At 46.7% G+C, this 142,881-nt stretch overlaps 5 protein-coding genes, 2 long non-coding RNA genes, 1 other non-coding gene and 5 pseudogenes across 15 annotated transcripts in view; 6 read left to right on the forward strand and 7 right to left on the reverse strand.

The window, feature by feature from the left end:
• The first annotated feature begins 44,613 nt into the window (after positions 1-44,613).
• On the forward strand, positions 44,614-45,523 carry LOC120680889 (annotated as a pseudogene).
• Positions 45,524-50,304: 4,781 nt separating this feature from the next.
• Positions 50,305-54,381, forward strand: LOC120682729 (mRNA turnover protein 4 homolog). Of its 3 annotated transcripts, none has more exons than XM_039964727.1 (11): positions 50,305-50,605; positions 50,972-51,039; positions 51,123-51,257; positions 51,355-51,470; positions 52,260-52,428; positions 52,709-52,799; positions 52,890-52,948; positions 53,064-53,124; positions 53,428-53,518; positions 53,600-53,769; positions 54,021-54,381. In XM_039964727.1, the coding sequence occupies exons 1-11, from the start codon at positions 50,489-50,491 to the stop codon at positions 54,138-54,140; spliced, it is 1,197 nt and encodes a 398-aa protein (XP_039820661.1). In that variant the 5' UTR covers positions 50,305-50,488; the 3' UTR covers positions 54,141-54,381. The 3 variants fall into 3 exon arrangements, with proteins under 3 accessions (XP_039820661.1, XP_039820662.1, XP_039820663.1); XM_039964728.1 differs by having other exon boundaries at positions 53,600-53,676; XM_039964729.1 differs by having other exon boundaries at positions 50,339-51,039.
• Positions 54,382-55,930: 1,549 nt separating this feature from the next.
• Positions 55,931-59,447, reverse strand: LOC120680890 (annotated as a pseudogene).
• Positions 59,448-60,246: 799 nt separating this feature from the next.
• On the forward strand, positions 60,247-64,451 carry LOC120682472 (annotated as a pseudogene).
• On the forward strand, positions 61,513-66,226 carry LOC120680891 (uncharacterized protein ycf23-like). Its single transcript, XM_039962470.1, has 10 exons — positions 61,513-61,563; positions 62,908-62,982; positions 63,091-63,153; positions 63,297-63,323; positions 63,442-63,522; positions 63,624-63,731; positions 63,822-63,944; positions 64,038-64,091; positions 65,992-66,093; positions 66,203-66,226. The coding sequence occupies exons 1-10, from the start codon at positions 61,513-61,515 to the stop codon at positions 66,224-66,226; spliced, it is 708 nt and encodes a 235-aa protein (XP_039818404.1).
• Positions 66,227-67,390: 1,164 nt separating this feature from the next.
• TRNAR-ACG lies at positions 67,391-67,463 on the forward strand. Its single transcript has one exon. It is a non-coding gene; the product is annotated as a tRNA-Arg (tRNA).
• Positions 67,464-67,537: 74 nt separating this feature from the next.
• On the reverse strand, positions 67,538-75,032 carry LOC120681568 (urease accessory protein G-like). Of its 6 annotated transcripts, none has more exons than XM_039963097.1 (8): positions 74,821-75,032; positions 71,007-71,108; positions 70,696-70,896; positions 69,634-69,694; positions 69,050-69,251; positions 68,292-68,425; positions 68,075-68,179; positions 67,538-67,928 (listed from the first exon to the last, which is right to left on the reverse strand). In XM_039963097.1, exons 1-8 carry the CDS (start codon positions 74,895-74,897, stop codon positions 67,845-67,847), a joined length of 966 nt encoding a protein of 321 aa, XP_039819031.1. In that variant the 5' UTR covers positions 74,898-75,032; the 3' UTR covers positions 67,538-67,844. The 6 variants fall into 6 exon arrangements, with proteins under 6 accessions (XP_039819031.1, XP_039819030.1, XP_039819033.1 ...); XM_039963096.1 differs by having other exon boundaries at positions 70,696-70,902; XM_039963099.1 differs by having other exon boundaries at positions 68,304-68,425; positions 74,821-75,031.
• LOC120681572 lies at positions 72,010-74,805 on the reverse strand (annotated as a pseudogene).
• Positions 75,033-75,306: 274 nt separating the features above from the next.
• On the reverse strand, positions 75,307-76,368 carry LOC120681570 (annotated as a pseudogene).
• A 182-nt stretch (positions 76,369-76,550) lies between these two features.
• Positions 76,551-79,155, reverse strand: LOC120681571 (urease accessory protein G-like). Its single transcript, XM_039963102.1, has 5 exons — positions 79,055-79,155; positions 78,744-78,944; position 78,410; positions 77,269-77,328; positions 76,551-76,886 (listed from the first exon to the last, which is right to left on the reverse strand). Exons 1-5 carry the CDS (start codon positions 79,132-79,134, stop codon positions 76,581-76,583), a joined length of 648 nt encoding a protein of 215 aa, XP_039819036.1. The 5' UTR covers positions 79,135-79,155; the 3' UTR covers positions 76,551-76,580.
• Positions 79,156-108,179: 29,024 nt separating this feature from the next.
• LOC120683678 lies at positions 108,180-110,183 on the forward strand. The gene is made up of 5 exons (XR_005678878.1): positions 108,180-108,322; positions 108,458-108,491; positions 108,565-108,774; positions 109,598-109,711; positions 109,822-110,183. It is a non-coding gene; the product is annotated as an uncharacterized LOC120683678 (long non-coding RNA).
• Positions 110,184-120,775: 10,592 nt separating this feature from the next.
• On the reverse strand, positions 120,776-123,448 carry LOC120680892. Its single transcript, XM_039962471.1, has 3 exons — positions 122,269-123,448; positions 121,369-122,090; positions 120,776-121,237 (listed from the first exon to the last, which is right to left on the reverse strand). Exons 1-3 carry the CDS (start codon positions 123,446-123,448, stop codon positions 120,776-120,778), a joined length of 2,364 nt encoding a protein of 787 aa, XP_039818405.1.
• A 17,812-nt stretch (positions 123,449-141,260) lies between these two features.
• The window catches only part of LOC120681842, a 2,945-nt gene continuing 1,324 nt past the window's right edge, over positions 141,261-142,881 (reverse strand). Inside the window, exons 3-5 of the long non-coding RNA XR_005678110.1 lie at positions 141,948-142,253; positions 141,801-141,866; positions 141,261-141,666 (exon numbers count right to left, since the gene is read on the reverse strand). This is a non-coding gene — a long non-coding RNA (uncharacterized LOC120681842). The remainder of the gene's footprint in view (positions 141,667-141,800; positions 141,867-141,947; positions 142,254-142,881) is intronic.

Genomic DNA, 142,881 nt, shown 5'->3' on the forward strand with positions numbered 1-142,881 from the left:
TCTGTCAACAACCTCGACGGCTACTAGATGTTGATAGTTGTTAGACTTTTGACCATACTCCTCTTAGTGTAGCCTAGCTTTTGGAAAATGTAACTTAGGATAACTTAGAGTTGAGCTGCTCAGGAAGTAGGAATAACTTGTTAAGGTAGTGAAGTGGGCAAGAAATGGAAAACCAATGTATGAAAATATGTTTCCAGCAGTGAAATGAAAGACTGCTTGATCTTGCTCGAATTTTTATATTTACTTCCTTGCAAATATAGCTCTGGTGATGAATACCAAAGTTGTTCCAAATGTTCTCAGCTACTTGCTCCTAAAATTTCATAATTTTCGTACCTGTGTAGCTGGAGATACGATCAGATTACTACCACTCTGTTTCCGGAAAAGCAGAAATTCCAGAGAGGTAGAAACGCAATTTTTCGACCATTTTAAACTCCGAATCAGCAAAAGTGTTGAATACCAAAGTTTTAGCTCATGAAATTCTGCAGCTACTGACAAAATGTCATCAAAATCCAATGAATAAAATGGAAGTTACGAATTTTTTCCGTAACAGCTGACGCAGTACAATTTACTCATACCAAGTTTAATTGAGTTCTATTGTGTACCTTTCACTGAGATGCATTATGGAACTCATATATATATCGAATTGCTGATGGGTAAACTACTAAATTTCAGATGGTTGGATCCACGAGAACCACCCCAGGTGGTTTTGAAGCGAGTGGCAGTGGAACACCACCACCACCTCCGCCACCGAGCCTTGCTCAAATCCTCGCAGCACAGACTGAGTTATTACGCCAGTTAGTGCAAGGGCAGCAAGCTCCGAATCAGCAGCATGGGGGACATCATAACCATCACCATCAATCAGCAACATTCTCGGATTTCCTGGGGACCCAACCTCCTTTGTTCAACAAGGCGGAAGAACCCCTAGACTCGGACGCTTGGATTCGTACAATCGAATCCAAGTTTTCATTATTAATTGCGACATGTTCGGAGGCGAACAAGGCCCGATATGCCGCTCAGCAGCTGCTTGGCTCATCACGTTTATGGTGGGATCACTATAATGCCATGCTTCCTGCGGATCATGTAGTCACATGGGATGAATTCAAGGCCGCATTCAGGGCTCATCATATTCCAGAAGGTCTTCTGGACAGAAAGTTGAATGAATTCCTGGCGTTAACTCAAGGCACCCGTACTGTGATGCAATATGCACAAGCCTTCAATCACTTGTGCTAGTACGCGGGTTACCATGCTGATACTGACGAGAAGAAGCGTGATCGCTTTCGTCGGGGACTTAACACTAAGTTGAAGGAGCGACTGAATCTTATTCGGGTTGAATCTTTCAATGAGTTGGTGAATTTGGCCATCACTCAAGAGGATTGTATTCTAGCTCACCGTGCTGAGAAGAAAAAGAAGGCACCAATGGGACCCTCGAGTACTCAGCTACCGAGGTATTATTTAGTGCAAAACACTCTAGCTGCACCTTCTCAAAAAGCTCCTCAGCAGAGGCAATGGGCTGTCAGACCTCCACAGCAGCCGCAGCAACAACAGGGACGCATTGCACCCTCGTTTCAGCAGCAGAACGGCCCAAGGCCGAATGCTCAACCAGGAAGCCGTCCCGACAACAACAACCGCTGTTTCAAGTGCGGGAGTCCAAATCATTTTGCCAAGCAATGCCCCCAGATGGGACAAGCTCAAGGGCAAGGATTTCGCTGGGATAATCCAAATAAGAACAAGAAGCAAACCGTGCAAGTCAAGCAAGGGCGAATGAATTTCACCACTCTTGCTGAACTTCCCGAGGGAGCACCAGTCTTATCGAGTACATTTTCTGTACATCACAAACCCGCAATTATTTTGTTTGATTCTGGTGCATCTCATAGCTTCATTAGTGGTAAATTTGGAGCAAAAGTTGGTCTAGATTTATGTCATACAAAAATATCCTACATGATATCTACCCCGGGTGGGAAAATTGCATCCAACCAAATCATACGGAATGTACCTATGAAATTGGGCAGTAAGATTTTCAAAACAGATTTAATCTTACTAGCATTAGAAGGCATGGATATAATCTTAGGAATGGATTGGATGAATCGACATGGGGCAATTTTAGATATCTCTTCCCGAGCTATTGAAATAAATTCCCCCATCCTTGGAAATTCTACTCTCTATTTGCCATTCCAGGAGTGCATAAACTCTTGTGCATTCGCCATGAAAGATCTCCACATAGAAGATATTCTTGTGGTATGTGAGTACACGGATGTATTTCCGGATGACTTGCCTGTAATGCCACCCGATCGTGATATTGAGTTTATTATTGAACTTCAGCCCGATACCGCCCCTATCTCAAAAAGGCCGTATCGAATGCCACCCAAAGAGCTAGCTGAATTGAAAATCCAGCTGCAAGAACTTTTAAATAAGGGTTATATTCGCCCAAGTTCTTCACCTTGGGGTTGCCCGGCTTTATTCGTGAAGAAGAAGGATGATAGCTTGAGACTATACGTCGACTATCAACCTCTCAATGCGGTTACCATCAAAAATAAATACCCACTTCCCCGCATTGATGTACTCTTTGATCAGTTAGCCGGAGCCAAAGTCTTTTCAAAAATTGATCTTCATTCGGGTTATCATCAAATTAAAATTCGACCTTGTGATATTCCGAAGACCGCTTTTTCGATGAGATATGGACTATATGAATATCTAGTCATGTCTTTCGGTCTCACAAATGCTCCTGCCTATTTCATGTATCTTATGAACTCAGTTTTCATGCCGGAATTGGATAAATTCATCGTGGTTTTCATTGATGATATTCTGATCTACTCCAAACCCGAGGAGGAACATGCGCAGCATTTGTGTATAGTTCTTCAATGTCTCCGGGACCATCAATTATATGCTAAATACTCGAAATGCGAGTTTTGGCTGAATAGTGTAAAATTTCTGGGTCACACTATTTCTAGTGATGGTATATCCGTCGATCCCAGCAAAGTTCAAGAGGTGATGGACTGGAAACCTCCCACATCAATTCATCAAATCCGCAGTTTCCTTGGTTTGGCCGGATATTATTGCCGTTTTATTCCAGATTTCTCCAGAATAGCTAAACCAATGACTGAATTGTTAAAGAAGGAAGTAAAATTCAAGTGGGATGAGAAATGCGAATGAGCGTTCCACACTCTAAGAGCACATTTGACCACAGCACCTGTTTTGGCTCAACCAGACAACAGCAAGCCATACGATGTTTATTATGACGCATCGGGTACTGGTCTTGGCTGTGATCTGATGCAAGAAAATAAGGGTCATTGCATATGCTTCTCGAGCTCTTAGACCTCATGAAGTCAATTACCCAACCCATGATCTTGAGCTTGCAGCAGTGATTCATGCACTCAAGATTTGGAGACACTATCTCATGGGTACTCATTGCAACATATACACTGACCACAAGAGTCTCAAGTATATTTTCACTCAAGCTAACTTGAATGAGACAAAGACGGTGGTTAGAATTAATCAAAGATTATGATCTAGAAGTACACTACCATCCGGGTAAAGCCAACGTTGTCACAGACACACTCAGCCGCAAGGTTCATTGCAACTGCCTTTTTGCAGAATCATATAATGATACACTATGCACTGAGCTGCAAAAATTGAAATTGGAAATTATTCCTTAGGGGACTTTGAGCCACATCTCCGTGGAACCAACACTCTTTGAACGAATCATCATGGCACAATTGCATGATAAGGGTATAGATATTATCAAGCAAAAAGTATCAGAAGGAGAAGAAAAGTATAAGTGCTTTCGTCTGGATCACAAAGGAATCTTATCGTTCAATAGCCGCATAGTAGTACCCAAAAATTCAGAACTACGAAAGCAGATCCTAGACGAAGCTCATCTGTCGAAATTCTCCATTCATCTGGGTAGCACCAAGATGTATCAAGACTTACGATCAAGTTTTTGGTGGACTCGAATGAAGCGGGAAATTGCCAAATATGTTGCAGAATGTGATATCTGCCAAAGAGTAAAAGCTAGCCATCTGAAGGTCGCTGGAACTCTCCAACCTCTGCCTATTCCATCATGGAAATGGGAGGATATCAGTATGAATTTTATCATGGGCTTACCCAAGACCTCCCAACATCATGATTCTATTTGGGTCATTGTGGATCGACTCACCAAAATAGCTCACTTTATTCCAGTAAATACTGAATATCGATCCAGAAAATATGGAGAGATTTATATCGATAGAATTGTTTGCCTACATGGTATACCCAAGACCATCATCTCCGATCGTGGTGCTCAGTTTGTGGCACGATTTTGGGAGCAACTGCAGGAGTCTCTCGGAACCAAATTAATCCGAAGTTCTACTTACCATCCTCAGATAGATGGACAGATCGAAAGAGTAAACCAAATTCTTGAAGATATGCTCAGAGCATGTGCCTTCAGTATGACAAGAATTGGGATAAAAGCTTACCTCTGGCTGAATTCTCGTATAACAATAGTTATCAAGCCAATCTGAAAATAGCACCCTTCGAGGCCTTATACAGTCGCAAGTGTCGAACTCCTCTGAGTTGGTCACAAACCGGTGAACGTAAAATATTCGGACCTGATCTAGTAATCGAGGCTGAAGAAATAGTGAAAGTGGTGCAGGAGAATTTGCGGGCAGCACAATCTAGGCAAAAGAGCTATTTTGATAAGAGGAGGAAGCCTTTACACTTTAATGTGGGTGATCATGTATACCTACGGGTTTCCCCAACCAAAAGTGTCCAACGATTTGGGGTTAAAGGAAAGTTAGCTCCTCGTTACATTGGACCATATGAAATTATTGAGATATGTGGACCAGTGGCTTACCGATTGCGACTTCCCTCGCAACTCGCACTCATCCACAATGTGTTTCATGTATCCCAACTCAAGAAATGTGTCCGAGTTCCCGAAGGGGTGATTGATCAAAATGAAATCATCATAGAACCTGACCTCTCCTATGATGAATATCCTATCAAAATCCTTGACCAAAAAAAAAGAGGTACTCGTCGAAAGGTGGTTAAAATATATAAAATTCAGTGGAACCATCACACTGAAGAAGAAGCCACCTGGGAGACTGAAGATTATCTCCATCGACATTATCCTGGTTTTCTTAAATCCACCCCAGGTACCTCTATACCTTTCCAATTCTTTATCCAATCTCGGGATGAGATTCTTTTTAAGGGGGTAGACTGTGACACCCTAGGTGTTCAGAAGTCTAAATAATCCAGACAATTAAATTTGGAAGGTAAATCAAGAATTTAAAGTGAAGGAAAAATTCTATAAAGGTCAAATAACAAAGAAATATTTGAAATTGATTTCAAAATTTTGCTTTTAATACCAAAAATCAACTAAATAATGTGAAAGGGTAAAATTTCAATTCAAATACAACCCTCACAAATAATTTGAGATGAAAATGGGTACACTAAATGTCATGTGCTGGTTTAGTAGTGGGTTTTGCAATTCAGCCCATTACAATTTGAATTTCAAACCTTTTAAGAGAATTTTGGAAACTTAATTTTATTTTGAAAACCATAGCTCAAATGAAAAAGTGCATGAAACAAAAGTTGTAGATCGTGAAAAACTGAACAAAAATGGTATTCAAAAGTTTTTCATTGGAGTCCAGGAACAGTGAGAAAATTTTACATTACAGTGAGGTCCCTGGAATTTTTGCAAATCACAAAATGACCCTCAACTTCGTCTCTCCTCCCACTCACCGCTCGCTCACGCGCCGTACGCCGCCGGCGCCGACTCACGGCAATCCGCCCCGGTTTCGGCCGCGCCGCCCCCGGTTTCGCCTCCTGGCACGCTAGATGGCTTCACACACTGTTGCCACGCGCCCTGGACCATTTCGCTGCTTGCCACGCCGCCCGCCCAGTGCCAGCGCCGCCCGACGTCGTCGCCGTCGCCGTCGAGGCCCTGCAGCTCCACCCAGGCCAAATGGCACTCCCCTGGGAGCTCACTCGCTTAGCCTCGAGGACTCCTCGCCTATAAATAGGACCCCCAGGGCACTGAGCTCGCGTGGCTCTATTGTTCCCCTTCCGGCCCCGCCATTAACGCCGGCGACGACTTCGCCGTCGACAACCTACACCAAGCCTCCGCCCCTCACCGCGGACCGGCCAACCTCGACCACCACGACCCGATTCCGAGCACCCAGAGGTGCGAAACCACTCCCTTAACCCGTTCCCCCACTTACCTCACACCGTCGAGGCTGGCCCTCGCCGAAACAGCGCCAGCGACGAACGCCCTGCGCTGGAAATGACGGCCAAGGACCTATTTGTAATAAGAGAACTTGATTTCAGGGGCCTGAATGCAAAAATGTACATGAACACTTAAATTCAAATCAGTGAACTTTGAAAATCTGTAAAAATTTGTAGAAAAATCTTAAAAATGTAAGCTCAAATGTTTTGGAATCTTTGAAACAAGATCTACAAGTTTTGTTACACCCAGATTTCCAGTTTCTGCATACTTTTTAATCTATCAAAAAGATTATAATAAATGGCTCATGAATGTTCTAGGAGTTTTACTCAGTATGTAAAGCTGATTTTTAGATATGTATTACTTCCTGCTGTGTTTAGCCTTGTGTTAAAATTTGGGCAACAGTTCAGATAACTAACCAGATGAAATCATTAAGATTACTAAATCTAGTAGAGAACTTCACTTTTTATTTCTGGATGTTCTATGATAGTTCTGGGCATGAAACTTTTTCCATGATCTTAGAACACTAAATAAACACCAATCTGTAAGTATCAACATTTTTGGAACTGTTTAACTATTTATGTGTTTAAATCCTCATTATATAGTCATAAATCATGGAATATAGTTAGGATAGATAGAAAAATGTGAAATTTATACCAAAGATTATTACTGAGTATATAATCACACCTGTGAAATTTGGAATCCAAATCTTGAACAGAACTTGAGATATGATTTACTCATACTATCACACTGATTAATAGTGTATTTTATTTTGGTTGTTATAAATGGATTTAAATTCTGAAATATTTACTGTAGATAACTCATGGGTGTTGTAGGCTATGGTAAAAATTTGAGACTCATAAACACTCTATACCTCTCTGTAATATTTTAGACTTTTAATGGTGATTTAAATTTGGCGAATTTATTTTCTCTGTTTTATGCATAGGAAAAATCTGAAACATTTATGGTACATTCATAACCACGTTTAGAACTCTCTGTAAAATTTTGAGAATCATAAATGATGTAGGTTGTTCTGTACACATTGATCTTTATATGACTTGAATGTGTTTTAAGTAATTTTTCATGATTAAATGCTTTACTGGTTTTTGCTGAAAATTTTACTATATTTTCCTACCTCAGTTTGATACTTTTTGTAAAATTTTCAGCACCAGAACGTGAATAAAACTCATGAAACAAAAATGACAAATTCCTTTATGAATAATAGCTTTAAAGGAAAAACCCCAACCAAGCTCACTTTATGAAACTAAAGTTAATTAAGAACTATTCTATAAACGATTGCCCAAGAAAATGTAAGTAAGAAACCTCAAGATAAAACTTGTGTTACAACTCTATAGCGAAGGAAAGCTATACTCAAGTTACTTGTAACAAATATCTCTTGTATTCATATAGAAACCACCAATCTCCCGGACGAAAACTACGACTTGGTGCCGACCGTGGAGAACGAGACTCCAGATGCGCAGCTGAACGCCTGGGAGCTGTTCCAAGACCTGAACCAAAGTTCAGAAGAGCCCAAGGCTAACAGTGCCCAGGAAGGCAAGCTCTGATGCATTTAACTCCTATTATTTGCAATTTATGTAATCAATGTTGTAAGTTATTTATTATCGCTGCATTTAAGTTTATAGGAGTTGACTGTAACCTTAGATGCATGATCCTAGGTACCCATGTCTGGTTATCCTTTAGATAAAATCGAGTAGATGCTCTGCTAATTAGGACCGGTAAAAGTCGAGTAGTTTCCTGCTACTCGCGAGAAATAGGCTCTGGCTTGCTACCACACATTGAAATCATAAGGATTACGGGCGGGGTCAAAGGTTGATGTTTACGGTGGTTCATGTTTATGGTGGAGACCCTGTCTGTTTAGTGAAAAGATACTTAAGGCCGCAAATGTGTGGTACTTTTGTTAAGTGTTTGAAAGTACTAGCCACATGCCGAGAAATATGGTAATCGGTAAGCAGAGTACTCGATTGGACCGGGAAGTGGACTTTACTTTCACCCTCTTTTGGACGAAGTCCAGGATGAGCGCAACATGCGGGTGCAGAATAGCCGTACTCTATAGTAGAGGAGGGTGACCCTGATCCACGACCCAGAAAGAGAAGGGAAATGTTGCGTGGGCGAAGCCTTTCCCCATGCGTGTGAGTTAGGTTTACTTTGTAAGGTTAAGAACTCGATTCGAATCGGCTGCCACTCACGGTCAATGAGACTGCTTAACATTTCTGCTACATCGAGTAACAAGTGGAAGAAGATAATGATAAGATGGATAGTTGCTAATGTTTATATCCACATGCTTGTTTTACCAATAGGTGCTTACCTAGACTGGTTAAATCAACGTAGAATCCGGAAAAAAAAATAAAACCTGCATACAAGGACTCACTGTTATCGCTTTTTCGACAAAGGAAAGACCCCAGAGCTTTCCAGCCTTGCATGTCTAGTTAGACGGACTAAGGTATATCCGTAAAATGGGTAAGCCTTGCTGAGTATTAGAATACTCAGCCTTGCTTGTGGCTTTATTTCAGATGAGGCTTTTGAGGAGATGATTGCTGGTTTGACTTGGCCTTGTACCCTGCCTCATGGATCGTCTTTATGCTTCCGCTGAACTTTGAACCTATGTAAATGTTTTAAGTAAAGAACTTCTGTAAACCTCTTCTACTTTTATAACTGGTTTGTAATAATGAATTCCGGCTGCTACTCTGGTTGTATGAAATGTGAGTTGTTGTATTCTCTGGAATTTACCTTTGTGTAATTAATTGCTTGCTTCATCCTAGAATTAGTGGCTTTAATCGAGAGTTTACTCGAGGAACTACGGTTGGTTTGTGCGAGTTGGATCAGCGTTGCATTGCAACAATGGTTAGCGCATTAAACCCGATCCATTTTAGGTGGTTCCGCCACAATTCACTCAAATCAAAGTTTATTTCCAAACACAGTTTGTTTGATTGTTATGTTTTGATCGCGATCGTCTGAGCCGTTAGTAACGTTCGACGTACGTGCGTGGGCTCGAACGACGCCGCATTCGACGACGATCCCGAAGACCCGGACTATGAAGAAGACATCGTCGAAGAGTTGGAAGGCAAGTCCTATCGCCCCTCCTTGATCATATTGAACCCAGATTTTCAGAAACATAAAATATGACCAACATTTTAAACCGGACTTTTATTTCATGCATGGTGTGACTTTTAAAATATTTTTCTTGGGGATAGTAATTGCCCAATTTTATTGTTTAAGCCAACCCTTGAGCTTTGAGCACCCTGATCCCTTGATAACCCTAGGTTAAATTTATTATTTCAAATGCTTAGGCTAGGTGCTTCGCTACTGCAAAACTTTCAAAACAACATTCCCTCGTGTGGGCTCTTGAATGGTTTAAAAACTGTTTTATGCTGGGAAAGACATGGCAATGTACCTACTTTGTACATATGCTACGGAGATTCTACCCTGGCATATAAGGATTGTCGTTGTGGTTATCAACTAGCATTCTTTTCGTGCAACCACATGTCCGACCTAGGACGGACTTGGTCACGAACCCATAGGCTTAGAGCCGCAATTCACCTGGAGGAAGGGTGCAACGGACACCAGGAGCGGACCCGGGACCTGTGTGGCATACCGGAGTCTGGCCCCGGCACGGGACCTGTGTGGCGTACCATGTCGTGAATTAAATTAAATATCCTTTTATAGTTGTGTGCTATATTGGGCCCCTGGTTGTTCCGTGGTGGTTGTGGGCTATATGTCCTATGCGTGTGCGAGATCAAGTTGTACTTGACGCAACTCAAATACATCATGTGGGGAAAGTGTACAAACTCTGCAGAGATAAAATCTATCCGGATAGCCGTGCCTGCGGTCTTAGGCATGCTATGGTGAAGTCACAGTGATTAGGATTTCGGAAGTTTCTGTGTGTGTGTGTGTGCGCGCGCGCTAGTTGGAAAAGAAGCCCGAACTCGGTTACCGAGATGTGGGGCAAAGCTGTGTGGTAATGCCAAAGTATGACAGTGTGTTATTAAGCACGGGAACTGGCGGGATTGAAGTGTCTCCCCCAGGGCCAAATTCTTTTGTATTGGAATAAACTCTTTTCGTATCTCCTTCTTTCAAAAGGGACTTAGCATAACTACATGCCTGCATTAAAAATAGCTTTTCTGCAAAGCTAAACCCGAGCTTTCCCTTGCTCTACCCCATGCATCTAAATAAACCTTTGTTAAAAGATGGGACTTGTTGAGTACCTTACGTACTCACTCCTTCCAATATCGTGGTTTACAACAGAAGAAGCAGAAGGCGATTTCGGCATAGACGAAGATGCTTAGATAGGGTTTCGCCTGCACCCAGACTTTTGCCTGTGGTTTTGGGTGATCGCGCATGCTTCCGCCTTGTAATAAAGCCTACGGCCTGCGAGCCGTTATGTAAGAACCCTATAAAGGTCTGTATAAGACTCTGTGTTATGAAATGTATGCGATGTCAGGCTTTTTGTACCACTTCTGTTCGTCTGTGCGTATCAGCTACTGATTCAGAGACTGATACGGTAAGCACAGTGGATCTCGGAAATGGGGTCCGACAAACACCAAATGTAATCTTGTAAGTACGGATGGAAAGAGGATGGGTACAGTATTATCCATGTATCTGTCCGACCAATTCGGTTAACATGCCTCACTAATTAGCCAGCGATCGGTTGAATCGGCGATCCATTTCCGACGTCCGCATGTTTTCGGGAAGAGATACGTTGCTTTGTTGACCGGGAGAAAGCTATCATCATTTGCCATGCCAAATTTGGCATCGTCGTCAGTGTTCGTCTAAATGATGGTTTAGCCTATTTATACACTGTTTAAACACTACACCGTCGCCTATAGCTTCCATCAATCAACCATTTACTCCGTTTAAACGTTGTTTAAACGGTTTAAATGGCCCTTTAGCTCTAGTTTTTGGCTAAATTGTGGGATACCGACTGTTTAGCGTTTAGGAAATTATTGAATCTCATGATGTATGCATCTTTGAGCAATCGATATTTTTTATCTTCTCTTTCTTATTTTCTATTTATATTATACATTCAAAATCTTCTTCTGTTCTTGTAAGTTACTATGACAAGGTAGGCTGTAGCGAAAATGACCTCTACTATATTTTGTATCTTAAATATTTTGATGATTGATAGACAACTCAACACTTGGACTAATGAACTTGTCGAGACACACATTTGTAGGTGTTTAGGTCCAAGGCGGGATGAAGAGAGAAGTGTGACGAAGGCTTGGTCTGAAGGGCCGCCCTTACAGGGGTTCCATGCTTATTGAAGCCCTGGCACCATGAACAAAGACATGGAGAAGACCTAGCAAAGAAAGAGGCAAAACAGGAAAAATTCTAAGGACCGGACGGTCCGATCAAATCATGATGGATGGAGCGGACAAAGCTACAGTGCACAGAGTTTGGGTGAACGCAGAGCAATGGACCGGAATGTTCGGTTGAATAGAAAAGCAAGGAGCAGACAGAGCTACAGTACAGTGGGACAAAAGTTCACATGGGCACAGCGTATATGGACCAGAAGGTCCAGTCGTGAAGGTCTGGTTTCGAATGGAGCGGACAAACAATGTCCGGTCCTCGCAGAAGCACGCGCTGGCGCATCGGCCACATGGCAAGGACCGGAAGGTCCAGTCCATTGAACCAACTTAAACCGGTCTAAGTTGGCCGAGACATCGGTTTTTTTAGCAGAAAATAGAGATGAGCGGACCGGAAGGTCCGGTCTAACAGAGGCAAGTGGAGCACAATGTTCGGTCCACTATAATGGTCAGATAACGGCTATTTTTTGGGATGGTTTGGTCTCATTGGATGCTGAGAATGAATGGACCGGATGGTTCGGTCTCAGTGGAAGAAATGCAAGCGGAATGTCCGGTCCACATTGGACTATTTCTGATGGTAACGGCTAGTTTAAGTACCTTGGCCTATTTATACCCGCCAAGGGGACTTGGCTGAGGTGTTGGAGACTACCGAGAGTGTAGAGGTGCTGTCCAAGTTAAAGATCATCTCCATCCACCATATGAGCGCTTGCTAGTTGTGAAGTCTTGCTGCGGCGAGCAATTGTATTCTCGTAGCGTGTCTTTCTGGGAGTTTGCATTCCCTATCCCTTTACTCACCGCACTTACGTTTCTGCACTTTCTCTTGTTTGCTTGTGTGTGGTTGAGCAATGGGGTGCAAGTAGATTTCATCATTGTCACTGCATAACTCCGTTAAACTTCTAGACCAGTGCGCCGACTAATTGACTTTGGCCGGCGTAGTACAAGTAAACAAGCGAAGGACTGTGAGTGGTAGATAGACCTAGTACAAGGAGCGTATATATGATCAAGCATCCTTGCTGAAATATGTGTACTGTATCTATTCAAAACCATAATCATAAAATTAATTATGTCATATTTATATTGTAAGAATAGACAGACCTTAATCCACAAGCCGTGGTACCACGCTCAATAATTGGTCATCCTGCTTTGCTCTGGAAATTTAGAAAGAGTAAAATACACTGTCAGTGTCGGTTAGGTCTATCATTTTTGTTAGTCCGTTAACTGTTTAAGTGTTGAACCACCGTAGGTCCATACCATTTCGTTAAAATATCAGCTCCCAACGAAAGCAAATGACTTCTTTTTTTGGCAAGTTTTTTCCATTTTCACCTCTGCCATTATGAAAGGTCTCGAGTTCAACTCCGAACGAAACCACATTCTAGATTTTTTATATTTTTTTCCGTTGTCAAATTTACTCTCGGTTTTTTGTCGGATTTTTCACATTTACAAATTTTCCCTACTAAATGATCCCAATCATGAATTTCTTACAATATATAATAAGAAACATCTGATCACAGATTGGAATCTTAATAGCAATTAGATCTGTTTTCTAAATAATCACCGCCTCTGCCATTATGAAAAAATATTAAATAACTCCTAAAACTACATATTAATTACCCACTCTGTTATTTTGAAAGAAAATATGAAATAACACTCTAAATTTATATTTCGTACCTAATTGGTCACATTTGCTATCATGATGGATAATACCAAATAGCCCATATAATTTATATCTAAATTGTTCACCTTAGTTATTATCACCGATAGTATAATGAAAGTAACCCCTCAAATTTATATTAAAAATTACCTGCTTCTGCAATCGTATCAAAGATTAACTAAATCAATCAAGCATACATCTAAAGTAGCAATGTACTAGTACTATTTATTATCGCTTACTTTATTTGGTAGTGATTTCCTCTGTAGCTACAAGTAACTGCCCTTCTCAATGTACCTGAATTCCGTTTAATTTGTAGCAAAAAGTTTGCTTAGTAGCTTTCTGATTCTCGAGCTACTTACTGTGTTTCTGTATCAGTTTGCCAATTATATTGCACCACCGTGAAAGTGGCAAACCCCATGATAGCTGTGTACCAAGATATTCTTTTCCTTCTTTTACCACTAAATTAGTGTGGGTGCATGGGCGGTGGTATACTTGTTGCACCCAGAAGCACGTTCAGTGACTCCGATCCATATGGATGAACTTCGTTTTTTTTTTTGAAACTCAACTTTCGCATTTCATTCACCAGTGAGATCATTGAGATCACCAAGCACCATGAGGTGTACAAATTCTAGGAGGGGATCATACCAAAAGAATTTATATATGGTGTCTAATCATTCGTCTTATTCAGAAACAAAATAGTTCAAATACTCAAAAACACAAGTTATGCTTAAATACGTATGCCGATAAATCAAATATTAACAAAAAATTATTTTTTTCTAATTTTTTTGAATAAGATGAATGGTCAATACTCAATAGTGTATATAAAAGTTAAGGTAACCTATAATTGCTAATCGAGGAAGCCCTCTTAGTACAATAGATAATTGTAATATATCTGATAAAAATGACTTGTTCGCCACACATGACAAATATAATGGAACCATGACCGACCAAACTATAAGAAAAATGAAAAATAACCTTGTGTTTAAGGTGATTTTGGTGCTTAAATAACATACATCCACTCGAGCGTTTTGCACGCATCGACCATTTGGTGATACACACTGGACGCTCCAACTGACGGCTTAAACAGTGAAACGAAAGCACACACCGGACCATCTAGTGTTTTTGAATGTAAATTTAGGGGTTGCTTTAAAGTGTCTCTGTTAATGATTTATTTGGTAATTTAGATTTAATTATGTTGGGCTATTTTGAATCTTGTTTATAATGGTACAATTGGCAATCTAATATATATACAAATTTATGGGTTTATTTTCATCTATATTTCATAATGACATGGTGGATAATTTATTAGGAAATAGAATATATCCAATGACTAATATTGTTAGAGGAAATCTGATGGATGATAATTTTTTATAATTATAGAATTTATCTTTTAAAGCACATCTATGAGAAATAATGTGGAGTCTCCAATAGAGCCTTCAACTAGTAATAGCAAGATCTCAGCATCTTAATTGAAAAGAGTTGAAAAAAGTGGATCCACTTTCTTAAATCTTGTTTTATGTGGAAATATTTTGAACACCGTAATTTTTATATCTTGACACCCAAATACCAAATTGCCACAAATTGTTTGCTCGTTCTGGGACTAGATGCAAGGAAGGATGAATGATGACAACAATCAAAACAGGGATAAACCGCAAGATGAAAGATTCTTAAATGGTGATTTTTTTCGTTGAAGTCGTCAAAAGATTTTTTTGACTCCTACGAAAATCAGCGGTGGATGGTTGCTCCAAAATCTTGTCACGAGTGTGTACTACCAAGGTGGTTGTTGCTTTTAGATCTTGTTGTTTCTGCGATGCATAGTGCACTACACTCCAATTTGTCTGTGCTTTTGAGGAATGTGGAGTACTCTATCCTGCTTGTGATGAGTGAATTGTCAACCGTACGGTGTGATCGTGCGCTGGGTCTTTGGATTGTAGGGACACGGGCGTCAAGTGTCGACGGAGAGCTGCTGTGGAGGTGCTGTGGCCTGAGTTTGCTAACCCTTCTGTAGAGCAAATGGCTCGACACTGGTTTGCTTCACACTTTGCTAACCCCAATGTTGAGACATTTCCTCACCCTTTGTCTCACTACTGATGTGCAGGTTGGAGGCTTGGAGAACAGGTGGATCATGGATTCCGGTTGTTCGCGTCATATGACCGGGAATGACAAATGGTTCTCCAGCCTCACCCCAATGCGCCACAAAGAATACATCATATTTGGGGATAATGGTAAAGGCAAGGTACGTGGTGTTGGCACTGTTAGAGTTTCTAATCGCTTCACCCTGAGAGAGGTTGCTTTGGTTTCGAATCTTGGCTTTAATTTGCTCTCTGTTTCGCAACTTCTTGATGAGGGGTTTGAAGTTCGCTTCAAGGAGGGTTGTTCTCGAGTTTTGGATTCCAGAGGAGACCTGGTTTGCCAGATCGTTCCTCGTGACCGAGTTTTCTTGGTCGATTTCTCTGGAACTCCTTTTGGCCCTTCTTGTTGCTTGTTGGCTGGTCCTTCTTCTGATCTGTGGAAGTGGCATAGGAGACTTGGACATTTGAGCTTCGACTTGTTGTCTAGACTTAGCTCACTTGGCCTAATCCGAGGATTGCCCAAATTGAAGTTTGAAAAGGATCTTGTTTGCCATCCGTGTCGCCATGGGAAGATGATTGATACTTCTCATCCGCCTGTTAATTAGGTGATGACCACTCACCCTGTAGAGTTGCTACACATGGACACAGTTGGTCCTTCTAGGGTGATGTCAGTTGGTGGGAAGTGGTACGTTCTTGTAATCGTGGACGATTTTTCTCGCTATTCTTGGGTCTTTTTCATGAGAACCAAGGATGAGGCTTTCGAGTTTGTTCGAGACTTGATCTTGAGGTTGAAAAACGAGCTACCCCAGGCCATGAGAGCAATTCGCAGTGATAATGGCACAAAATTAAAAAATGCTCATTTTGACACCTTTTGCAGTGATCAAGGTCTTGAACACCAGTACTCTTCTCCCTACACTCCACAGCAGAATGGAGTTGTAGAACGGAAGAATCGGACGCTAGTAGAGATGGCGAGGACGATGCTCGATGAGCATAGGACTCCTCGAAAGTACTGGGCTAAGGCGGTTAATACCGCTTGTTATGTGTCCAATCGTATTTTCTTGCATGTTTTCATGCACAAGACTTCTTATGAGTTGCGATTTGGACGCCAGCCCCGTGTTGACCATCTCAGAGTTTTCGGTTGCCGGTGTTTTGTGCTGAAAGAAGGAAATCTTGATAAGTTTGAGTCTCGCTCGTCTGACGGCATTTTTCTCAGTTATGCATCTCATTCCAGAGCATACCGTATGTTGCTTATTGATTCTAACATCGTTAGAGAGACTTGTGAAGTCACTTTCGACGAGACTGCACCGTGCAATCCTTGTCTTTGAAGTTGCAAGAGAAGATGAGCTCGGCACCTCCATCTTTGAAGATGAGGAGGAAGAAGCTGCGGAGGGTGATGCTGAGGCTACCATGTGTGCTGTGGACTCAGTCGCCTCCGCCACGAGCTCGGACGATGATGACGGCCCTAATCCTCCTGCGTCTACTTCGCGGGGGCCAGTCGAGCAGGTGACTCAGCCTTCACCAGCTGCACTTGAGGAGGCACCAGCTTTGGTTGAGGAGGAGGCGACTTCGACAAGGGAAGCACCGCGACACATTCAGCGTCGTCACCCACCTCAACGGATGCTAGGTGACCTCAACGAGAGAGTCACACGGTCCAAGGTAACAAGTATCGCTGGCTTTGCTCATTCAGCGTTTGTTGCCTCTTTTGAGCCCAAAGATATTGGACACGCTCTTTCTGATTCTAATTGGGTCAATGCCATGCATGAGGAACTCGAAAATTTTGAAAGAAACCAAGTTTGGGTTTTAGTGGAGCCTCCACCTGCTTGTAATCCCATCGGAATGAAGTGGGTTTTCAAAAACAAGCAGGGTGAGGATGGGTTGGTTGTTCGAAACAAGGCTCGTCTTGTTGCCCAGGGGTTTTGCCAAAAAGAAGGGATTGATTTTGAGGAAACTTTTGCCCCAGTTGCTCGTTTGGAAGCAATTCGGATTTTTTTTGCATTTGCTGCTTCTAAGGGTTTTAAAGTTTTCCAAATGGATGTTAAATCTGCCTTCTTAAATGGTTTTATCGAAGAAGAGGTTTATGTGAAACGACCTCCTGGTTTCGAAAATCCCAAGTTTCCAAACCGTGTTTATAAACTTCAGAAAGCACTTTATGGTTTGAAACAGGCACCTAGAGCTTGGTATGATAGACTGAAAACATTTTTGTTGGCTCAGGGTTTTAAAATGGGATGTGTGGATAAAACTTTGTTCCTTATGCGGTCTGGCACTGATTTTCTATTAGTTCAGATATACGTGGATGATATTATCTTTGGTGGCTCTTCTCACGCTCTTGTCTCCAAGTTTTCTGAGCAGATGTCCAGGGAGTTCGAGATGAGTATGATGGGTGAGCTGCAGTTCTTCCTCAGGCTGCAAACTCCTCAGGGCACGTTCGTCCATCAAGCCAAGTACACCAGGGACTTGCTGCGGAAGTTCGACATGAGTGACTTGTCACCTCAGCCGACTCCGATCAGCACTTCGACGGCGCTTGATGATGACTTGGACGGTGAGGCGGTGGACCAGAAGGAGTACATGAGTATGATCGGCTCTCTCCTGGACCTGACGGCGACGCGGCTGGACATTCAGTTCGGCGTCGGCCTCTGCGCGCGGTATCAGGCTTCGCCGCGTACCTCCCACAGGCAGGTGGTGAAACGCATCTTCAGGTATCTGAAATTCACCCCTGAGTTTGGTCTCTGGTACTCTGTGGATTCTTCTTTGGTTTTGGTGGGCTTTTCTGATGCCGATTTCGGTGGGTGTCGGTTGGATCGCAAGTCGACATCCGACACTTGTCAATTTCTCAGTACATCTTTGGTGTCTTGGTCCTCTCGCAAGCAGGCTAGCATAGCGCTTTCTTCCACAGAAGCTGAGTATGTTGCCGCTGCTAGCTGTTGCTCCTAGATACTTTGGATGAAACAAACCTTGCAGGATTATGGACTGAGTTTTGATAGGGTTCCCATCTTTGTAGACAACATGTCCGCTATTAGCATTGCAAAGAACCCCGTCCTACACTCTAGAACAAAACACATAGATATCCGGTTCCACTTTCTGCGAGATAACCATGAGAGAGGCCACATAGACTTGATCCATGTCCCTTCAGAGAGGCAAACCGCAGATATCCTCACCAAACCACTTGAGCAGGACACCTTTGCTCGCTTGCGAGGGGAGCTTGGGGTTTGTTACCCCTTTTGATCGCTAACTTTTCCTTAGTTAGCTTTGTAGATCTTGTTTGTTTTTCTCTTCGTTTTCTAAATTTGATAGTTGCATTGTGCATATGCATTGTACATTTATGCATTTTGCATTGCTTCACTTGCACTAGCATTCATGTATACATTGCTATGATCTCCTAGTGCTTGCTAGTGTGAGTTTATAAATGTAATCATGTATAGCTTGCTCTACTGTGTATATGACATCATCTGAGTTAAGCTATTTTGATTTGAAAATTTGAAAACATGGTCACCTTGTCTTGGCTACTAGCATGTTAGGGTGTGTTGATATGCTTTGCTATCTCATTCATTCTAGTGTAGCCTTTCGTTAAGCAACTCATATTTGACATGATCTAAAATTGATAAAATTGCTTGAATTGTGCTTGAAATGGAATGGAAAGATCCAGGTGGGATTGCTTGTCGCACTGATCGAGCTTTCGGGACGGCTCACTTTGCACTTGTGAGAACCCGGGCAAGGCTGTGCATGACTGAAATGAGTGCCTTAAGCTTCTGATTGCCTTTGGCATAGGCTTGGTCTCGTTGCTAAGTAAAGCATGACAAGCTTTCAACCCCTGGCTTTAAATTGCTTGATATAATGAGATTGCCACATCAATGTTTACAACATGCTTTGGATGTTTTTGGCTCACCTGTATGAGTTTGATTAGCACTGTCTTTCATTCCCTACTTGCTAGTACTAGATCAAGGGTGATGCTTTTATTTCTCTTAAACTGGAACTTGCCTAGCTCTAGACTGATTTGATATACCCTGTTGAGCTAGATGCAGGTCTTGTTTATGGATGCACATGTACTTGTGACTAGTTGTTGCTCATATCATTGTATCCCTGAATGCTTTCACTTGCACCTCCTGCATTACACTCATTGCATAGCATATATTCAGGGGGAGTCTCAGTTTCAGGGGGAGCTTTAGGTCTGTTTAGCCTTGATGTGTGCATGTGCCAACAAGGGGGAGAAGTTTAGTGAGGAAAATTGGTTGATTTTTGAGAGAACCAAAAAATTTGTGAGCACAGGGTCTTGAGAGTGCATACATTTGGTGAGAGTTGCACTGGTAAGGGGGAAATGCAAGGGGAAATGCATTTCAGTGGGAGCTTCTGATTTGTTTAGCTCCTGGTTAAGGGGGAAATGCATTTCAGTGGGAGCTTCTGATTTGTTTAGCTCCTGGTTTTCCCTTCGCTTCTGGCATGACTGTGTCGAGCCCTGCCTCTGTCTTTGAGGAGTCATGCTTGTGTTGCCCTTTGTCTGAGGGAATCGATCTTTTCTTGGTCAAGTGACTTGTTCTTGCTTCTTTCGAGCTTTTGTCACTTGTTCAAGTTCTCTCTTGCTTCTTTGTTCTTCACTATTTTTGTTTCAATCTTGGTTCGTTTGTGGTGTGTTGACAATGCACTCATCAAGGGGGAGATTGAGGAATGTGGAGTACTCTACCTTGCTTGTGATTAGTGAATTATCAACCGTGCGGTGTGATCATGCGCTTGGTCTTTGGATTGCAGGGACACGGGCGTCAAGTGTCGACGGAGAGCTGCCGTGGAGGTGCTGTGGCCGATGGACCATGCGGTGGACGGCGGTGAAGGGCAGCCGGGACCGGAGCTTGTGCCGGGCGGTAGCTGTGGTGTCCACTCCTGGATCGAGGGCGCAAGCGGCGACGGAAGGCGGGTTTCTTGGTTTGCGCCACAAAACCAAGGAGGTGGACGGCGGTTGAAGACGCCAAGTCGTGGAGGCACGGGCGTCGGTCTCGGGACTGACGGAGGCGACGGGCGTCGACGGCGTCTAGGGTCTCGCTGCGGGCGAGGAGGTGACGGGGTCGGGCGGCGTCTACGGCCGTCAGAAGGCCGAGGCGGGAAAGGCGTCTAGGGCCACGGCGTGGAGGCGGGAATCTTCCCGCGCGTGGAGTTTTGGCGGTTTTCTCAAAACCGGCCACCTACCCAGGTTTCGCGGACCCCCCAAAACCGTGAACCGGATCTTCATCGACATGGCGGCATCGCGGAGAAGGCTTCGAATCGAAGAAAGAAACTCCGCGCGTCGTATGAGATCGTGTACATATTTCTGGTTTTGCCCCTACGGGCGTTTTAGTGTCTAGTTTGAGTCGAGGGTATTTTGGACCCCTGCGTGGGCACCTTAAATACCCCTCACCCTCGCCTCTCTCTCCTTACGCCAGCCATCCAAAACAGAACAACGCTGCTCTCCTGGTGCCACCCCCCCTCTCTCTCTCGGTTCTCTCCCTCTCCTCTCTAGGCCAAGAATGTTAGGGATGGATTTTTGAGTTCTTGTACTGAGATTGATCGGGAAAGGAGGCCCAATCCTCCTTGTGCCCTCCGGGATTTTGGATTCATTTCAATGTCATATGATTTGTGCTTTGGTTTGATTGAAATTCGATTTTCCTTTGTCGATTCTCAAACTCAAGATGACGGGTTGTTTCTTGACGATTTTGACTCCTTGGGGTGTTCCTAATCCATCTTGTCTAGCCCTAAAACCCTCGGATTCACGAGCTCCTTCGAATTGATATTTTGGCGTTCTTGAGAAAACCCCAATCTTGCTTAGGATTTCGTCGATTTCTCCCAAACCTTCCGTGGACGTGTTCACAAGTCCCTTGTGATCATGCCTGCAAAATTTGGTGAGATTTGGACTTGATTTGGCCACTCGATCATCGAGTTCTTGGAAGAACGCGGGCTGAAAAACGTTTCTAGACAGAGTTCTTTCGAGCACCGGTTAAACCGACGCTTGTGCTAATTGGCGTCGGTTCAACCGGTGAGTGGGTTTTTCCTGCGTTAGGGTTTTCTGTTGCTCACTTGTTGCACCGGTGTTCTAGCTCTCCATGAGCATCGGATCAACCGGTGCATGTTTCCAGCGGGCTGTTTTTGATCGTTTGACTAGCGTATAGACTTTGGTCGACGTCGGTTCATCCGGTGATCAGAACATTTTGATTTGGAGCTTCTCTGGTCAATTGCACCGATGCATAGCCTTTGATTTCGTCGGTTGAACCGGTGCGTTGAAATCTCGGTTTTGTTGCCCCTCTGGACAACTGCACCGATGCCAGAGGTTGATTTTGTCGGATCATCCTGTGTATGCACACCGGTTGAACCGACGCTGTTGAAACCTCTGCGTCGGATCAACCGGTGCATGCCCTTCTTTTGCTACCGGCTCTGTCTCACCGATCTAACCGACGCCTACTAGTTTATCTACGTCGGTTCAACCGGTGACATATACCGTGCCTGTTTTGCTCCATCTCTTCGAGTTTGCTTCCGCAGTTGCTCTTGTTTGTTCCTAGGGTTTTCGTGTGTTGGTGTAGCTCCTCCATAGTTACTCCACGCTGTGCCTAGGTCTCTTGGGTTGGGTGTGTGCTTTGGGACTTGGCCGGAGCTTTCTTTTGCAAGAAATTTTTATTGACTCCCATTCACCCCCCCTCTGGTCGCCCCTTTCGGTCCCTCAGCTTTCTTCAGATATATAGTACTAGCTTGTTTTCACTCCTCACTTGAGCTTTTCTACAGTATGCTTCAGCTTGCTAATAATTGAAGCATGGAACCGGCTGCAGAATGGGTACCTTGCAACATCCAACTGGCGAACTGGACCATGGTCCATGGAGCCGCCATCAGCATGGTCTCCTGGCGGCGTTCCCTCACAGAGTCTGAATCCAATGAGATATATGGTCCAGGATCCAAACTTGGTGTCCCTAGCAATTAGTCCGACCGAGGGCAGCTTGTTGAGTGCTATGCATATATAATCCACACACCATTTCCCAATTGAGAAGAGAAAGAAGCCTGAGAGTCGTCTGATGAGGTCGTTCTGCACAATATGGAGATGGAGATCTATAACAAACTCGTTACCCTTGCATGACTGTGGGTTTGTTTGGTTGAGCTGTGGCTTTTGAAAAAGTTGCTGTGAGCTGTAAACTGTGGAAAAGCTGCTGTAGACTGTGGGCTGTGAAGAAGTTCAAAAGCTATTAATTTTTTTAAGGTGGCGGGTAGGTAAATGTTTTGAAGTTACCCACCTCCACAGCAGGTAAAAGCAGGGGGAGAGCTGCTTTCAGTTTTGTACCAGAGGAAAAACAACTTTAGCAAAAAGCAGCTACTATAGACATATTTCAGTAACGAACTAATGAAACGATGCATGACCAGGTATACGATCCTTGTACTAGTCATACCAGGTCTTTCAAAAATTATTGGGTTATACCACTCCCAGTCCTGCGCGTGTTTACTTTGTATTACGCCACAGTCAATTAGTCCACGCACTAGACCAGAAAGCTATTAATGGAGTCGTGCAGTGACCATGAGTGATATATGACACGCTAGCTTGGAACTTTCCCGCACTATTAGTCCTCCATCACTGCATTGTCTTGAACAAATTAAACGCGTGTAATATATACCTATCTAGGCCTGAATAATCCTGTGGTCAGTATCCTCACAGGTTCTCACTGTACCAAAGAGAGCTACACAAGATGAAGAACATGGTTTCTTCCTTTGGAAGCAACTTGGCTTGTTGATCTACTACTCTTGTGATCGTTTGTAAAATCTATGCAGTTTTGGTTTGAGACACTTTTAGTTAAATAAATCTGGTGCAGATGAAGTTTCAAAGAACATGTACAAACCAAATTCTGGTCAGCAACCGTGAAGCGAGGGGTATGGTGTATTAATTATATCCCATTGATGACGATCGAACTCTCAGCCACCAGACGTCAAGGTATAGACACCTTTTTTAGATAATGGAAACTTAGTTTCCGGCTTCAACTCTCAAAAGAGATAATCAGACCAGGATTGTTACAAACCACACCAAACAAAGTTAACGACCATTACATAGTCTAAATTATTCAAAAGGAAATCCTAGCTGTATATGGCCAGCCAAAAGACGCGAACACTTGTAAAGCCACCGTCTCAATTCTTCGACAGCCTTCAACAATCATTTGTCATTGCTAGAAATGCAGCTGCTCAATCACAGGAGCTTCACAACAAAATATACTGTTTTATGTCCGGCAAGGTACGTACGGAGTCCACCTAGAGCTCTCAACTCAATAAACCCTATATAAATTTTAGTCTCGGGACATACATACTTCCCTGTATCCACAAATGTAGAACACATTTTTATAATTCTTTATATTCATATATCTTATCTTACTATTACTAATTGGAGGTCCAAAAGGATGCACAGTTTACGAGACACGCTAAAAAAATAAATCCTAGAAATTCTCACAATAATCAGAAACATCCGACCATTAATTAGCAGATTAGAATATTTATGTCCGTTATCTATTTTCTAAGTAATTACCCACCTCTGCCATTATGAAAGCTCTCGAGTTCAACTCCCAACGAAATCAAATTACTTCTTTTTTTTTGGCAATTCTTTTCCATTTTCACCTCTGCCATTTTGACAGGTCTCGAGTTCAACTCCCAACGAAAGCACATTCTAGTTTTTTTATAGTTTTTTTCCATTGTCAAATTTACTCTCGGTTTTTTGTCAGATTTTTCACATTTACATATTTTCCCTACTAAATGATCCCATAACTTTTTTAAATAAAGATGCTAGAAACCTTTCCATGAAACTAATATTTCTTGCCTAATCTTACTATTAATAATTTGAGACTTCTTTTGGAGTCACCACGTTAATCCTCACAAGATGCGCTAGAAAAAAAGATTAAATCATAGAATTTCTTATAAAATATAATAAGAAACATTGGATCATCAATTGTCAGATTTGAATCTTAATAGCAATTAGATCTGTTTTCTAAGTAAGCACCCACCTTTGCCATTATGAAAAAATATTAAGTAACCCCTAAAACTACATAGTAATTACCCACTATGTCATTATGAAATAAAATATGAAATAACACTCTAAATTTATATTTCGTACCTAATTGGTCACATTTGCTATCATGATGGATAATACCAAATAGCCTCTATAATTTATATCTAAATTGTTCACCTGAGTTATTATGACCAATAGTATAATAAAAGTAACCCCTCAAATTTATATTGAAAATTAGCTACTTCTACAATCGTATCAAAGATTAACTAAATCAATCAAGCATACATCTAAAGTAGCAAAATATGTTATTTTAAAAAACTAAGTATAAAATAGATTTATATATGTTGTACTGTAACATATTATTTATCTAAGACTCTAACCTGTGCGAGAGCACGGGTTGATAGACTAATATATAAATCATCATATTTAATTTCCAACATACATCAATATATCTCCTGCAAAATTTTGGTACACCACCTGTGTGACTGTACAGTGTACACAGCTAATAAAGCTGTTGTTAGAATTCAGAAAACGAATTTAACTGACAGTCTAAAATTCAAATTAAACTGTGTCTAAAACCAAGTGCGTGTCGGTTATGCTATCCATATTTTTTTTATGTAATGCTATCTATATCATTGATGTTACAGATTAGCATGCAAGCAACAAAGACCAATACGAAGTACATTTATTTGAAACGAAATAAAGCATGTGCTTTAATTATACGGGGTACGAAAGGACATTCGATCTACCAATGCGACATGGCATCTGTATTGTAGTTAACCAGAAAAAACTAAGATGCAAACCACTGTTTATTTGTTGTCTTTTTCTTTCTCAGATAACTTATGTCTCCCAAGTTTCAAGGGTAACGACTGAGACAGTCACGCAAAAAAAGACAAGAAAACGGAGTGGCCCCACACATAAACTACCAGCAAATCCGATCCAGTCAACAAACACATGACTTTTCAAACATTGGATTAACAAATAGTAATCCGCAAGTTGTCCTTGTCCTAAAAACCCATTCTTTTTTCAAGCAAAAAACATCATTATTTAATGACAGGATGGAGTATATTTGAAGACGCATTCATGGTTGCCGACATATCGCATCACTTTCAATAACGACAATATTTATGCTTGACGTCCACATATCTGACTTCCAAGGGTAAAAGTAAGTTTATGATCACCTGTTTAGAACAAGTGATTTTTTTTCCGTGTTGTTGTGTTTTTTCTGTGAAATTGAACTGTTTCCTTTGAAATTCCTACGCAATTCATATGAAATTCATGTGTTCTAAATTGGCCCCTATGGAGTTAATGTTTGACTTGGTTTCTGTTATTGACTTCATTGGATCGACACAAATTATTTGACTAAAGCCGATGCTAGACAGTGGCGGATCTAGGACCTAGAGTTAGGGGGTGCTCTTTCTCCTGCTTTTCTTCCTCTTCCGATGTTTTTCTTCTTTCTTCTCTTTGTTTATGTCCAGAAATTGTGGGGGTGCTCCAGGGGGGCTCCATTGTCCGCGTGGGGGTGGGGGTGGGGGGGGTGCTGGAGCCCCTGCAGCCCCCATGCTGGATCCGCCCTATGCTACGCCATCAGATTTTGAGCTAAAAGTATGAAATTAGAGATCGACTCATGAGTCGATGAGAGCTGAAGGCGATGAACGGTTTGGCTTCATTTTTCCCTATGAATTAGCCAATGTGTTGCCACAATGCCACATGCCTTGGATTGATGAAAGAGAAGGAAAAATGAATGGAATAAATGCAAAAGGAAATAATCAAGGGGAAAACTTATTTTACGACCTTAAACTGTACAAGATGCATGATTTTCAACTTTAAATTACGAAACTAGGCAACAAAAGCCATCAAACTGTCAAAACAGGTCAAGAAACACCCGCGAGCACGGTTTCGAGGTGGTTTTTTATTCCTAAAGTAATACAATATTTTTTAGTCTCTAAATGTAATAATTAATTTCTTTTAGCTTAGAAAAATATGAAATTAATGCTACTTTTTCTCTAAAAATATAATCTATCCACTGGTGCTCTATGTAGAATCATGTGCCACTTATTTTTCAAGTATATATAATGTTACATGCGAAGGAATAAAACAATAGGTGTAGGAGTAAATAAGTTTCAAATATATGGAAATAGAGCACCATTATATATATTATGTTTTTAGGAAAAAAATCTGGTATATGTTCAATACTTTTCAAATCCAAAATAAATTAATTGTGAATTTTTACATATTAAATAGGACATTATTACTTTATACAATAGAAAGCCACCATTAAAACAATCTTCAAGGGTGTTTAATTATTATAGGAAAAAGTATAGATAACCCCCTGAACTATATGGGATTGGATACTTCACACCCCTAACAAATAAAAAGGTATAGAAGACACATTAAACTATCGAAAACCGGATAAAACATCCCCATGAGCGGTTTTGGAGGCCGATTTGCAGACGTGGAACCCGGTTTCGGTAACGTGGACTCCTGGTTTGCTGATTAGTGTCCACCGTGGCATTGGGCCCATGGGTGAGCCTCTCAACTTGTAACACCCAAATTTTGAGCCCTTTTAAAAATTTTGTGAAATGAAATTTTGAAGTTCAAAACACCTTTTAAAAGATTTCGTAAACCCTTTAGTGGTTTAGGTTTTTCTATAAAATAAAATCATTTCAAAAAGTGTTTCAAAAACCTCTTGAGTGCCCTTAGGGTTGTTAAGGTTCTAAACAAATTTTTGTTGTGCTTGTTGACCCCCAAACTTTTCAAATTTCAAACCAAATTCAAATTCAAACACCTTTGAAATTGTTTGAAGCCTTAAACCATTAACGGGCTGCCCATTCCATTTCTCCTCCCTGCAGCCCAGCTCGGCCCGCTCCACCCCCGACCCAACCCGCCTCCTCTCCCCTCCCGATTGGGCCGCCCCGCGCCAGCCAGCGCTGCGCGCGCGACCCGCCCCCGCGCCGGCCCACCCGCACGCCGGCACGCGCCGACGTCTTCTTCCTCCCCTCCTTCTTCCTCCTTCCGCCACGGCCCCTACCGCCTTTGTAACACCCAAATTTTGAGCCCTTTTAAAAAATTTTGCAAAATAAAATTTTGAAGTTCAAAACCCTTTCTAAATTTGCTTAAACCCTTAATGGTTTAGTTTTTTCTAAAGTAAAAACTTTTCAAAGAGCATTTCAAAAAGTTTTTGAGTGTTCTTTAGGTTGTTGTGATTTAAATAAAATTTGTTGTGCTTGTGAGTGCCTAAAACTTTTTAAAATTTCAAACTAAATTTGAATCCAAACTCTATTTGAAAAAGTTTAAACCCTAAACCGGGCCGCGGCTCCACCATTCCTCCCGCGGCCCAGCCCAAACCGCCGCCTCCCCTCTCCCCCGCCTGGGCCGCCTCACGAACCGCGGCCCAGCCCCGCGCCCCGCGTGCGAGTGCGCGTCCGCGCGCCGGCCCGCGCGCGGAGCCGCCTCCACCACTCCGCTTTCCGCCTTCGCTCCCGCGCTCGCGCCCCGCGCTCGCCCACCAGCGCCGTCTCCCTCCTCCCCCTTCTTCCTCCTCCCGACGGCTGGCCCCTACACCGTTCCCAGTCCACGTGGCGCCCAAGCTCGAGCTCGCCTCACCCCTACATCACCCGGCCCCCACTCCTCACCCCGGCCCCTCCCTCTTCCCTCTGCTCAGCCCGACCCCTACTCCCGCCATTGCCATTGACGCCGGGAGAAGCTTCCCGAGCTTCCCCTTCCTCGAACCGACCTAGCTCGGCCTATAAATGCGACCCCAATGCTTCAGCGCTCCTTTTCGCCCCATCCAAGCCGCGCCTTTGCCCCCCCCCCCACTGAGCCCAATCGCGCAGGCCGCTGCTTCTGCTCCCTCCGGCCACCACAAGCGCGGCCGTGCGTTTAGCCACCGCCGACCCTGCAGAGCCCAATCACAAACCTTGGTAAGCATCCCCACGTCGCCCTTCTCCTGTTGCGCCAGCTATCGTGGCCCGTAGCCCTCTGCAGCGGCCGGAACACCGATCGCCGGTGCTCCGCCGCCGCGCAGACCTGCGGTCCGCCATGGCGAGCCCTCTGCAGAACAGCCCAGCTCCCGTTCAAGCCTTTCCTTAGCTTGCGTTAGCCATGCGCGAGCTCCCTGATCTGTTAGCACCCACGAACCGGCACGAACACGCCCTAAACAGCCGGCGCCGGCGAGCTCCGCTGCGCAGAGCCACCGCCGACCATGCCCAAGCCGCCCAGAGCCTCGCCAAGCCCCGCTAGTAGCCTAGGTGGATTACCCGTACCACGTGGAGCCTCCCAGACCCGAGCCCGAGCTGAAACGACCCCCGGAGCACCGTTTACAGTGAACTCCGGCAAACCCCGACACGCGCCCCCGCCCCGCGCGCGCGAGCGATCTCAGTCGTCCAATCCAAAGCGGATGCACAAGAGTAGAAGATACCGCTTCGCCCAGGATCTTTTGCTAAAGAGCCCCTGAACTTTTTAAAATCAACCCGCGGTCCAGTCCAGTTCAAAAATAATTAGATCCGAGCCCCTAGCTTTACGGTTTTAACCCTGAGCTTTCAAATATTTTAACCCGCAGTCCTCGGACCGAGTTTTACACCCTGACCCTCGGGAATTAGATTCTATTTATGTTTATGTCCTCGGTTTTTACAAAAACACCCTTGGTTAGCCTTTTTCAAGGTTTAAAACTTCCCTAAGCTATAACTTTCAAATATTTCATCCAAATTTGATGATTCTTGTCACTAAAATTTTCTAAAATCAAGAACTACACAACTAAATCAATTTTAATTAAATAAATGTTTATTTTCATATGTTGGTTGTTTGTTTGTTTTGTTTGTTCGCGTTCGTCTGATTAGTTAGTAACGTTCGACATTCGCGTGTAGGTTCGAACGACGCCGAGTTTGACGACGACCCCGAAGACCCGGACTACGTGGAAGATCAAGTCGAAGAATTTGAAGGCAAGTCCTATCGCCCCCTCCTTGGTCATGTTGAACCCAGATTTTTCATAAGCATAAAATGTGACCAACTTTTAATGAACATATGCATGATGTGTCTTTTAGAATGTTTTTCTCCTCACTAGAGGATACCCAAGTTTGTTTAAGCCACTCCTTGATCTTTGAGCACCCTGATCCCTAGATAACCCTAGGTCAAAAGTTTTATTTCAAATGCTTAGGCTAGGTGCTTCGCGACCGCAAAACTTTCATAAACAACTTTTCCCGTGTGAGTTCAAAAATGGTTTTAAAATTGATTTGAGCTGGGAAGGACATGGCTATGCACCTTCTTTTGTGCATATGCTACGGAGAGTCTGACCTGGCATATAAGGATTATCGTTGTGGTCGTCACCTAGCATATATTTCGTGCAACCACATGTCCGACCTAGGACGGACTTGATCACGAACCCAAAGGCTTGAAGCCGCAATTCACCTGGAGGCAGGGTGCAACGGACACCAGGAGCGGACCTGGGACCTGTGTGGCGTACCAGTGTCTGGCCCCAGCATGGGACCTATGTGGCGTACCATGTCGATAACTGGATGACATATCCTTGATTGGCTGTGTGCCAATTTGGGGCCCTGGTTGTTCCGTGGTGATTGTGGGCTCTATGTCCTATGCGTCTACGGGATCGAGTTGTGCTTGACGTAACTCAAGCACATCATGTGGGTAAAGTGTACAAACTCTGCAGGGGTTAAATCTATCCGGATAGCCATGCCTACGGTCTCAGGCATGCTATGGTGAGTCACAGTGATTAGACTTTAAAAGATCTGCTGTGTGGATGTTAATTGAGAAAGTTCCCCGAGCTCAGATTCCGAGATGTCGGGCTATGCCGTGTGGGAATGCCAAGTGTGGCAAGTGTGCTTTTAAGCACGGGAACTGGTGGGATGGAAGTATCTCCCCTAGGGCCAAACACATACATATATACTCGTTTTTGTACCTTCTCTCTTTTAAAGAAAATCAGTAGATTATCACATGCATGCAAAATCAGCTTTTCCGCAAAACCAAAACCCAAGCCTCTTCCTTGTCTTACCCCATGCATCTAAATAAAACTCTTGTTTAAAAGATGGGACTTGCTGAGTACGTAATGTACTCACTCCACCGATGCCATGTTTTTCAGCAGAAGAATCAGAAGGCAACTTCGACGTAGAAGAAGACGAGTAGTTAGGGTTTCGCCCGCGCCCAAACTTTTGCTTGTGGTTTTGGAGTCCGCTCAGTGCTTCCGCAGTGTTTTTAGTTTTAGCCTACGAGCCGTCTTGTTAGAACCTTTTTAAATGTTTGTATAAGACTCTGTGTTTTATAATGAAAGAAATGACAGACTTTCTGTACCATTTCTGTTCGTCTGTGCGTACCAGCTACTGATCCAGGGACTGATACGGTAAGCACAGCGGATTCCCGTTAAGGGGGTCCGACAGAGGTGGTATCAGAGCCGAGGTTTGCCCGTAGGACGAGACCCTAGGATTAGCCGTTAGACAGGACCTACTTTACTAAAAACTAATTTCGAAAAGTGCTTATAGCCTTTTCTTATCCTCTATTTTATAAAAACTATCTTACTTCTACTAACTCATCCTTTTCAAAAATTTCGCAGATGGCAGGATACGGCGATGAGATGACCTCTCCCTTCCCTAGCCTAGGATCCCTCTCAGCAGCGCTGTCAGAGGCAGTTCAGAGGGCCACAAGTGCAGAAGATCGAGAGCGAGCCCTACGGTTCGAATTGGAATACACCAGAGCCCAGCTTGCCGCAGCAGAGGATCGGATTCAAGCTATCCAAGAAGCATGGGAGAAGTCAGAGGAGAATCTCGTTAGGATCCTCGATCAGGTTTACCTGGACTACCACCATTATCATGGAGGACCGCGATGCTATTACGTAGCCCGAAAGAGGCTATTCACCTACCCGTGGAGCAGTAAGGTAAAGAAGACCGACTACGCACCAAGGATCGTCGACGACAGAGTTCCACCTCCCCCTTAGCCAGAGTATGAGGAGGAAGAGGACCCGGATATCAGAATCTACTATGACAATGACGGCATCCCCGAGTCCTTCGGAGAGCACGACCCCACACTCATACTTGCAGACTGTGAAGACGACACTTGAGCTAACCTAGTAGTGGAGTCTAGGTTAAGTTAGTAGCGAGTGAGGCCTTGCCTTGAACAACTGCCTCCGTTAGAAATTAGTGACCACCCCAGAGTTATGTCTATGTGTAATCGTAGATGACGCAAACTATGTTCTAGTTATGTATGCGACCCGTGGATCGCATATAGGAAAAAAACTATGTATGTGTTTGTGCTTGTGTTGTTATGAAGTGTTTATGTTTGTGTGCTTGCCTTGTCTGCCTTGTGTGCCTTGTTTGGTTTTCAAAAATCTTCCGTAGCTAGTCTTCATCCCATAGAACCTCTCATCTTACCCCCTGCAGTCACTGGACGCAGATGCCGCGTGCTCCCTCCGCCCGCATCCAAGCTCGCCATGAGCGTGCCGCTCAGGCCAACGATGAAATAGTCAAAGGACAAGTGGCATGACCAAACCGTGCTGGATAGGGTAACCGGAGGAACCCGGTGCCCGCCCCTGCTCGTGAAAATTGCCGGCAGGAAGAAGAAGAGGTTCATCAATAATTGATTTATGAGGAAGGAGCAGCTCCAGGAACTACAAGAGAAAGGGTACATAAGACCAAGCTCATCACCCTGGGGATCACTGGTATTATTCGTGAGAAAGAAGGATGGTAGCCTTCGGATGTGTATAGACTGCAGATCCCTAAATGAGGTTACAATCAAGAACAAGTGCCCACTGCCCAGGATAGATGACTTATTTTACCAACTACAAGGAGCCAAGTATTTCTCCAAAATCGTCCTAAGGTCCGGATATTACCAGTTGAAGATAAGACCGAGTGACGTGCCGAAAACAGCATTCATGACTCGTTACGGCCAGTACGAGTTCACCGTTATGCCATTTAGGCTAACCAATGCCTCGGTATATTTCATGAACCTTATAAATAAGGTGTTCATGGAAGAGTTAGATAAGTTTGTCGTAGTATTCATCGATGACATACTTATCTACTCTAAAAGTGCCGAAGAGCATGAACAACACCTGAGGATAGTGCTGGAAAGGTTAAGAGCCCATGAGCTTTATGCCAAATTCAGTAAGTGTGAATTTTGGCTTACGAAGATTGTTTTTCTCGGACACATATTATCCGAGGAAGGAGTAGACATAGATCCGGCAAAACTAGAAGCCATCACAAACTGGAAACAGCCGAAGACAGTGACAGAAGTCCGAAGTTTCTTGGGTCTAGCAGGATACTATTGTAGATTCATCGAAGGATTCTCAAAGATAGCCAGACCCATGATAGAGCTAACCAAAAAGGATAAGAAGTTTGTGTGGACCGAGGCATGTGAAAAGAGTTTTCAAGAGTTGAAGAAAAGATTGACAACAGCCCCAGTGCTAACATTGCCGGACATCCACAAAGACTTTGTAGTGTTTTGTGATGCCTCTCGACAAGGTATAGGATGTGTACTGATGCAGGATGGAAAAGTGGTAGCGTACGCATCAAGACAACTTAAGGTGCATGAGAAAAACTACCCCACACACGACTTGGAGTTAGCCGCGGTAGTTCATGCACTCAAAATATGGAGGCATTATCTGATTGGGAACAAGTACGAGATATATACAGACCATAAAATTCTGAAATATATTTTCACCCAATCAAAATTGAACCTCAGACAAAGGAGATGGTTGGAGTTGATAAACGATTACAACCTAAATCTCCAATACCATCCGGGCAAAGCCAATGTGGTGGCAGATGCCTTGAGTCGCAAGACTCACTGCGATGCCATAAGACAAAAATCGCACCAACCAGAGTTAGCCCGAGAACTAAGGCATCTCTACCTACACATAGTCCAGCAAGGAACGGTGAATACATTGGTGGTACAACCTAACTTGGAAGAGCAAATCGGACAAGCTCAGAAGGAAGATCCTTATCTCACCACCATGAAAAGTAACACGGGCAAGGGAAAAGCCCCAGGATTTCGAGTCGATGAGAGGGGAATCTTGTGGTATAAGGATCGGATATGTGTGCCCAAGAAATACGAACTACACCAAATCATCATGGACGAGGCACACAACTCCGCATACTCCATTCACCCGGGAGCCACCAAGATGTTTATGGATTTAAAGGAGAAATATTGGTGGCGTGCGATGAAAAGAGACATCGCGGAGTTTGTCGCCAAGTGCGACGTATGCAGAAGGGTTAAGGCAGAACACCAAAGACCTTCCAGACTTTTGCAACCCCCGCATATCCCTGTATGGAAGTTTGACGAGATAGGAATGGACTTTATCATTGGATTACCCCGCTCCCCGAGTGGACATAACACCATATGGGTAATTGTTGACCGGCTTACCAAGGTAGCCCATTTCATCCCAGTCAACACTACCTACACCGAAGACAAGTTAGCTCAGTTATACATCGACAAGATTGTCAAGTTGCATGGAGTGCCGAGTAGAATCGTATCCGATCGGGATGCCAAATTCACCTCAAGATTTTGGAAGAAATTGCATGAGGCCTTAGGAACCAAGTTGGACTTTAGCTCGGCCTATCACCCACAAACGGATGGTCAAACCGAAAGGGTGAACCAAATACTAGAAGATATGCTGAGAGCATGCGTACTTACATACAGAAGTAACTAGGAGAAGAGTTTATCTTTCGCCGAGTTCTCTTACAACAATAGCTATCAGGCCAGCTTGAAAATGTCACCTTTCGAAGCCCTTTATGGAAGGAAATGCAGAATGCCACTCATGTGGTCAGAAGTCGGCGAAAGGTCATACTTTGGACCCGAGTGTATCCAAGAAGCTGAAGAGCAAGTAGCTAAGATTCAGGAGAATTTGAAGGCTGCTCAAAGCAGACAGAAAAGTTATGCCGACAATCGCAGACGCGATCTAGAATTTGAAGAAGAAGATTTTGTGTATTTGAAAGTGTCACCGATCAGAGGGACCCGAAGATTTCAAGTCCGAGGGAAGCTAGCCCCTGGGTATATCGGACCCTTCAAGATAACAAAGAGGGTAGGAACTATGGCATACCGTCTGGAGCTACCCGAAGAAATGTCAGACATACACAACGTCTTTCATGTCTCTCAGTTGAAAAAGTGCCTGAGAGTGCCCGAGGAACAAGTCCCGATAGAAGTCATGGACTTGTAACCTGACCTGCAATATCAGGAAAGACCTATCAAAATTTTGGACATAGTCAATCGGCAAACCAGACGGACTGCCGTAAGGTTTTGCCAAGTGCAATGGAGCAATCACACCGAATCTGAAGCGACATGGGAACACGAAGACGATTTGAAGAAAGAATTTCCCTACCTTTTCGAGACCTAGCCGGAATCTCGAGGATGAGATTCTTTTTAAGGGGGGTAGGTTTTGTAACACCCAAATTTTGAGCCCTTTTAAAACTTTTGCGAAATGAAAATTTGAAGTTCAAAACACCTTTTAAAAGATTTCGTAAACCCTTTAGTGGTTTAGGTTTTTCTATAAAATAAAATCATTTCAAAAAGTGTTTCAAAAACCTCTTGAGTGCCCTTAGGGTTGTTAAGGTTCTAAACAAATTTTTGTTGTGCTTGTTGTCCCCCAAACTTTTCAAATTTCAAACCAAATTCAAATTCAAACACCTTTGAAATTGTTTGAAGCCTTAAACCATTAACGGGCTGCCCATTCCATTTCTCCTCCCCGCAGCCCAGCTCGGCCCGCTCCACCCCCGACCCAACCCGCCTCCACTCCCCTCCCGCTTGGGCCGCCTCGCGCCAGCCCAGCGCTGCGCGCGCGACCCGCCCCCTCGCCGGCCCACCCGCATGCCGGCCCGCGCCGATGTCTTCTTCCTCCCCTCCTTCTAAATCCTTCCGCCGCGGCCCCTACTGCCTTCCCCGCCATGTGGCACGCGCCCGAGCTACGCCTTTCCTCCCCTCTACGCCCCAGCCCATACACGCCGCACCCCGGCCCCTACCTGCAGCACCACGCACGCGCCACGACCCCTACCTGCCACACCGAGCTACCCCGGCCCCTACACCTCGCGCCATTGGAGCCCTCGGAGCTCGCGCGTATCCCCACCGAACCACCCTCCCCGCACCGCCATTGGTCGGCTATATAAAGCCGAGTGGCCTATCGGCACCAGACCACCCCACTTTGAGCTCGAACCAAGCACCCCTGCCCTCCAATTTCATCTCTTCCCGAGCATCCCCGCCGCCGGCCACCACCGCCATTGCTGCTCAATCCAGTGCCAGAGCCATGCTTCCACCGCCCTGAGCCCGTGGTAAGCTCCACCACACCCCCTCGCTCCTCCTGCACCACTCCACGGCCCCTCCCGCGACCCCGACCGCCCTTGCCACGAGCGACCAGAGCCGCCGGACCCGCCGCACGCCGCCGGCCGCCCTGGCTGCGTACCTAGCCCAGCTAGGCCAACACCAGGACACCCCGCACACGTGCGCGCATGATCCAACCCCAGAAAACCATCAGGAACACCCAACGTGCGCGCTCGCCGGCGAGCCTCGCCGTGCCGAGCCGCCCTCACCGTGGAGAGCCCCGCACCCCAGCCTGAGCACGCCAGTGGGTTAGCCGTGACGCGCTCATGCTTCCCGACCAAAACCCCGGTCGATTTGACCCCTGGAAGGCCGGAAACGCCGAACTCCGTTGAGGTTCCGAGCCGCGCCGCCGCGGGAAATGGTTTCCCGGCGAGCTCCGCCGCCGCCGGCGCCCGCGTATCCCCTGGACCACCCGATCCGTAACGAACGCCCACGATTAGATCTAGATCCACTTAAACTCGAGCCGACCGATTCCGATCCAACGGATCAGATCCAGAGATACCGGTTCGCCCAGACTTTTTGCTAAAGAGTCCGTGGACTTTTTAGAAATCAACCCGCGGTCCAGCCCAGTTCAAAAATAATTAGATCTGTGCCCCTAGCTTTACGATTTTAACCCTGAGCTTTAAAATATTCGAACCCGTAGTCATCAGGCCGATTTTTACACACTGACCCTCAGGAAATAAGTTATATTTATGTTTAGGTCCTTGGTTTTACAAAAACACCCCTAATACAACTTTTTCAAGGTTTAAAACTTCCCTAAGCTATAACTTTTTCATATTTCATCCAAATTTGATGATTCTTGTCTCTAAAATTTTCTAAAATCAAGCCCTACACAACTAAATCAATTTCACTTGAATAAAAGCTTATTTTCATATGTTGTTTGTTTGTTTGCTTAGTTTGTTCGCATTCGTCTGATTAGTTAGTAACGTTCGGCGTTCGCGCGTAGGTTCGAACGATGACGCATTTGACGACGACATAGAGGACCCGGACTACATGGAAGATCAAGTCGAAGAATTCGAAGGCAAGTCCTATCACCCCCTCCTTGATCATGTTGAACCCAGGTTTTCATAAACATAAAATATAACCAAGTTTTAATGAACTTATGCATGTTATGTTTTTTAGAATGTTTTTCTCCTCACAAGGAGTGACCCGAGTTTGTTTAAGCCACTTCTTGATCTTGAGCACCCTGATCCCTTGATAACCCTAAGTCTAAAGTTTTTATTTCAAATGCTTAGGCTAGGTGCTTTGCGACCGCAAAACCCTTTAAAACAACTTTTTCTCGTGTGAGTTTTTTTTAAAATGGTCTTAAAATTAATTTGAGCTGGGAAAGACATGGCTATGCACCTACTTTGTGCATATGCTACGGAGAGTCTGCCCTGGCATATAAGGATTGTCATTGTGGTCGTCACCTGGCATATATTTTCATGCAACCACATGTCCGACCTAGGACGGACTTGGTCACGAACCCATAGGCTTAAAGCCGCAATTCACCTAGAGGCAGGGTGCAACGGACACCAGGAGCGGGCCTAGGACCTGTGTGGCATACCAGTGTCTAGCCCCGGCATGGGACCTGTGTGACGTACCATGTCGATAACTGAATACATATCCTTGATTGGCTGTGTGCCAATTTGGGCCCCTGGTTGTTCCATGGTGATTGTGGGCTCTATGTCCTATGCATGTACGGGATCGAGTTGTGTTTGACGTAACTCAAGCAAATCATGTGGGTAAAGTGTACAAATTCTGCATAGGTTAAATCTATCCGGATAACCGTGCCTACGGTCTCAGGCATGCTATGGTGAGTCACAGTGATTAGACTTTAAAAGGTATGCTGTGTGGATGTTAATTGAGAAAGTTCCTCGAGCTCGGATTCCGAGATGTCGGGCTATGCCGTGTGGGAATGCCAAGTGTGACAAGTGTACTTTTAAGCACGAGAACTGGCCGGATGGAAGTATCTCCCCTAGGGCCAAACACATACATATATACTCTTTTTCATACCTTCTCTCTTTTAAAGAAAATCAGTAGATTATCACATGCATGCAAAATCAGCTTTTCCGCAAAACCAAAACCCAAGCCTCTTCCTTGTCTTACCCCATGCATCTAAATAAAACTCTTGTTTATAAGATTGGACTTGCTAAGTACGTAATGTACTCACTCCACCGATGCCATGTTTTTCAGCAGAAGAATCAGAAGGCAACTTTGACGTAGAAGAAGACGAGTAGTTAGGGTTTCGCCTGCGCCCAAACTTTTGCTTGTGGTTTTGGAGTCCGCTCAGTGCTTTCGCAGTGTTTTTAGTTTCGGCCTGCGAGCCATCTTGTTAGAACCTTTTTAAAGGTTTGTATAAGACTCTGTATTTTATAATGAAAGAAACGACAGGCTTTTTGTACCATTTCTGTTCGTCTGTGCGTACCAGCTACTGATCCAGGGACTGGTACGGTAAGCGCAGCAGATTTCGCGTAAGGGGGTCCGACAGAGGTGGTATCAGAGCCGAGGTTTGCCAGTAGGACGAGACCCTAGGATTGGCCGTTTGACAGGACCTACTTTACTAAAAACTAATTTCGAAAAGTGCTTATAGCCTTTTCTTATCATCTATTTTATAAAAATTATCTTACTTCTACTAACTCATCCTTTTCAAAATTTTCACAAATGGCAGGATACGGCGATGAGATGACCTCTCCCTTCCCTAGCCTAGGATCCCTCTCAGCAGCGCTGTCAGAGGCAGTTCAGAGGGCCGCAAGTGCAGAAGATCGAGAGCGAGCCCTACGGTTCGAATTGGAGCACACCAGAGCCCAGCTTGCCGCAGCAGAGGATCAGATTCAAGCTATCCAAGAAGCATGGAAGAAGTCAGAGGAGAATCTCGCTAGGATCCTCGATCAGGTTTACCAGGGCTGCCACCATTTTCATGGAGGACCGCAATGCCGTTACGTAGCCCGAAAGAGACTGTTCACCTACCCGTGGAGCAGTAAGGTAAAGAAGACCGACTACGCACCAAGGATCGTCGACGACAGAGTTCCACCTCCCCCTCAGCCGGAGTATGAGGAGGAAGAGGACGCGGAGATCAGAATCTACTATGACAGTGACAGCATCCCCGAGTACTTCGGAGAGCACGACCCCGCCCTCAGGCTTGCAGACTTCGAAGACGACGCTTGAGCCAACCTAGTAGTGGAGTCTAGGTTAAGTTAGTGGCGAGACAGGCCTCGCCATGAACAACTGCCTCTGTTAGAAATTAGTGACCACACCAGAGTTATGTCTATGCATAATCGTAGATGACGCAAACTATGTTCTAGTTATGTATGCGAGCCGTGGATCGCATATAGGAAAAAAACTATGTATGTGTTTGTGCTTGTGTTGTTATGAAGTGTTTGTGTTTGTGTGTATACTTGCCTTGTCTGCCTTGTGTGCCTTGCTTGGTTTTCAAAAATCTTACTTAGCTAGTCTTCCCCCCATAGAACCTCTCATCTTACCCCCTGCTGTCACCGGACGCAGATGCCGCGTGCTCCCTCCGCCCACATCCAAGCTCGACATGAAAGTGCCGCTCAGGCCAACGCTGAAATAGTCAAAGGACAAGTGGCACGACCAAACCGTGCTGGACAGGGTAACCGGAGGAACCCGGTGCCCGCCCCTGCTCGTGCAAATCGCCGGCAGGAAGAAGAAGAGGTTCAGCAAGAATTGATTTATGAGGAACGAGCAACTCCAGGAACTACAAGAGAAAGGGTACATAAGACCAAGCTCATCACCCTGGGGATCACCGGTATTATTCGTAAGAAAGAAGGACGGTAGCCTTCGGATGTGTATAGACTACAGATCCCTAAATGAGGTTACAATCAAGACCAAGTGCCCACTGCCCAGGATAGATGACTTATTTGACCAACTACAAGGAGCCAAGTATTTCTCCAAAATTGACCTAAGGTCCGGATATTACAAGTTGAAAATGAGACCGAGTGACGTGCCGAAAACAGCATTCTTGACTCGTTACGGCCAGTACGAGTTCACCGTTATGCCATTTGGGCTAACCAATGCCCCGACATATTTCATGAACCTTATGAATAAGGTGTTCATGGAAGAGTTAGATAAGTTTGTCGTAGTATTCATCGACGACATACTTATCTACTCTAAAAGTGCCGAAGAGCACGAACAACACCTGAGGATAGTGCTGGAAAGGTTAAGAGCCCATGAGCTTTATGCCAAATTCAGCAAGTGTGAATTTTGGCTTACGAAGATTGCTTTTCTCGGATACATATTATCAGAGGAAGGAGTAGCTGTAGATCCGGCAAAAGTAAAAGCCGTCACAAACTGGAAACAGCCGAAGACTGTGATAGAAGTCCGAATTTTCTTGGGACTTGCTGAGTACGTAATGTACTCACTCCACCGATGCCATGTTTTTCAGCAGAAGAATTAGAAGGCAACTTCGACATAGAAGAAGATGAGTAGTTAGGGTTTCTCCTGCGCCCAAACTTTTGCTTGTGGTTTGGGTGTCCACTCAGTGCTTCTGCAGTGTTTTTAGTTTCGGCCTGCGAGCCGTCTTGTTAGAACCTTTTTAAAGGTTTGTATAAGACTCTGTGTTTTATAATGAAAGAAATGACAGGCTTTCTGTACCATTTCTGTTCATCTGTGCGTACCAGCTATTGATCCAGGGACTGGTATGGTAAGCACAGCGGATTCCCAGTAAGGGGGCCCGACACAACTCACCCTTTTCTTCCCCACACCGCCCCTCTGCTCCGGACCTCCGGTTCATGCCGCCGCCGCCATCAATGGGGCCTGCGCCCGCCCTCCTCTTGCCCTCTCCCATGTATGAAGACGGTGACATGGACCCCTCCCCGTCCCTTCCTCCAATGGTGCCGAAGCCCCCAACTCATGCGCCGGCGTTCGCTCGTCCGCGTCCGCGCCCGCCTTGTCTGCGTCGTGGGCCGCTTCCACGCCCGCGCCGTCCATGGCAACCGCCATGGCGTCCGCCCGTCCACGCCCGCTCTTCTCCTTGGTAGACGACTCCTTGTCATCATCGCCGGCCGTGGCGGCGCACCGCCTCCGGCACTGCCATTGCAGCGCCACGCCGGAGATGATGGCGACCACGACAACGACGGCGAGGATCGACCCTGTCGGCGACAACCGCTGCTTGGCCTCAGGGATCCTCGCCCTGCTCTTCTCCTTGGCTGCCAGAGCTAGGCAGCGGTGCAGGAGATGAGGTCGGTGAGGGCAGGCGCGAGCGGTAGCCATGGACGGCGCAGACGCGAGCACGGGGAAGGCGCGGGAGCAGATGTGGATGAGGACGGGCGGACGCCGTGGCGGTGTGGACGGGGAGACGCCATCTTCATCCATGGGAGAGGGCGAGAGGAGGGCGGGCGCGGGCTCCATTGACGGCCAGGTGGCGGCGGCATGAACTGGAGCAGAGGGGCGGTGTGGGGAAGAAAAGGGAGATTTGAGGGGCTGACCCGTGGGCCCAATGCCACAGTGGACACTAATCAGCAAACCAGGAGTCCGCGTCGCCGAAACCGGGTTCCACGTCAACAAACCAGCCTCCAAAACTGCCCCAGAGGGTGTTTTATCCGGTTTTCGATAGTTTAATGTGTCTTCTATACCTTTTTTTGTTGGGGATGTGAAATATCCAACCCCATATAGTTCAGGGGGTTATCTATACTTTTTTCAATTAGTATATAATGTCTGGTTTTGACAGTTTGATTGCCTTGGCTATCGGGTTTTGTTGTTATGGTTGAAAATATAACAGCTTGTATAATTCAAGGTTATGAAATGAATTTTTCCCCATAATCAATGACCAAACTGATTTTTCTTTGAAAATAATAATGTATCAAAAGGAATGTCTTCCATTTTCCTAAACGGGCTATTCCCCTTAGTACTGAACTCCATCTTCATCATCTCCGGCACCATTAGCGTCATCATCGTTCTCATCGTCATCTCCGACACCGTTAGCCTCGTCATCGTTCTCTTTATCACCGTCGTCATGGTCACCGAAGTCATCGTCACTCTCTCAGTCTGAGAAAGGAGAGGCGTCATCATTGTTGTAGGCCCTCTGCCACTTGGGCAAGGCTGGTCGACTTCTTCCCCAGGCTCCTCGTTGGAGTCCCAGTCTGTGATATTATGTATTTTTTTTCCGAATATGTGATGTTATGTATTTGCCTTCGGAAAAGACACCCGTGGTGTGATAGGTGGAGAAGAAGAAGAAAGGTACACCCTCCGTCCATCTCAAAGTACAATTCGTTTGTTTTTTTATAAAGCTTGATTAACTCGTTTTATTCAAAAATAATTTATAATTACCACTTATTTTCATTGTGCTTTCATTTACTATATAATATATTTTAAATATGATCTGAGATTTTCCATATTTTTAAAAATTTTGAATTAGACGAAAAAATCAAACAATTTATAAATTTACGGAGAAGGAACAGGTCAACAACCAAAGTTGCCTCTCGAGAAAACCGGGTTGATGTGATCTTGTCAAGCTCTCTTTGTCACACGCCCTTCTTTCACGCTAGAAAAAAAATAAATCCTAGAAATTCTCATCATAATCAGAAACATTCCGCCATCAATTATTATATTATAATCTTAATATAAAAACAATATAAAATAACCCTCTGAGTTTATATCTCAATTACTCACCTTTGCTATTATGATAAATAATATCAAATAGCCCCTCAAACTTATATATAAATTATATAATTTCATTAATATGATATATAATATAATCAAATAACCCCTTAAATTTATATTAAAATCATCTATATTTGGTATTATACTTAAACTAAAACAATAAAATATACTCCTACATCTAAAGTAGCAACTAGCAATATATTCTAGCAACTAGCAATATATTCTATTATAATAAATTATGTATATAAAAAAATAGATGTATATTTGTTTCTATTCTTAAGATATGCTATAACATTTAAATTTTAACCCGTGCGTGAGCACGGGTTGATGGACAACTAAGCCCTTCCGCCTTCTTCCTCCTCACAGAAATCACACGGAGCTCAAACTTGGTCCTCTAGGTGCCATTAGAGGTCCAGATAACCGCGTGCATCGCTGAACGAGACCGCAAGGCGATCAACTCTGGTCAATGCAACAAGCTCACGTTACCGAAGAGGAACGAAGCAGAAGATACTGCCATCGCGACCCACGGCACAAGGACAGGAGCCGGTGACAACCACTCTGCAAGCTACTTACTGTAACGATACTCGGTGCCGGCGACGGAATCGACGCGCTTGGCCTGTTTGCGATCAACTGGGCAATTTCTGTGGTTACACGTTCATACGATGACCGGTGGGTATCTAAAATAAATACGGAGTGCGTAACGATGACTTATTCATGAGACGAGACAGTGCGTGGACTAATTGACTTTGAGATAGTCTTAGGCTCTTAGGTAGGCGAAGTGGTCATTATATATATTATTACATGCTACGAGGACCTTAATACCGTTGGTCGTTAAAGTTTTGTTTTTTGAAAGGACGATAGAATAAGGTCTCCAATTATTTATATATCTATAGCCTGGCTTATTAATTACTGTCTCGTCCAAAGAAAATGCAAATCTACGTGTATATATTTCTAACATACATCTAGATAAACACTTGTCCAAGTACAAATGTATTTAGATAAGTGTTTGTCTAGATATATTTTGCAAATCCATAGCTCTACATTTGTTTTTTTTTCTGGGCAGAGGTAGTAAATCAACCTTAGTTGGACTCGGCTCAGGCGATCATTGCCGGGCAATTTGGTGGTGAGATCTTGGAAGGCCTACTTGACTTCGATCCACTGTTTGCACGCGGCAGTATCTAGTGTGTTGGGCGGTCGTAGGAAGTTAGGGCAAACGAGTATTGGATCAACGTAACTCGGCCTCTTGATTAGCTGTCAAGGAAGCTCACGCCTAAAACACGGCGTACTAACTATTGAAACGACGAAACAGTATCGCATTACATGCAAGGAAACAGTTGCGAATGTTAAACACCCATGCATATGCCGGCTTCTTCCTATATAAACACCCCCAGCCCCTCGTCGTCTCCTTCTCAAAGAGACCAAACGGAGAGAGGAGCTCACGCGGTCACCCCACCATCATCAGCTTCTCCACCTCACTTAGCTTGCTAAAGGAATCTGAGTTTTTCCGTCCGCGCGCCATGGAGGTGAGGATCGGTGCTTTCCTTTTCAGTTTAATTTAGGCGTGCAGTGTATTGTATGTATGTGCCCTATATAGCTCGTTCTTCTTATAGTGCGAATCATAGGTTCCTTCACATATTAGTGTAGTGTATGTTGTGCACACACACGCGCTCACGTACGTAGCTCTTCGTACACAGCTGCTCTGTAAGTACAAGAGCTAATAATGTTACTCTTGCATGCACGCAGAAGATCTGCAAAAACATGGAGGAGCTGCGGAACAGTAAAAAACAAAACAAAAAGATTGACTTCGGAACGGTCAAGAAGACCCGCACACTGTTGGACGAGGCCATGGCGAGAAAGGAACAGTTGAGCCAGGAGCAGAAGATCTGGCTCGAGAGCATGGGGAAAGAGCTGGCGGAATTCGAGAACCTCGATGACAATCCCTACAACCTCCCGGATGCAGTCACTGACATTATGAAAACCGTTGGAAGGAAGTAATCTCCTCATACAACCTCTCATTCGATCGTCTCGGCCATTGATGGATCCATTGTTCCAGCCAATATATATACATATATATAGTCATATAGAGCACGGTGTCGCCCTAGCTACCTGCTGGTTTGCATGCAAGAATTCCCTGTGTGCCACTAGAAATTATACTCATTCCCTGTGTGCCATCTAAAATTATGATTTCCCTTCAATGCCATCAGTTTAAAATTTCCATCCCTTGATTGCCACTACCGTCAAATTTCATGGAAACGGCGTTAAAACACCTTCCGTCCCTTTGCACATCGCACCCTACGCCGCCGCCCAGCGCGCACGGGCGCCTCGTCGCTGCCGTCGATTGAGGACGCGCGTGCGCCGCCGCCCTTTCGCACGGCCCACGCCGCCCCGGCGGCCCCATCACGTGCGGCGGGCGCCGCCGCCGCCGGTCACGCGCGGCCGCCGGAGCCGGTCGCACGCGCCGCCGGACAGCCAGACCCTGTCGCGGCCGAACGCTGGCCTCGTCGCAGGGCAGCACCATGCGCAAGGTCGCCGCCTACTTCGGCGAGGCGCTCACCCGCCGCATGCATCGCTTCCGCCCGACCCCTGACAGCTCCCTCCTCAACGCCGCCTTCGCCGAACCGAACTCCTCCACACGCACTTCTACCAGTCCTGCCCCTACCTCAAGTTGACCCACTTCACCGCGAACCAGGCCATCCTCGAGGCGTTCGACGGCTTCCGCCGCGTTCACGTCGTCGACTTCGTCATCAAGCAGGGGATGCAGTGGCCGGTTCTCCTCCAGGCCCTCGCCCTCCGCCTCGGTGGGCCCCATCGTTCTGGCTCGCGGTCACGGGCGTCGACTCGCCGCAGCCGGACGAGACCGACGCCTTGCAGCAGGTTGGTTGGAAGCTTGCACAGTTCGCGGACACCATCCGCGTCGACTTCCAGTACCGCGGCCTCGTCGCCGCCACGCTCGCTGACCTGGAGCCGTTCATGCTGCAACCGGACGGCGAGGACACGGATGAAGATGCTGCTTGCGCGCGTTGAGTGGGAACAGAGAGAACCGGAAGAGGGAGGATAGAGTATGACACACGGGTCCCACTAACGGGAAGAGATGTGCAACTCACGGTAACGGCAATGAGGGGATGAAAATTTTAGACTGATGACATTGAAGGGAAATCAAAATTTTGGATGGCACATAAGGGATGGATATAATTTCCAGTGGCATACAAAGAATTCTCTCATACTATTATATCGTACAATATGGGTTCCGATGGTCTTTATTAGCTAGTTTCGTAGTTGCTACTACGAACCTTTAGTAGTGTTTCTTCAATGGGAGATTGTATTATTTGGTCACTAGTCTTTCATTTTGTACTTTTCCACAGGTTGGTTTAATTTAGTACAGTAGTATTTTGTTAATGGGAGCTTGTATAATTTTGGTAATAATGTTTTATTTTGCATTTTTTTCCCCAAAACACAATATACAGACATGTACGTATACTGCTCACCTCTATGCATGGACGCATGCACGTAATGACACACGCCGGCCGGTCACGCCCTAATCTAGAGTTCTCTCCTGGCCACGCTGGCTATTACTGATGAAATATTAACGCCCTTAAAGCAAAGAAATAAAGAATTAAACCGAGGACCTCAAGCGCTATTGAGATTTTGTCACACCCGGTTAAGGAAAATAACCGAATGCATCTCATATGTGCGACAGGATCAAGTTCACACACATATGAAGGACATCATTAGTGAAAATATCATAATAGTGCTCAAATCGTAAAGTAAAAGAGATTACAATAGTTTATTACACTCCGAATAAAATCAGACAAAATGTCTTTATCGTTTCACCGAATAGCCTATACGAGATCTACGTGAAGCTTCAACATCCACAGGCATTTGACTGGTGAACGAGCCTAGAACTCCTCAAAGTCGATGTAGTACTCGACTTCGTTGTTCTCTTCTGAATAGCAATTGGGCAAGAGTGAGTACTCTTATGGTTGGTACTCAGCAAGTGGGAGAAAATATATGCAAGGCCTTCAAGGAAAGACTAGGGTTTATTGCAGTCAGCATTTTTAGTTGGTCAAATTTTATTAGCAAGCATTAACTAAGTATAAGTTTATACCAACCCACTTAACCATAAGAGATATAACAGCATAACCAAACCAAGATAAACCACAAGTTAATTATTCTCAAAGTTCAATTATCATGTGAGGGTCCAAGCCGTTCGTGACCGTGAGCACGACTGTTATAATAGTTTTACACTCTGTAGAGGTTGTACACTTTACCCACAAACCGTGTTCCCCTGAGTCACCCGGGTTTGCAAAGCCCTTAAACATTTCCTTTGGTGAGTGGCGAGGGGTTCACTACGAAGCTTTTACAAAGACAAACGGAAAACTAGACAGCCCGCTAGAGTTTCAGTAGCAGTGTGGTCCATAAACCTCCCTAATGGTTAGTACCTTAGCAAAGGTCACTACCCCAAGAGGACCGGGCTATGACCCCTACACTGACCCCCTCCTTGCCCTTTCGGTAAGACTGACAGTTAACCGTAAGTCTAATTAATTGGCTAAGGTCAGAGCCATGTGATAATGTGGTTGTGTGGTTTACTCGGGTGGTTCTCCATGTTCCAATTAAACCACAGTGATCTTGTATAAACAACCATGATATAACAAAGTCACAATTTAATATTTTTCCATAAAAAGTGTAACAACTAATCATAGTTGAGCAGCTAAGCAAATCTAATCATAAAGCTAATTGCCAGTGTTTCAAGGTATAGGTTCAAGAAAGACTAAGTCGTTTGGCTCGGCTCTGGTGGCGGCTCGCCCGCGCGGTCTGCAAGCCAAAGGGCTGCGCTGCGCCGGCGAGGAGGGAATGCGGCGGCGACGCTCGCCGAAGTAGCCGATTTCGGCACTCCGGTGCATGGTTTTGGATGAGATCAAGCCGAGGAGGAAGAGGATGGTACGGGGAACTCGATGGTGGGGTCTGTAGGGCTCAGAAGTGACCGGCGAGGGCCGGCCGCGACACTCAGCGGAGCTCTGCTCTGGTGTGCGTGTACGAGGCAGCGCAAGGAGGGGAACTAGGGGAAAGAAGGGTTGGCGACATTTCTCTCCGCAGTACTGAGCTCCTAGGCAGCTCGAATTGCAGAGAGCGGCAGTGAGGTGGTGGCCCGACGAGCTCCGGCGACGGCGGCGAGCTTTGAGTGTTGGTCTAGGGTTTAGGTGGCGCGATTGCTTCTGCAGCGAGGTGTGAAGCTTAAGGGGGAGGTTGGGGTGCGCTAGAAGGTGCTCTGGTGTTGCTTTTATAGGGGAACGAGCGGGGCAGCGTGGCCGGGATTTTGGCAACGGCCGGCGAGCTCGCGGAATTGAACGCGACATTGATTTGGCCCGGCCATTACGAGCTCAGTAACGCACGTGCGTTACGGGCGTATTAAGGCCATCAAGGCGAGGTTGTCGGGGAAGGAAAGGCGGGCGCAGAACGCGAGTGTGAGTGCTCGGCGGAGGGAAGGCGAGCGCGACCGGGAAAGGAAGGCGCAGCGGGAGGAGGAAGAAGCTGTGCTGACATGTGGGGCCCGCGTGTCATAGGGAGAAAGGGGGAGGGAAGCGCGGACGGGCCGGCGCGAGGAAATGGGCCGGAGCAGGCCGGTCTGGGCTGGTTTGGGAAGAGAGGAGGGTCAGGGTGAGGTCTTTTGTTTTTTTTAACTGAATTAAACCAAATTCAAATCAAACTCATTCAAATTCAAATCAAATTCGTTTCAAAATTTTTAAAATAAACTCAGGTGTTACAGATTGCTGCGGCCATTATATTATTGGGATGCACACATGTTCGCGTGTCATTTTGTACTTGCCAACGCCCATGTAATCTTGTACGTACGGATGGAAAGAGGATGTGGGCATTACATGTGTCCTGTGTACTCAATCAGGTGACACAATTTTTTTTATCATTGGAAGTCACATATATAATAATGTGTGTTGGTAAATATAGGTTGACCTATTTATATTTATGGATATAAAGAGTTATTTATATGATGCGTTCTATATTTGTGGACTGGTGGAAGCATGTTTATTTGTTCCAAGACTAAAAGATAGATGTAGGGTTTAGTGAGTTGGGAGCTCAATGTGGAATCCATGACTTGCTGGAGGTAAGATCATTGCAGGAACGTCGGCATCTAGGCTCTTCATTCCTGTCTATTTAGTTATGATGCTCATGTGATTGAGCAAGTTCATGTAATCTAGCAATTACACAGCAAGTATCTGCCTTGACGTCTGGTGGCTGAGGCCATCGGTTCATCATCAGGGCATGGCATACAATACCATATATATACCCCTTGCTTCAGGGTTATTGACCAGCATTAATAATTGGTTGAACAGGTTGTTTTCTTTGAAACTTCTACACCAGTTTCAGATTAAAGAGTTGTATAGTTTCTTGAAAGTTTTAATAAACCCTCCTTATCCAAAAAGACAAACTCGAATTAATTTTGAAGTGTTTCGAACCATAACAGCTGCATGGACTTTAATTACAAACGACCAGAAGAGTAGTAGATCAACAACCAAAGTTGCCTCCAAAGGAAGAAAGAAACCGTGTTCAAGTTCTTGTTTTTGCCTAGCTTCCAATTTGTTACACGTATTCACACAATAGCCAGTGCTCATCTAAAAAATCACAATGACCACAACATTATTAAGGCCCACATATATATTATGCGCGTTTAATTTGACAGAGACAATGCAGCGACAGAGGACTTGATATTATTTCATGAAAGCTCCAAGCTAGCGTCTCAGAGAGATATCACTCATTTTCACTTCATAACTCCATTAAACTTCTAGACTAGTGCGCTGACTAATTGACTTTGGCGTAATACAAGTAAACACGCGAAGGATTGGTGTGGTAGATAGACCTAGCTAGTACAAGGAGCGTATATATAATATATATGGTCAAGCATCGTTACTGAAATCTGTGCACAGTGTCTATGTTCAAATCAAACACACATACAGATCAAGTAATAAGCTGCATGTATAGAATACTTTTCCAGATATGTCAAATCACGCAGACAAGCACAAGACTGTAAAAATATATATAATATCTCTCTTGTCAAAATAATAATAATTGATTGACTATTCACGAGATAGTCTAGCTTATTAGCTAGACGAAGGTCTATAGATATTTTAGTCGTCGTTTCAAACATAGAAATGGACTTTTGGCAAGGATAATTTCAAGTATATTTATTATACGCGCTGCTGGAATTCAATCGGTCAAACAGCAGTGGACTCGGTTCAGGCATTGCCGGTGCCTAGTACTAATTTGGTGCTGAGGTCTCGGAAGCAGTATGTAAGGAAGTTCAGTAAGAACGTGTAAGGGAACGTAACCCCGGCCCCTTTGATTGGCTGCCAAGGAAGTTCGCTTCCAAAACACACAGCCCTACTAGTTCACGAAATTACCAAACAGTATCGCATTACATGCATGGCTGCTCCTTGAGATCACCTTTGTCATTTTTAGTAGGCGTATTATGATTTGAAAAAAAAAGTCTTTAAGTCATTTTCACCACTTGTTTCTCTTACAATATATCAACAATTTCTACAAAACTAGTGTCGTATCGGAAAAATGAAATAGAAATCTACCCATCATTTTTGTTTACTATGCTTGCGTATAAATCGACTAGCTATTGGTCACTTTTTTATGAAGTTGGATTTTTAAAATTCTAGAAATGAACGGAGGGAGTACTTTTTAGGCCTGACCTATATTATGAGTGTTTATTTGGAGGACTCATGAAAGGGCTGTTCAATTTTGAACTGATTTGTTTTTAATCTGACGGCTACGTGCTAGGCGGTTATTATTGAAAATTAACTTAATTACAATCATGTGTCATCATTGACCACCACGGACATGGACACAGGGTTAGTGTGATGGATGCATATATTGCTTTCTAAATATCACTTGCACATGCTCATGGTGTCATTATATTACCAACAAAGCATCTGCATCCTCGCAAAAAAAAAAAACAAAGCATCTGCATCTCCACCTTAACCCAAAGCTCTTAACGATAAAGAAGCGAGTCTAAATGACATCTGATAGGAAAATGCTTACCATAGTATAACCATTATTTGGATACAGTCTGTATTTGCTTCTTCTTCAAAAAAAATACAGTTTGCATTAGCATACAAATGACTATATATTCCAACCATGAGATCAACGTCCATATGTAAAACAAAATAATGAAAGAGAGACCGAGAGAAGGTGTGGAGTGGGACAGCTGAGCTGCATCGTCAGACACCCAATCTACTACTTTCCTGTCCTGGTTGTGGTTGAGGCAGGCGAGGAAGTAGGAACCGAGATCGATCCACATCCACTCTGTGCATCCAGCGCCAACAGCAGCAGCTGCTGCAGACCATGTGGACGGATAGGCCGCTGGTCCGGGACGCCGGCGCCGCCGTGCTCACCGGAGTCGCCGCGGCTGTCGTGCTCCGCTTCTGGGAGGAGGTAGCCAACCGCGCGCTGCTGGACCAGGTCATGCTTCAACCCTCCCTCACTCCCTTCTTCTTCCTCACGATCCTTATGGAGGAGATTGACTTGCTTCTTCTGCTTTGTCCTGAAACGCAAATCATTTCTGTCCTCCTAATACGTTTATTTCCCTAACGATAATTTTTGGTAAGTTGCCAACTTGTGGCTCCAATTCGTTTGCGGCCCTGAACGGCTGAACCCCTCCCTTCACAGTCAACCACAAAGCTCTCGTACTGCACTACTGCAGCTTTACTGTCACATTCTGAATAATCAAAACTTTGACGCAATTAACTAATACTGACTCTTTATCCCATCCCCTAAAGATGAATGTATTGATGAGTGCCTGTATGTCCTTTTTGCTGTGCATTCTAGAAACTCTGCAGGAAGCTGGTGCACATAAGTGTTGGATTAGTGTATTTCCTCATGTGGCCTTTGTTCAGGTAAATTAGGCCACCCCACCAACAAGGTTCCCAGTGTATCCACAGCTCACTAAAAGCAACTTTTTTGCTCATTCGATTCTCAGTTCAGAGGATATGTATGCTCCATTCCTTGCTCCGCTTATCCTCATCGTGAACATCGTGAAGGTGACAGTGATTGGGCTTAGTGTGGTCAAAGACGAGGGTGTGGTTAACTCGATGACCAGGCATGGAGATCACAGGTGTATTCTGTTGTATCTGCCTTTTTTTTTGTTTGCCAGCCCTGACGAAGAACTAACTGTTCCCCTTGTTTTCCCTCTCGATTACCTCGGACTGCAGAGAACTTCTCAAGGGCCCGTTGTACTATGCCTGTGCTATAACTCTGACAACAATGGTTTTCTGGAGGACATCGCCCATCTCAATTGCCGTGATCTGCAATTTGTGCGCGGGAGACGGTATTGTTTAATTAACATGCTCTGCTTCTAGTTCTTGCCACCATTACAGTCTGTCCCTGTTACCAGCAGCAGATCAGTTTGCCCTGCATTCTGTAGCGAAGTCCTTTGGCAGGTCGGTTCTTCAGGTGAGATGTATGTTTCTTTCCTTCAGGTGTCGCCAACATAGCCGGGAGGCGATTCGGGCACAAGAAGCTCCCTCACAACCCTGAGAAATCATACGCTGGCGGAACCCCCGTAGGGCGGCCCTTCGGATTTTGCTACGCTTATCTTCTCTTTCTCTTTGTCATCACTTGAACCTAAAAGCCTGAGAATTGTCATCTTAACAATCATATTAGTCCAAGTGTTGTGTTGTCATTCGATCACCAAAATCACTCGAAATGGCATAAATGGTGCCATGTTCGTTTCACGCCCTGATGATCCCCTCCTCCTCTCCCTCCCGCCCCATCTTTACCTCTCTCGCTTCGTTGCCTGCGGCCTGCCTGGAGGCAGTAGCATTTGCCTCAACGCCACTCCACTGGCTGGTTTCATTGATGCACCTGCATCCCTGCACCTCTGCACCGTTTTCTTTGGGCTAGCCAATTGCTGAGATTGGTGCTCTTCTCAAAGGCCCTGGCCTTCGTTTCAATTTCTGTTTGCTGCTTTTCCCCTGTTGCGAATTACTTTTCTACTAGTCACCAGAGAACTGATGAAATAAGCTTTGGAACGAGGATGCGTTTACCTTGAGAAGCTTCAACTGTAGCCTTGTTAAATTTGCTAACTTGCACCAAAAACTCCGTTGGGTGTACGCAGTGACCTTATCCAAGACCAAGAAGAAGCCAGGTCTAGAGCGCAAGGGCAAAGTGGTCGCCGAGATCAAAGACGCCGTCGAACAATACAGCAGCGCCTATGTCTTCACCTACGACAACATGAGGAACCAGAAGCTCAAGGACCTCAGGGAGCAGCTCAAATCCTCTAGTAGGTTGGTTCCCCGCCTGTCTGCTGCAATGCCTTTCTGTCCAATTGCTATCATGATTGAACAGTCGGCTCTGTTTCGGTCTTTGATTTTTGCCCTTCCAAGCAGTATCTTAATTTCGCACAGGTTACACATATCAACCAAAATTGCTACGCCACTTAGTTATGCTTGTACATAGTGCACTTTGAAACCCTGGAACACATTGCTCCTAAGAGAAGCTCACCATGCAACAGTTTTAGCCCAGACATGTTTTATAGCTGGCTGCTGCAAATTTTTTTTGTCTCAGGATATTTCTTGCCGGAAAGAAGGTCATGCAGATAGCATTGGGGCGCTCGCCTGCTGATGAAGCTAAAACAGGCCTGCATAAACTTTCCAAGGTTAGTTCTCTGTCAGAGTTCAGCACGCACTGTAATGTATTCCATCCCACTCATATGAGGTTTTGATGGATGTAACTTTGCTGCTTTCAGTTCCTTCAAGGTGATTCTGGTCTGTTCTTTACTAATCTTCCAAGGGATGATGTGGAGAGGTAGTACCCGTATCCCCTTTGTTTTTTTTTTTTGTTCATCACCATTACCAGCATTTGTGGCTGTACACCTGTTGTGGCTACGTAAACATTGTGATCATATATCTTAATCCTGCAGGCTGTTTCAAGAATTTGAGGAGCATGATTTTGCAAGGACAGGAAGTACCGCAACAGAAACGGTATTCTACTTTCATTTGCTTTCCTTTTCATGCATCTTTTGTTTCTTTTAAAAACAAAACTAGGAAGACCATGTTTAGCCAGACACTTCCCTTCATTGGCCAATGTTAAGTTTGGCCTCTTTGTGATTCTCAACATCTTAGTAGTAATAATAATAGTATCAACCGCACTGAGATTTACCTAAAACTTTGATGATGGCACTTACTCGCAATAGCTCTTTATCCAGCTTGAGGTGTTTTTTCTTCTTGATGTCAGTATCTTTTTTTTAGTTTGTTAACAAAGTATACAACTTGATGATGCCTCAGGTGGAACTTAAGGAAGGCCCTCTGGAACAGTTTACTCATGAAATGGAACCCTTTCTGCGCAAGCAAGGACTGCCAGTTCGCCTCAACAAAGGTTTGTAGTCTCCCCTTCATTTACACTTGTACTTGAATATGCCAAGAAAAAAAATAAAACGTTGACCATTTGTCGGTGCAGGTGTTGTAGAGTTAGTCGCAGATCATGTAGTGTGTGAGGAAGGGAGACCCCTTTCACCAGAAGCAGCACAGACTCTGGTAAGGACAGGAGACTATGCAGTCTTTGCTGCATATATTGATCTAAACATGAGCCTGAACGAACTAAAAGGAGCATCTTCCAATTTTAGTAGAGTTATGTTTCACTCCTCATTTCTGAAATTAAATACCTTGGTTCATGAGTTCTCAATTTAAAAACATCATTAGCAACTCTGTTACTCAAATCTGCTTTTCATTAGGATGCTCCAGTAGTCTAGTACCGTCTCAATGGCAATAGTAACTGCTGAAATGCATCTGGCCATTTTACTTTGAAACCAATATCTGCACTTCATTATACCACTGGTCTACTTCTTTGCATTGAGTCCCTTTTGCTTTTTCTCTTGCAGCGCTTACTTGGGCTACAGATGGCAACATTCCGGCTATACTTAGTGTGCCGCTGGTCTTGTGACGACTTTGAAGTGTACAGTGAAGGCTTGGCACGCATACGAGCTGAAGATTCCTCTTAAGCCTGTGATTCTCTTATGCAAGGACGCACTCGCTGTCTTGTGTTGGGACAGTTTTTGGTATTGTGCGTATAGCCATGTACCCCTGAGCGTTGGAAATTTGGGAGATGTGGTCTGCAGAAATTCTGCTTTTTGTATCCCTCGTCCTTTCCAATATTTACTCAACTGTTGGAAGGTGCAAGCTGATTGGCATGTCATATCATATCAACAAGGGCAAGTTAAGAGGTTGATCAGTTGGCAAAAATATCGTGTAGGGAACTGTTGCTCACCATGTGATTGTTTCTGGGATTCAAGGAGCAGGTGTGACGAGGGTTGAACCTAGAGAGATCGTTTGGTTTGTATGTACTTCAAGTGGCGGCTGTGTGCCCGGTGGCCACTTGGGCTGTCAATGGGAAACGCGTGCGGAGACCAGTTAGATAGGCAAGTAATAAACACCATCCGTATACCTGGTAATCCAGTGAGGTGATCGAAGCCTAAGTGGAGACCCTGTCCAGATACATTGCACCCTTCCCCTCCGGTTCCCCGCTCTCCCATCGGCATGCAAGCGTACTAGCTCCCACTCTCCCATCTGCATGTAAGCGCAGCGAGGAAGGAGAAAAGGACAAAATGATTACATCAGCACATGCAAAAGCTAATTTCAACTTTTAAAAAATTCATAACTTGACAACCGAGCATCCAAATCAAAATCCGATCACGCCATCTTGTTCGTTTCAACAAAAGCTTCAAAACAAGATCCCACTTGATTATGTTTCGATGATTCAAAAAAGTTACTTTTTTCCGGAAATAGATGTTATTTATTACACGTCGGATATTACTTTCTGCTATTTTCGCGGATGAAGTAAGAGGTGCGCACAGAAAGTAAATGAAACTAAGCCAAACATACTTAATTGATGATTAAGTTACTTTGTAATCTGAAAATCTACTTTTAAGACATAAAGTAGATTATGTGCACAAGAAGTAATTAATGTGCCAGGAACCTTCATAATCGGTGACTAAGTTACTTCCTACTTAAAAATGTACTTTGTTTTTAAAAAAGCAACTTTACATTAGTAGCTAATAATGAGGAGCAATAGAGAGAGAGAGAAAGAGCAACTTTACATTAGTAGCTAATAATGAGGAGCACTACGGTACACCTATTACCTTCAAAGAAGATAAGACCTTAAACATGTCTAAGCCATTGATTTAAAGAGAGATAAAATAATTAGCATAATGGACAAAGGGGAAATTAATTAAATAGCAAAAATTTCAGGCGTTCCGTTGCGCCGAGCCACCGCCGCCTCGGTTACCATGCCCATAAAACAAAAAATATCGGACCTACTACGTGCACCCAAAGATCCAATTAAGTGGTTATCCTAGTCTGGACTGAGAGAGCTCCGGCCGATCGGATCCGATCCAGCACGATCGAGCTTTCATCTCATCTCATTGCATTGAAGCTTATCTATTAGGCGTAGTGTAGGAGGAACAACGAACGAACCAACCATGATGATGGTGCTACGGGTAGACGACGACGACGACCGGAGTCCACGAGACGCGACAAGGCGCGTGCGGCGGCCATCTTAATCTTACTCGCCAGAGATGGAAGAACCGCCACCGACGTCCCTGCTGCTGCCATCTTTTCTTTTCTCGCGGCCCACACTTGGACTCGATTACCTGCTGCTGCTATTGCTAGCTTCTTCGATCTGGTAGTCGTAGCTATATATATGTGCCTGCCTGTATTATTTCTAGTCCCGAATCGGAAGGCAAATAATTTACTATATTTATTATGGTGGTACTGTTACGTAGTACAATGGGAGTAAAAAAACAAAATCATACTAGTATTTCGTTTTTAGCCTTACTATCTCTGTACCGTAAATAAGAAGGATTTGTATCTGTTCCGTCGTCCATCTCTATCTATCTACGGATCGGACAACTAGCAGTGCCCCGGCGGGCGCAGGGAGGAGAGGACGACGTCCTGAAGGGAACTGTCCTTCTGCATCGCCGCCTTGAACTCCTCCAAAGTCACCTTGCCGTCGCCATTGGCGTCCATCTCGTCGAATATCTCGTCAACCTTCCCTGCCTCCGTGGTGTCGCCCGGGAGGCACTCCTCCGGCAGCGCCTTTGTTTTTATACATACAATTCAACAGCACATCAGTCATCACTCATTTACATTTACGTACCAGCTAGGGAGCCACCTGCTGCCCCCAACTCAAAAGAAAGACTTACTCTCAGCATCGCCGCCAGCTCTTCCTTGCTGATGCAGCCTGACCGGTCCGCGTCGTACATCTGAAAGCAGAGGCGGAGCGCGTCGTCGCCTCGAGAGTTCCTTAGTGTAGAATGTAGATAGGCCGCAAAGGATCTCCCTCATGTCCACAGTGCCATCACGGTTGTTGTCGAACAGGTCAAACCAATGTTTTAAATCGCCGGCTAAGATGTTTAGCGGCAGGGCGGTCGTTACGGCGTTTTAGCGGGCTATAGCCAGCATTTAACGGGCTATAGCCGGCTTTAGCGGGCTAAATGTCATAGCGGCTGCCCTTCCTAACAACTATACCCATCTATAGCGGAAACTATAGCCGGCTATTTAAAACTTTGGGTCAAACACGCGTGGGGTAGAGGGATCAGCGCCTCTATTTTCATCGCCTTTAGAACCTGCTCAAACTCTGCCAGCGTCGCGTTCTCTCCAGCCGCGCATCTGCAGTTATTAGCATATATAGGTCATAGGTGGTGGAATAATATCAGGTGTCTGTCCCCTATGAAAAGGTTTCAGCAAGTCTCCAACTTCATCTTATTGCTAAATAAATGAGAACAACGCCACAACCAAAATTCAAATAGTAAGTAACAAACATAAAGGGAGGCACATCCGTGCGAAATGAACCTGCAGATCGTCAAGCTCCTCCGAGCTAAGATCATGGGCTCCTAAAAGGTTCCTCGGCCTCTTTGTCCTCAATGCCACCTTGCTGCTAAGGACACTAGCAATTGCCGCCGCCCGCAACTTCCTTCTAGCATTGAACTTCTGCAGTTTTGATACAACCTCTGCATCGATGAGGTCTTGCTTTGCGCTGTCCCCTATCACCCAAGGATGCCACAGAAGCTGCTGGTTCGAAACGATACATGCATGTTCCCTGAGTTAAGTACAGCTGTATCTAATTCAAAACTGCCAAAATATGGAGAGAAAAAAAAAAGGAGGGAGGGAGTATTGACAGACATCACTTGCTGTTGGCCTCTTGTAAGGTTCGACAGAAAGAAGACTGGAAATCAAATCTTTAGCTGATGTAGATATCGTTTTCCATGTATGGTCCTGGAAACTGAATTCGCCCTGACAATATAATTAATGATAACCACACAGTGTTAGAGCAGGGTACCATGTTACATTCTATCGATTTTGGAACCTTCAATTCTTTTGAGAACAAATTATCCAGTTTCTTTTTCACAGACCTTTGGCACAGTCTTCATCTAAACTCATGCACTCCATACTGACTCACCTTATGGATTCTTTTTTTTTCTGAGCAATTGATTGGAATTTTGCGAGCCACGTACTGAGAAAACGTTTTATACCCAGGGTAAAAGGAAAGCCTATTAGGTATTGATTTGACATCCCATGGGACCTTTACCCACCATGAAACATGACAAATGGTAGGACAAATTAAAATTCAAGTGCCAGCCAACAACACCACAAGACGACAGTTCAGCACTGATTGACAGGCCCATTACCAGGCTATGCAATAGTTGCTCCAAACCAGTCTGATGGAGGGTTCGGAATCCTGCCCAAGTTATCTAGTTCCAACCTAGGTAACCTCGTCCTCTAAATGCATTTTTTGGCTGAAGGAGCATATACAAGATAGTCTATTGAGACAACAGTGAAATGACTCTGGCTTTGTTGGTGAATGAAAAGAGATTTTAAAGAAATTGACTTAACTCCAATTTCCATTAGAAGTGAGGACGCATGTTCCATATATGTTGGAAACTCAAAGCAGGTTGTAGAAACGATCAAAACGTTTTTTTTTTAAAAAAAATTATTAATCATCATAGTTCCAAACACAACTGAACTCAGACATATAAAGCATCATATCCAAAGGTTAGCTGCAAAAGGACTTACTTGTAGGATGCGTTGCTGCTTTTCTCGATTAGTCGCAGCATGAAACGGCGGGCATCTGAAATACACAATCGAGAAAAATCCTTCTCCTTCAAACCTTGAGCAAGAGATCAAACCAAGAGAATCACAAGGAACGGGTGATCAAACGACATACCCAGATAGAAGGATATACAGAATTACCCCAACAGACCACATATCACTTGCAGCTGAGACTTCCTGCCTCGAGAGAGCTTCTGGCGAAACATAATCTATGGACCCAAACAGAGTCACAATTGGATCGCTGAAGTCTTCGACAGAACTCAAACCGAAATCCATGATCTTCAGCGTGGAATCCTCATTCTTGTCACAGGACAGGCAATTCTCTGGCTTCAAGTCCCTGTGTATGATGTTTGCCTTATGGAGAGCCTCAAGCCCGCTAGCAATCTGGCGAACGACGGCCGCAGCATCAAACTCCGAGTACCGGGCACGGCCGACGATCCTATCAAACAGCTCGCCACCGGAGCAGAGCTCGAGGACGAGGTGCGCGCCATGCGCATCCTAAAACACGAATACGTTGAATTTTATGAAAATAATTGGCATCATAATATAATAGAGTAAAAAAGGTACAAAACATAATAATTGAAGCACTCACTAACAGTATTGCTTTCCTGTAATTAAGTCTGTTCTGGGACTGTTCTTGACTCGTCACCAAGGCTACGTCAAGTCACCACAGTCACCTTGATCCTGTTTTCCACTAAGGAGCTTCTCCACAAAGGATGGGGGCCTCCACGTCCCCCGCAGAAAGCCTTCGACGCTGCTCTACACTAAGGCGAAGGGTCGAAGATGTGTCGGCGGGCCACCAAGACTTCAAGGATGGCCGACGTACCAAGGTACAAGTATGGTTCACTCTAGAACCAGCTCACAAGGAAACAGCACCTTGCACTCTCACTCACTTAAGAGCTAATCTAGCACTAATACTTTCAAATGTGTGCTAAGGACTAAAGATTTGATCTCTAAGCATTTGGTTGGCTTGGAGGTGTCAGATGTGTGTGGGACTTCTCTTGACTCTAGCAAACCTTAAATGACCGGGGGATGGCATATATATAGACCACCAAGTCGAGCTAGCCGTTTATAGCCGTTGTTCACTTTCCAACGTAGGCATCGGTTAAACTGGTGCTTGAACCGTCGGTTCAACCGGTCACTCTGAGCTCTGAAGTAGCTATTGGACTTCTGACACGCTGTTCTACTGACTCAGCAGTCATCGGTTAAACCGATGCATTGCTCCGATGTCCATCGGTTCAACCGGTGCTGAAGGTCTTTCTCCTTGGTTTCCTGCAGTGCTGACATCATTCCGACGCCTTGCACGACATCCCATGGAAGTTACAATTGTTTTTGCAGGAAGATACAAGGTGGTTGAATACAGCTGTCCCTGATGCACGACATCCTCGGCACCAAGGCGGGAGGTGATGGGGACTTGTTATGGACTCTGCATCCGTTTATTTTCGCTACTGGCCACGGCGGTTGCACTATTGTTGTTTCAATTTTGGTTTGGATGATCGCCAAAGGGTAGCTACAGCAAAGTAGATGTCGCTGTCACCTATGTCCTTTCAGTTTGGGCCGCCGCCGTCCCTGGAGATGACATGCTGTTGAGGGCCGTGTTGTCGAGCTGGATAACATATGGGTTGGTGCCTCCATTTCTAGGTTTGAATTGAGGGTTATTATTGCTGGAGTTGGTGGTTGGAGCAAATTTAAAAGCCTGATTTAGAGGCTATTATTGTTAGAGTTGCTCCAAAAATATGGGTTTTCTGTTCTCGTTAAGAATTATTTTTAAATATTTCGACTTTATTACAATAAAAGTATATTATAGATTAGGCTAGTTGGTTGTCTCGCTTTGACGTTACTACCACATGGCACCTACAAATAATAGTGTAAACCTATGTTTTCATTTTTTTTAAACGGTATCGGGGGAGATCCCCACCTACTATTCATAAAAACTTGAGTTTTGGTACAAGCAGAACCCCGGCATTCCTGTTGTTGGATGCTGTGATGCAAGAAATTGCGTCCTGGGAGACTGGGACCCAATGAGTTCTTGTTTGTTTATGCTAAGATTGTTGTCGTTGTCTCCTTGGCTCCTTGCAAAAAGGAAATGGGATTGGGTCTTTCAAAAAAACAAGGAAATGGGATTGCTATTCCCAACACTCTGATTTTTCGCCCCCTTCCACTTCGCATCCTCCTGTTCAAAAAAGCGAGGAAGCTTTGAATAATTGGTAGCTTGAGTTGAGAGCATCTCTGGAGGGGATCATGGAGGAGGAGCGGAAGGTGGATGCAGCGGCCTTTGGTTTCCCGGGGCCACACGTGTCGGGTGGATCGGCATCGGCGTCATGGGCGGCGCCATGGCTAAGCACCTCCTCGCGGCTGGGTTTGCAGTCACGGTGTACGCTCGCACGCCGGCCAAGGCGGAGAGCCTTATCGCCGCTGGCGCGAGCCTCGCGGACTCGCCGGCGGCCGTGGCTGCTGCATCCGATGTGGTGTTCACTATGGTCGGAAACCCCGGCAACGTCCGCGCGGTGGTTCTGGACCCCACCATCGGCGCCCTCGCCGGCCTCCGCCCCGGCGGCGTGCTGGTGGACTGCACGAGCTCCTCCCCTTCCCTCGCGCGCGAGATCGCCGCGGCTGCAAGCGCGGCAGGCTGCTACGCCGTCAACGCGCCAGTCTCGGGGGCGACGTCGGCGCCCGCGACGGGACGCTGGCCATCTTCGCCGGCGGCCGGCGAAGAGGCCGTGGTCGCCTGGCTCGCCCCGCTCTTCGCCCACCTCGGCACGGCGACCCACATGGGCGCGCCCGGCAGCGGCCACAGCAGCAAGATCGCCAACCAGATCGCGGTGGCCGGCGCGGTGGTGGGCCTGGGCGAGTCCGTGGCCTTCGCCAACGCCGCGGGGCTCGATGCGCCGCTGTTCCTCGACGCGGTGTCCAAGAGCGCGGCGGGCTCGCGCGTCATGGACATCTTCGGCGACCGCGTGCTGCGCCGCGAGTTCGGGTACGGGGGCAGCGTGCGCTACATCGTCAAGGACCTCGGCATGGCGCTGGAGGTCGGGGACGGTCAGGAGGAGACGAATGTGCTGCCCGGAGCCGCGCTGTACCGCCAGATGTTCACTGCTATGGTGGCCAATGGCGACGGCGACCTGAGCTTGCAGGGACTGATCACCGTCGTTGAGCGCTTGAACGGCATTGGCAAGTAAGGCAGGCTGCAGGCAAGATGTTCGCCGGAATGCCGCATTGCATTTGAAAACTTTTTGTATTTTGTCTGTCTGAATAAAGTTTGGGACCATGGGTTTAAGGAGATTGTGTCAACGCTTCATGGACTATGTCAGTGACTCGGTGTGTATTAAGCTTGACTTGCTGATTTGCGGTTGTCAATTTGTCATTTCGCACAGCAACTACCTCAACTGAAAAACCTCTGCACTGGAAAGACTGAAACCAACGTGATTATCAGATGGCTGAGGACTAGTTTGCAAGGTATGTAAACACCAAGGGGCTTCTCGCGTAGTAAGATAAGATATTTGAAGTGTCAGACAGATATTTGCACCGTCGAGGATAACATATACACCCGGCCGTTTCTGCGTAGTGTCATCTTATCCCTTTCTCCTTCCCTCGCAAAAATCTTCAGCAAAGGGTTAGCAGGAGAGGAGCAGCTGAGCAAGATTGGCAGCACCGGGGTCACTAGGACTTCTCCATGCCCCGTCCTTCACCGCTGCCAAGTGCCAGCCGGTGGCGAGCCGACCAGGGGCGCGGCGAGCACCACGACCACTGCTCGCCGTGCGCGCCTCGGCTGCTGACGCCGCCAACAAGGACGCCATCCTCAGGGCCTTCCGTGAGAACAGAGCTCTCAAGGTTTATCCTTCTATGCGTCAACGTTTACAAAGTTACGCTCCATATGGAACACAAGTTTCAACTATTTTCAAATAAAATATTTATGAAATGCGTGCGTTCCAAACTTGACATTATGATGCAGCAAGTTTCACATGTTACTTCCAGCGCAAGTTTGTAGATGTACTGCCGTCTTCAGATTGGGACAGTTGAAGCATATGGCCGCCAAAATTTATATGGTTGGATGGGTTTTCCTCACAGAATGCTGATAATCACCGTCTTATGCAGAATAATGTAAAATCATGTCGCTGATGATTTTTTTTAACAAAAAAGTCAAATTACACGGGAGGTCACTGTACTGGATTCAATGTTCCAGATCGAGCATTCATTATCCTTCATCCAGAATGTTAATTAGTATATGAGTTAGTATATCTACGGAGAAGTCATTATCAAAACAAGCTGCTGTATCATCAACCCCCTCTCTTCAAATACAGTCAACATCTATGTGTACCAGGAAGCAACCTAAATTAGCAACAATTTTCCAAGACATGTGTACTTTGTTAAGGAAAACAAGAAAGCAACTTATGTCATTTAAAACTTTCTTGGTGATGTGAACCTTCTCTAGGGTTAGGAAAAGTAGGAATTGCACTATAATTTGGCAGGAGTCCGTGGAAAGTTCCTCTACCATTTTGTAGTTTCAAAACAAAATTTGTGTACTTATCATACTTTGGATCAGAAGACATTATACTCAACTTTACACATGCTATTATATTCATGATCATGTCATATTTTGGACTGAAAGATTACTCATCAGTCATAATAACAAGTTTGATGTATCTTTGTTAATGGTTGCAGGGAGGTGCCACCCATGTTGACATAGCATGTGATGAGGACCTAGTAAAGCTTGCTCTGAACCTTACCACCCTTCCGGTTAGCTTTCCTTTCACAGGGTGATTTGAATTTGTCAATGTAATTTCCATTAAGGTTGTACTGCAGAGTTCGTTATGCTAAGTGCATTCTGGATATTGCATACTGCAGATTTGCGTCTCATCTGTAGATCCTTCAGCGGTCCATTCTGCAGTACAAGCTGGAGCTAAAATGGTCAGGCTTTAAACTTGGGATGAGCCCTACACACAAAAAAAAAAGAATTGTATAAAAGAAAGGCAGTTTTTAAAAAATATTTTCCTCAGTAAAAACCTTCTTTCTTGCAGGTTGAGATTGGAAACTATGATTCCTTTTACTAGATGGGCATCGAGTTCTCTTCTGAGCAGGTATTCACTGACCTTCCAATACAGAGCTGCTAACTAATTGTGCATCTCTTACTGCAACATAATCCACAAGTGGAGTATCAAAGAAACTCACACGTGTAATTGATTTCGGATACTGAAGCTGACAAGGGAAACCAGGAAGATGCTTCCAGGCATAACCTTATCAGTAACTGTACCTCACACACTGAGCCTGCCAGATCAGGTATATGTTCATAACAATCACTACGTTTAAACACGAAGTCTTCTGAAATGAAAATAACTAGCACATGCTTTCAACTGTCTAATTTCGATGCATATTTGCAGATGAGACTTGCAGAGCTACTCGAAGAGGAAGGCGCTGATATCATCCAAACTGAAGGCGGAAAATGTTCTAGCCCTACAAAGCCTGGAGTGCTGGGACTAATTGAAAAGGTATGGCAAACCTGGACTAAAAAGTGAGCATGTTATATCAAGCTGTTTCTCCATTGTACCAGATTTACGAAATTGAGTAACAATTGGCAGGCAACACCAACACTGGCTGCAGCGTACTCCATCTCCAGGGCTGTCAGCATTCCAGTGATGTGCTCGTCTGGTTTAAGCTCGATGACAGCACCAATGGCAGTAACTGCAGGAGCTGCTGGAGTGGTATGCACTAATGTATACCTGAAGTTTTTCGCTTTTAGGAAAAACCAGCGATGTGACTTTGACAGTAGCCGATCGTTGTTCTTCTGATTGCAGGGAGTCGGTTCTGCTGTTAACAAACTCAACGACGTTGTGGCGATGATCGCTGAGGTGAGAAGCATCGCACAAGCAATGGGTCTGGATTCAAGAAACGTGTCTGAAAACTTGAGAACAGTCCATCACTAGTGGCTAGGAGTCAATCTTTTGCCTTTTCTTCTAGAACTTGAACAGTCAATAAGAAAGCAGAGGATGCAGCCGCTATGCATTCTCTCTGCTGCCTTTTGCCGTGGCTGTGAGTAAAAGCACCATGGTAGAAGTGGTGCCTTGATCAATAGAAGTTGTAAGACCTCAATGCATGTGCCTCTGGGTCGCTACAATTAGTCTTTTTAAACTCGCAAAAAACTTCGGGTCGGTGCTGGCTTTGTTTGGGACATTGTTTGCGCAATGAAATTGAGCTCTTGCTCTTGCAAATTTGACTCTATTTTATGTTCCGTGGACGAAAACCGTCTTAGAGGCATCTAAATTAGTACTCTAGAATGCTTCAAACTGCTTCCTCTTTATCAGATTTTTTTCCATTTTATTTGCAATGAAAAAATTGGTGCAAGCAAAGATGCTTTCAGTAAGAAAGAGAAGATACAGCAGTTCAGCATCTCCCTTCCGCTGGCTCGCTTTTGCCGTGGCAGTGACCAACGCTAAAGCAGACATGTGGAATTGTTTCCTTGATCGATGACTGTTGCAAGACCATCATGTTTTGCGTGCCGCTACCTTTGCCATTGCTGGCTTGTTGCCTTGTTGCTGTTGGACTCACAGCAAGCACTACTCGAGCGCCTCCCATCACCGCCGGTTCGAAATGAGCATCACCAACTATTCAGGGGGCATTGGATTTATGTCGATGGTGATGGGATGGGCTATCACCGCCGGTTGTAGAACCGGCGGTGATAGGGGCGCATCACCGCCGGTTCGAAAACCGTTGTTTCAAACCGGCGGTGATGGCCTTTTTCCCATTAAAAATATATATATTTATATATTAATTAGTTGTATGCCCGTGCGTTGCTACGGGGTCTGAAATTCTTTTAACAATACATGGAACATGGAAAGATGTCGCACCATATTATCATACAATACAATCAAAGATGTCGACATACATGCACGCACACTCACCCCTAATTGAAGACTGGTTGTATAAGAAAGATTGGACCAGTTCCAAATCATTTATGGAGAAAAAATGATAGCACTCTGTAAATAAAAGTAATATGCATGCATATTATATATGAAATCAATTTGTTCAACTCTGAAACTGAACACTATCACACTGGACATAGCTCACAAGTCAAAAAAGCTACCAGAAAGCACAAGTCGCTAAGAGAGGATTGGTAGTTTGGTACCTGGCTAATTAAATGAAGTCCAGGTCTCAGGGTCCATGAAAGTCTTTGCAGGCGTGACGGATATGACACCGTGCTCCCGACACAAAACAGCATCATGAGGGCAGATTCCCATCAGCAGCAGTATTTATTTCATCATTGACGTGTAAGAAATTATGCACTGCTCTGAAGCAAGAAGGGAAAATAATTTTTGTTCAGCTTCTCTCTGTTGGATGCTGGGGTAACCCTAGAGCCAATAAGTGGTGATATCGCATTTCAGCATGTGAGATTCAGATATCCCACACGGCCTGATGTTTAGATTTCCCAAGATCTGTGCCTGACAATTCAATCTGGGAAGGTACTAAACATCCTAATACCTCCAAGTTTACATTGTTATACTTGGTTCCAACCTATCAGCAGGCAGCGTACAAGTTTCTAAAACTGAACCTAACTAACTGTTTGCACTATGTCACTTATCTGTCAGAATGTTGCAGTGGCAAATCGATAGCAATAGCGTTGTTGCGGAGATTCTATGATCCTGATGCAGGCCACATACTCCTAGATAGAGTGGACATACAGAAGTTCCAGCTGAGGTGGCTGAGCCAACAGTTATATGTCAAGAACCATCTCTGTTCAATAACACGATCCAGGCAAACATCACCTACAGAAAGGAAGGGAAAGCGACAGACTCCGATGTTGTGGCTGCTGCACGACTGGCAAATGCTCACAAGTTCATCCGTTCATTGCATCAGGTAATGCCTCAATTGTATTAACATTACTACATGCTGCCTACTGAAAAACTAAGTGATGTGCCAAACATGTTGTTATTGAGATCAGTTGTTACCTGAAAAAAAAATGCAGGGATATGACACAATGGTTGGGTAGCGTGGGGCTCAACTAAATGAAAATTAGAATATTCAGGTTCAATTATTCAGTAATTGAATTCAGAAAACAAATTTAGTTCTGTTTTATGCAGCGATGGAAATTAGAATATGCATCGATGGACAGAACGAACAATAACAATGGGGAGAGAGATCGATGCGTACCTCCTCGCGGACGGCGGCACAGCAGTAGGAGGGCCTGGGCCCAGTGGCGCTGGACTTTCTCGTGGGATGGCGCGGCAGGAGGGGCTGGGGATGACGTCGGAGGTCAGGGACGGCGACGGGCGGCTCCAACAGGGACGGCGGGAGGCGGCTCTCCAGCAGGGACGGCGGCGGGCGGCTCCAGCAGGGACGGCGGCGGGCGGCTCCAGCTGGGACGGCAGCGGGCGGCTCCAGCGGCGACGACGGCGCAGAAACTCGGGGACGGCGGCGCGTGCGGTCGGGGATGGTGCCGAGGCGCGCGGACGGCAGGGCCCGGGGCAAGAAGGGGCGGCGCAGACCCAGCGTTGGCAGCGGTCGGGGCTCGCGGCGCGGGTCGGGGATGGCGCGAAGCGGATCCCTCTGGAGCACTGGGCGGGCTGAATTTCGTTTTGGCACCACGGGCTGTCTGATCCCCTTTTGATGGAAAGGGCCTTTACCGCCAGGCCCATCCCCGATCCGACAGTGTTGGGGGGATTTCACCGCCGGGTTCAGCCCCAACCCAACTGTGATGGTCGGCGACCTCATCACCTCCGGTTGGTCACCGCCAATCCCAACTACCACTACAGCCACCTACTTTGGACCCGCCGGTTCGTTTTAAACCATTGGTGATAGCTCATTTACTATGACCAATTTTGTAGTAGTGAAGCCTCAGGTTATAGGGGTGCCATTCGACTCTGAGGAACACGAGGATAGTACTTTCAAACAAAATTGGAGTCCTGCCCATTGCGCTGGGAACCCTAGTCTAATTCCTGCTGGCGCCGGAGGCCGGGCCACATGCATGATGCCGGCGGCGACGAAGAGGACTGGCACGCCGAGTCGTCGCGAGGAACAGTTTCCCCCCGCGTTTACCGCAGAATCCTTCCCACCGCCAGGAATCACCATTGCACAGACGTTCAGGGTTTGATTCCCTCGCTTGATGCCAAGGTTGCATAATTATGTTGGTTTCCATAACCACGGTAGTATCAAGGACTCCGTGGCCCAACGGATAAGGCGCTGGTCTACGGAACCAGAGATTCTGGGTTTGATCCCCTGCGGAGTCGCTCATTTTTTGAACTTCCTATTTTTCACTGAGAGGTCATCCCCAGTACTCTAACAGAAAAACAGAGACATGGGGTGGGGTCGATAATTCTTCTGCAAAATTATTTTTCAACTTCCTACTTCACTGAGCCCGTATTGCAGTTCTGCTCGTTATTGGAGTCCCCAACTCATAGCATTCTCGACCCCCTCGTCCAAATTTGAGGGCATGATCTACCTTTCCTTCTCTTCCAACATGAAAAGGAAATTTTGAAACTCCACAAGTCTCCAGTACATCAGCACCAAATGATGCGAAATTTATTCGAAAACCAATGGATGGTTTATGCATGCTGAATGATAAAGTGCATCAGCTGCACGCCAAATATAAAGCTATGTCATGAGATCTTTTATCGGCGTTTATTCCCGGTTGCAATTTCCCACGCTTGCAGAATATGATTCACGATATCCTCCACACCCACTCCGTGTTTCACCTGCACGCGGTAGAAAGATGCCTTCATCCATGGTTTTTGTATTAACATGTAAACCATGTTGCTTGCAACTAGCATGAGCTCATGTGAAGAACAATAAATAAATAAATAAATAAATAAATAAAGATGTGCACAGCTTGATCCTGAACCTGTGCAAACACAAAAGGCCCTCCTTCCCGCATGCGAAGCGCATCTCGTTCCATTACAGCCAGATCAGCTCCAACAGCCGGGGCAAGGTCTGTCTTATTTATCACCTAAGTTTAGAAGGACCAAAACAGATTAAAAAAAGTAGGTATAAATGTCAAGCAGGTAAATGTTGAAAGTCAAAACAACTTCAGGTAGTTATAGATGAAGTTGGCGAAATACAGTATGACGCACCAAAAGATCAGCTTGGGTTATCCCAGGGCCACCTTTTCTTGGTATCTTGTCCCCACCAGAGACATCAATTATGTAGATTATGTAGTCTGCCAATTCTCGGCTAAAGTTAGCAGCCAAGTTATCTGCATGAGAAATGCACAAGCCGCGCCCTTTAATGCTTGATCATGGAGTTGTGTAAAAAGATGGATATTACCCAGAACTCAGGATACACATTATTATTGCGAAGCAGAGGGATGCTTGAGATATTCAATTAACTTGATACTCCCCACATGATACTCCCAACATATACAGCAGAATAGGCATGCAAAAATTGCTATTTTGCAAGGACTTATCTCCCAAAATATACAGCAGAATCGGCATGCAAAAATTGCTTTTTTGCAAGGACTTGAAAGGAGCATTATCTCTAAAAAAGGGCGTACCCAGTGCCGTAGGCTTCCCGCACTGTGCGGGGTCTGGGGAAGGGTTGTCTTTAAGCCCTAAGCTTTACCCACACAAATGTGCAGAGGCTGGGGCTCGAACCCGGGACCTTCCGGTTACAGACGGTAGGCTCTACCGCTGCACCAGGCCCGCCCTTCAAAGGAGCATTATCTCTATTCACTTTAAACCATGATGTCAAGTTCACATGATAACATTTCACAAGCATTAGACAGGCAGCATGATCTCAGTAGGATGAATAGGCTAGTTTACACAAATATATGCATGACAACAGAAATAGACTATTAATTTAGATCCAGAAAATAATATACCTCCTCCAGATTCACAGAGTAGCAAATCAGCTTTGTACAAGTTCGATAGCTCCTCTAGAGGACCAAGATTTATACTGATGTCTTCACGTATAGCTGCATGAGGGCACCCTCCAGTTTCCACTGCACGTATGCGCTCTTCTGGGAGTGCTCCATGCTTGACTAAGAATTCCCCATCTTCTTTTGTGAAAATGTCGTTTGTGACCTGAATATGAACAGAGCAGGTAAAAAGAGGACCAAATGCGCGATTCAAGCTGCATGGTGGAGATTCTATGCTTTAGAAAATATCTCGAGAAGCGAAATGCTTGTATTTCTATATCAGCACATAGCTAAATCATCAAATAAGACAAGAAAACATGCTTTAGTTTAAGTTGAATTATCAGAAATCAGATAATAAGACCTCTTTTAACAATCGAAAAGACTGAAGATCAGAAGCAGGGGCAAAAATGAAGCAGTAGATTATAGATGAATATCTTCAAATTATATGACCGGTCATGCGAAAATCTTATGTAGCATTGCATTCTCAATTTGGTCAGGAAAACTATAACTTCTGTAAAAGAACCGGAGGGCAGAGTGATGTCACATACCGCAGCAAGACTATATTTATCACGTAGGAATCTGCACAGTGCTAACATCAGGGCAGTTTTCCTGAATAAGGAAAGATGTTCATATAAGCATTAAGAACCATAAAACTGTAAAACGTTGCTGTTCAATGCATGCGCAACAATGCAATTTATTGGATTTCAGCAGTTAAAATTATTCTGAAGCATGTGCCTATATGCTGTGTTCCAATCTAATTACACCAACTCGCCACTCCACATGTCAGGATGGAACTTCAGGACAAAGTCAACGAATAATCAGAAAATGTACAGGAAATGAGGCATCTATACTGAAACAAATCAGAGAAAATCCATTTGTTAAGGACCAGTAAGCGCACCAAGAAGCACAAAGAATTTATATTCCCGCGTCAATGGCTTGGATTCAGAGCCTGAGGGGCTAAAGTTTAGCCCCTGACATATCAAAGAGAATCTTGCTATTTAAGAGTATTAAATAAAATATATTTATAATTTTTTTTGACAGATGAGTGCTAATTCGCGAGACGAATCTAATGAGTCTACTTAATTCATGATTTGCTACAATGATGCTCCAGTAACCATCCTCTAATTATGGATTAATATACCTCAGTAGATTCGTATGGTAGTTTAGCCCAGGATTCTGCAATTAGTTTTATAATTAGACTTTATTTAATACTTCAAAATAGTAAGATTGATGTGACAGGGACTAAAGTTAAGCCCTGAATCCAAACAGCCCCTCGATGTGTAAATAACACTCTTTAACTCAATTAGAGTCATAAAAAAATACTACTATGCATCTACATGAAATAAAGGAGAACAACAGCGAACGCCTTATCGACAGGAGCTCCCAATTCCCAAAGATGTCGAGACTCGAGACTCCTCCATACCAAACAAACCAAAATCCCAGATGAAGCTGAAATTCGCAGGGGTGCAGAGGAGGAATTTGGGATTACAAAGCAACCTCGACGCGAATCTCTCCATCACAGCCACCAAATAACCGCACTGAACTATGTGATCCAGGCTATCAGCAGTTGGAAAGAGTAAAGAAAAGTAGTAGGAAACAATCGAGCTTACCCCGTGCCGACGGGGCCGCCAATTCCGACGGTGAAGGCGCGGTCGGTGAAGGCATGCGAGGCGAGCGGCGGCGCGCGCTTGGTGAAGTCGCCGGGGGAGTAGATGGGCTCGTGGGAGTGCGGCGCGAGGCCGTCGTGGGAGTGCCACACGCGACCGTCCTCCCCGACCCACGATCCCCCCGCTGCATTGCCACCGCCATCCCTGAAACCGCAGCAAAACCAAACCGAGCTTGTGTCAAGTCAGAACAGATGTGCGGAAAACGAGAACACAGCGGCGCGGCGCAAGAGGAGTGAGGGCACACGCGCTCGCACCCGTGGGAGTGATGGTGGTGGTGATCGTGGTCGTGGGAGTGGTGGTGGTGGTGATCGTGAGACGCCATGGATCGGAGCTTGGAGGTGGAATTGGGAGGCAGGCTGGAAATTTCAGCAGCATCAAATACACCAATATCAGCAGCATCAAATAAATTTCATTAGATTCATCATGAAATATATTTGAATGTTATACTATATTTTACTGTGTACATTAATATAATTTTCTAAACTTTGGTCAAGATTAGAAACGTTTCATTTATGAGAAAACAAAATGACTTATATTTTGAAACAACAGGAGTATTTGTGACATTTTCTTTTTTACCAACATCCAAAGATTTTCATGGGAGAGCAATGTTTTTTCTTCGAAGCAACATTCCAAAAGAATAGGGTTCCTGTCAGTTGGTATATGCAGAAAAAGATTATCCTGGTTTATATGAGGTAAACTCTGAAGACTTTACAAGTGCGCGGGTAACTAAAAGAAAACCAAAGAAAAACCACAAGATGGCCCTTGGCCCATCCATATGTGAAAGTGATCGGGTGCTCTAGCATAGGGGGGAGGGGTGAATTAGACAATTTTAAAACCTTAACCTATGGCTCCAACTAGTTTGCACAAAACTAAAACTAAAACATGCTATCTAGATGTGCAACTACGGTTCTTTCTAAATGTAAAAACCATCATCCCAAAAGAGTTATACAACCTATAGCCAATTCTATCAAAATACTACTTTATGAAAGTAAAGGCACACAAGATTGCAATAAATCAATGCAGAAGCTTAAAGCGGAATAAGAGGAAGTAAATTCTCAACGCGAGGATTTATCCCGTGGTTCGGATTGCCACAAAGACGCCCCTACATCCACGTTGTTAAAGCACTCACGAAGAGTATCGCTTCCCGGCAATCAAGTCTCTCCCGTGAACACAATCACGGTCATCTTGATCCCGATCTTCATTAAGGGAGCTTACCCACGAAGGAGGGGTCTCCGTCCCCCGCACAAAATTGTTGACGCCGCTCCACACCAAGCCGGAGGGTCGTTGACGTGCCGGCGAGCCTCCAATGCTCCAAGGGGTCGGCGCACCGAGATACAAAGATTTGGTTCACTCAAGAACCAGTACATAAGGATCTCAACCTTGCTCTTACACTCTCTCAAAAGCTAACCTAACACTAACACTCTCAAATATGTGCTAAGGACTAAAAATGTGATCACTAAGCACTTGGGTGGCTTGGAGGTGTTCTTGGGTGTGGGTGTGATGTCTTAGAACTCCAGCACACTTCAAATGGCCGGGGTGAGGCGTATATATAAGCCACCAACTCAGAGTAGCCATTACTAGCCGTTACCCTTTTTCTTGCGAGGGTATCGGTTAAACCGGTCACTCTGGACCGACTAGTAGCAGTTGGCTCCTCTGACATCGTTGCAGCACCACTTGTGGTCATCGGTTAAACCGATGTTAGGGCGTCGGTTAAACCGGTGACACTGGGAATGTCATAACCATTGCACTTCTTTTCTCTTGCTGACGTTATTACACCGACGCATTGCTCCGACGACCATCGGTTCAACCGGTACTTAAGTCTTGGCTTCATGCTGCTTGACATCATCTCTGAGTAATAGTATGGTGATTGCACCGATCCTCTTCATGCCCCGTCGATTTAACCGGTGCTACTGAGTTTTCCCCACTTAGCTCAGTATAGCACGTCCAATTGCAACGATGCTCAAGCGTCGGTTTATCCGAGACCCATCGGATGCACCGATGGTGCTTGCGTCAGTTCAACCGGTGCAGCTGTCTCTCCAGTCCTTTGTCCAACTTGTCGCAACGATCTTTTTGAGCCACATAGGTGTGAGGTAAAGGAAGGAGACACTTACCCACTGGCATCAGCGATTTCCCTGGAAATCTTCGTCTTCTTGGTGGTGCCCTTGTACAGCTCCTCGAGGCTACACGGCAGCTTCTGCTCTATCGCGAATGCCTTCACCGCCCGCCAGCCGGTGTGCATGCCATGCCCGTCGGGGCCGCCGCCGAACGCCGAGCCGAATATATCGTCCCCAAAGATGGACGAGGTCCACCGGTCCGCATGCCAGGCATTCCTCCCCCCATGCTGCCGCCGCCGCCGCCCATGCCGCCGAAGGGGCTGGACCCGCCCAAGAACTCCGCGAAGATGTCCTCCACGTTGCGCGGGTTGAACCGGAACATCGTCGGCCCATCGCCGCCCGTAGAGAAGGTGGCACCCCCGGGGCCCGCCCCGCCGGCGGCACCTGCCCCTTGAGCCCCTCCTCGCCGTACTAGTCGTACACCGCGCGCTTCTGAGGATCGCTCAGGACCTGTCGCAGCACGGGGCATCAAGGGCGCGTCACTACATTGCCGGACTCGACCGGACAGGCTTATGAATCCACCATGGATCTCCTCACTCAGGTTGCTTACCTTGTATGCCTCCGAGATCTGCTTGAACTTGTTCTCGGCCTCCTTCTTGTTGTTGGGGTCTTGTCGGGGTGGCACTTCATGGCGAGCTTGCGGTAGGCCTTCTTGAGGTCGTCGTCGGTGGCGCCCTTGTCGACACCCAGGATCTTGTAGTAGTCGAGCCCCATGGTTGTTGCTCCAGTCCTTCCTCGGCGCTTCGCTGCTTCGGCGTGCCTGTGCTCTTCGTAATTGGGGGAGGCTCTCCCTCGTTTACGCGTTCTCGTCGTTGTGGTTGCGGGCTGCTGGTGCGAGAGGTTTGGTGGTACGGGGTCGGAGAGGGCAGGAAAAGAGGGAGAGAAAAGGGGAAGTGAGAAGCGTCTGGAGAGAGGGGGAGGGAAGAGGAGAGAGGGGAGGGAAGAGGAGACTGGAGACGGGTGTAGGAGCTTCTGGAAGGTGCAAGAGGGTGCGCGCATTGTCTCGGGCCGCGCGGAGCTCTCACGTGGACACGTGCACCCGTAGGTTTTTTTTTTGCGAAAAGGGAAGATGTATTAAACTGGAGCACAGTACAACCCCCCTTTTACAACCAGACCCCCGAAGAAAAGAAAAATAACAAAGCAGTCCACATGACTACTGTTCATCTTCCTCGTGAACTCCAGGACGCCCGGTCGAACACCCGACGAACTTTCTCCTCTCGATCTTCCACCATGAGACCCCAAACCTTGGTACAGCCGCATAAGCCACCACCCCGGACCTCCAGTCAAAATGGATTTATTCCTTTGAACGAGAATCAGCAGTCTCGGCGATGAAAGAAGAAGAGGAGAAACAGCACTCCACCAGCAGATCCAGAAGAGAGCCACCAGCAGAAGACCTAGAACCATCTCTCCGATGAAGAAGAGACAGCCTAGTAAGGGAGCCCGAGCCGCTAACAGAGCCAACGACCCGGTACAAGAAACCCCTGGGGGGCACCAGAAATCTTTCCCAACAAAAGGAAAAGATAAGTAAACCTCAGAGCTGGACCATCGGAGAGGACACCGCCGACGCTATCCTCGCCATGATCACCAAAGAGGGAGCAGCAACTTGGAAGGTAAACCTCCCAAGGACCGATTATTCTCCATGGCTCGCCGCCGAAGGCAGCAGCTTCAGATTCACCGGCACCGCCGGATCTTCCACCGCCGCACCCGCCAACGATGCACCAGAGGACCAAAAGAGCCGGCAGCCATCTCACCTCCACCGGAACCCTAACCTACTATATAGCAAGCTATATACAGGGACAAACAAATCCGCCGCCGATCCGATCAGTCCCCCCTCCTCCTCCGACGCCGGCGAGGGCGCCAGAGGCGAGGAGGGCGGCGGATCGACGGAGAATACGGAAAATCGCCCTCTAGTCGCCTCTTGTTCCTGTAGCAAGGGGAAAGAAGGGGAGCGCACCTCCTGATGGCGCCCGCGTCGAGGGGCGCCTCCTCGGGGCCATGCGCCGGGGCTTGGGCTCCCGCCGCCTCCGCCATGGCCGGCGGCTGCGACCGCTCTCTCCCTCTCTCTCCCTCTCCCGCCTAGAGAGAGAATTTTGTTTCGGTGGCCTGTCAAGATGACGAACTGGGAGGTTTGGAATGGTCATCTATTGGCCTTCACAGCCGGAGTCCTATCGGGACACAGCGGCCGCGCATCAATTTTCTCTAGTATAAACACTCTCAAACCAACAAATGAATACCACAACAGAAATAGTTAAATACAGCTCTTTTTTTAAAAAAAACTTTGATCTGTCGTCTACACAGAGAATGACCATACACTAACAACAAAGTCAGGCAGGCTGCCTCTTCAATAGTTTCTAATTCAGCAGCTGCGTTGATGGTAACGGAGGTACTTCAGGCCTAAGTTACACCATTTACTCCCAAGGCAATTTTTGCAATACTTACATCATTCGCTGTACTCTGAAGAATATGAAGTACCACATTCATCCACATTTGCATTTGCCACTCCATCTCCACCATCATCGTCATCATCGTCATCACCGTCCCCTCCCATATTGATATCATCGTCATTGCAGCGTCTTCTGTTTCATAGTCCTCTCCATCATCACCCTCTTCATCTCCTTCAGCATCATCATCATTATCCTCGCTTCCATCATCCATCATCTGTAGGGGGCTGGACTCTGAATTGTCCCTTCGATAACCTGGGATCTGCTGCTCATCATATTCCTCAATCATGGGCACACCATTCTCATTTTCTTCTGATTCATCGGATTGAGATACCGAATTGTTTTCATCCTCTTCAACATATTCCCTTCTCTCCAAGGCCCATCCTTCTGCACCCGAGCTCTCAAGAGAATGCACCGTTCCAGAACGGTTTGCCTTACTTAACATGCTAAAGCTGCCCAATAAGTTTGCCTTTGGAATTGATCTAGTGTCGAGCTCAGATGGTTGGCGAGATCTAACTATTCGAAGTCCGCGGCCGCGACCACGGCCCCGCCCACGGCCGCACCCCCGTCCCCGCCCACGGGTATTCTTCGCAATCTTCGGAGAGCCTTTCTCATATGAAATATTGTTGTCATCCCTGAACTGAAATCTGGAAGAGCTGCTAATACCTCTAGGAACCTTGCCACCGTGACTACGGGACCTACCTCCCCTGCCACCTCCTCGACTTCCACGTCCACGTCCTCTACGACCATTGCTGTTAGCTAGCAGCATTCCATCTTGCTGGTCAAAACCAATAGCTCCGAAGTGTTCTATTTCTTGTTTGTTCCTAATAGCAGGATACCTCGGTGGACGATTCTGCACAGAACAAAAGGACATTTACACAACCTAGCTCAACAGAGAGACCAACACTTTATATCATTGATCCAGATATAGAAAATCAAATGCATCAAAATACCCACATGTGAAGTAAAACACCACTACAGTTTAGATGCAATAATAAAAATGTATAAGGCTCACCGTGAAATCTCCAGCTTCTCGATCCTTATTTGATGCTTCTTTTGGATGCAATGTGTATGGATATTACCAGAACTCAGGATACACATTATTATTCCGAAGCAGAGGGATGCTTGAGATATTCAATTAACTTGATACTCCCAACATATACAGCAGAATAGGCATGCAAAAATTGCTTTTTTTGCAAGGACTTGAAAGGAGCATTATCTCTATTCACTTTAAAACATGATGTCAAGTTCACATGATAACATTTCACAAGCATTAGACAGGCAGCATGATCTCAGTAGGATGAATAGGCTGGTTTACACAAATATATGCATGACAACAGAAATAGACTATTAATTTAGATCCAGAAAATAATATACCTCCTCCAGATTCACAGAGTAGCAAATCAGCTTTGTACAAGTTCGATAGCTCCTCTAGAGGACCAAGATTTATACTGATGTCTTCACGTATAGCTGCATGAGGGCACCCTCCAGTTTCCACTGCACGTATGCGCTCTTCTGGGAGTGCTCCATGCTTGACTAAGAATTCCCCATCTTCTTTTGTGAAAATGTCGTTTGTGACCTGAATATGAACAGAGTAGGTAAAAAGAGGACCAAATGCGTGATTCAAGCTGCATGGTGGAGATTCTATGCTTTAGAAAATATCTCGAGAAGCGAAATGCTTGTATTTCTATATCAGCACATAGCTAAATCATCAAATAAGACAAGAAAACATGCTTTAGTTTAAGTTGAATTATCAGAAATCAGATAATAAGACCTCTTTTAACAAGCGAAAAGCCTGAAGATCAGAAGCAGGGGCAAAAATGAAGCAGTAGATTATAGATGAATATCTTCAAATTATATGACCGGTCATGCGAAAATCTTATGTAGCATTGCATTCTCAATTTGGTCAAGAAAACTATAACTTCTGTAAAAGAACCGGAGGGCAGAGTGATGTCACATACCGCAGCAAGACTATATTTATCACGTAGGAATCTGCACAGTGCTAACATCAGGGCAGTTTTCTTGAATAAGGAAAGATGTTCATATAAGCATTAAGAACCATAAAACTATAAAACGTAGCTGTTCAATGCATGCGCAACAATGAAATTTATTGTATTTCAGCAGTTAAAATTATTCTGAAGCATGTGCCTATATGCTGTGTTCCAATCTAATTACACCAACTCGCCACTCCACATGTCAGGATGGAACTTCAGGACAAAGTCAATGAATAATCAGAAAATGTACAGGAAACGAGGCATCTATAGTGAAACAAATCAGAGAAAATCCATTTGGAAAGGACCAGTAAGCGCACCGAGAAGCACAAAGAATTTATATTCCCGCCAATGGCTTGGATTCAGAGCCGGAGGGGCTAAAGTTTAGCCCCTGACATATCAAAGAGAATCTTGCTATTTAAGAGTATTAAATAAAATATATTTATAAATTATTTTTAACAGATGAGTGCTAATTCGCGAGACGAATCTAATGAGTCTACTTAATTCATGATTTGCTAATGAATCTAATGAGAACCTTTGGATTTATTCAATCAGATTGAAGCAAAGGCATAAAACAAAATGATGATGTCACCTTCCTTCACATCATACGCTTGTTAGCTGCTTTAAATCATATAAGGGTTTGGTTGAGGAATTCCCCGGGTACTTTTTCAAATCCATGTCTATTGGGTACAGAACTAATCCAAGAAATAACCATTATGCAGAACAAAGGGGGTAACCTCATACAAATCATTTTATAACGAGAATTACTCCGTCCTTTGTAAAATGCAAGATATTTTAATTTTTCCTCAATCAAATTTCCTTAGTTTTGACTAAATTTAATTAAAAAAATACACTAATATCAGCAGCATCAAATAAATTTCATTAGATTCATCATGAAATATATTTCAATGTTATACTATATTTTATTGTGTACATTAATATAATTTTCTAAACTTTGGTCAAGATTAGAAATGTTTCGCAGTTGAGTCTAGGGTTTTGCAATTAGTTTTATAATTAGACTTTATTTAATACTTGAAAACAGTAAGCTTTATGTGACAGGGACTAAAGTTTAGCCCTGAATCCAAACAGCCCCTCGGTGTGTAAATAACACTCTTAACTCAATTAGAGTCATAAAAAATACTACTATGTATCTACATTAAATAAAGGTGAACAGTAGCGAACGCCTTATCAACAGGAGCTCCCAATTCCCAAAGATGTCGAGACTCGAGACTCCTCCATACCAAACAAACCAAAATCCCAGATGAAGCTGAAATTCGCAGGGGTGCAGAGGAGGAATTTGGGATTACAAAGCAACCTCGACATGAATGTAGAGGAGATGCATTTCTCTCCATCATAGCCTCCAAATAACCGCACTGAACCATGTGATCCAGGCTACCAGCAGTTGGAAAGAGTAAAGGAAAGTAGTAGGAAACAATCGAGCTTACCCCGTGCTGACGGGGCCACCAATTACGACGGTGAAGGCGCAGTCGGTGAAGGCGCGCGAGGCGAGCAACAGTGTGCGCTTGGTGAAGTCGCCGGGGGAGTAGATGGGCTCGTGGGAGTGTAGTATGAGGCCGTCGTGGGAGTGCCACACGCGACTGTCCTCCCCGACCCACGATCCCCCAGCTTCATTGCCACCGCCGTCCCTGAAACCGCAGCAAAACCAAACCGAGCTTGTGTCAGGTCAGAACAGATGTGCGAAAAATGAGAACGTGGCGGCGTGGCGCAAGAGGGGTGAGGGCACACGCGCTCGCACCCGTGGGAGTGATGGTGGTGGTGATTGTGGTCGTGGGAGTGGTGGTGGTGGTGGTGGTGGTGGTGATCGTGAGACGCCATGGATCGGAGCTTGGAGGTGGAATTGGGAGGTAGGCTGGAGGTTTCGGATAAGAAGGCGGAGCGCAGATTCTTTGATGAGCTAGACTTCAAGTCAGAAGATGCTCTCGGTGACTTTAGGATTCTAGTTGGGATTCTCAAGAGAGTGGGGACGCAATTGGAGGGAGGTAGGAAGAAACGGGCAGTCGTGCTGGCAGGATGGGCCGGTCCTGGGCCCTGCAGCTGCGGTTGTAACTTTAGAGAGATGGGCCGGTCCTAGGCCCCGCAGCTGCGGTTGGGACTTCAGAGAGATGGGCCGTTGGACTAGAACCTTTGGATTTACCATAGAAAAAAGAACCTTTGGATTTATTCAATCAGATTGAAGCAAAGGCATAAAACAAAATGATGATGTCACCTTCCTTCACATCATACGCTTGTTAGCTGCTTTAAATCATATAAGGGTTTGGTTGAGGAAGACCCCGGGTACTTTTTCAAATCCATGTCTATTGGGTATAGAACTAATCCAAGACATAACCATTATGCAGAACAAAGGGGGTAACCTCATACAAATCATTTTATAATGAGAATCACTTCGTCCTTTGTAAAATGCAAGATATTTTAATTTTTCCTCAATCAAATTTCCTCAGTTTTGACTAAATTTAATTAAAAAAATACACCAATATCAGCAGCATCAAATAAATTTCATTAGATTTATCATGAAATATATTTCAATGTTATACTATATTTTACTGTGTACATTAATATAATTTTCTAAACTTTGGTCAAGATTAGAAACGTTTCGCAGTTTAGCCCAGGGTTCTGCAATTAGTTTTATAAGTAGACTTTATTTAATACTTCAAAATAGTAAGATGGATGTGATAGGGACTAAAGTTTAGCCCTGAATCCAAACAGCCCCTCGGTGTGTAAACAACACTCTTAACTCAATTGGAGTCATAAAAAAGTACTACTATGCATCTACATTAAATAAAGGTGAACAGCAGCAAACGCCTTATCGATAGGAGATCCCAATTCCCAAAGATGTCATGACTCGAGACTCCTCCATACCAAACAAACCAAAATCCCAGATGAAGCTGAAATTCGCAGGGGTGCAGAGGAGGAATTTGGGATTACAAAGCAACCTCGACATGAATGTAGAGGAGATGCGTTTCTCTTTATCACAGCCTCCAAATAACCACACTGAACTATGTGATCCAGGCTACCAGCAGTTGGAAAGAGTAAAGGAAAGTAGTAGGAAACAATCGAGCTTACCCCGCCCGACGGGCCGCCAATTCCGACGGTGAAGGCGTGGTCGGTGAAGGCGCGCGAGGCGAGCGGCAGCGCGCGCTTGGTGAAGTCGCGCGGGGGAGTAGATGGGCTCGTGAGAGTGCGGCGCGAGGCCGTTGTGGGAGTGCCACAAGCGACCGTCTTCCCCAACGCACGATCCCCCAGCTGCATTGCCACCGCCGTCCCTGAAACCGCAGCAAAACCAAACTGAGCTTATGTCAGGACAGAACAGATGTGCGGAAATCGAGAACGTAGCGGCACGGCGCAAGAGGAGTGAGGGCACACGCGCTCGCACTCGTGGGAGTGATGGTGGTGGTGATCGTGGTCGTGGGAGTGGTGGTGGTGATCGTGAGACGCCATAGATCGGAGCTTGGAGGTGGAATTGGGAGGCAGGCTGGAGGTTTCGGATAAGGAGGCGGAGCGCAGATTCTTTGATGAGCTAGACTTCAAGTCAGAAGATGCTCTCGTTGACTTTAGGATCCTAGTTGGGATTCCCAAGAGAGAGGGGAAGCAATTGGAGGGAGGTAGGAAGAAACTGGCCATCGTGCTGGCAGGATGGGCCGGTCCTGGGCCCTGCAGCTGTGGTTGTAACTTCAGAGAGATAGGCCGGTCTTGGGCCCCGCAGCTGTGGTTGCGACTTCAGAGAGATGGGCCGTTGGACTAGAACCTTTGGATTTACCATTGAAAAAAAGAACCTTTGGATTTATTCGATCAGATTGAAGCAAAGGCATAAAACAAAATGATGATGTCACCTTCCTTCACATCATACGCTTGTTAGCTACTTTAAGTCAAATAAGGGTTTGGTTGAGGAAGACCCCGGGTACTTTTTCAAATCTATGTCTATTGGGTATAGAACTAATCCAAGACATAACCATTATGCAGAACAAAGGGGGTAACCTCATACAAATCATTTTATAATGAGAATTACTCTGTCCTTTTTAAAATACACGATATTTTAATTTTTCCTCAGTCAAATTTCCTCAATTTTGACTAAATTTAATTAAAAAATACACCAATATCAGCAGCATCAAATAAATTTCATTAGATTCATCATGAAATATGTTTCAATGTTATACTATATTTCACAGTGTATGATGGGGACGTGGGTCCCGATCTTCTGTCAGGTTCTGGATAACTCTCGTTGTAGGCGGAGCGAGATACACTGATCCGGCTTCAGATCCTAAGACCCGAATCCAGCAATCTTAGCATCACAACTCCTCTGGTTATCAACCGTGTCACAACCCGGTTGGCGTCGCCAAGAAGGCTAATCCCTACAAGCGCAACGAAGAACACAAGCAAGAACTCAAAAGAAACGTAGCTCAATTGAAGTGACTCTTCAGATGAATGATTAATCTCACAATTTGGGGTTTCACAAACCAATGAACGGCGACAACTGTTCTTGATAGAATGAATCTAAGAAAAACCCAAACCCTTATGATGTGGCGGCGGCTATTAATGAAGAACCTAGGGTCGTCGAGGGACCCTTGGACGCACCCCTATTGGGCTCCAACATGATACATGGACCATCGGCCCAAAAACAGTGACGTAGCACTGGGACAGATTCTGGACGTCAAATTCCTCGGACGATTCCCGATGACTCCGGAGGAATTTGGGCCTGTAACATTTTGTCATTGGAAGCATCTTGGAATTATCTTTCCAACCATATAAAGTGCAGCCTAATCCGAGCCCATATACTATCGTGGCGCCCGTTTTAGTGCAGACTACTCCTGGACTACGAAACGGACTCGAAGTCGACTTAGTTTGGGCCTCCAACTTGACTTGGACCGCCTTGCAGGTCTCCTAAGGTGGTGGCCATGGAGGAGGACGTTCTTGGGCATCTTCAAACTCCTCTACAAATCTTTAGGGCATTCTCCAACTTGGGCCAGGATCCCAAGGATGAATAACAAGCCCATGACGACAATGTAGCTTCGGGCAGAAACAATGGCAGAATGTCATGATGATTTGAAGACCTTGCCGATGAGATATTGATGTGGGACAAGATCTATTTAAAAGCTTATCAAATAAGCTTTCCATCAAGAGCTCATGGACCTCAATCGCACTCCGGATGACTGAGTTATGACCTTCGCAATGATTCACTATCGGTCTACTGGCAAAACGAAAGTTCAACTTTACATTTGGGCCTACAATCAAAGATTGACATGTACAAGTGGAACCAAGTGAATTGTACCAAAAATCATTATGCAAATATAGGAATGAGCTCACCTTGTATTTAACTATCATGGTCGTATCCATAGGTTTCATGTCCTCATCATCCTCCCCTTCTTGACAGCAAACCGTCCTCGGTTTGAGTTTAGTTGGAGGACAGGTTGTTGGTAGTAACCAATATCGCTCCCCTTCTTGAAAGTTAACCTGTTTCTTTAAAACAAAACTAGGGGATGTCAACAAGATATGATTATTTTTATTGCAACCTTCTACTTGAACAAATTCTTGCACAACCAAAGTAGATTTCAGATTTGAGCACAAATAGACACGATGTACCATATACTCTCCTTTACAATTATATCGCCCAATAAAATGATATATATATCTATGCAACCATGGCAATTCAGCGCATATAAATTTCTCCTTCAAACTACTTAGAGTACAAAGATTATCAAACTCTCTTTTGCTAGCCATTTTATCCATGCATTGTGAGTTTCTATACCGGGAACATCGCAAACCTCGCTGGATATCCACCCCTAACCAAAAACATCTTTTTGTGAAACACCTCCTTGACCACAACCTATATATTGAGTATATATTTATTTCGACGGCAAAACAGTGGAATCAAGTGCAAAATTCAGAAAAACATAAGCTTGGGAAGCATCAAAGAGTTCGCCGAAGAAAAATCCGGCCGGCCTGCCCCTTTTCCTCCTCTGTTGGCTTCAATCTTTCACGAGGAGATGCTCCCTTGAATTCCAAAGTTGAGTCCAGAGAATTGATAAAGATTTTGTGCACTCACTCTATCAAGTTATCATCACTTCATTGCTTGAGGACAAGCAAACGTTCAAGCATGGGGGGAGGTGGAGTAAGTGCATTGTGTTGCCAACGGTTCTGAGGAGCAAAAAGAAAGAAAAAAAGAGGAAGAGAGAAAAGAAAAAAAAGAATGATGATGAAAAGCTCCTCGGTCCCGTTTGCTTCATTAAACTCCAGATACTTTGAAGATTATTTTATACTCCATTATTCCAACTATGTGCAATCCGATAACAAGGACTTCAGTTGTGCCTTGGGATCAACCGTTGCCATTTGCACATGTCCACCAACCAAAATGTGTGTTCCATTCTCTCCCTCTCCACAAAGAAATTATTTTCCAATGGTCTTTTTGACGAGTCTCGGTAAATCCATAAGAAGTATTTCTTGTTTTAATAATGTTGGGTACCACGATTAGGGACACCCTAATCGGGGTACTAAGATCGCTTTAAAACACAAACACATATTAAGACAACTGGGCCCACAAAGGCCCACAGCCTCCTTCCAATCTAGAAGAATGGAAAGGACTCAACGGAGCCCAGCGTGCGGCCCATTCACATCCCCCTCGAACCCGCGGAACGATCTCCGCCTCGCTCGAGGGTCCCTCCCGGGCCCGCTGGACAATCTCCGCCTTGCTCGAGGGTAGCGGATCTACCCTCGAGCAGGTATACGGGAGGCCATGGCTCGAGGGGCCCAAAACATCCCCTTTCTTTTCATATTTATTCACCATGACAGGCACATCCGTAGCCACGGCCCAAATCTACCGCATTGAGTCCGGTAGATTTTGCTATCGCTGATGGATGGGCCCCACGACCGCGGAGTTTCCCATGCGCGCACGCAGCAATAAATGCGGCACGGTAACCGGCGGGCGTGGCGCGACTGTTGCGCTATCCCATCCGTCAGCCGCCGCCCACACCGCTTCGTCTGCCCGAGGCTGTCGCCTGAAAAGGTGCGCCCACACCGCACCGCACAAATCGGGCCACGTCGCCCACTACCAGCGGAAGGCCCGCGCGCGCGTGGCTCGCGACTCTGCGACGTTTTCAAATCACGACGGAATATTCCTTCATGGGGTCTCTTTACCCTCGAAGGAAACGCATTTCGAGGCCTTACTGATCAGGGGATCGAAGCCTGGCCCTTCAGGGGGTTCGACAGGCGCCCCAGGTCACCAGAGTCAGGGACTGCAAGGATGTGCCGTACAAGCTACCCTCGAACGCGGAGTTCGAGACATCCTATGCAGTGTTCAAGGCCAGTCGAGGGTGCCTAGAAGGGGGATCCCATCGAGGGAGAGCATCGAGCCCTCGGACCCTATCGAATGGGTTCGAGCCCCGCCTAGTGAACCCTCGCGAGCGCTTTATGAGACGTGTCTATGGACCACAAGCCGACCCCAATCGAACGGGGCACGGACGTCCGCTTGAACAACCCGCTAATAGCTCACCGAAGCAGCCATAGCTCGCGGCCCGGGCATGGGTAGCATGGTGCGCTTCACCCCTCCTCCCTGTGGAAGGACGACGAGGGTCGTAATCAAAGTCGAGGGTTCCCCTGAACGCCTTCACACGGGCCTGGGCTCTGGGGCTCCTCGCACACCACGGTTCGAACCGCACCCTTGAATAAGTCGACGACCGTTAATCGTGAAGACTCCACGTGTCTAAACCAAACCCTCCGCTGTTGACGTGCGCTCTCCTGATGGTTAAGCTGAGTGCCGGGCCACTATACCGGCACTGAGAATGCCGAGGCCGGCTGAAAGAGTGCCGATGTCGGCTGAAAAAGTTGCTGGGCAGCCGCCCCAGTAAAGCTACCCAGTGGGACAACGTTTATAGCCCTTGGACGAGCACAAACTCTCCTCCAAGGCCTCGGGGGCTACACCCGCGGGTGCGCTGACGCGCCCCCGCAGAGGAGACTTCACACATATTCGAGGGTCGTAACTCTATGTACACCCCTATACCCTCGGTAATCCTCCCCGTAGAGGAGAAAGGGGATTTTATTGCTCAAATGCGAATAAAGATTACAAACGGTTACTGGCGCGAAGCCATCGAAAGATACAAACACGTTGCCACCTACGTGGCAATTTTCCCTGTCTTGCGGAGGAGCGAGCAGCGAAGAAAGGCACCGAGCCCCTAGCTGACGCAACAGCGAGGCTGCTAGGGATGCGAGGAGCAGCCCCCAGACCACAGGGGTCTAGCGGGACGCTCTCCTCGCAAGCCTTCTTCTAGCGTCTCCTCCACCGAAGACCACGCGGGGGGTCAAGCTCGCGGACAGCGCCCTCCGCACCGTCTCCCCGAGAGCAACCTTGTCACCGGGGAGGACGATTAGAAAAACAGCCGCCAGACCTGGCGCCGCCGCCACGGTCAGGCGTCTCCATCCCCCTTCAGGCTAGGGACATCGCAGGAGCGGGACCCCATGGGCCCGATGCCCTTTTGCTGATCCCACTGAACCTGAGGGATGGAGCGCACGCCCACTCCGGTCTTCCCCTACCGCTCGCAAGCATTCTTCTAGCGCCAAAAGCCTAAAAAAGCCAGGCCACCCCGTCTGGGGGCCGGTCACAAAAAGGCGAAGGAAACATTACAAGATTTAGGCGGGGCTGGAAGAAAGAGTTGGGAGGTTGGAGAGGAAAGGGAACCCCACGACCCCTATTTATAGCTGCGCCGGGCACAAAGCTTCAAGCTTGGCGAAGAGCGGAGGCTTGTATCACCAGTGACGACGCGGCACTCCACGAGCAAAAGAGGTCCTCGGTCGCCGCGCCGAGACACGACCGAACGAAATAAAGCGGAGCTGAGCCCCTGGACGCCAAGCGGTGCAGCGTCGGCTCTAGTCGGCTGCCCTCGAACGGCGCGCCACAAAGCGACCAGGAACGCCGGGGCCAAGGCCCTACGTGCAGGACATCACGATGAAAGAGCCAGCTGCCAAGCAGCGGGCGCCACCGTCGCCCGGGCCCCTCTCAGCGCGCGGACACGTCTTGTCCTTTAAACAAACAGACAAAGAGGCGCGCGCCTCGAAGTACTCCCCCCACGGGCGTACCACCCCGACCGGCGTATTGTCACATCCACTAAGCTGGCACCCAGGCGCATCTGGCGGATGCGCGGCATTGACTGATCACGTCAAAGGGGAAAATCACCCTTTGGCCGAATCCACTTATTCAACCAAAGCCTCGGGGGCTACTGTCGGGTACCACGATTAGGGACACCCTAATCGAGGTACTAATATCGCTTTAAAACGCAAACACATATTAAGACAACTGGGCCCACAAAGGCCCACAGCCTCCTTCCAATCTGGAAGAACGGAAAGGACTCAACGGAGCCCAGCGTGCGGCCCATTCACATCCCCCTCGAATCCGCGGAACGATCTCCGCCTCGCTCGAGGGTCCCTCTCGGGCCCGCTGGACAATCTCCGCCTCGCTCGAGGGTAGCGGATCTACCTCGAGCAGGTAAGCCATCTCCGCCTCGCTCGAGGCCACCCCTCGGCACAAGGGACAAACAGCCCCGCTGCCCAACCACTCGCCATACAGAGGCATTAAAGGCTAGCCACTCCGCCACGACGCCCAGGACAGACAGCTTCAGGCCGCCACTCCCACAGTGGATGTGACCGGGGTCCCATCCGTTGACTTCGGTCACCGCTCCGCCATCCCGAAGGCTGTAGCGGCACTGTGGGACATACGACACGAGACAAGACGGGCCCGGCACTGCTCCCGTTCCTGTTCTGCCAACACCGACCATCCGGACTCGCCTCCCACTGGGGAAGGGGTTCGGCAACGTCACGTGTCCTCCCGAGTGGAGCGCTCGGCGTACACGGACGGAGCCCCGGACCTCCCCCTTTGAGGAGCCCGGGACCTCCACGTGTCCCCCGGACCTTCTAGTGTGCACGCCCGCACTCCGACCAGGGGGTCCGGGGCCGTCGCGCGCCACCACCACCGCTGGTGCATGCAGGACCCTAGTCTGAAGGGCCCACCGAATGCCACCGCGCCGTATATAGAAGACCATGCACCAGCGACGACTACGCCACCTGTAGGGGCTGGCAGGACGACCGGCACGATCTTCGCGGGACCAAGGACGATATCCGGGATGACTGTGGCACGCGCCGTCTTCCCACAGTATACTTCCTACAGTGTTTGACCACTGTACCCCCGCGATTCAGGGGAGGACGGCGACTTCCATGCCCCACTCATGTACGCCGCCCCTCCTTGTGACTATAAAAGGAGGAGGCGGGCTCCCCTTAGCGGGCTCTGGTCTGCCTGGTCTCTCTGGCTTCTCTCTTCCAAGAGAACGTTCAGGGACTACTGAGCACTCATCTCAACCGACTCCACTCCTAGCAGAGACTTGGGAGCTTCTCTCCCTCTCTCGCCTTGCTTGTACCCCCTACTACAAGCACTCCGGGTGCAAGATAATACAGTGCCCTCGCACACCTCCTTTGCTGGACGTACGGCCCCGCGGCCGGAACCAGGATAAATCGTGCGTTACTGTGTTGCCTCTTGCATCATCATCTGGGACGAGGAAACACGCAGCATTCACTAGTTGGGATCCGGGCCCCCGGGTCGGGACACCGACAAATAATATCTTGATTATAATATCTTTTGTTAGGACTAACCTTTCCAGAGCTCCAGATAAAACCTCACACATACATATGAGAGAAAGAAAGGAGAGAGTTCTAGCAAGTTTGAGAGACAAGATGAGCTGAGAGTTTCCATGAGCAAATTGCAATGAGGTTTGAATTATTGATCTTAGTTTAGCATTACTTATGGAACTTACTTTCTTAATTCTGAGACTTGTTTAATTTTGAGAGCATGTGCTTAATAATTATGGGGAAGCATTTAACTTGTATCTACCTTCCACATTGAAAAAGCTGGTTACAACTTGAACTATTAACTGCAAAATATTTTTTGGGAGCATTGTGTTTTCTCGTGTATGATCAAGTGCAGGGATTGGACACTGAAAGGCAGCGCTGATTTTTATCAAAGACTTACTCGAGGACGAGCAAGGTTTAAGCATGGGGGGAATGTTGGCGCTCCTTAAGTATCTATTTTATCCCCTGTTTAACTTTGATAATGGCATGAATTTAATATCAGAATCACTAACCATCCTAACCTCGGCCCAATTATTGGTCGTTTTCGCGTTTGCACATATATTTTGGAGGTACTTCGTTTTTGCAGGTTTTTGACCAATTTTGGAGCATGAAATGGCGAGGCCCATGATCACACGATGACACGAAGAAAGACGAAGGCCAAAGCCCGAACAAAGGATCGAAGGCCATGATGATTAGAGGCCCGTTCATGCACATCCACCCTCCAATGAACCCCAAAGGACAAAGCCCACAAGATAAGATCAAGATACTTCGAGGCTAAGCAAAGCAAAGAGATATTTAAGGAAGGATTTTCCATCCTATCCTTTTCCTCGAAGAAATCTCGAAGATAATGACGTCTAATGGGGTGCAATCGTGAAAGACATAAACTCTAGAAGATTCCAGGAGACTTGGGGAGAAAGATGAACACGAGACGGCGAAGGAAAGAGCCAGGCCGGCCGGCCAAGGCCCATTGGGCCGGCCGGCCAAGGCCCATTGGGCCGGCCGGCCCAGCCCTTTTTTAGGTCGGTTCGACCTCCCCTTTGACCTAGGGTTTCCTTAGGCTATTTAAAGACCCCTCCCCAAGGTTCACGCAGAGATCAATTCGGGAGACGACGCCAAGGAGCAGAGAAGATAGAGGGACACCTCTCGGAGAGCCGAGGGTCGTGCTAGTTGTCTAGGGTTCGCCCTAGCCGACGTGGGAACCTTGCAAGGAAGACCACGTCGGAGTTCTGGAGCTAGGATCATCAAGATCAAGGTAGGGCCCCGGTTGTGATCTTGTGATGTACAATCATTCATGGTGAAGTTATTTGTGATTCCTAATGTTTAGCGACCATGTTCTCTCTTTCGATTTCATTCTTTTCTTTGGGTTTGCTTCATCCTAGATCTATTATCGAGATAGATCGCTTAGCATGATCTTGTAGTCATGGTGGCTAGAGGTTCATGGCGGAACTACCAAAGGGGGTTCGACTTGCTTCAGGGTATTTCGTTCAAAAGGGGGGCGTCGTGACAGGCCGTCTCCACAGAGTAGGCGGAGTATCGAGGGATCGAATTGGAGATTTTTGGTTTAAAGAGGTTTTTCATTGAGATTCACATCTACCTTACTTCACTTCATCTAGCTGGAATTACAACATATGCATGATCTAGGTGATCTAGATTGGTTATCTCTAACTTTCTCTTGCTATCTTCGGTGTTTGTCGTTTTTAGTAGATTAGATTCGTTTTCACCATCTCAACACAAAGGAATCTCTATGCTAGTAGATTGTTTCTTGTCTCTTTGGTTCCGTGAATTGATAAACCTTGGGGGAATACTCTGAGGGAAAAGCTACACGAAACCGTGTGCTTGCGGTATATAAATCGGGGGTGCTAAGGAGCGTCAACACTCACCCATTCTTCCGTGTGCCCCTGCACAACTACGAGGTGGCAGATGACTTCCACTTTCATCGCCCTCTGCGAGGGTTTCCTTGGCGTCCCTCCCATCTTCGATCTCTGGAGATATGTCTTTTCGGTCACCATCATCCAGACCAAGGTCGGCTACGCAAACATTCACCTGCCCAGCGGTGGTGACCGCAGCCATGAGCAATACATCGACATGGGGAAGCTCAAGACGTCGAACAAGGCGTGAGGCGAATCGCCTCACCGCCGAGGCGAAGCTGAAGGAGGAGGACAAGAAGCGGAGGAAGGCGGAGCTGGAGGAGAAGAAGGGGATCATGAAGCGCGAGAGTCAATGCCTCATTTCCTCCAGCGACGAGGCAGAACTGCTCAGCCAGCTGGAGGACGAGTACGATGACGCCAGCGATGGCGGCGGCGACGAGGAAGCGGAGGATGTGGAGACGAACTGGGAGGCCCTGGCTCGAGACGAGGGGGAGACCAAGAGGGAACAGTCTTCCCCGGCGGCAGCGGGGACAGACATCCCCTCCTCGTCGTGAAGGGATCGTGCGCAGGATGACGTCGCGCTCGACACGCGGCGATCGGCGTTGAGGGGGCGGAGTCCCTCCCCTTCTGGGAAGTCAGGGAGGGCCCCTGACCCCCAGAGCGATGCAGCGAGCACTCCCCACACCGCGGCGGGAACACGGCAACCACCTTCCTCCCCGGCACCTTCGAGCAGCTCCGCGCGCTCCGCTGGGGTGTCTGGCCCGCGTCCAGCTGCGAGCGTGTTGGGGAAATGCCATGGCGGATCGGTGGCGACGACGGTGTTAGCTACGCCCAGGAACGCACGTTCCACCTGCCAGCACCTTGCCTCGCTCTGTCTAGCGCTCACACACACAGGGAACCCGAGGAGGAAGATGAACAGTGATTTTTGGCGACGAATGCCGCGGAGCCAATAGCTCCTGTATCTTGGCCTTGATTCAACTAAAAATGGACTCGGCGAGTTACAACAAGGAGCATTGGGGCTTCTTGTAGGCCGGGGAGCTCTCCTCCACGACGGCCGTTGTGTCCGATCCGCGCAGAACGTGCTCGCCCACGACGCCGTGTCGTGCGCACGACTCGGTCATGGCGGCTTCCTCCTGCGGGATCCACGCACGCACACCACTCACTCTGAACGACCCAAGAATCGGTCACATGGAACACCAGCGGCGGTGACACATCCTCGTGCGCGTCGGTCCTGGACCCGACCTCGCCACGGCCAACACGCAAACACACACAGATGCGCTGCTCACGGCCATTGCACGACACAGACTCACGTTCACGAGCACATGCTCTTGAACCAACTAACCTATCGACACGAACGCACACACGCACGCCCTGAACACATCCATGGCGTGTTTATTCCTAACATTCTCCCCCTAAACACGACATGATAAACTCCGGTCTTCACAGTAGCGCCGCCTCCTCCTCGACGTCGGCGAGCATCGCTCGCTCCTTCTTCTTCTTCGGACAGTCCCTCGCCTTGTGTCCGCGAACGCCGCAGTCGAAGCATTTGCCTCGGCAGCGGCTCCTACCGCGCCCCGAGCTTGTGCTGCTGCTGCCGTCGTCATCGTCGTCGCTGCTATCATCACGGCCGCCGCTACGACCTCCCTTCTTCTTACGGCCCTCGCCGCCACGCGCGCGCTCCCACTGTTCCATGGTGAGAAGGAGCTTGCCGTCGGCGCCTGGAGGGGGAGCAACGTCGTCCTCAGCCTCGGCTTCCTCCGCCGCACGCAGCCGCCCGGTGGCATCCTCCAGTATCAGCGTGGCGAGGTTTGCCGACACTTGGATCGCCACGGCCACCTGCCGGAGCGACTTGGGGATGGTGCGCATCAACTTCTCCACGACCCTCCGTGGCGGGATCGTCTCCCCCACGGTCTCGAGTGCGGCGACGATGTTCTGGAGCCGCAGTGTGTAGTCGTCGACGCCCTCGCCGGAGTTGAAGCGCATGTTCTCGAACTCTCGTAGGAGCCGCTGCGCCTCTGTCCTCTGCACCTGGTCGCTGCCGACACGCCGCTCCTTCACTGCGTTCCACGCCTCCAACGCGGTCCCCTTCGCTGCCAGCGACGCCACCATCTCCGTCGGCACGGCGCTCGCGATTGCTTCGAGCGCCATGCAGTCCTCATGCGGCGCCACTCCCCCGGGCTCGATTGCTTCCCACAGATGACGGGCCTTCATCTTCAGCTTCATGAGCAACGACCATTGCGTGTAGTTGGTCTTGGTCAGCATGGGCCAGTTGGCCGACCCGCCGATCTCCCGGACGACGCGCACGACGTCCCCCTTGCCGCTGCTCCCGGCGCCGTCGACGCCCTTGCCGCCGAGCGGCTTCTTCGGGGAGCCTGGAGGAGTGTTCTCGCCGTCGCCCGCCATCTTGGTCTCCGTCGAACCCCTGCGCGGGATCACGTGCTTCTTCAACGGCGGTGCTCGAGGTGGGCTGATCGAGCCGCCGTAGAACATACACTGGCTCTTGATACCACTGTTAGCTACGCCCAGGAATGCACGTTCCACCTGCCAGCACCTTGCCTCGCTCTGTCTAGCGCTCACACACACAGGGAACCCGAGGAGGAAGATGAACAGTGATTTTCGGCGACAAACGCAGCGGAGCCAATAGCTCCTGTATCTTGGCCTTGATTCAACTAAAAATGGACTCGGCGAGTTACAACAAGGAGCCCTGGGGCTTCTTGTAGGCCGGGGAGGTCTCCTCCACGACGGCCGTTGCGTCCGATCCGCGCGGAACGTGCTCGCCCACGACGCCGAGTCGTGCGCACGACTCGGTCATGGCGGCTTCCTCCTGCGGGATCCACGCACGCACACCACTTACTCGGAACGACCCAAGACTCGGTCACACAGAACACCAGCGGTGGTGACACATCCTCGCGCGCGTCGGTCCTGAACCCGACCTCGCCACGGCCAACACGCAAACTCACACAGATGCGCTGCTCACTGCCATTGCACGACACAGACTCGCGTTCACGAGCACATGCTCATGAACCAACTAACCTAGCGACACGAACGCACACACGCACGCCCTGAACACATCCATGGCGTGTTTATTCCTAACAGACGGTCCCGAAGCGGGCCCGCTCAGCCTCAGTCCGGTAAGTGATTCTCGATCTGAAGGTGTTGTTGTTCCTTGTGCACAGTTTGTTGTTAGATTTATCTTTTCTTTTCGCAGTGTGGATGCCGCCCGCTGCGACCTGATGCTTGCTACACGCAAGATCCTCGCCAAGCAGCGGACGACTCAAGGGTCGATGACCCCGGCAGGATCCGGAGACGCAGGGGGCGACTCCCTCAAGACCCCAACCGGGCAGGCAGTCTCGTCGCCGGGGGAACCTGAGGGCGAAAAGGGCCCGACTACCCTGCCGGCACCGGACGTCATCATGATTAACTCCCCCGAAGATCCCGTGGAGCAGGGTGTCAGGGAGGAGCTGCAAACGGACCTCCCGTCGGCGAGCTTGGCAGCGACTCCATCAACGGAAGATGCCGGAACGGCCGAGGAGCGGAGGGCCCCGGCGACCATTGAAGTCGCGGCGTCAGAGTCAGATGGGCCGACACCCAGACCTGGAGCGGTTCCCGATCCCGCGACGGCCGAGCCGGCCGCGAACGACGCGACCGTCGCGCCCTCGGCGACCGCTGGGGTTACGCCGGCGGGGACAGTGGAGCCGACCCCCGATCCCGCGGCGACCCCCCACCCCACGATGGCAGCAGCGATCGCGGTTGGCGCGAGCGCCCCGCCCGCGGGAGACACAAAGTTGGTGACGGAGGTGGAGAGGCTGGACTCCGCCCCTTCAGGGCCGGACGGCGCTGCCCCGACGCCTGCGGAGACAGCCGGAGCGATGGGGACGGGACCACTCGTCGCGGGAAGCGCCATGACACCTACCTCACTTCCAGTGGGCGTGCCAGCCTCGTCTCTTCCGCAGAGCGGCGTGGCCGCGCCCACCCAAGGCGGCGAAGGTTCGAGCCTGCTCGCCCTGACGCAAAACTTCATGCAGAGGGAGCTTGACTGGGGGTGGCTTCGTGGGGCGGCGGCGAACGTAGCTACGCTGATGCGCATTCTCCTCGGACTGGCATAGGTGGTAAGTTTCTTAACGCCTGTCTTGGGTTTTCTTCTTCAGTCGACCAATTCGTCTCTAACTTCCGCCTTCCCGTGCCTGTCGGCGTGACACAGGAAATGGAGCTTCGAGACCAGGAGCGCCTGACCCTGCGGGCGCAGGGCCAGGAGTTCACGGAGGAGCGCCGGATGATGGAGGAGGAGTTGGCCCAGGGTTTTTAATTCCGGTAGGGGAAAAAATCGGAACCCACCGATAAAACCGATATATCGGGAATATCGGGATTTTTTATTTTTATTTTTTATTTTTTATTTTTTTATTAATTTTTTAATTTACTTTTTAGTATAAAAAATATTCATTAAATCAATTTCGGCCGATAAAAAAAATATCGGACCCCACCGATAAACCCGATATATCGGGTATATCGCGAAATTGCGGCCGATATTTCTAACCCTGAGTTGGCCTCGGCCCGGCGGGCCTTGGAGGACGAGCGCCAAGCGAGGGTGGCGGAGCTCAACACCGCGCGCCAGACCCTGGATGACGTACTTGCCCAATCGGTCGTCGTCGCTGCGGAGCTTGAGCAGCTCCGAAAGGAGCGGGACGAGCTGCGCAGCGGACTCCAGACGGCCGCGCGGGAGCGTGATGCGGCCATCCAGGACCACGATGCGGCCGTCCAAGAGCGCGATGCCGTGGTCCAGGAGTGCGACGCCGTGTTTCAGGGACGCGACGCCGCATTGGCCAGCGCGAAGGAGGCGTCGGGGCGGGAGAAGTCCGCGCTCGCGAGCCTGGAAGGTATTTTTCTTGTCTTATTTCTTTTATCGAGTCGGTTACCTAGTTCGCCCCGGTGTTGACCCGTTCGTCTTTCGCAGACGCCTGCAACGAGGCCGTGGGCTTCCAGCAGGAGCTCATGCGAGTGGAGGGTCAAAAGCGCGATGCGGAGGCAGCGGTGGCCTCGCTGACCGTGGACGATGCCAACCACCGCGCCGCCCGTACCAACCTGGAGGGCACCGTTCTGCGGCTCCAGAATGAGGCAATCGGTAAGCGCCTTGCCTGGTGAATTTTGTCTAGGGTTTCAAGGGGTTGCTTAGTGACGTGATCCTCATTTTCTAGCAGCCGCGAACTCCTCGCGTCAGGGAGTGGAGTTGGCGTTGTCGAAGATGCAGGAGGCGCTCGAGCGCCAAGTCGCCGGCATCGACAATCTCCGCATCGCAGTGTGCCTCGTGATGGACGACCTCGGCGTAGAACCTGCCGACGACCCGGGATAGCTCGCGGCGTAGCTTATCCAGGGCGTGGATGGGGCATGGCAAGAATCCGAGGCTGCACACCAGGAGGCCAAGGCCGTGCTGTTCGTCGGGGTGCAGCGCGCCTTTGCCGTCGCGCGCAACCACTACGCTAACATTGCCTTGGATGAGCTGAGCCAAGGGTATCCGGTGGACTACACTGACGCCGAGCTGGACGCCATTGAGCAGGAGGTCGCCCCGTTCGCCCGAGCCCTAACAGACAGGATGCAAGAAGACGACGATGAAGGTCATTAGTTAAGTCTATCCAGGGTCGGGTTGTATGAACTTTTAGTTTTAGTTGTGGTTTTTGGTCTTGCAAAGAATTTTGGACATGTTTGGAAGTAAATTTGTCTTTCGCTCGAAATAGTATTTGCTTTCAAACTGTCTGGGGAATGAGCGCGAGTCGGAGGCCACCAGGACAAAATTTCTTAGCCGTGGGTGAGCGAGTGCCGCGACCGTCGGGGTGTTAGCATTCACGCAGTCTGACCCTCGGTTAGAAATCATTCCAATGTCAGCAGACATGGCTCCCCCGACCCCTGAGGGGCACCGCTCCCAGCAGGCCCCGAGTGGGTCCCGACCCGAGCATAAGCAGGGGTCGGGAGTCACTCAGAGAAAGGAGAGAAATGAAAAAAGTTTTTGCGGAATAGCTTTATTTTATTAATATGACAAGTTCGTACAACTGATTGCTCTAGGGATAAAAATGACGTAGCTGTTCGATGTTCCATGCGTTGGTGAAGACTTGGCCGTCGGCGGTCTGTTGCTTGTACGTGCCGGGTCAAAGCACTTCCACCACGATGTAGGGGCTCTCCCATGGCGGGGAGCGTTTGTGGCGATCCTTCTTGCTCTGGACTCGCCGCAGCACCAAGTCGCCAATGTTGAATGCGCGCCCCCTGACGTGGCGGTGGTGGTACCGGCATAGCGCCTGCTGGTACTTGGCCAATCGTAGGAGCGCGACGTCGCGTGCCTCGTCAAGCTGGTCCATGGCGTCCTGCAGGGCGGCATCTGACCCTTACTCGTTGTAGGCCTTCACCCTCGGGGAGCCATATTGCAGATCGGTAGGCAAAATGCCTTCTGAGCCGTACACCATGAAGGATGGCGTGAACCCGGTGGCCCGGCTTGGAGTTGTCCTCAAGCTCCACAGGACGGCCGGGAGTTCCACGACCCATCGCCCTGCGAATTTTTTGAGCCGGTTGAAAATTCTTGGCTTGAGTCCCTGTAGGACCATGCCATTCGCGCGCTCGACCTGGCCGTTCATGCGCGGATGTGCCACCGCCGCCCAGTCAACACGGATATGGTGATCGTCACAAAACTCGAGGAATTCTTTCCCCGTAAAATTCGTGCCATTGTCCGTGATGATGGAGTTCGGTACCCCAAAGCGGTGGATGATGTCTTGGAAGAAAGCTACAGCCTGCGCCGATTTGATCGACATGATGGGCCTTGCTTCGATCCACTTTGTGAACTTGTCTACGGCGACAAGTAGGTGGGTAAAGCCCCCGGGCGCCTTGCTCAGGAGGCCGACCATGTCCAACCCCCAGATCGCGAAAGGCCACATGATGGGGATGGTTTGGAGTGCTTGAGCCGGCATGTGGGTCTGCCGAGCTTAGAACTGGCACCCTTCGCAGGTGCGCACGATCTAATCGGCGTCGGCGACCGCCGTCAGCCAGTAGAATCCCTGGCAGAATGCATTCCTGACCAAGGTCCTTGGAGCGGCATGGTGTCCGTAGACCCCGCAGTACTGGTCGCCGGCAAAGATCCCGCCGGGGATGGGCTGGCGCTGCGAGCCCATCTTTGCCAGTTGGTCTGTTGCTTCGTTGAAGCATCGCGGGATGTGGATGAGTTCCAGGCCATCAAAATTTTCTTCCAGCAGACGCACTGCTTGGCAGTACGCCGCCTTTTTGGGGCTCAGACAGCCCGGTTCCTTCATCACCTGATCCACGACAAGGCAAGAGTCGCCTTTGATCTCCAGGCGTCGGATGCCCAACTCGGTGGCAATACGATGCCATTGAGGAGGGCTTCATATTCCACAACATTATTAGATGTTGGGAAACGAATGCGAATTACGTACCTCATACGCACGCTGAGCGGAGAGAGGAAAACAAGGCCGACCCCAGCCCCTTCCTTCATCAGCGATCCGTCAAAGAACAGAGTCCAGTACTCCTGGTCCATGGGGGCCGGAGGTAACTACGTCAGCTTGAGGTCAGCCACGAGCTCATCGACTTGCTTAGTTTTGAGCACAATGTCATCGACGTAGGCCTCTATGGTTCGCCCGATGAGGTTGCCGAAATATTTGATCATGCACCACTGGTAAGTTGCACCAGCGTTCTTTAAGCCAAAAGGCATCGTAGCATAACAGTACGAGCCGAATGTGGTGATGAAAGAAGTCGCGAGTTGGTCGGACTCCTTCATCGCGATCTGGTGGTACCCCAAATAGGCGTCTAGGAAGTAGAGGGTTTCGTACCCAGAGGTCAAGTCGACTACTTGATCTATGCGCGGCAAAGAAAATGGATCCTTTGGGCACGCTTTGTTGAGATTCGTATAGTAAACGCACATTCTCCATTTCCCACTCTTTTTTCGTACAAGAACGGGATTAGCTAGCCAATCGGGATGGTACACCTCCTTGATGAAACCGGCATCCAAAAGCCTGGAGATTTCCTTGCCGATGGCCCACCACTTTTCTTCGTCGAAGCGGCGCAGTCGTTGCTTTACTGGGCCAGAGCCCGGCTTGATATGGACTGAGTGCTCGGCGACCTCCCTGGGTATGCCCAGCATGTCCGAGGACTTCCAGGCAAATGTCTTTATTTGCACGGAGGAAGTCGACAAGCGTGCCTTCCTATTTGGGGGTCAGTGTCGCACCGACCCTCAACTTCTGTTCGCCCAACCCCTGGGGGTCGAGGGGGATCTCTTTGACACCCTCGGCGGGCTCAAAGGACCCGACCTTGCGGTTGGTGTCGGGAGGCTCCTGGGGAGTCTCCGTCCTGATCAGGGCGAGCTCCTCGGACGCTAAGACTGCCGAGGTGACCTCGCAGCTGTCCACCTCGCATTGGTATGCGCGCTGAAAGCTTGACCCAACAGTGAAGTTGAAGTCACCATACCGAAGTTGAAGTCACGTGGGACACCGAAAGTATCTAAACCAAAATTTTCGTGTTTCCCCCAATCTCACTCCCAGGCACACGCACGTTCCCCTCTAATTTTACTCACCCGAATCTCGGGACGAGATTCTATTTAAGGGGGGTAGGCTGTGACAGCCCAGGTTTTTATTTAGCTAATCTAAGGTTGTTAGCACCAAATCATGTATTATTAATTAGAAAACTTTGAAAGAAATGCCTGAATGTCTGTGTGTCCAGGTGTATATGTGCATAAGTCAAAAACTTTAAATAGTTTTTAAACTGATGCAAGTTTGCTTATGAAATTTCATAGGCACCTGACTAAAATCATAATAAACTAAAGTCTAGTTGAAGCCATGGGAAGAAAGTGAGTTTTTGCACATGAAATGATAAGTCGATCCACATTACATTTTTCTCCCATAATTAATTTCAGAAAATGCTAAAAAGATCCGAAAATACAAAGTGCAAACCATAGCTTAAATTAATTTTTGCCCAAAACAAAAGTTGTAGAGTTTCATATAACAAACAACTTTCATGTTCAAAGTTTTTCAAGTTAGCACACAAAATTTGGAGAAAAATTCGAAAAACAATGTGTATAGGGTAATTTCTTTTGCGTTTAAATTTGAATTTGTAACTTTCAAACGAAACCTCAAATGGGAAAATGCCTGAAACAAAAGTTGTAGATTTTGACATTTTAAACAACTTTCGTATTCAAAGTTTTTCGAGTTTCAATTGAAAATTTTGAGAAAAACACAAGTCAACACATTGACCTCTCTCTTTCTCTCTCTACTCTTTTTCTCTCCCCCCTCTCTCTCTCCCTCGCTCTCCCTGTCTTCCCTGAGCGCGCTGAGCAATCGAGCGAGCACGCGCGCGCTCGCTGCACTGCTGCACCCCCTCCCCGCGCTCGCTGCACTGCTGCCGCCCTGCTACTGCCCTGCCGAGCGCCATCACGACCCCACTCGAGCACGCGCCGCGCCCTTGCCGTCGCTGACGCTCCGCTCCGCCGCGCACGCCACGCTCGGCGACAGCCGCGTCCGGCCAAGCGCCGCTCGCGCTATGGCCGGCCTGCCCGTCCTGCCTCGAGACCGACGTGCCCAGCCCCCCCTCTCCTCCTCCTGCTCGCCTATAAAAGCCGAGGCATGCCTCTGCTCACACGTCCGCGAGCCGCAGCCGCCGCCATTGCCGTGCTGCCGCGCGACCTCGCCGTCGAGCTGCCTCCTCCGCTCGGCCTCCACCCCTGCCCAACCCGGAGCGGCTTCACCACCACCCACTCCACCTCCCAGGGCCGCTAAACCGCCCGCTCCTTGCCCCACCGAGCCAGAACGCGAGCACCACCACTGGTGCCCGCCATTGCCGCCGCCGTGCCCAACCTCGCCGTGAACTCCTCTCTGCAGCCCCTCTCCTCCCCCATTTACTTCGCCACCTCATGTTCACGATCCTTCCCTCTCCATTACACCCCACTCCAAGCCCCCACTCCCCTCCCTGCGCCCTGGAGCGCCGCCGCCACGCCATTGCCGCCGCCCACTGCAACTACCGCCGCCCTCTCCCGTGGAGCTCCTCCCTCCACCCCTCCGCAGCCCAAACCGAGCGCACAGCCCCCTCCCCCACCTCTCCCTGAAGCTTCTCGACCTTCCCACGCCGCCCATCCCCCACCGGAGCGCCGCCACCACCGTTGACTCCCGCCGCCGCCCTACTGCTACCGCGGTGAGCTCCGTCCTGTCACCCCCGACGCCGTCCAAGACCACCTTTGGGTAGCACTCGATGTCCTCTAGCTCCTCCCCCACTTCCCCCTCGCCGCCGGCGACGAGCTTCGCCGGATTTCGGCCGCCGCCGCCTCCTCTGTTACCTCTATTCCGGCCAAGGGCATTTCTGCGAGAAGGAAAGATCTCCCAGGGGGTTTTGCGCTAAAGTCAAGGGCCTGTTTGCAAATCTCGGTTTTCAGTTTCAGTTTCAAACAGCGAAATTGTAAATTCGTTTAAAAATCGTATAAAAATCATAAAAATGCAAACTCAACTGTTCTGGAATCTTTGCAAATAGATATACAACTTTTGTTACATGAACTTTTTCTTTTGCTCAATAGTTTTTATTTTATTTATTATACAAAGAAAATATAGCTTTTATTAGATCTCAAGTTACATGCATGATCTGTTGGCCATTTTTGGTCAGTGTGTTAAATGTTAGATGCATAGCCTTGTGTAAAAGTTTCGTGGACTTTTGACATGCCTAGATGTCAGTTTATTTAAATCTTGCTTTATGCCTAGGATAAATAGTTTTATTTATACAAATTGTTCTGATGATATTAATTAGCTGAAACTTTTACAGTTGCTCTTTTGTGATTCATGTATTCCTCAGAAAAAGTTTGGAAATTTTTAGTTAAGTCAAACTGATCCAAATAATTTATGGTAGGAAGAAATGTACTAAATAAAGACAAATAGTTTCTCTGTATAGAAAAATCTCATATTTTTACTAGAGCTTCTAATAGAGTACAAAATACTTCTCATAAAGTTTGAGCCTCTAGAAATTAGTGTAACAGTCTATGGAAATTAGTTTTGATCCATACAGCTATATGTTTCTCTATTTTTCATGCTCTGTTTACAACTCCATAAAATCTGAAAAATTAACAGTAGACGCCACATAAGAGTAGGAAGCCTCAATAAAAATTGTAGCATCTTTACTTGTGTGGTTTGTTCTGTATAAATGAATCTTGCTCCTAGTAGTAGCTGCTTAATGTCTTTTTAATAATTATTATGCTCAATGAAATTAACTAAAAATTTCAAAGTTGGCATGTTACTCAGATTTGTACCTTGCATAAAAATTTCAGTACTATAAAGTATATGTAACCCTAGTTATGGCGTTACAGGTTAGTATAGTGTTAATTAAGAAAAAAAAATTTATATACCACTTCTACATGTCAAGGAAATGAAAGACAACAAACTCCTAGTCCTTTTATGAATAAAATCATGTTAGATAGTACTCTATAAACGATTGTCTAATAAAGACAACATAATCTCCAACTTAACTGTAGTTGTGTTGGTTTGCAACTTTATAGTGAATTAAATCATGAATTGAGATCATCACGTAAACTCATGCATATGCATCTCGTGTAGATTCGACTACTCTCGCCGACGGTACGTACGAGCTGGTGCCCGAGTCCGAGAGTGAGCAGCGTGAAGCTCAAGTGAATCTAACTGAAGCCGTCGAAGACCCGAACCAAAGTTCGGAAGAGCCCAAGGCTAACTTTGCTTAGCAAGGCAAGCCCCGGAGCATGTCCTATCTATTGTAGATTTATGCAACTGCTTATATTCATATCTACTTGTGCATCTAAGTTTGTAGGAATTGCTTGGAACCCTAGTTGCATAATCTTAGGTACCTATGTTTGAATACTAGCATGTATCGGTCGCTAGTTGGCTATGCTAATGGTTCGGTAGAAGTCGAGTGATTTCCTGTCACTCGCGAGAATTATAGGAGTTGGATGTTTACTCCATACTGCAACTATAAGGTTCACGGGCGGGGTTGTGGTACTTGTGATACCCTGTCTGTTTAGTGAAAATGGATAAGGCCGCATTGTGTGGTAGTGGTGGTTAAACTTTTGAACATACTAACCACATGCTGAGAATATGGTAATCGGTAAGTGAAGTACTGGATTGAACCGAGGCCGGAACATACTCCCCACCGTCTTGAACTCGTTCACATCTAGCTAATGGCGAGTACAGAGTCGTCGTACTGCTGTACTTGAGGGCGGTGGGCCTGTTCCGTGAAGCGGGAATTGAAGGGAACTGTTACGTGGGTGACTCTGTTCCCATGCGTGTGTTTAGGTCTGCCTGGCCAGGTTAACAAATTGGATTCGAATCGTCCGCCTCTCACGGATATTGGGACTGCTTAACCCTTTTGCCACATAGAGTAAGAAGTGGAACAATGAGGATGATGAATATGTTTGAATGATGAAAGATAATTGTTTCCCACCATGTATGCTATTGGATAGAAGCTCACCTAGAATGGTTAATTGAACTAGAATTTGGGAAGCTAAAACCTGAAACTAAGAATCTACTCTTTACTGCTTTTCGGCAAAACAAACCCCTTAAGCCAAAAGCCTTGCATGTCTAGATTAAGGGCTAAGTATACCCTTAGTCGGGTATGCCTTGCTGAGTATTAGTATACTCAGCCTTGCTTGTGGCTCAACTTTGTTTTCAGGTGATACGTTTGAAGATCAGATAGCTAGCTTGACTTGGCCGTGTACTTTACCTACTGATTGGTCGGTGGAGTGGAATCTGACTCCGGACGACGCTGACAATGCCGAGTGATGTCATGTACGGGCTTCATCATGACATTTTGTATCGTCGTTTAGAACTCTCTTTATTTCCGCTGCAATTAAACTCTGAACTCCTTTCAATTTGAACTTCAAGTACCTTTCTGAGATTTCGAACTTGGTTTGTAATAATTAAGTTAAGACTCGGTAATGTAATATATTTGTGAAATGTTGTACTCTTTGGACTCACCTTCGTGTTAGTTGCATGTAAGCTTTGGGTTTCGAATGCAGCTCAGGTGGTTTTATCGGGACTTTACCCGACTGGACTGTCGGATTACTCCGTTTGAAGTGCGTGTTAGCCGGGATTACCTTTATGGTGATGGTTAGCGCACTTGAGCCGGATTAATTCGGGCGGTTCTGCCACAGGATCCCCAAACATTACGGGCAGGTCGATCTGCCCAAGTGGTATCGCCTGTTTTCCCGGCACGACGCTGTGGAATGGAGCCCCCGAGGGTCGGAGGCGTGATCGATCGATCCCCATTGCGTCAAGGGTGTCGACGTAGAGAATGTTGAGGTCGCTGCCTCCATCCATGAGCACCTTTGTCAGGCGCTTGTTGCCGATGATGGCATCCACCACCAGGGGACACCTCCCTGGCTGGGGGACTATAACGACCCGGCCCGGGATAACGGCTAAGATCTACTCTTCAAGTTGAGTAAACCACACCTACTAATTAATCCTCTTGCGCTTTCGTCCTCGCTTGGCGCAAAAAGGATCGATCCGGAATTAATTAGCTTCCTGTGACTCGGTATTTAAATTGGTCTGGCTCTCAATCGGTTTTCAGTTACAGGGACACTACTCGGGTGATCGGCCCGATCGAAGGTGATCGGCGACTCCGACCACCGGAGGAACGCAGGTGTCGCGGGCTCGGCCGCGAACACCTTTCGGCGCGTGATCTTTTGTTTGCGCCGTGACTCGCACGCGGCCGGTCCTCCAAAGATCATGAGGACATCATGGTCGGGAAAGACTTCTTCCTTCTCCCCCTCGCACTCGGCCTCCGCCTCGGGCTTCTTCTTTGGCTCGCCCTTCTTCAGATTCCCCGCGAGCCACTTCATCATCAGACCGCAGTCCTTCATGAGGTGGCTCACCCGATACGGGTGATTGGGGTAGGGCTTCTCGAGCATCCTCTCAAAGTAGTCGGGGGTGTCTCCTGCTGGCGCCTTGCCGGCCTTGCAGTCGGCAGCGGCCACAAAGTTTTCCCCTCCCTTTTTCTTGTTCTTCTTATTTTTCTTGCCGGAGCGGTCAGATGGGCCTTCGTCAGCCGCGTCGTCCCGCTTCGCATCGCCACCCTGGGCTCGATCGAAAATAACGCCCACTGCCTCCTCGCCGGAGGCGTGGTTGGTGGCGATGTCGAGGAGCTCCTTGGTGGTGCGTGGGCCCTTACGACCCAACTTGTGCACCAAGGATTTGCATGTGGTTCCAGATAGGAATGCCCCGATGATGTCGGCGTCGGCGACGTTGGGGACAACATTGCACTCCTTGGAGAAGCATCAGATGTACTTCCGGAGGGACTCTTCTGGCTTCTGCCGATAGTTCTTGAGGTCCCACGGGTTTCTAGGGCGCTCGTATGTGCCCTGAAAGTTCCCCATGAAGATCTCTTTCAGGTCCGCCCAACAGGCGATCCTATTGGACGGAAGGTGCTCGAGCCAGGTGTGAGTGGAGTCGGCCAGGTACACCAGGACATTACGGATAATGAACCCGTCACTCTTAGTGCCCCTAGTACAGCAAGCGAAGCGGTAATCCTCGAGCCAGAGCTTGGGATCGGTCTCCCCTCCATACTTGGTGATGTTCGTGGGCAGTCGGTACCGCGCGGGCACGCGCGAGCTGCGGATGTCGATGGTGAACACCCTCGGGCCCGGCGGCTCGGGGCTCATGCTCCGGTCTTCGCCGCTGTCGTAACGCCCGCCACGGCGAGGACGGTAGGTCTTCACCACCAACCCTGCTTCGTCATTGTAGTCGTACTCGCGGCGGCGGGCGTTGATGGTGTGACGAGTGTCACGATCCTGCCCTATCCGCTGCTTGACCGGGGCAGCCCCACGCCCCCCGTCATGGTGATGGGACAGATCGTGGGATTCACCCTGTCATGGTGGCCCTGCCGAGGGGGTGACCCACGCGCCCTGCCCTGCTCGCGGTGGCCAGGTTGCCGGCAGTCATCCCGCGGAGCCTGCTGGACAGGGACGTTTCTTGTTCCCGGCGCCACAGGAGCGGCCCACTGCGCCGGAGCGTTGCGGCACCGAGACGTAGAGTTTTCTGCCTGATGATCGGCCGCGAGGTGCAGATGCCTGCGCATCTTCTCGCGAGCACGCTGCTCCTCTGGCGTCATAGCCGCGGGGAGCACCTCGAGCAGAGCTGCCACCGTAGCGACGTTCTGACTCGCTCGGGCCAAAACCGGGGAACCCTGCCGATCCTCGGCTATCTTGCGGTTGACCTCGGCCGCATGAGCATGGGCGTGCCCTTCGTTGGCGCGGCGGTTGAGCTCATGCTTGAGCGCCACGCGTTCCAGCTCCAGCTAGAGCTGCACCTCTTCGAGCTCCTTCTGACGAGCGAGGAGATGAGCCCGCAGCTGGAGCGCCTGTCACCCATCACCCTGCGCTGATGCGGGGGCAGACGGTGGCTATACGGAACGTCCGCTTCCCTACGCCGGCGCGGACGCAGGGGCGGCATCTGGCGCCGCTCCCCCGTGCGGGTGCAGAGGCGGGCGGCAAAGTGTGGAGTGCGGTCGCGGGAGTGGCCAGGCGAGTCCCTGACGTCTTCCACGAAACTGTCAGGGGTCCCCGCCATGAAACACTCCTGCGAGGGATGGTGACTCCCGCTACTAGAGTCCGAGTCGGACCCCACTGAGGGATCCGTTGCGAGGAGGTTGTCATCCGAATCGGAGACGAACTCCACCATCCCGACAAGCTTGTTGCTGTCGGGATGTGCGGTGATGTGCCGCCATATGGTGGCGCACATGCTGAGCAGCGTTCCCCATGCCCAACAGAAATGTTGTCACGGCGTGATCCGCCAAGACGCCCGGGGAGATGGGGTCGCCCCAGCCAACTGTGCAGCCACATTGGCCAGCGAGTAGACAGTGCAGCGGAGGTCGTCCTGGGTCGACTGTGGACCCAAGAGCACCCGGAGCTAACACTCCAGGCGCGCGCTGTCGAAGCCGCTGCATGGCGAAAACGCAGGGACACCCTGCTCCTGACGGTGGAGGCACAGGCCCCGCAGCGTGTCGGCGATGACGTCGTCGTCACCGAAGCACGTGGGTGACTGGATCCGCTCCAGGCCCCCACCGATGGTGACGATGAAGTCTAGGCTACCAAAGCACACGAGCGCGCCCGGAGCCCATCCTTCGGCGTGGTTGGCCATCCGAAGCCTGATGAGGGATCGTGACGCGCAAGCACTACAAGAAATGTGGTGATCTATGACGAAAATTTTATGACATTTTAATGGAGCGTCACAATTGCACACAATTTATGACGAATTTGAAGGTATGGGCCCTTGGCCCAAAACTTAATGACGTTTTATTAAATTCGTCATAATTGAGCCCACAAAGCATGACGTTTTAACATTAATGTCATAAAAATCGTCATAGTTATTTAAAAAGAGCAAAAATATTTTTACATATAAGATTCGAAACGTAGTCTCAAATCTCAAAGATATATATAAAAAGATGACTTACCAATGAGCTATGCCCTCATTCATGTATGCCAAGGCTTGTTATAATAAAAATTTCTACATACCACATGGCTGAGTGAAACTAAAAAAAACTGAAAAATTGAGAAAAAAAAACTGCCCATAATTAAGCTTCGAACACACACCCTCACGGAAGGAAACATTGAAGCTTTACCACTGGGCTGGTAGGTCGCAAGTGGTTGACAAGCGCATTATGCATTCTAGTATACATAGAGCAAAAATATTACTTCACAGTGTGGTCTTAATTAGTTATTTAAAAAGAGCAAAAATATTTTTACATATAAGATTCGAAACCTAGTCTCAAATCTCAAAGATATATATAAAAAGATGACTTACCAATGAGCTATGCCCTCATTCATGTATGCTAGGCGTTACTTTTTCTAGTCTCAAATCTCAAAAATATAAAAAATATGACTTACGAATGAGCTAGCTTTAAAAGAAAAAAAAAACTGGCGCAGCCAAGGGGATACAGCATTGTTTGTATTTCCATGTAAGGTATTATGTGTTTTATACAGAGGCACACCATGTTTTAATTCCAACAAAAATAGAAGCGCAATGTAGCATAGAGGATTCGAACACGGGTCACCAAGACAGGAACAGAGCGCCATACCAGTGCGCCGAACCTTAGTTTGTGATTCCATGGGCAATAAACTAATTTATATATTATTGTTGAAACGTGGCCCTGCATTGAAGACCACATGTGTGATTCATCCTTTTCTTTTTAATCCGCAATTAAATTTTGTAATCTGTATTTCTCCCTCATAACAACTCCAAATCTGAAGGTTCTTTTTTCTGAATTTTTCTAAAAATCAGAATATTTTATTTTGTGGCTTTTGTTTATATGTTAATTGCTACATCTTGATTATTTTCATATGACATGTTTTATTCCAACAAAATAGAGCACTGAAAAGCATGTTTTTGCATAACAATTGCTAATGTAACTTGGTATTTGTCAATGCTATGGTCAACATAAGGTGGTGTCTAAAATTGAGCTGTATACGGATTTGATCGTGTTATGATGTGTTCAAATCTCAAAGTTTGACTTCAATTACAAGAAACTATGTAAGAAATATTCCATTTTGTGAACAATGTATTGTCTCACTTTATGCAAACTATTTAAGTTTTTTATGGAAAGCTTATAAACCAAAAATATGTTGTCATATCAATTTATAGAATTTTTTACTAGATTTGGATATTATTGTAATTATTATATGGTAATTTGGAGAAAGAAGTTCGAATTATCCGTAGAAGACAATTGAATTTTTCATCCATCTCCGAGACAGGGGCCGCAATGGAACATATGAGCCTAAATATAATTTTTCTACAATTTTTGTATCTTTTTGGGGGTACACAAAGTTCAAATTGTAATTACTTTCAATAAACATGCAGAAATTCATTTAAACCATTGAAAATAGTAAATGAGTTTGAAAATTATTAAAACTTCTACAATACGAATTATATGTAGTCTATTATATTTAGAAAATATATTAGTGTACATAAGATAATTATTTTTATATGTTACTTCACATTGGTGCAATAAAATAGGAAAAGAAAAAGAAAATTGTGAAATGGGCCGAAACACTACCTAGGCCTGTTTTCCATCTGAACCCAACTTATCCCGAACGTCCATCTCCGATCCAATGACTCGAATCGATCTGTAGATGTATAAATACGCCAGCAAACCCTAGGCCAGCCTCCAATCCCCTTCCCTCTCTCCCTCGCATCCCTCCTCAAATACCGCCGCCCCTCGCATCCACCACTCGCGGAGCACAGAATCGAGGGCAGGCGGCGCTTCTTCCTCTCCGACTCGGCACGCTCCCTGCTCCTTCGACTCCCCCCTCCCCACGCCCAGATCCGGCCACCGTGGACCAGTGATGGGGCCTGAAGAATGCGGCCAAGGGGCGTGCGGCCCCAGATCCATGGCTCACCTGCCCACACTGTTTCCTTCACTCCTGCAGATCTCGACCTCAGGAGCGGCCGCTTCGGCGACCACTCGGTGCGCCGGGTGTTCCTGGACCCCTGCAGCAAGCACTGCTTCGCCACGGTGATCCACCCAGGCGGTGCTGAGATGTGTTACCACCACTCCAGGTGGGGCCATCGAGCGCACATGCTTATGGGGCTGTGGCAATCCTCTCGTCCCCTCTCCTGGCAATCCTCTCCTCTTTCTGTCGATTTCGTGCAGACCCTAATCCCCTTCCTCTTTCTCATCTTTTTGATTTGCAGCCTCAATTTCGTGGATCTCGTGGTGCAAAAGCAAGTAATTTCTGTACCCCTCTTGATTTCTTCCTTTTCAGCATCTAATTCCTCACTTTCTCCTTTGATCTATGAAGGAATCGAGTGGATCTGCTGGGATGTGGAGAGGCAGCTGGTGTTCTTTTTCCTTTCTCGATTATAATGCTCTATCATGTGTGATTCTTGGTTGAATTGAGCTCTAACTGTGTATAGATATACCAGTAATTGTGTGTGTATATATAGCAGGTCACATTTCATTTGCTGGTTGTAGTACTACTGTTCACCTGCTGGCCTATAGGAGAGCGAAGGTAAGATTATGTCATTGGATCCATCTATCCTCCTTCTCCCTTATTGTTATTGGATTCATGGTCCAGGTGCTCTGTTTTCCATAGCACATCTATGCATCAACTGTTTGTTGAAATGCGTACCTAGGATATAAATGATATTACCAATAGTTTGTACATTATTCCATTAGTAAAAAATACCAGTAATTAGTCGCGCACACTACCTAGACTCATTTGTGCTGGTAGCTTGTTGCAATTTAACAGTACATTTAGCTTTTGCACTGCTCTCTGTTCCCTAGAAGCTGACTCTTTGTATTCTTTTATCTGACTTGCAGAGCATCACATTTCAGTGTGAATAAGGAGAAGAGTAACAATAATGGTTTTTACCATTTAATCTAACCCATGATTTTCCTGTTTATACAATAAGTGCACATTGGTAAAAGAATAAATCTTGCTATCTAATTTAAGGATGCATGCTCCTTGGAAATTTAATAACTCGGCTCATAAATAAATGTGGGATCTGTTTGCTTCATGCATATGTTCAGCTCTGAATGTCTATTGCATGATATTATGGTTCTAAAAGAAACATAGTGGTGCATTGATCTATTGCATTCTCACTTGATGATTGAAACCAAAGGGCTGGTTAGGCTTCAAGCCATTTTAAAAGGGCTGGTTAGGCTGGCACATGATTTGATTACAGATTACCATATTTTCCTATAGAAACATATCGTGCTCTTGTTAGAAAATAACTGACATGGTCGTGCAACAATTTAGTTTGTGAGCTTTTAGTTTTTTCGTGCAACAATTTAGTTTGTTTCTGAACTTTTAGCGTTGTATTAAATTACAGAATGGCTGGTGTGATAGTATTGGTTCTGTGGAAGATATCCAAACAAAACTTTTAAAGTGGCAGGAAGCTGCAGCTAAACGCGAGCGAGCCATGGCCTAGGCTCTTACTCATCAGGTAGTTTATCCAACTTTTATACCATATGCTGTAGCTACTTTCTCTGAAACTGAGCCAACCTCTTAAGAGCAAACCAATAGTATTGATATGCATATGTCTCTGTTTTGTAGGTATTTTGTGACAAGCTTGAAATAGAAACACCTGCAGAAATAACTGTGATTGAAGTCAGCAAGCTAAGTTGGAAACAAAACACATGCTTTTGCTAAGTCAAAGCTAAGCAACAAGGTGGCATGTTAGCTTCTGGTGGAACTTCAACCTTTTGCAGGAACAAAACTTTGCTGTTGTAGCTTCATGTACCTTTGGTTGTTTCCGCTCCTTTTTGTTGTCTTTTGTCCTAAGCCTTTTTATTGTTTCTGATCCTTGAATGTTGCGCTGCTAGTGCTACTGGTTGGAAAAACTGTATGTGATCCCTTATTTTGATGTTATTCTGGATGGAATATGGAATATTATGGTCATATATTTTGGTCTGGTATTTTTTGTTGTGGTTTATGGGCTAGAACTATTAATTTCATTTATGGGCTATATGAAAATTGGTGGGCTGAATTGTTATATGGGCCCATCCACAAATGGGCTGTGGGCTGTGCTGCTGATATCACCATCCACGTCACCTATCATTGCCATGTCAGCAACCATGACATCATCATTGCCATCCACATCATCGCCATGTCATCAGCCACGTCATTCTCCGTGTTATTAATTTGTGACATGGCAATTGAATCTGTGACGTTAATTTTCGTCATAAAAAATGGGTTTGGGTTGGGCTTGGGTTGGGCTTCGGGGGTCCAGGACTATTTTATGACGGATTCAAAACGTCATGGATCAAGCAATTCGTGACGAATTTTTAAGGAACGTCACGAGGTGTGATCTGTGACGCTCAATACATGACGTTATTTGAGATCATCATAGATACTGTTTTATGATGGTTTTTCGGTGATCTGTGACGAAATTCAATTGTCATGGATCACCAAATTTTTTGTAGTGAAGGCCCCTACCTGGCGCGCCAACTGTCGGTGTTCCGAAATCACCGGCTAGTAAACTTGTATGCGCGTCACAGGATCGGATGGTAATGCAAGAATGAGACACAAGATTTATACTGGTTCGGGCGGAATGTCCCTACGTCCAGTCCGAGCTCTCGTGCTCTTGCACTCAAGTTTGCAGTAGGAATTACAAACGGGCGAGAAAGGGAGCGAGGGTCCCAGGTCTCTGGGTTGCGAGTGAGCGTGTGCGTACGTGCGCGTGAGTTGTGTGTAAAGAAAAATGGATCGGTCCCCCTCCACGGGGTACACATCCTCCCCTCTATAGTCCAAGGGAGGTACGTTTACATTGAAGGAGAAAGAAAGAGGTGTGTGGGTCGGACGACTCCCGATCCCCTCCTACCACCTATCCACCATATATGGTGCGCGATGTGACACCCTAGGTGTCAGCATAGTAGTTGTGTATCTATTTTATGCATCATGTGCTTGATTTGCTTGAAAAAGGATCTTTTTGTAAATATAAAGGTTATATGTGTAATTATGATTTTATGCAAGGTCCTTTTTATAGTTATATTTGAATAGGTTGTGGAATTATAGCTTTTGTGGAGGGTGTTTTTGCAAATTGTAGTGCAATCATTGCATGGCAGGAAAACTTTCATTTCAGCCTAAGTTTAAAGTGAATTTGCATTGAAAAAGACAAAATACCTTGGAATTCAAAATCCCTCCTATGTTTTCAAAAATAGCTCTTGAATCTTTGATCAAATAATTTTTTTGCACAACATCAAAGTTGTAGATCTTGAAAAATTGAAAAACTTTCATGTTGGGCACTTTTTCATTTGAGCCCTATTTTTAAAGTTATCACTGGTTTACAGTTGAGTCCCTGGAATTTTTGGAAATTGCATTTAGGTCCCTTTTCCCCTCCCTCCAGCCTGCCTGCCTTCTCTGTTTTTCAGCGCCGCCTGCCGCCGCTGTGCAGTGCCGCCGCCCGCCATGGAGGGCCAGCCGGCCACCTCCTGCTTCGCGCTGGCACCCACGCGTCGCTCCCAACCTCCTTCACCGCCCGTTGCCTCGCGCTGGCGCTCTCTCCCCTTGCCACGCCGCCCAGAACCGCCCGCGCGGCCGCCACCTCGCCGCCACGGTGGCGAGCTCGCTGCAGAGCCCCAGGCCTCCAACTCGCGCGTGCCTCAGCACCAGTGGACACTCCACAATTCATTTCACTCACTCTTTCGCTAGCTCCTCGCCCAGACACCCTAGAACAGCTCCGCCGCCCACCCGAGCTCCGACAAGCTCGAAGCTCGCCGCGGAGCCGCCACTGTAGCCCTCCTCCGCCCGCTTTGACCCCCTAGCGAGCTCCACCGTGGGCCCGCGAAGCTCTCCTACCCGGATTGCCCCTCTTTCCCTCACCGGAGCAACCTAGCCATCGTTGAACCTCTGCCGCCGCTGCCCTGCTCCGTCGAGTTGCCGCCTCCGAGCCCCTCCCCGCACCCCAAGACCACCCAGAGGTGCGCCTTGACCCGGTGAAGCTCCCACTCCTCTTTCCCCTCGCCACCGGTGACCCCCTCGCTGGGATTTGGCCGGTCAACGCCGCGCCCCCTCTCTGACCACCGGCCAGGGACCTCGGGTTGAGAAGAAACGAAAACCCGAGGGGGGGGGTTATTTGAATAGCTCGTGACTCAAATGAATAGTAGCAGCAAGGACCTTTTTGCTATGTTTTGCAGTGAACTTTGAAATTCAATAGAAATTCGTAGAAAATTCGTAAATTAGCAAATCTAGTTGTTCTGGAATCCTTGTGTAAATCTCTACGCAGTAGAATCAAAATATGGTGGATGTTTGTTGAAAGTTTTTGCTGTGCAAATTAATTTGTGTCACTAGGTATATAAAGACTAGTTGTTTTATCTTTTTCTTAACTGATGATTGAAGTCATGTCTTGTAGTGAAATTTTTATGGTGGTTTGTTCATGTGACACTAGTGTTGCTATAAAAATTTTGTGGTCAGATCTCATGTGTAGCTATTTCTTTGATTTAATCTTTGTTTAGTAGACTTTAATTATGATAAATAGTTTATGTTGATGTTAAATCATGAAAATATTTATGAGTGTTCTGTTTGAATGGTTTAGCTTGTACATGAAGTTTGAGACCCAATTCATGGTTATAACAGGAGCTAAAAATGAATCTTGTTAAGTTGATGTCTGTTTTGTTTATTTTCTCAGAATTAATTATTTGTATATAAAATCATGAAAAATTTAAAGTAGCTAACTCATCCCTGTGTCGACCTACTGTTAAATTTGGAGCTTCTATTTTACTCTGGTTTAACCTGTGTAATTCAATCTTTTTCTAGGTGTTGTCTGAATGAATGAATTGTTCTGAATAAGTGGATACATGTTTTGGCATGAAATTTACAGGATAGCTTACTCTGTTCAAATTATGTTTAGTGTAATTTTTGCTAAATTTATTACTTTTTGTGTTCTGAGTTGTTGATTTATTAACAAACCATGATTTAATTGCTATAGGAAACTACTCCCACTTGTTTAGGAAGTTAGTATAGCTTTCTTGTGCTGTTGATCATGATGCCTTGTGTAGTTAAATATGTTGAGTTATTACTCTATAAACGATTGCCCATGTGTGTTTTAATTTTTTGTTTGCTTAGCTTCACCACATCGTGAGCGTGTATATAATTTCATCTCTTGCATCACATATAGATACGTCTGCTCTATCAGACGGGGCATACGAGCTAATCCCGGATTCCGAAGGAGGTTATTTTGAAGCTCAAGTGAACACTGCTGTACTAACTGAAGCCCCGGACCAAAGTTCGGAAGAGCCCAGGGCTGAAATAGTTAGTGACTACCGAGAAGGCAAGCCCCGGACATAACCTATATTTCAAATTATTACCATTTACTGTTATTACTTACTTGTGCATTTACAGTTCTTAGGATTTGAATTGAAACCCTAGATGCCTGATCCTAGGAACCAATGTACTGAACATTAGACCTGAGTTCGAATAATTGCTAAGCTTATAGGACCGATAAAAGTCGAGTGATTGCCTGTCACTCGCGAGCTCTATAGGAATTGCTCGTTTACTTTTTGTTATCAATATAAGGACGACGGACGGGGTTGTGTTCGATATCATGACCTTGTGTGAGACCTTGTCTGTGTTGATGAACTTGCTAAGGTCGCGGTGTGTGGTATTGCTGGTTAAGTTTTTGAACGTACTAGCCACATGCCGTAAATATGGTACGCGGTAAGCCTAGTAGCCGATTGGACCGGGGAGTGGATATACCTATCACTCTCTCTTTAGAGATAGGCTTTTAAATTTTATTGTTGATCAACACTACGACTTCGAGGGACAAGGTTGGACCTTGGAGCCCTGTAGTCGGGGAGAGTGACCCTATCCACAAGCCGGAAAGAAAAGTAAACGGTTGTTTGGGAACGACCCGACGGTGTTCCAAACGTGTGTGTTAGGTCTGCCTGGCCAGGTTAACAAATTCGATTCGAATCGTCTGCTTCCCATAGTTTGGGACTGCTTGATCTCTTTGCCACACAGAGTAATAAGAGCAACATTATTATGATCAATCTTGATGTTTGCTTAAAGATCTACCATGGTTGAATAGTAGTTGCTTACATAGAATGGTTAATCAACTAGAATCTTGGAAGCTAAAATTTGAAAGTAAGGACCTACTCTTTATTGCTTTTCAGCAAAAGGAAAACCAGAGCCTCACAGAACCCTGCATAGTCTAGTTAGGTGGGCTACGTATACCCGTTGACGATTAAGTCTTGCTGAGTATTAGAATACTCAGCCTTGCTGTTGAAACCCTTTTTCAGGTATGAGTCTGGAGGATCAAATCGCTAGTTTATCTTGGCCTTGCTCCTTGCCTCCTGGCTGGTCCGTAGAGTGGGATACGTCTTCGGCCGGCAATGACCCTGACGAGTGATACCATGCTTGGGCTAGCCTGGTATTCTTTTGCGACGTGTTGTAGCCGTCGTGTGTTATCTTCCGCTGTTTAAACTCTGAATCTTTACACTTATGGCTTGTATAACTGTTTTACTAAGTTTAGTTTTGTAATAATGGTTTGAACTGGTTTGTAGTCACTACTTGCCTGTGTTGTAAAATTGTGGTTGTAATATCTCTGGACTCGCCTTCGTGCAGGGTATGCTTGTTCGATTCGAGAACCGGTGGTTGTATCGGGACGTTACCCGACAGACCAAGAATTGTTCCGTTTGAAGTGCGTTTGAGCTGGTGTTGCCTTTATGGTGATGGCCTGCGCACTTGAGCCGGGATAATTCAGGTGGTTCTGCCACACGCGATGTACTCGTGCTCCATATGGAGTAGCCCCCGAGCCTTTGTTTGAATTCACAGAATCAGGCTGAGGGTCAAATGAATCTTCAAGAATCTTCCAAATCTTCATTTGAAATTCAAATCTTCCTTAAAAAATGTCATTTATGACATATATCCAGTAGCCCCCGAGCCTTGAATCTAAATCCCGTGATTTAGGATTAAGGATCCAAAAGTCGTGGCATAGTTTTTACTGCTAAGGATGCTCCATAACTGGTGTGTGTCCTTTGAACTTCCTAGAATTAACAAAACTGCCCTTCGAACAAATTATTTAACTGCCGCAAAACCATCTAGGGTTTCACTCTTGCTCTTGCCTTCCGCAATTCGAGTCGCTCTTTGCAAATCTCCTCAAAATAGTCTACCCTTTTGCAATTCATTGATTCCCCAAACCCATCCGGTAGCCCCCGAGCATATGCGAGAGAAGAAACTCGTGACATTCCGGATGGCGCCCAAGAGGTCAAGCCACCAAGGAACGGGGAAGGAAGCGACCATGGCTGATGGCTGGCAGAAAAGTAAGTTAACAGAATCTAAAATTTCTTCTCTTGTGAGTCGTCATCTGTTGCAATCAAGAGCAATTATCCAATGGCAATCGGCGGAGGGACATAATAGGCCTTATGAGAAGGTTGCGGAGACCGTTCTGTTCAAATCTTATATCGAACGTGGTATTGCAATTCCCATTTGCGATTTTCTGTGGGGTTTATTGTTTCATTGGGGAATCCAACTTCATCACCTGACCCCCAATTCCATTGTCCATATCTCAATTTTTGTGCATTTGTGCGAAGCTTTCCTTGGAATTCATCCTCATTTCAACCTTTTCAAGAGTCTCTTCTCCTTGAATCCCCATCCAAATGTTAGAAACATTGCCAGAGTGGGGGGTGCTGATTTGCAACTTCGCCTAGAAGTAATGGACAAATATATTCCATATACTCCCCGTTGTCAGATCGGAGATAAGAGAGCCAAGTGGTTCTATGTGGATAATCACGCTCCTGCTATCCCTGAGAGACGCCCTGGTGCTCCTCAACAATGTGTCGAGTGGTTTGCTCATGGCCAGAACAAGGAGCAAGAGTATGAATTGTTGCAACGGATTGTTGCCTTGAATAATAGTGGAGTGACTGGAGTAACAGTGATTCTATCTTGGCTCCGAAGGCAGATTCAGCCATTACAGAATCGCTGCAATCTTGGTTTTGAGTTTACTGGCCTGACAGATCCATCCCGGTTTTCTTCAGAGAAAATTTATGAAGAAGAAGCAATGGTACTTGTTAACAATGTTCTTGAAGGGGTGAATGTTGTTCCGAAGATTTCACAGGTGTACCACTTCAAATATCCTCCGAATCAGGTGATGATCTGATCCATCGAGTAGTTATACTTAGATGTGATTGCTGTCATAAACTGATGATTGTTGTTTGATCTGCAGGATGACTTGCTAAGTGTTCCGAAGTGATCCGCCTTTGCCCGAGATTTTCTGACCATTCGATCAGAGGCCCAGTTCTCATCAGCTGGATTTTGTTTATCGCCCCGATGTAGATTCGAATGTCTCAGAGACATTGTCAAATTCTGACTCCGATGATCGCATTACCCTTGCAGAAGTGTTGAAGGGTAAAACGGGAGGTGTCGACTCTGGTATTCGTAGCGGGTCACCTGAAGAAGAAACCGCGGCTAGTTGTCCCAAGAAGCTGAGGACAACTGTTCGTAAGAGAAAAGCCAGTGTTGTCATCAGGTAACTAGTCGGCTTGCATATTCTCTTTGATGCAATAACCCCTTTGTTGATGTCATCTCTTGCTTTTATTTCTTGTCAGTCCTGATGAGTCGCAAAAACGAAAGCAATAGACTGAGGAGGAGCCTGCTGCAACTGCTATTACACAGGACGCTAAAAAGGTTTCTGATGTACAAGAGACGTCCAGAAGGGGCAGTGGTGCTGCAGGCCCATCGTCACAGGAAATCCCGACTGGTGAGCCCATCGTGCCGCCATACAATGATTCTGTGAAACTTCTGGTTGCTCGACTAGTTTATGTAGATAAACCGACAGGTGCACCGGAAGGACTCGCAGAGGAAGGAGAATCAGATGATGACTTGGTAGATAGATTAAGAGCATCACCTCCTCCTTGCAAGTACAATCACGACGAAAACCTTGAGGATGATCCACAGCTGACGCTTGGCAACTTGAAGAAATTCCAGGCGAATATCTGTAAATTCTCCAAGTTTTCTGTGGTAAGTGACAAATCGAATTCCATCTTCTTTTGTATATGAAGGGATGGAAGCGGATTGTAGTCTTTGATGCAGCAATTGGCCAATCGGTCATATCTGATGTCACAGAAATTGAAGGAAACTGCTGCGGATCGTCAGAGGATCAATCTGCTCGAGGAGGAAAATGACATCCTAAAAAAGGACAAAGCATCCCTCGAGCGGAAAGTCAAGTTGTTAAAGGAAGTAATTCAAAAGAATAGAGGTAACTTCCTGTAATAATTGTGGTGTATATTGTTGTTGAGTCGCCGCAAGTGTTGATAGTAGTCTTGTATTATCAACAGATGGGACTGAAAACCACAAGAAATCCTTGGACGAAATCCAAAAGGAGCTGATGGAGCTCAAGACAGCTGCTCAGGCTATAGTCGATTTAGTTGATTTAGTCGAGGAAGGCACGCCATCAAGCAAGACTTTGGTGGAGCGTCTCCGTGAAGCTCCCCAAAAGTTTACAGGTAACCTGACTGAGTCGTCGAAGCAGTGCGTAGCATACACCCTTGGACTTGTTAAGTCCTATTGGCCAGGGGTGAAAGTAGCTCTTCTCGGTGATGGCATGTCTGACGAATGTGATGATGATAAATTCGCTAAATATGTAGAAGAAGCTGAGCCTGTGGCCGAATAGATTGTAAAGATGTTAGAGCAATAGTTTAGAACAGTATGCTCTTAATCTTGTGTAATGTAAACATGTTTGCCTGTTCTGATGTATATATGACATGGTTACTTTGAAGAAAGTGCCATGTTTTTTTTATCACAGGCCTTGCATAAGGAATAGCTTCCTTTTATGCGTGAAGCATATTAACTTGAAGATCAAGTACTATCTTTTGGTGCTCTGTACTTTTGACCCTACGACACAAGGAAAAGTTTGGCAAATAGTGAAATAGAGAACTCGTCTCTAGGGCGTTGGAGAGCTTAGCTCCTAGCCTAACTATTCGATAAACCCGTGCCTTTGACCTTGCGTAGCAAAGAAAGGTTGGTACTCGAAGTAGTTGTTGGAGAGAAGACTCCGAAGTAAGAGGTAGAGAACTCATCTCTAGGGCATCGGAGAGCATAGCTCCTAGCCTAACTACTCGATAAACCCGTGCCTTTGACCTTGCGTAGCAAAGAAAGGTTGGTACTCGAAGTAGTTCTTGGAGAGAAGACTCCTAAGTAGGAGGTAGAGAACTCGTCTCTAGGGCGTCGGAGAGCATAGCTCCTAGCCTAACTGCTCGATAAACCCGTGCCTTTGACCTTGCGTAGCAAAAAAAGGTTGGTACTCGGAGTAGTTCTTGGAGATAAGACTCCGAAGTAGGAGGTAGAGAACTCGTCTCTAGGGCGTCGGAGAGCATAGCTCCTAGCCTAACTACTCGATAAACCCGTGCCTTTGACCTTGCGTAGCAAAGAAAGGTTGGTACTTGGAGTAGTTCTTGGAGAGAAGACTCCGAAGTAGGAGGTAGAGAACTCATCTCTAGGGCATTGGAGAGCATAGCTCCTAGCCTAACTACTCGATAAACCCGTGCCTTTGACCTTGCATAGCAAAGAAAGGTGGGTACTCGAAGTAGTTCTTGGAGAGAAGGCGCCGAAGTAGGAGGTAGAGAACTCGTCTCTAGGGCGTCGGAGAGCATACCTCCTAGCCTAACTACTCGATAAACCCGTGCCTTTGACCTTGCGTAGCAAAGAAAGGTTGGTACTCGAAGTAGTTCTTGGAGAGAAGATTCCGAAGTAAGAGGTAGAGAACTTGTCTCTAGGGCATCGGAGAGCATAGCTCCTAGCCTAACTACTCGATAAACCCGTGCCTTTGATCTTGCATAGCAAAGAAAGGTTGGTACTCGAAGTAGTTCTTGGAGAAAAGTACCCCTGCATTACTCGTAGAGTAGACCAGAGAGAGTACTTTTTAATGGGCGTGGTGACCCAAGATGCTCGTGCCTTTGACTTTGCGCTGAAAAGAAAGGTTGGGCTAAAGTCCCTCTTGTAGAAACTGACTGACTTGATGCTACTTGGACTGCTGACCATTGTTTGATATAATAGAGGATAAATCAAAAAATATCTCTTTTATTAATGGTATGCAAAACAGAGGACATCCATTCATTAGATCAAGGGTAAAACTTTTGTAGATGCTCGATATTCCATGAATTGGGTACTTCCTGACCGTCTGGATAAATTAGTCGATAAGAACGTGGTCTTGTGACTTTGGAAACAATAAAAGGGCCTTCCCACCGTGAGTTGAGTTTGTGTAATCCTGTCTCATCTTGAATGCGGCGAAGAAACATGTCTCCAACGTTGAAAGATCTTTCTTGAATATTACGGTCCTGGGAGCGTCGCATACTCTGGAGATATCGAGTAGATCGTAGCAAAGCATTGCATCTTATCTCGTCGAGTGAATCCAGCTCCAGTTGTCGAGTTCCATCGGCTGCAACTTGATCGTACATCTCTAGTCGAGGTGATTTCCACATGATATCTGTAGGAAGGATTGCTTTGGAGCCGTAGACTAAGAAGAAAGGTGTCTGACTGGTAGCCTTGCTTGGTTGAGTGTGTAACCCCCAAACTACAAGTGGTAGTTCTTTAAGCCACTTTCCTCCTTTCTTGCTTGTTTCGTCAAAGATTCGCTTCTTGAGCCTGTCAATGATCAATCCGTGGATGTGTTCCACTTGACCGTTAGCCATTGGATGTGCAACTGATACATACTTGACGTCAATGTAGGAGTTCTCGCAATAGTCCCAGAAAGATTGTGAAGTAAAGTTTGAGCCCAAATCTGTTATGATGGTATTGGGAAATCCAAATCTGTGAAGAATCTCGCTGATGAATTCCACGACGCGATCTGATGATATCTTCGTAATTGGTTTAACCTCAATCCACTTGGTAAACTTGTCGACTGCCACCAAAATGTGTTTGAAATGACCTGGCGCTGTTGGAAGTGGTCCTATCATGTCCAAACTCCAGCATGCGAAGGGCCAAGATGGAGGTATAGTGATAAGGTTATGAGCAGGCAAGTGATTATGCTTGGCGAAATACTGACATCTTGGACATCGTCGTACGAGTGCTTCTGCATCTGATAGAGACGTAGGCCAGTAGAATCCTGACCAGAAGGCCTTGCCAACCAGTGTTCATGATGTGGTGTGATTGCCACAAGTACCTTCATGAGCTTCTTGTAGAATGTCATTTCCTTCTTCGGTTGTGACACATTTCATGAGCACTCCGGAACCTGCTCCTCACTTGTACAACTTGTCATCAATTAGGATGTAGTGCTTGCTGCGTTGCATGATGCGTGTTGCTTCAGCATCTTCTTTCTTGATACCAGGAGGAAGTACTTGTTCTCTAATGTAGTCGATGAAGGGTACTCGCCAGTCGACTTCCATCATCATGATCTCTCGACTAGTTTCGGAAGAAACTTGAGTCGATGTTCATTTGTGCGAACGTGATAACAGAAGGATGATGTAGTTTGTGAACGAAGATTCTCAGGGTGGACTTCCACTCGATCAGAACCAAGCTTTGACAAGACATCAGCTGCTACGTTGTTGTCGCGGATGACATGATGAATCTCCAGTCGTTAGAACTTGTTCTCAAGCTTTCTGATTTCTGCAACGTATGCGTCCATGGTTTCTTTGTTGATATTCCATTCCTTGTTAACTTGCTGAACAATGAGGAGGGAGTCGCCGTAGACGAGTAGTCTCTTGATGCCGAGTGAGACGGCTAGTCGAAGACCATGTAGCAGTGCTTCATATTCTGCTTCATTGTTGGAGACTTCAAAGAGGATTTGGAAAACGTATTTGAGTTGTTCGCCTTTGGGAGAGATGAAAAGTACACCGGCTCCACCTCCGCCGAGTTCAAGGGAACCGTCAAAGTACATGATCCAGTGATCTGGAATGCTAGCTGGAGCAGGGATTTGATTTTCCCTCCATTCGGCCAAGAAGTCGACTAGTGCTTCCGACTTGATGGCTGTTCTTGGCTTGAAGCGCAGTTCGAGTGCTCCCAACTCGACTGCCCATTTGGAGATGCGGCCAGTAGCGTCCTGATTATGGAGAATGTCCCCCAGTGGAAAATCGGTAATGATTGAGATCTTGTATTCGTTGAAGTAATGACGTAGCTTCCTTGATGTTATGAGAATTGCATATAGGAGTTTCTAAATCGATGGTATCGTACCTTTGATTTAGAAAGGACTTCACTGACGAAGTAAATAGGGCGTTGGATGCCGAAGGCGTGCCCTTCTTCTGGATGCTCTACCACAATTGCCGTGCTGACGACGTGGATAGTAGCTGCGATGTACAGAAGTAACTCTTCTCCAGGCATTGGAGCTGTGAGGATTGGTGGTGACTGAAGATGTTGCTTGAGATCTTCGAGTGCATCAGCTGCTTCCTGGAACCACTGGAATTTATCTTGCTTCTTCAGTAATTTGAAGAAAGGAAGGCCTCGTTCTCCAAGCTTTGAGAGGAATCTGTTCAGAGCTGCCATGCATCCAGTAAGCTTCTGGACATCTTTTACAGTTGCTGGTGCTTCCATGTCCATGATACCATTTATTTTCTCTGGATTTGCTTCGATCCCTCTATGGCTGACGATGAAGCCGAGTAGTTTTTCGAATGGTACACCGAAGACGCACTTGGTGGGATTCAGCTTCCACCTGAAGCTGCGTAGACTGTTGAAGGTTTCCTCAAGATCAGGGATGAACGAGTCGTGTTCCCTTGCCTTGACGACTACATCATCAACATATGCTTCGACATTGCGGTATAGCTGATTGGCGAAGCAAAGCTGTATAGCTCGTTGATAATTCGCCCCAGCATTCTTCAACCCGAAGGACATGGTCTTGTATGCATATACCCCGAACGGGGTGATGAATGTTGTCTTGATCTGATCTTCTTCCTTGAGGGCTATTTGATGATAGCCCGAGTAGCAGTCAAGGAAGGAAAGTAGGACGCAACCGGCCGTGGGGTCGATGACTTGGTCGATGTGTGGGAGCCCGAAAGGATCCTTTGGGCAATGCTTGTTGAGGTCGGTGTAGTCGACACACATCCTCCACTCGTTGTTGTTCTTCTTGAGGACGAGAACTGGGTTGGCCAACCACCCGGGTGGTATACTTCCTTGATGACCCCGCCGCGAGTAGTTTGGCGAGTTCTTTTTTGATGGCTTCCCTTTTCTCGGCTGAGAATCTCCGCAGGCGCTGTTTCTTGGGGACAACTGTTGCCTTGACGTTTAAGGAATGCTCGATCAACTCCTTGGGCAGGCCTGGCATGTCTGCTAGTTTCCATGCAAACACGTCTCGGTTAGCCCTAAGGAAGTTGACGAGCCCTGTCCCAATCAGGGCAGTCTTGAAGGAGTCGCCATCTTGGAGCTGGATTGCCTTTACACCCAAGTTATTGGGTGGTTTCGGGGCAGAGTGGTTTGCCCTCTTTGTAGGGATTTCCATCCCTGACGCAGAAAGTTGTTTTGCCGCCGCGAGTACTTCTCCTGAAGTGTCTGGTAGGCGATTGGTGGAAGCGTAGGTGATAGCTTCCTTCTCACATTCGAACGATTTCTGGAGGTCACCGCGGAATGTGAGAACTCCTATCCTTCCTGGCATCTTGAGTAGCAGGTAGACATAGTGTGGGACGGCCATGAACTTAGCCAAGGCTGGTCGTCCTAATATGGCGTGATATGAGGACTCGAAGCTAGCCACTTCAAATTTGATGAGCTCTATTCTGTAGTTGTCCGGAGTGCCGAAGGTGACCGGGAGTATAACGGTGCCAATCGGTGTGGAAGCGTTTCCTGGGACAATGCCATAGAACAGAGCCTTGCTCGGAGTTAACTTGTCGGAGATGTCCAACCCCATCTTTGCGATGGTACTCGCGAACAGGAGGTTTAGTCCGCTGCCTCCGTCGATAAGTACTCGAGTGAGTCTGGACCCTGCTACCACTGGGTCAAGGACGAGCGGAAATTTTCCCTTCTCGGAGAAGCTGGTCCATTGATCCTCTCGGGAGAAGGTGATCGGGACCTCGCTGTGCCTCAGTGGTTTAGGGATGGCGGGTTCCAGATTCAGAATTTCGCGCCAGGGCAGTTTCTGTGCGCATTTGTTGATGGTAGAGTCTCCTCCGTAGATGACGTTGACCGTGTTGGCGGGTTGCTGAAAACCCGTTTGTCCATCCTTGTCATTGTTCTTCTCATCCTGCTTGCACTTCTTCTTCTTGTCTTCTTCGAGTGGATGCTCTTGGAGAGACTTCCGTAGGTTTATGCACTCGAGGATCGTGTGCATTGCTTTTGGGTGTAAAGGGCAAGGTTTGGCTAGGAGCTTCTGGAAGTCGTTGTTGACGACTGTTAAGTGCAAAATAAATGCCGTCAACTCCTGCATAAACGCTTAAAGAATAAGCACCAGTAGTAGTGGTAGGAGTTATTACTGACGAATTCCACAAGTGTTGGTGAATTGTTGATTGCAGGTACACAAGTCCGGAATAACATGAAAACACGCAGAAAACACAGAACAAATGCACAGAAGATCATATCCTGCATTACACAAAGATTGAGGGCCCACATGACATGCCAACTCAACTTCAGCCCGTGCACCCCATTATCCACATAAGGATCCCACAAGGAGTGCACCAACCAAAGATGAGCCCAAACGGCCTCAAAAAGGGGCCAGCTGGCCCCCTGGGCCTGCCGCCCCCCCCCCCACTGGGCCTAAACAGGCCCAACTTTCTCCTGCAGTCTTCCGCCGCTTCCCTACGCCTATTTCGGATGGGGATAGTACCACCTCGTGAATGCAACCGCGGATCCACCCATGGAAAGGCTATATAAGGAGGAGAGCCCTCAACACAGGACACACCACACAAGAGAAGATGTAGGGCTCCATTGCAAAGGCGGGGCCCTGCCTAAGCTAGTGCTTAGAGTAGGAGGAAGGTGAGGAGTAGTTCGGGGAAGCGCCGAGCCTGTCGGCAATCTTCTCCGGTCTTGTACCTCTACAGATGCTGGCTACCTCTGGTATGAGTAAGTTAGTATTTATGATTCCTGTCTTGCATAGTACTTTTGTTTGGGTGAGATTAGTTCTCTTACTCATGGGTTTGTCGCTCCATATTTATACGGAGTGCTATAGTTTGCTACGGGATATCAGACATAGTTAGACTGCAGTAGTAATCAGTAGCATAGACGTGGTGTCTAGGCTAAGGGTTACCTTCGTTTGCCTTATATCCCACGGTTGTTAGAGGTAGGCCGCAGGTGGTGACAGCTCTGTCGGTCCTTCGTAATCCTCCATGTTCGGATATAGCGTAGAGCTGTTGGCCGGAGTCTCCTGAGTCCTGACCATTACAGGGGTAAGCCGGTGCCCGAAGCGAGTCTTACCCAAGAGATCGATGTTTAACTCATCTTTAATGCTACCGCAGGAATCCTCTCCAGCCTTGCCACTTAATCTTGGTGTGTCCTTGGACCAACTAAGTTAGGAGTTAGTGCACACACGTTCCCTGTGGAAATGATACCCTTGAATACCCTCGGGTGAAAGCTACGACGGTATCCGTGCGCTTGCGGATTTATTCGCATCGTTAAAATACCCAACAAGCTTTCTGGCGCCGCTGCCGAGGAACGGTTGCTGATCTAACTTCGAACCTAGTTGGTCCTCGTATCTTTTTCTTTTTCCTTTTCAAAAAAAAACATAGCCTTTGTTTTTCTTTCTTACCACTACCTTCACCCCTGCTACCCATTCTATCATCGTATCTTTTTGCTTTTCTTATCTCTACCTCTACCCCCGCTACCCTTGGAAGGTTATCCTCGTACACAACTTCCATCCCTGTGGGGTGAGTCTTTAGAGCCATCCTCATTGGACTTAGTTCCTCATCCGGTTATGAGATTCACCCTCACGCCTTACCGATCGAGTCGAGTGAGACAAACTCTTACCCTTACCCTCGATTATCGATCGATGCCAATCAAATCAAGTGAATCAAAATTCATTTCTTAATCCTTGATTTTGATTGATGCCCAATAGAAGTTATGTTCACCCATCCTATCAAATGAACTTCTATTGGAAGCTTAGGATGGATTGCTTTGCCACCACATTCATCTTTGATGAAATGCAAAGCTTCTTACCAGAGGAGGGGGTGAGCTGAAAGAAACTCATTTCCCTCGTGACCGAACTCGGAATCATTCATTTGGCCCACAGAGTTACACATCCTCTTTTACTATAGGGCCATGAATGTTCCTGAGTTTCTCTATCCAGGGATCAAGCCACTCTCTCCATGAGCATGAAGTTTCATCACAAAGATCATGCTCGTCATTGACATCTCCGAGGTCTTTTGTGCCAAGTCGCTGCGAGCTTACAATCATCTCAGGGTTGACGCCCTTTAAGATGGTTGTATTGGATTTGGCTTATCATAATATCATTGTAGGGCTCGTAGTTGTATTTGTGCACTAACCTTGCAGTTTTAACAATGATAAATCAACAAATGGTAGTGAAACTGGGAACTTCATCACCATTGATAAGCTGCAGGATGAATTCCCCAGGGTCGAGCTTACGACTAGTGATATAAATGGTACGGATATTTTCCAATCGTATTCGAATTCGATCCGGTCTGGAAGGATATAAATGGTACGGATTTTTATAAAAAGGAGAGAGAAAGAGAGAGAGAGAGAAAGAAAAAGCAAAGAGAAAAAGAAAGAGAGAAAGAAAGAAGGAAAGAGTGAGAGCAAGCCGGCAACCTTAAAAAAAACTTCATTCGGTCCTAGCTCCACACAACTTCATTCAACCAGCTCATGCACACATACAATCAAAAGGATGGTCCTCTTCCTTTGTAGGCCTTTGCTGCTCCACTCCGGTTAGCACATGCTTGCATGAGGGAGGCATAACTTGCGTCTTCAATCATAGAGCATTATGCCTACAGATTATGCCTCCAAGGAACATGGTTCCTACACACGAGACATGAGTATCACACGCCATGGCTGCAACAATTCCCAGACATCCATCATATATGCTGGCTGTAAGTATACTCGGGTACGCAAACGTAAGATTCACCAATCCCTTACTCATGTTTATCTCCAGATGAGTAGAGCTTGCAAAATCATGCTTCCTTTGTTTGCATTCGTATGCTCTGGTTTGGATGTATTTGGACAGTACATCCATAGGCTTTTTAAATTAAGCATGGTGCTTAGGTTAAATAGCCTCCTTTAATCAAATTCGACATGGTGTTGAATCTTGGTTAATGAACTTTGGAGTAATACTACTACCATAAACTTTAGATGCATATCTTTTTGGACAAACCCCTGCAAGAAACTTTTCAAATTTGTTGAGTAAAGTCATCAAGTTCATGCTGGAGATAAGGCAAGGCCCGTTTTGAGCTTCAAATAATAAAATTTGCACAACATGCAAAAGAGGCATAAGTCGCATTTCAAAAGTGCACTTTGCAAACTCTACCAAATGCCCCTATGTTTTGTTCGTGCAGTTTTATCTCAGCCTTGTTTGAGTTTTGCCGAAAAAATGCAAAGAAATTGTAAAGTTTTGTTGTATTGGATGTGTATCAAGTTTTCCCGATCTCTTACAACTGATATTTATAGCCTAATGCTATCAAATCCTAGCCGATTACGGCAAACATTACTTGACCTAAAAGAAAAGACTTACTAAAAATAAACTACTATAAATATTACAACCGAATCATCAAGATTTTCGTAGAGTCCGGGTCCTCTTCTCCTCCCTTGATTTCATCGGCAACTCTCCATCGGCCGAGCACCAGAGTGGGCAAATCAACATCTTCAAAGCATATTCCTCTGGTCCATCGGACGGACTCCATCGGCTGATTCCAACACTGTGCATCTTTTGGTTTCTTCCAAATCGGCCACCTTCCCTCCATTAAAAATCATCTTCCTTGACATGTGTTAAAAAACGGTATCAACACATGCCCCCCAGTTTCGGAGTAATTTTATTTTGTTCTGAAACGATTTCAATCTAGCATTCATAGCCATTCCTCATATCCCATGCGCATGGCTTACTCTGTACAACAGGGTAAAACTCTTCTTTGCCCCTGGCTCTTTGCCTTCCGCCCGTGCAAACCCAACGCGCCGATTCACCTTCCGCCTTTTCATCTACCCAAATTGGGCGATAAATATCACCCTTTGGCCTTGCACCGGCAACAAGCCTCTATTAGCTACAGCACCTCCTTCCTTCTTCCTTCAGTAAAACCCCTAGGGCTTCCAGTAGCAATGGCAGGCATCAAGCGCTCCGACGAGGGTCCTTCCGACGTCCCTCCGGCGATCCGCCGCCGCTTGGGGTAAGCTTCTCCTCTTTACCCCCAATTACCACATTCTGGCTTGATTCTAATCTCCAATTTTTGCACAGCGGCGGTGCCTCCTCTTCTTCGGACTCCTCTGGCTCGGAGGGGCCCCCTTTCCCTGGTGTTCCCGAGAGCACCAAGGAGTTCATCCGCCAGCTCCTTCGCGAGAAGGATGAGGCTCAGCAGAACTACTCCTAGGAGACCATCAGGTCTCAGCGCATCGCCTCCAAATTTGAGGCGGCTGACTCCAGGGTTGCTTGTGAGTCACTGCTTCCAAAGTAGTATCCCTTCTAGTTTTCTGATCTCTTTTCTGATACTTCGCTTCAATCCTGGAGTCGCAGATCTAGGCCCTCCATGCCGCAGCAGCCACCGCAACCGGATCGGTGAACGCTCGCGGCGACACCGTCGCTGCCCGCCTGCAGGACATCCCCAACCGCATCCGGGAGGTCGCCGGACATGGGGTCCGTCGCGGCGCCGCTTTAGCCCTTGCCACAGCCTAGTTCCAGACTGGTCACGACCTCCTGCAGGTCGAACTGGTCCACCTCCCGCTGGGAAGCGAGGACTGGTGGATCTTCGAGGAGCTCGCCGTCAACATGGAGATGGCAGACGCTGCCATCTCTGAAGATGTTAGCATAGAGGCTGTCATCGGCAATGTCTTTGCCGATGATTAGATTTCTAGAAGTAGCATCTTCCTAGAAATAGTCTTTTGCTGTATCGGCCAGATCAACTGATCGGCCCTTTTGTAAACAATATCATTAATGAAGTATCCCTTTCTCTTGTTAACTTCCACTGCAACTTTTCTATTGATAATGCAAAAAATCAATTTTGACCTGAATATGAACAATCCGGTTTGTGTAGATTTTTTGCACTAAGGGCGATATATGTCATATCGGCCATAACAATTCAACCGATAACTTGAATCAATCGGCTATGCATCCACCCAAACACTAGGGTAATACTTCTTCAAATATTTTCCATTAAGAGCTCTAGAATACTCTTCCGCTTCGAGCATCTCCAAAATGTAAGCATTGCCAGGAACGCATCTGCTTATTCTAAACAGTCCCTCCCACGTTGGAGACCATTTGCCGAATTTTGAACTCTTTGTTCCTATTGGCAAAATCAATTTCCAAACTAATTCTCCTTGCTCAAAGGCTTTGGCTTTTACCCTTTTGTCATGCCATCGGCCAATTCTGGTTTTGTTCGCCTCAACATTCACAAGAGCCTTCAGCCGATGGCCAGCTAAATCTTCCAATTCATCTTTCATCAGAGTAGAATACTCATCGACCGTCAACTGATCCTGAAACGTGACACATCGTGAATCAAGCTTCAACTCCCATGGTAGAACAGCTTCATGTCCGTACACCAGATGATATGGAGACACCTTTGTAGCACCATGACAGGCCATCCTATATGCCCACAAAGCTTCATTAAGCACAGTATGCCACTTTCTAGGATATTCATCAATTTTCTTCTTGATCAACTTAATGACCCCTTTATTAGATCCTTCTGCTTGACCATTAGCTTGGGCATAATATGGAGAAGAATTCAACAATTTAATCCCCATTCCAGTAGCAAATTCCTCAAACTCATCTGATGTAAACATAGTACCCTGATTGGTCGTAATGGTCTGTGGAATACCAAACTAATATATAATATGTTCCTTGACAAAGTCAAACATCTCCTTTGATGTAACATTTTTCAGAGGAATTGCTTCAACCCATTTGGTGAAATAATCAGTGGCCACCAAAATGAACTTATGATTCTTGCTAGACGGTGGATATATCTGACCGATTAAGTCAATTCCCCATCCTCTGAATGGCCACGGCTTGATTATGGGATTCATGGCTGACGCAAGAACCCTTTGCACGCTTCCAAACTTCTGGCATTCTTGGCAACCTCTGTAATATGTGAAGCAATCTTCTAACATTGTTGGCCAAAAATATCCGTTTCTCCTAATCACCCATTTCATCTTATAGGCCGATTGATGGGACCCACAGACCCCTTCATGAATTTCACCCATTAACACCTTTGCTTCTTCTTTATCGATGCATTTGAGCAAAACTCCATCATTCGTCCGATAATACAAATCTTCTTCCAATAGCACATACTTGATTGCTTGGAATCTGATTTTTCCGTCCACTTTCTTGGAGGGATCTTTCAAATAATTAATAATCTCCTTCCTCCAATCATCGGCCGTTAATTCTAAAGCCGTCAATCCTTCTATCGGCCGATACCCTGAAGCATGCTGAGCCAGCTGATTTGCATCACTATTATGAAATTTTGGAACATGCTCAATGGTCACCCTATTGAATTCTTTCAGCAATCGGAGACATTCTTCATGATATAATCGTAAAATATCATCTTTGCATTCATATTCTCCAATTAACTGATTAATTACCAGCATAGAATATCCAAAACTTTTAACAGCATAGGCTTTAATTTTTCGAAGTAATTGAATCCCTTTAAGAATAGCACGATATTCAACTTGATTATTGGTTGCGGACGCTTCAATCGGAAATGAAAACTCAAAATTTGGCCCCCGAGGGGAAATCAGCACCACACCAATTCCAGAACCATTCCCACATGAAGATCCATCAAAGAATAAAGTCCAGGGGATAAGATCTACCATGTTTAGCTCTGGCCCACAATGTTGTACAACAAAATTGGCCATGGCCTGACTCTTAACTGGTTGAGCCGATTCGTATCTCAAATCAAATTCTGACAAAGCCAGGATCCATTTTCCTATTCTCCCATTTAAAATCGGCAGCGAGAACATGTATTTAGTGACATCATCTTTTCTCACGACAACACACTCAGCTGATAATAAATAATGTCTAAGCTTAGTACAAGAAAAATATAAGCAAAGACATAATCTCTCAACGGGAGAATACCTGGTTTCAGCATCCAGCAACCTTCTGCTCACAAAATATATAGCTCTTTCTTTTCCCTCAAATTCTTGAATAAGGGCCAATCCGATAGCACGTTCATCAGCCGATAAATATAATTTAAACGGCTTATGCTTTTGGGGAAGAACCAACACTGGAGGATTAACCAAATAATATTTGATTTCATCTAGTGCCTTCTGATGCTCCTCTCCCCATACAAACTCTTGATCGGCCTCTAACTTCAGTAAAGAACTGAACGGCTGAATTTTCCCGGACAGATTAGATATAAATCTTCGAATAAAATTAATCTTGTCGATCAATGACTGAAGTTCAACCTTTGTCATGGGGGCTTCGACTTTGTCAATAGCTGATATAGTGTTCTGACTAATTTCAATCCCTCGCTCATGTACCAAAAAACCCAAAAATTGGTCAGCCGACAAACCAAAGGCACATTTATTCGGATTCATCTTCAAACCATGCCTCCTTGTGCATTCCAAAGCTCTACGCAGATCAGCCAAATGCTCTTGGTGCCCCCTCGACTTCACAACTACATCATCAATATATATTTCCACAATTTTGCCGATGAGTTCATGAAAAATATAATTCATGGCTCTCTGATACGTAGCACCAGCATTTTTCAGTCCGAAGGTCATGACTACCCACTCAAATAAACCAAGATGCCCTGGACATCTGAACGCAGTCTTGTGGATGTCTTCTTCTGCCATAAAAATTTGATTATATCCAGCATTGCCATCCATAAAACCGATCACCTTGTGCCCAGCAGCGGCATCTACCAACATATCAGCTATTGACATAGGGTAACCATCCATCGGCGTAGCCTTGTTGAGATCCCTGAAATCAATGCACACTCGTAATTTGCCATTCTTTTTGTAAACAGGAACCACATTAGAAATCCATTCGGCATAACGACACTGCCGAATAAAATTAGCTTCAATTAATCGTGTAATTTCAGCCTTTATATCTGGCAAAATCTTAGGATTGCATCGTCTTGCTCCTTGTTGATATGGCCGACACCCCGGTTTTATAGGCAAACGATGTTCCACAATAGATCTATCCAAGCCAGGCATCTCATAGTATTCCCAAGCAAAGCAATCTTTGTATTCCCTTAATAAACTCTTCAGTTCCTGCTTATATTTGGGATCCAAGTTGGCACTAATAAACATCGGCCTTGGTTTATCACCATCTCCGATATCAATTTCTTCTAATAAATCGGCCAACGTAAACCCATGCCCCAACTTTCCGCCTTCTAGGAACTCATCCATTAGTAACTTTCTGAAGAACCGACTGCTTGGATCGGTGTGGAACCGACTTGCGATTTGACTCCCTTCCTGTTTAGGGTTTGCTTCTGCTCTTCCTCTATGATCTCCAGTTGGCATAGCCTCTGAACACGTCACTTCTAAGACTTGGTCAAACCTCCTGGACGCCACTGAGATTGACCTGTACGATCAGGTTCACACTCTAGATCTCTCCGCATCGGCTGATCATTTTGCATCATGTCATCGGCCATCTGTTCTAGCCAATCGCGTGCGGGCGCTCTCTTCCAGCAGGATCACGTAGCATGGTCCTGCCCCCCAGTCGATCATGCACCGATACCTTTTTTTCTAGCCGATCATGCACAAGAGTGCACTCACGTCGATAGGGTTCATCAATATGGCGTGGCCTCTTATATGATCGGCTGCCTTGACCATTGCATTCGAGACAATCATATGCTGATGGCAATGTCAACCCTTCTTCCCAGCAGTAGACAAAGAAAGGACATCTTCAATGATCTTTCTCACGATGTTCCTCCTCTTCTCTGCGCTGCTGCCTTTCACAATCACGTTGAAACTTGTTCAACAGCATTTGAGACGTGACACGTCTACGTGGCGCCGATGAACATTCAGCTTTATCCAGTGGACCCTTCCCTTTGACCTCATCGGCCGCTATCTGTGCTTTGGGATCAACAGCCCTAGATTTCTTGGCCGATGATGACGTCAGAACCTTAGCTTGAGAAGGACCTTTGTCTCTGACCACATCAACCATGTTCGTAGCGAAAGGATGCCTGTCAATCTTCATCGTCTTTTTGGGAGTTTCAAACTTGAACTTTCTTTGCTCGAAAGCCATCTGAATCTGCTGCCGGAAGACCTTGCATTCATTTGTATCATGCGACATGGCATTGTGCCACTTGCAATACTTCATATGCTTGAGCTCTTTCTCCGACGGGATCTTGTGGTACGGCTTCAACTTGATCAATCCTTCCGACAATAACAAGTCAAAGATCTTGTCGGCTTTGGTGATGTCCAACCCATACGACTCAGGCTCTTTCTTCCCGAACGGACACGTCACCGGCTTCTTGCTGTTCTGTATCCACTCAGCTGATGCGACCGTTTCTTGCTCCTCTTCAGAATCATCGTTAGCAGAATATTCCACATACTTTATCTTCTTCTAAAAAGGCTTCTTGCACTCGTAGGATCGAGTCTCTCCTGACATCCTGGCTGCAATTTGGCTAATGCTCTCAAATTGTTGAGACGCATACTTGTCTTTAATGTGCGGTAGGAGCCCATTAAATGCCCCTTCTGCCAACTGTTGATCGGACAGAACCAGACTGTAGCATCGGTTCTTGACATCCCTGAACCTTTGAATGAAAGCAGCAACCGATTCATCGTTCCTCTGCCTTAAGCTAGTCAAATCGGTCAACTTCAATTCAGTAATCCCAGAGTAAAAGAACTGATGAAACTGTCTCTCTAGATCGGCCCAATATAATATGGAGTTTGCTGTCAAAGTGGTGAATCAAGCAAAGGCCGATCCAGACAAAGACAAGGAGAACAAACGGATTCTGAGTGCATCATGGTTGCCCACTTCTCCCAACTGTAGAAGGAGCATGTTAACATGTTCCATTGTAGAAACTTCCCCCTGCCCCGAGAACTTTGTGAAGTCAAGCATCTTGTACTTGTGTGGGAGAGGAATCTGATTATAAGTCAGAGTATAGGGAGTCTTGTACATAACAGATTGTTGCTTCGGCCTTAAGCCAAACTGCTCCCTCATCACTTCATCTATCTTTGTACTCCAATCAACTTGCTGATCAGCTGCTGGCATCTGCTGAGGAGAAGCCATGCTCGCTGTGTTAGCCATCATCGTAAGCTGTTGTGGCGTATACAGCATCGGCTGACCAGCCGATTGCATCTGTTGCACTTGCAGGGACACCCGATTGGGTGTCTGCTGAGTCATCGTCGGTTGTGGAACTGATGAACTAGCCGACTGTTGATCAGTAGGTTCCATGTACGGTATGCTAACACACCATATCTGTCCAGTTGCCTGATTGTGGAAAACCCAGTTGACTCTCTTCTGATGAGGAGATTGCGAAATCAATACTTCTGATGGAGACTGGGGCTGAAGCAGGATAGCAAGACGCTGTTGTGGGGTCATCGGCGGTGGTGCCGATGCATCCTGCTGAGTACCCATCGGCTGGGTGGCCGATGGATCAGGCTGAGAGGTCATCGGCTGAGAAGCCGATGCATTGAACTGCCCTTTGACTGGTGTGGTAAAGATATCTGGATGCATACCATATCCAGTCGTTGGATCCCATCCTTTGGGAAATCCAGATGCGGATCCACCCTGCATAGTTGTAGGGATTGGCAAAGTGGTCGTGTAGACAGAAGCTGTTGTAGTCGCCGATGTTGTAGCAGTAGTTTGTGGTGGCACCTGACTGTTGCTCGTTCCTGCCTGGCTATTTTGAGCCGACAGAGCTGCTGCCATAGACACTTCCAAAAGGACATATTGCATCTGATCTGGTTGTATGTAGCAAGAACCCATGCACCCTGGAAACGTACCTTCAGTGAAAGTTTTGACCACTGCGTTGTGGACCGTGTTGCCCATAACAATCACACTCTTGATGAAAGCCTGCGCCATAGCTTGGCCAACCCCATCTATCATCTTATTTTCACGTTGAGCCTCTGTCAATGGATGGAAGGATGGAAGATCAAACTTCTTGATCCCCTCGCCAGATCTGGTGACGTTGTACGACTTGAGGCATTCACATTTAAACTTCTCCACCAGCTCTTCATATTCCTTCTTTTGTTCTTTTTTGAGCTTGTCTTCAGGAACAGGAATTTGGTTCTCTTCACTAACCGCAGATTTATCAGAAATGTCCACCATATTGAAGCTTTCGATCCCACCAGGCGTGCCAAAATATGTGTTGACGTAAAAATCAACACACTGGAATCTGAGGGCAAGTGTTCGCCAAGCTCCGGAAAGTCAACCAAGTCAATTTGACCTGAAATTGATAAGGAAGAAAACAAAGTCAAATTCAAGAGCATATCGGCTGGGATTCCGAATATCTCTCACACAGGCGTATCGGCAAGCTTTGCCGATACAGTAAATGACAAAAAGAATATTAAATGCGAACATGCAATAAACGAGCGTTTCGGCAGAATCAGACGATGCACTAAACGACAAAACCGGCTTGAAGTAGCTGATTACGCGTATAAAACAAAATCTAAGCTACGAATGTATAACTGAGATGATGTAACTAAAAACAAATCTAAACCAGCTTTTGAGATAACAAAAGTGTTACTGCAAAACCTAAAGCCGATCTAATATATTTTTAGCAGATAGATCTGATAATGGCCAAAAAGTATAGGAAAACCTTCAAATCTAGCCGATATCGATAATTTGTGAATAAATCTAGACGAGACGACAGCGATGCACCCGGAAGTCAAAGCCTAAATAAACTCGATAACTTTTGAATAGATCTGAACGAAGCCACAGCGATGCGCCCGGTAGCTAAAGCTCAAATATACTCGGTAAAACGAAAATTCACCAGCAAACCAAGTCGCTCGAATGTGAGGTGTCCTTGATCAACTCGAGAGAACTCATCGAAAAAAGAAAAGAAAAGGCAAAGTCGCCGAAAAAGTGCAAAGGAATTGTAAAGTTTTGTTGTATTAGATGTGTATCAAAATTTTCCGGATCCTTACAGCTGATATTTATAGCCTAGCGCTATCAAGTCCTAGCCGATTACGGCAAACATTACTTGACCTAAAAGAAAAGACTTACTAAAAATAAATTACTTTAAATATTACAACCGAATCATCAAGATTTTCGTAGAGTCCAGGTCCTCTTCTCCTCCCTTGATTTCATCGGCAACTCTCCATCGGCCGAGCACCAGAGTCGGCAAATCAGCATCTTCAAAGCATATTCCTCTGGTCCATCGGACGAACTCCATCGACCGATTCCAACACTATGCATCTTTTTTTTTCTTCCAAATCGGCCACCTTCCCTCCATTAAAAATCACCTTCCTTGACACGTGTCAAAAAACAGTGTCAACACTTTTGCAGGACAGAAAATAAACAATCAAGGAGCGGCATACAAGAACTCCATCATCCACACAACGCTCCTTGGTCCCATGAGAAGGCAAATGCATGAGGAACCAAGCTGAACAAATGCAAATCTTTGCTTCATGTATATGAAGCTTAACTCTTGCACTTTTGTTCAGTGAGTTCTTTCAAGTATGTATCCCACACACCTCATGCATTCTCACTCATGTCTCCATCCTGCTAAATTGCCCATCATGTCCACTTTGCCATTCCAAGAATAAAAAAATAATTAAATAATAATTAAAAACAAGAAAATAAAAATAAACTCTAGTGCTTCAAGCACTTCTCGCTTTTTGATTCAATAAAGTTTAGACTCCCCGGTGTTCGAAACCGGTAGTCTTTGTTTGTTTCCACTTTTGTTTTGATGAATAAAACACAAAAATAAGTGTGGAGGAGAACTATCAAGCTCAACAACCACTCGTTCAAGATCTCCCCCAACACGTTGCACAAATTTAGATGGCACAGCATACAAAAGAACAGGATGGATGAGATCCAGGGAGGGATGGTTGAACCTCTGGTTCAGCCAAACCACCCCTGAATCACCTTTCTCCTCTTCTTCCTCTACAAACGAAGGTTTGTGCAACACTACCCTCAAACTCCCTCATCCTTGAGTTTAAACAAATTGCATGTTGATCACTAAAATTAAACTCAAAGAACCTTGCCAATCGCCTTGTGCACTCCATGCGCTTCCATGAATAAGCTTGCATACTCTTTATTCTTCGCATTCTTTCTAGTTCTTGTGAACATCTATCTTCATAGGGACCCCATGCTATCTAAGTAATTGACTAATGTGATATGATTGGATGAACGAAACCATACTCTTGCTTGCAAAGCACTTGGAATTTCTTTTCAAAAAAAAATCATCAATGACTTGTGTCATCAAATTAATGAAAAGTCCTACTAAAGCCAAAGTTAGATTTTCATGCTCAAACCTTCTTATACAGTTTGACTTTGCTTTGAGTTTTGTCAAATTCTTTGACCCTTGTTAGAGACTTGTCATACTCTCATGATCAAGAGATCACATACACATCTCCTCACATGCTATACTTCTACACTGGAAGATAGCAAACATTATTATCCACCCACATAATAAAACTCCATGACACTCATTCTCTCTAAACTGACCATCAAGAATGTGAGCTATGCAAAAAGAAATAAAAAATACATACCCAAATAAAATATGCCACATGCTCAAAAGGCATGTCAAAAAAAAGAAGAAAAAAATGCATATCCAAAGAAAGTATGCCACATGCCCACAAGGCATGTCAAAAAGAAAAAAAAAGAGAAAAAAAAAGAAAGATAGTCCACATCCATAAAAAATAAAGAAGAGAGATGGATCATGTAAAAGAGTTCATCCACCCTCCACCAAAAATTCCCACACACTTGCACATCTTGATCAGACTGTATGACTCGTTTCTACTTGGATCTTGTTTTTGACTTAAATATAAACAAAGCAAACATGCCTCTTTATTCCTACTCTGAGCTCCACATAAGCCTGATTAGATGATAGGAGAAAAGAAGGCGACATCTTTGCCTTGGTGAGGATTCGAAACAAAAAGAGTGATTCGAGAGATTAATTTGAGGAGCAAGACTATTCTTTAATTTCAAAATATTAAAACCAGTTTCTAAGCTGGAAGAGCTAGGAACCTGAATTCTGCATTGTTCCATTCTTCAATTACCCGAGAAAGCATGGTAGCCACTCCAAAGTTCGCAAAACTAGAGGAAGCTTGGAATAACTTGTATGCAGGTTACATCCAAGGAGTGGCATCCACCTTAGTCCTTTCTCCTTCACTCGAGGACGAGCAAAGGCTAAGTGTGGGGTGTTGTTGACGGCTGTTAAGTGCAAAATAAATGCCGTCAACTCCTGCATAAACAATTAAAAAAGAATAAGCACCAGAAGTAGTGATAAGAGTTATTACTGACGAATTCCACAAGTGTTGGTGAATTATTGATTGCAGGTACACAAGTCCGAAATAACATGAAAACACACAGAGAACACAGAACAAATGCACAGATCATATCCTGCGTTACACAAAGATTGAGGGCCCACATGACGTGCCAACTCAACTTCAGCCCGTGCACCCCATTATCCACATAAGAATCCCACAAGGAGTGTACCAACCAAAGATGAGCCCAAACGGCCTCAAAAAGGGGCCGGCCGGTCCCCTGGGCCGGCTGCCCCCCACTGGGCCTAAACAGGTCCAACTTTCTTCTGCAGTCTTCCGCCGCTTCCCTACGCCTGTTCCGGATGGAGATAGTACCACCTCGTGAATGCAACCACGGATCCACCCCTGGAAAGGCTATATAAGGAGGAGGAGGAGGAGAGCCCTCAACACAGGACACACCACACAAGAGAAGATGTAGAGCTCCATTGCAAAAGCAGGGCCCTGCCTAGGCTAGTGCTTAGAGTAGGAGGAGGATGAGTAGTAGTTCGGGGAAGCGCCGGGCCCGTCGGCGGTCTTCTCCAAGCTGGCTTCCTCTGGTATGAGTAAATTAGTATTTATGATTCCTGTCTTGCATAGTACTTTCATATGGGTGAAATCAATTCTCTTACGCGGGTTCGTCGCTCCGTATTTATATGGAGTGCTGCAGTTTGCTACGGGATATCAGATGTAGTTAGACTGCAGTAGTAATCAGTAGCATAGACGTGGTGTCTAGGCTAAGGGTTACCTTTGTTTGCCTTATATCCCACGGTTGTTAGAGGTAGGCCATAGGTGGTGACAGCTATGTCGGTCCTTCGTAATCCTCCACGTTTGGATATAGTGTAGAGTTGTTGGCCGGAATCTCCTGACCATTTCAGGGGTAAGCCGGTGCCCGAAGCGAGTCTTACCCAAGAGATCGACGTTTAACTCATCTTTAATGCTACCGCAAGAATCCTCTCCAGCCTTGCCACTTAATCTTGGTGTGTCCTTGGACCAACTAAATTAGGAGTTAGAGCACACACGTTCCCTGTGGAAATGATACCCTTGAATACCCTCGGGTGAAAGCTACGACGGTATCCGTGCACTTGCGAATTTATTCGCATCGTTAAAATACCCAACAGTCGTCTTGTTGGCTTCATTTCTCGCCACACTGGCCTCGATCCATCGTTGCGACGGTGTCATCTGACTTGCGTTTCTTGTCAAAATTGCGTTGGTTCTTGTCAGAGCGCGAGTCGCCATTGCACTTCTGATTGTTATCATCGCGACGAGGAAAGCGGTCACACTCTTGTTCTTCTTGATCCGCCCACTCCAGCATCATGTCGCGGAGGGCCATGACCGAGCGGGGTTGGTTTCTTCCGAAGTCACGATAGAGCTGCTGAGTGGCGAGGCCATTGTGGAAGCAGTCAATGACGTCGGCATCGGGGATGTTGGCGATGATCGAGCGGGTGTCGAAGAACCTCTTGATGTATGACCTCAGGGTCTCACCACGTTCTTGTTTACACGCGCAGGTCGTGGCGAGTGGCGGGTCGATGGATGGAGCCTTGTAAGTTGTCGACGAAGAGCTGCTTCAGGTCCTCCCATATGTGGATCGAGTCGTGCTTTAAGCTTTCAAGCCACGTGAGGGGTGCGGATTCCAAAGCCATTGGGAAGTAGATTACTTTTGTAGAATTTGTCCCTCCTGCAACTTCAATAGCGGTAGAGTAAATACGAAGCCATTGACGAGGGTCTTGCTTACCGTCGTATTTCTTCAAATTCTGCATGTTGGCAGGGTTGAAGCGGATGGGGTACTCGGCGTAATTGATGTTTTGGCTGAATGCGGGGAAACGATCGGTTTCATCCGCCGGGCGTCCATGGTGTCGGGCGTTGATAATTTCCCGTGCATCGCAGAAATTACCACAATCATGATCATGGTTCCTTGATGGGCCTGGGTAGCAACTTTCGTCTTGGTATCTTGATCGTTGGTGGTGGGGTGGACATGGTTGCTGGTTAGCTTCTTGATTTTCTTGTGGCCGTGCCGAGGTGCGGCTATTGCGAGAACCAGAAGGAATCGGGTTCTGTCTGTCGATCTGGTGAAGGGCTTCTCTGGTAAGGCGCTGCATTCGATGGACTTCTGGCGTGTCTGGTAAGTTTTGCATCAATATGGCCGCTTCAGCCAAGTTGACTACTAGGCTGCAGAATGCTGGTCCGCCTACTTCATCAAAATCCCATTGTAAATTGTGTGGGCCATAAGGTTCTGTAGGGGCATGTTGAGCTCGTGCAGTGGCGTTCCTTCTGCAGATAGCGCGACGGCGATTCCTCCAGCGTCGATTATCTTTGTCTTGCTGGGATTCGCCTTGCGGAGCGTTTACCGAGAGCTCATCATCGGAGACTTGATCCAAATTTTCATTGGCATATTGTTCAGCTTGAGAACCGAGGCCACTGTTCTCTCCATGAATTGAAACGTACACCTGACGATTGGGTGTCGAATGAGTAGTACTGTAGTCGACCAGGGCAATGTCGCCTACTCCTTCTTCCTCGATCGGGGAGAGTGGTCTACCCACTTGATAGGGTAGATCCTGGAGGCAGGCGACGAGACGAGCGTTATCGAGTAGTTCGGCAGGCTCAGAGCCCTTCCAGTACACGAAACGGCTTCGTGGCGTAGCGATGATAGTCACACTCGGGTGATCAGCGAGTTTTGGATCGAATTCGTCGAACGAGTGAGGGTACGAGTCGAAAACAGGTGCCTCCCGGCGAGCGGTGACCTCCCAGTTGACGATCATTTGGTTGAATTTGCCACACATGATTGTTACATACGATGCGGCCGTGTTTTGAAGTCCCAACGATAGTTGGGGTTGAGATGGTTCGGAGTAGATCGAATCTAATCCGAGAGGCGCCAAGCGAGTCGAAGAAATGTCTGACAGGGACAGCTTTTCGATCTCGTCGACGAGTTCTGGCAGTAAGAACTCGGCGGAAACGATTCCATCGAGTTGTTCTTGCTGAGGTGCCTCCGCGCTCATGGTGGTGGCCAGATGGCTATCGAAGCCGCCTGACCCGTTGGCCGTGCAGATCCATGAGCCGAAGATGAAGGTTGTGCCTGCGCTGATCGCAGGGAGGTCGAAGTTGAAGGATGCCATCGAATTCTTTCGATGATCGTCGGCGAAGCCCCCTACCTGGCAAGCCAACTATCGGTGTTTTACCGCCAAGCTCTCCGAGGTATACCCCGAGGAGATTGTTTGTACGTAGAGACTCGCCGAGATCAGAACGTGATGGTGTAAGGAACGCAAAAATTTAGACAGGTTCAGACCGCCGAAGCGTAATACCCTACATCCTATGTGGTTGTTTGTATTGCCTTTGGTGTTGATGCTTTTTGGAGGGGTCCCTACCCGCCCTTATATAATCTGGGGGGACAGAGTTACATGAAAAGTCCTAGCCGAGTACTATTAGAGTCATACTCCAACGAGGTCAAGTAGTTTCCATGTACATCAACCAGTCCTACAGCCGTACGAGTAGTTACAATAGAGATAAGATACATCCACGCGTTATTCCTTACTCTAGAATGTTCCACGCCTGTTAGTAGTCCCGCTGCCCCGGATCTGACATCTTCCACCTCCGCCGCCCACCCCTGCCTCCGCCTCCGCCGCCCACCCCTGCCTCCTCCGGCCGCGGACTCTCTCTGTCCGGTGGAGTCCCGCGTACTCTAGAATGTTCCACGCCTGTGAGCAGTCCCGCTGCCCCGGGTCTGACATCCTCCACCTCCGCCGCCCACCCCTGCCTCCTCTTCCGGCCGCAGACTCTCTCTGTCCGGTGGAGGCCCACGTCCGCACGATGCAAGACCGGAGGAGAAAGGATAGGAGGCAGCGCGCGCGGCTCCGACCCTCGACGACGCAGCTCTGGAATGGCGGCAAGGCGAGGAATGGCTAAGCGACGCCGACGCCCAGGTTTTTTTACCACCTAGACGCAAGCGACGCCTTGAAAACAGATATCATCACAATAGAAGGCTACTCAGTGACCGTCACTATTGTTGTCCAAGTAGGTTGGAGCATGGGAGGATCCATCTCCAGTCTCTCTCTACATCCAAAGCCAAAGAAGAAACAATTCATGAGGATAGATATTTCATGATTGACTATACAGTTAACAAAAAAACTAGGTATAGTTTGGTTCTTTGTCAAAAGTCAATGTTCTAGCAATCTGATCCACCTTACCATGTCATTTTGTTCCTCCACAAGCATGTCAGGCGGTATAACTATGTTGGCTTTTTTAGCAATGAACTGCAAGCAAAGAAGTAGCAACATGAGCATATTTTTAGACCTTCAGTTGCAAATAGACAATCTAGCAAATTAGAATTTGACCTCGAGTAGACGATCCGTCCGCTTCACATGTCGAGTCAAGACTGCATTTTGTTGAGTTAAGCGACGGTTGTTCTGAACTTCCTCCTCATACCTTCTGAAGAGATTTTGGTAAGACCTTGAGGTTGATGGCCTTATCTCACTTGCCTTAGCAGAATCAATAATTGGACCCTTCTTGACAGCACCATCTCCTATTGCAAGACGACCATTGGACAAGCCACCATCAACGTCATATGCTATCTGCCCATCAAAAGGTTTCTCTTGCCAACTATCTGGATACTTCTCCTGGAGTGCTGCATTGTAGTCATCCTTGAAATAAGAAAAGTTATTAGTCGCAAGCTAAAAACAGAAAAGGAAACACACTTAAGCTTGAAAGTAAGTAGAAATTCAGCTGCATCTACCAGTGTGCTCAAATAATTGTTTGGAACGGAAAAAATTCTTAGGAAACCTAGAATTGGGAGGGAGGAGTTCATGCAGAAGATCCACAAAATCATCATAGCATGCCACTGAGAGATTGTATTGAGATTTAATAGCCAATAAACGAGCAACAGCAGATAGACTAGAGTGCAAGGTTTGGTCGTGTACTTGCTCATCAGCACTTACAACCAAGCGGTAAAAAAAGCTAGGCGTCGGGGTCGCTTAACCAGCATCCGCCTTGGACATCGATGCCGGTCGATTTGAGCCCGCAGAGCAGAGAGGGAAGGGAGGGGAAGCGGCATAGAGGAAGCTGCGGGCGGCAATAGCTCACCTGGAAGGGAGAGAGGGAAGGGAGAGACACTAGGCCCGCGCCGGCGTCACCGCCTCCTCCCGTGCCGGCCGCTGGCCTCCGGCCGCCGGCCGACGACCTGCGCGCACCGGCTTTTCCATCTCGAGGGGGAAGAGAGATGGGCATCGGGAGAGAGGGGATTGGGAGGCTGGGACTGGTAGCAGAGCATGC

The sequence above is a fragment of the Panicum virgatum genome, chromosome 7N (assembly GCF_016808335.1).
Source record: "Panicum virgatum strain AP13 chromosome 7N, P.virgatum_v5, whole genome shotgun sequence".
Lineage (NCBI taxonomy): Eukaryota > Viridiplantae > Streptophyta > Magnoliopsida > Poales > Poaceae > Panicum > Panicum virgatum.

Excerpts from the sequence above, each read along its gene's own strand:
- LOC120682729 (XM_039964727.1), top strand. The coding sequence starts at position 50,489 with ATGTGGACGGATAGGCCGCTGGTCCGGGACGCCGGCGCCGCCGTGCTC. Across the intron at positions 50,606-50,971 it reads ACCGCGCGCTGCTGGACCAG|AAACTCTGCAGGAAGCTGGT; the intron begins GTCATGCTTCAA and ends TGTGCATTCTAG. Across the intron at positions 52,429-52,708 it reads CAGCTCAAATCCTCTAGTAG|GATATTTCTTGCCGGAAAGA; the intron begins GTTGGTTCCCCG and ends TTTTTGTCTCAG.
- LOC120680891 (XM_039962470.1), top strand. The coding sequence starts at position 61,513 with ATGGGTTTAAGGAGATTGTGTCAACGCTTCATGGACTATGTCAGTGAC. Across the intron at positions 63,523-63,623 it reads CACTGAGCCTGCCAGATCAG|ATGAGACTTGCAGAGCTACT; the intron begins GTATATGTTCAT and ends GCATATTTGCAG. Across the intron at positions 64,092-65,991 it reads TTGTGGCGATGATCGCTGAG|GCAAACATCACCTACAGAAA; the intron begins GTGAGAAGCATC and ends AACACGATCCAG.
- LOC120681568 (XM_039963096.1), bottom strand. The coding sequence starts at position 74,897 with ATGGCGGAGGCGGCGGGAGCCCAAGCCCCGGCGCATGGCCCCGAGGAG. Across the intron at positions 70,903-71,006 it reads CACCACCATCACTCCCACGG|TTTCAGGGATGGCGGTGGCA; the intron begins GTGCGAGCGCGT and ends GTTTTGCTGCGG. Across the intron at positions 67,929-68,074 it reads GGCCTTTTGTGTTTGCACAG|GTGAAACACGGAGTGGGTGT; the intron begins GTTCAGGATCAA and ends TACCGCGTGCAG.
- LOC120681571 (XM_039963102.1), bottom strand. The coding sequence starts at position 79,134 with ATGGCGTCTCACGATCACCACCACCACCACCACCACCACCACTCCCAC. Across the intron at positions 78,945-79,054 it reads CACCACCATCACTCCCACGG|GGACGGCGGTGGCAATGAAG; the intron begins GTGCGAGCGCGT and ends CTGCGGTTTCAG. Across the intron at positions 76,887-77,268 it reads ATAAATATAGTCTTGCTGCG|GTCACAAACGACATTTTCAC; the intron begins GTATGTGACATC and ends GTTCATATTCAG.
- LOC120680892 (XM_039962471.1), bottom strand. The coding sequence starts at position 123,448 with ATGCACACGATCCTCGAGTGCATAAACCTACGGAAGTCTCTCCAAGAG. Across the intron at positions 122,091-122,268 it reads CCGGGTGGTTGGCCAACCCA|CCCTCAAGGAAGAAGATCAG; the intron begins GTTCTCGTCCTC and ends ATCATCAAATAG. Across the intron at positions 121,238-121,368 it reads AAGTCCTTTCTAAATCAAAG|GACGCTACTGGCCGCATCTC; the intron begins GTACGATACCAT and ends CTCCATAATCAG.